At 44.5% G+C, this 144,179-nt stretch overlaps 1 long non-coding RNA gene across 1 annotated transcript; it reads left to right on the forward strand.

Annotated features, from left to right (window-relative positions):
- Window positions 1-52,236: 52,236 nt before the first annotated feature.
- Window positions 52,237-108,022, forward strand: LOC138489655 (uncharacterized). The gene is made up of 3 exons (XR_011274853.1): window positions 52,237-52,305; window positions 68,140-68,201; window positions 107,712-108,022. It is a non-coding gene; the product is annotated as an uncharacterized lncRNA (long non-coding RNA).
- The last annotated feature ends 36,157 nt before the right edge of the window (window positions 108,023-144,179 follow it).

The raw sequence follows: 144,179 nt of genomic DNA on the forward strand, positions 1-144,179 counted from the left end.
GTATTAAAATGGCCGGGGTATATCAAGCAATTTCATTGTATGCAGACGATGCATTACTCTATGTTCGGGAACCAGAAAAGAACCTGTCCCCTATTTTGGCGATGATTACCGAATTCACTACACACTCTGGCTACAAGATAAATACATCTAATTCTGAAATCTTTCCGTTGACACGTGCCACTACTTGCCCCACAAACACTCATGACTTGTCGTGGGCTCCCGATCACATTCGATACCTGGGGATCCTGGTCTCCCACGTCAAGAACTCTCTCTATATAGATAACTATGAATCCACGTTACAAACCATTCACACTAAGCTTCAACTCTGGTCCAAACTCCCTATATCTCTTGCTGGCCGGATAGCGGTCCTCAAGATGACGATACTCCCTAAACTCCTATACATCTTCTGTAATGTGCCTATATGGCCGGTCAAACCCTTTTTTGACAATTTGCGTTCCTTGGCCACCACCTTCGCGTGGAACGGTGGCGCGAATAGAATTAAATGGAGCAAATTGGTGGAGCCCTATGATATGGGAGGCTTTGCCGCCCTGATTTCGAGTTGTACTACTACGTGGCACAGGCACACTATGCAAAGTTCTGGCAGGACCCCTCGGATAACACACCACACGTACCCATCGAGCGTCACTCGGCCCGCCCGACCGAGTTGATATCCATCATATTCACGAAGTCACATAACGATGATTGCAAGTTTGATCCCGCCTCCTGCACAGTTGCGGCATGGGCTGCAACAAGCAAGCGTCTGCACATAGACTGCCCTTATGACTCCCAAGCCCCCCTCTGGAACTTTCCGGGCATTAAGCCAACGTATGACATTGCCATCCAGAAAACCTGGCTACCCGAATACAAATTCACTATGAAAACCATGTTCCCCAATAGTAAATTTGTAACTCCTGAAGACTTCGCAAACACAGTGGGGAGCAGTCCACTAGCCACCCTACAGTTCCACCGAATGAAAGCTGCGTTCAAAGAAAGGTGGCCATCATTCCCAGACGAACCCCCCGAGCATGCATGCTACCAATCATTGTATTCTCAGGCAGGCACTGGGGTGTCCAAATTGTACAATATCGTGCAGGCCCACACGAAATCATCTAATACCATCAAAGCATTGTGGGAGAAAGACATGGCTACTATAATCGAAGAGGGGGAAATGGGCCAGATACTGCCTCCTATCTAAGAAAATCTCACTCAACTCAGGCCTGAGATTGATACAATTCAAAGTACTGAACAAACTACATTACACGCCAGCCAAAATGGCAAGGTTCTGTAAGACCACCTCTGACAATTGCTCGAAATGCCATTCCCCTGGCCCGGATTCGTTTTATATGTACTGGGCCTGCCCCCAGATAGCAGGTTTCTGGCTCGCAGTGGCCAACATCTTTGAAGAAATAACGCAAATCCCTACACACCTCGATCCATCTAAATACCTGTATGGAGACATTGGCAAGGCCCCGGTAAAAACAATGAGACTATTCAACGTCGCCTGCGCAGAAATGCATCCTTCAAAAATGGAAGAGCGGCCAGGCTCCAACAACAGAACAGTTCCTTGCGACCCTCACTTATGTGAATCAATGTAAGGAAAACTATGTTAATATGATATCTGCTCCATGTAAACCAAAAGACATTTGGGCCCCGTTCAGGGCATACTTAGATGAAACCTCCACAGACTCTGAACACTCGGACAGTGATAGCGTGGAGGATGGGCCACGCCACTCAGTCTGCCATACGTGACCTCACTTTGTGGGTATATACGTGGACATGCACCTGATTTAGTTGATTGCAGGGGGAGTGGGGTTGGAAATTTTGCAATGCGAATCTGTGTACTGTGGATGCGAAATAGACAAAGTGTACTGTGACATGCAAGCCAAAAAAAAGTTCTTTAAGGAAAATGATCTAACTCCAGAGCTCCAGGCATGAATGGACTGTGCAATTTCATCATCAAAGCAGATCCCGCTTTTTGGGCTAAAATTGTATTTCTCTTGTTCAGAAATATCTTAATGGAGAGATCAACACCGCCAACATGGGAAAGCTCTTTAATTGTTCACATCCACAAGAACAGGGACCTGTCCAATCCTTCCAACTACCGCCCAATTGCACTTCTTGATGCAAAAAGAACATCTTTGCGTCCTTTGTACTTAGAGATCTGGAAGCCTGGGCAAAAGGTACAGCCAGACTCAATACATTTTAGCTGAGATTTAGGAAAGGGGTGGGTACCTTATTGAATGGCTTTATGGTTGGCTGCTTGCAAAAGAAGGCACGGTCAAGAGATAGTTCCCTTATTTACACGGTATCCATTGACTTTTCCCAGGCCTTTGACTTGGTTAGCCGGACCCTTTTATGGACAAAGTTGAAATCCTGGAATGTACCAGAAAGCCTTATTGGCAATACTGACCTACCTGCATGAAAAATAATATCTTCAGGTTAGGCTGAACACGCAGGGAATGCTGACCGAGAGAATAGAATTTTCCAAGGGTTTGTGGCAGAAATGCATTCTTGCTCCCTGCCCCAAATCTTTTTTTGGTGGTCCTTGAAGAAAACTTGCTACCAGTTGTATTTGCAACTAGGAAGATTGCCAATAATGTGGATGTCATATGCAGATGACATGGTCTTGTTTGACTACAGTCTGTATGGCCTGCAATACCTGATAAAAGCAACCTGTCAGTACGCCTAGGCTAATGAATTGAACATGAATCCATCAAAACAACTGTAATGAGATTCATATTAAAAAGAAGGAGAACATATGACTATACCTGAACATTGAAAATGTTGAGATAGCAGCATTTTCGCTTATAAAAAGTTGTAACTGCTCTTTTATAGGGTCAAGAAATGTTTCATGTTTCATCCAATATGAATTGGAAGGCAATATAATCTCTCATTTGGAAGGAAGTAATCAATCTTCCTGATTCAACTCCAATGGTACGAATTAGGAAACCTTCAATGTTTTCTATGAATGGACTGGTACCATTAAGTAACTCTTTGTATATAGACTTAAAGGTAGAATTATTAAAGAATAATGTGGCTCCTTAACAACATTTCTGCACTAGAGCTGAAACATCGTATGTAGGATTGAACAAACAAAAGATGATTTATGTGAGAATCATATCATGGCTAAGACATGTCTAAATCTAAGGGACTGGGTGGTTACTACTGAGCAGATGAGAATGTAAAAAATCCATTCTCGTCTGTCTTGCGTAGACAAACCTTTGGGGAATCGTCCTCTATATTTACAACATTTTCCGAACTCTTTTCTCAGAGGACTTTTTCTAAGGTTTCAACTGTACCTACCTACCACGAGAGCAGTTTGCCATATAAGAGACTGGATGGGTATTGTCAGACAACCTGTCTCTAATCATTTACTGCTAGATTGTAGGGCACTATCCACTTTGAGAGAACGATTATTTGGGGTATATGTGCAGAACACTAGGTGGCTTATTACTCATGATTTCTGGCTGAGAGTCTCAAGTGGCAACGGAAAATGCTTTAACTATCACTGTTTTAAAACTTTTGAGTGTTATCAATATAACTAATGTAAGGCAGTAATTATAATGTGGATTTTAGGTATAGCATAGTATTTATTGCCTTTTAACTAATAGCTACCTGCTGGTTTGTTATGAATAGGTTTGCTTTTATTAAAGTCTTTATTTGATTGATCAACTGTGGATTTTCTCAGTGCATGATAAAAGGAGTAAGGCAGAAAGAGGGGAGACAGATTTGCCAAATTTAGAGGGTCAGGGATCTAAGACTGGCTCAACGAAAAGGAACAATTGAAATGAAACACCACTGTAGGGCTCCATTTTCCCAATGATCCTTGGAAGAAGTGGAAGAGAAGGAAACACATACCAGAGCCAATCCTGTCCATCCTGAAGCATGTAATTCGCCAGAGAACCAGGATTCCTGACCATCCAATGAGAAAATAACCTGTAATGGAAGTATTGAGTGGAGTCAACCAGATAAAGTGAAAGGTAACTTTCTAAAACTGACTGATACCATTGAGTTGTTTATTATTAGGGTTTACACCGTTGTACGTGAGTCTGGTGCTATGATTCACCTGCGTGTTGGAAGATGCAGCCAGTTGGATGGCTGATAGAAGCTAACCACTATTAACGGCTTACATATTCTCACTACAAATTACACAGAGGGGGTTAATTTGTGTCATCCATAATTACACTGGTGTTATGTATAACAACCAAGACCCTTTTCCTATCAAGTGAAAAACATAGGGCACCAAAATGATGGCCTACAGTTTCAACATGAAGCAGGAAGTGCTGAGGGAGCCACAATTCAGAGGCCCTTGAGTAGCTTCACAACTATATTCTGAAAAGTGACTAGTGATGCTGATATTAGAATCAAGAGGAAGAACAGGTTGAGCTTGTGAGATGACCAGAGGAGACCCATCTGGACTTTCTTCACTTCAAACAGCTAGCTGAAAGGGTTCTTTCTAATATGTCATCCCCATGCATATTTTTTCCACTATTTCAAGCAGCTAAATAGAGCCACTACCCCTCTCTCTTTCTGATCCGAAATCAGTGACCCACTTCTCCCCAAATACCAAATGTTGGCTCACCCTCTCTCCTGCACAATAGATACAACCTTAGTATACTTTGCACAGAATACACAGGTGAGCACAAGATGCTGCAGTGCATACTCCCTTATAATTTAGTACCAATCGGTCAGGAGTCGGAGCAGAGTGGAAACAGTTATTTGCAGACAACGCTGCTTATGTTTGCTGGAGTCTGCTTTCACTGCCTATCAACAGCATTTTTTCAGAAGGAGGAGGTTGTCTATAAGCACCCGACCCTGCGCGGAGCGCAGAAGAATCTGAGCAGAGTGGGAGCAGGTATTTGCAGACAAGGCTGCTCGTGTTTGCTGGAGTCTGCTTTCACTGTCTATTGACAGCGTTTTTTCTGAAGGAGGTCTTACTATAACTACTCCAACCCAGAGCGGTGAGCAGCGGTGTGGGAGCAGTTATTTGCAGACAACGCTGCTTGTGTTTTCTGGATTCTGCTTTCACTGCCTATTGAAAGCGTTTTTTCTGAACAAGGAGGTTTCCTATAATTACTCCGACCCAGCACAGAAAGCAGCGGAGTCGGAGCAGAGTGGGAGCAGTTATTTGCAATTAGCAGCAGGAGTGGCTCGAGATGGCTGTGTGAGTAAATCTGTTCATTTATTGCTCGCAGTGCGTGGAAGTAAATATAGTAGCCCTTGAAGTTGAGCCGCTAAGACCACGGAAGGAGGGTCAGGGTACCCAAGAGGCGACAAAAGGCCCAGGGGACAGATCTACAACTTATCCACCTGTAACCAATGAATTGGTGGTTTCTACAAATATAAACATGGAACAGAAGGTGCCCCCTCCTATAAAGACTTTGATGAGGTCAAGGGACCAAACTTATATTACTATCTGCTTCTCCTTTTTTATATCCTGACACTGACGAGAATATGTCAAATTCATTTTCTTCTGCAAATCATTCCACGCCCGTCTCGAGGCTGGACTGTCGCGTTCCTTGGCCTCAGGAGGATGCAGTGATATCTAACCCTTCCCTCCAGCTAGCCTTGGCCCCTCTGATCAAACTGTACAATTAATTAAATGGAAAAATAAATGACCAAGTTGGCTTGCTATCAGCACTAAATGATAAAATCATCTATATAGAGGGATTTATTACAGACCAGAAGGGGCACAACGTTTGTCTAAACCAGAACCATCAAGGAGACACACAGGGGCCCTTCTCAAAGCCAGACTACAGCAGCAACAGCCTCTGTATCCATTCCGGTCACCCGTGACGCCTCAGAGGCTGATCACTCACACACAATGCCCCACCTATCGCAAGGCTGTATCTCTGCAACATTTGGGCCTCATTATGACTGTGCCGGTCCGGTAACAATGGTGCCAGTAAGGCTACCGGCACCGCTGTTACCGGACCGGCACAGTACGACTGTGCGGGCGGTTGCTGTCCTGCCCACCAGTGTCAGACCTGGCAGGCGGAACGGCACCCGCCCACAGAGTTTCACAGAAGTACCGGCACCGTTATTAATGGTGCTGGTGCTTCCGTGGTCCCCATTCCCATTGAGTCCTATGGGACTCAAATGGGAATGGCGGTTTATAATTTACCGGCGCCAGAAAATCTTGCAAGTCTGGCGGCAACCCACCGGTAGCACCGGCAGGGTTACTGCTGGACTTGTAATGAGGCCCATTGTCCCACAAATATGGCGACAAGAGGGTGCCTGAAGACCTTAAGCTGAATCAAATAGGGCCAGATGAGTCCTCTAGTTCGAATGAAATTCACCCGAATTTAAATTGCTCAGCAAGTGCCATTCCAAGCCCGACTGAAGAAGGAAATGATGAACAACGAATATATCCCCTTTTCCAAGCCAGAGTAAAGGCAAACCCTAGACAAAAAAAGGAAAAGTATCTTGCCCCCCAAAAAACAAAAAATGTAAAAACGCCAATTGTTACATGTTCTTAACACTCCTGAGCATTCACATAGGGAAATAACTACAGGGAATAGAGGAAGGACTAAACAAGCACGTCAAAAAGGACTAAATAACAGGATGTTGATAAAGGACCTGGATGAAGTGAAGTCTCATTAGATTCCGAAATACTGATTTTATCGTCTTATTCGTATGACGATCCGGCAGAACAACAGTCCATGCAAAGAAACGGGCAGGTATCAATGACAGACACAGGGATTCTGGACCCGGTGCTGCCTTTTGAAGAAAAATTAAGATCAACACATGTCACTGGAATGTCAGTAGCTTGAAAGGAACAAGACCTCCCAGATCAACCTTTTAACACACCAGAACAGCGAAGAAATCTTCTGAATCGATCTAATAAGAACGAAACCTTATATAAACGTATCAAGGAGGGCCTGCACTTAAGTCATCACCAACAAGAGAAGTGTTTAATACTGGAACGTTTACCATTCTCCAAGCACATTGCGATCATTAATAGATCGTACGTGTTGGCATTATTTGATGCCCTACCTGCTATAAGGTTGATCCAGCCAAGAGATATTGCTGAAGTTGAATTTTGTTCAGATAAAATCATTGACAACGTTTGTTTACATATACCATCAAACATGATTAAGAACATTATCTCGAAGAACGCTGCGCTATTACGACCTGCCTTATATGAGGTACATAAGGATTCCTATCTAAAGACGCTCAAACAGGATGGCCAGGCTGCGGGTACTACAACTAACTCCACAGTCTTTCAGACTTTGAGAATAACCTGCTCAGCTAATACTCACATGGGCAGGAAAGTAAAAGACCAAACATCCTAACGATGTAGATTATAATTGGTCTTGGCTAGTCGGAGCTTTGGCTAGAAGAGATAATAGAAATTAATTAACAACTGTTAAGGGGTCAGCAGTTATCCAGCCGGGCTCCTGGAACACAAGGGGTTTTCCCCATTTATACTGGGCAGGGCTGGAGGCTCTTTCCATCTGTGATTCAATGGTTCTTCAAGAAACATGGCATTCGAAATGCCCCAGCATGGATGGATTTTCAATCCTACTAATCTCGGCCATTAAAGGAAATAAAGGCAGACCTATGGCAAGTCTTTTAAGAGCCTCTAAATCGGGTAAAGGTTTTACATTTTCAGAATGGAGATCACCAAACCCTTTTACCCAAGCAATTAAAATAACTTGGGAGGCCGAGTCGTACCCGGGCTTGGGCCAATTTTCTCTATTAATTCTGTATTGGAACTCAGTAGGAATGACTGTTGATGCCTTTTTAGACGAGTTAGCTGAGATGATTGATGAAAGTCTATCAGACCAAGCCATGACAGCTATTATAATTTGTGGGGACTTTAATATTACTTGTGAACAACTAGACGATCAATGCCCAGTTCGGTTATAAAACCAGCGTAGTAGGCGGAAGTGGGGATACCAATTTTATGGACTCCAGAAGGTTGTGTATGTTCAATGGTGCATTAGCAGGTGACATCCCACTTCGGCCAACATGGTCTAGGTTAAATCAGCTGATCGATTCTAGATTATGGGCCTCATCACGTGTTGGGCGGTAGTCCTTAAACGTGCCGCTAATTGAATAAGCGCCGCCAATACAGCTCTGCCGGATCATGACTCGGCACAAATACCGCCAGCCACAAAATGAGCTGCCGCTATTACAGCCAGCGCCATCACAGCTGGCGTTAATAGCGCTGTCAACACAAAGCACACTTACAGCCGTATCACAAGTCCATGTACGGCAGTATTAGCGCCTAAAACCGGCGCTAATAGAGCCGAGATTTACCTCCAGCTTTCAGCTGGAGGTAAATGAACACAGGTGCCAGAAATGAACCCACAGGTGCACCTAATGAACTCCAGAGGGCTACATAAGGCACACCCCTGCCCCAAACACTGTTTCCAACACCATGCTGTCATTACTTGCTGCAAGCTGGAACAGGCAGCTGCTTATGCTGAGCCTGGAAGTAGAGAGGCAAGTCAAGCAGGCCTTGGCCCAGGGAGTACAGGTGGTGGGGAGGAGGGTGAGGAGAGCCCAAGCAAGGCGTGCACCCATCCCAAGGTTCAGGCCCTCACCCTGGACCATCACTGACACCCAGTTGGTGACTCTGTAACGCCTCAACCGGCAGATCATAACTGAGCTGCTCAGCCCAATAGAGGAAGACCTAGGGAGCAGGATAAACATCCAGACAGCCATGCCCCCACTTCTGAAGCTGGTGTCTGTACTCCAATTCATAGCTACTGGCAGCTTCCAGCACTCTGTGGCCATGAGGCACAGCATGACACAGCCGACATTCTGTGCAGTGTTGGCCCATGTGCTGGATGCCCTCCTGCAGGTATCTGGTCATTGCATTGAATGCAATACCATTGAATGCTTTACCATCTAAAGAAATGCTTAAAAAAATATTTTAATGCATTTGTTTTAAGGTAAAGGGTTTAGTTTAATTATAATGGGTTTTAAACGTTAAAAAAGGGGGGTTTGGGAGGGGACCCCCCCCATGAAAATAAAAATGCATTTGATGCAATTTTTTTCGATGCATTTGTTTAGATGGAATGGTATGTCGATGGTAGGAATTCGATGCAATGACTGGGAACCCCTCCTGCAGCATGTGCATCAGCGGATTGCACTGGCCACCAACTCAGCCCTGGTAAATGCCATGAAGGCAAAGTTCTATGGCACAGCCCAACTGTCAAATGTAATAGCAGCCCTGGACTGCACCCATGTTGCGTTGGTGGCCCCCACAGACCGACGAAGCAGTCTACAGGAATCGGAAGCACTACCACTCCCTCAAGGTGCCTGCGACCCCAACCTCATCATCACGGACTGCTGTGTCCACTACCCAGGTTCCACCCACAACTCCATGGTCCTACAGAAACAGCACACTGCCAGGATACATGGAGAGGCACAAGGGACAATGGACTTGGATAGTGGGTGAGTAATTCTCCCTGCACGCGTGCATTGTGAAGCACCTGACCAAATTGGGGGGGATGCAATGAATGGCACGAAGCACGTCCTGACAAGCAAATGCAAGTCTAGTACCTGGCGACCCCAGCACCAACGTCAAAGTACAGTCCAAGGTGCATGTACATGTTGGTCACACCTTGACGGACATGCTGTTCAACACATAGATCATCATTGTAAAGCCCTTACATGACAGCAGGTACAACAATTCATCATGCATGATCCTAACCAATACCAAATAAATGCCAACATTGCCTTGCCCAACTGCAGACCTGCCAGTGCCACAGACATGTACACATGCACAGCCACCCTGCAACGTCGCCCAACTGCCCCAAGATCAGCATGCACATAATGTCTATTATACAAAATGTAGTCCAACATCACACATTTCACTGTCACCAATGTGTGTGCCTCTCCCCATGCAGGTGACTTTGGATATCCGCAGCTGGCCTGGCTGATGACCCCTGTGCGTGGTCCATGAACACCCCACGACATGGCATATAACCACGCACACAGCAGGACCTTTGAACTCCTGAAGGCACCTTTTCGATGCCGAGATCAGACAGGCGGAGCCCTATAGTACGCTGCTGAAAAAGTAGGCAAGATTGTGCTTGCGTGTGCTATATTACACAACATTTGTGTATAGCAGAATGTACCTCTAGCCCCTGACGTGGACCAGCCACCCCAGAGGAGGATGACGCAGTGCCTGAGGCAGGTGCTAGACCAGGCAACGTCAGAGATGACGTGAGGGAAGGGAAAGTGGCTCCCCAGGCACTGATTGACAATTTCTTTTGAATTATTTTCCTTGCACAAGCCATGCACCACTTGTGTGACTGTCACATTTGTAAATGAACTCAACAAAGACACAATCAGGAATGCCCTTGGATTGATGTAGTTAAACTGTTTGATTCTAACCATGTGCCCAAACAATCCACCCACTCCCACCACCAACTCCCGAGCACACTATCCTCCATCCCATCACCAATTCCCCAGCACACAATCCCCCCTTCCCCTCCCACCACCAACTCCCATGCACACTACCCCCCTCTCACCACCAACTCTCCAGCACACTATCCCCCTCCCCCTTCCACCACCAATGCTGCAGCACACTACCCCTCTTCCCCTACTCCCCCTCCCACCACCAACTCCCCAGCTATCCTCCCACCAACTCCACGGCATGGCCGCTCAGGGCGATTGATGTCACTACATTATTTCCATGGCCTCCCCATTTCAGCAACCGCTGATCTGGATCGGAGATGACGCAGGGACTGCCGTCTTGGTGTGCTCTGCTGGGAGTCCCCTGTGGGTGTGGGGGAACTGGAAGGAATGGACCTAGGCCCCAGGAGCTGTTGGAATAAAAACTCATTGCTTTGTCAGATAGCCTCAGCAAGGGCTGAGATGCCTTCCATCATCTCACGGACCCTCTGGTCAAATGTCATCAGTGCTGCCATACTGGCAGTTATCACTCTCGGTGTCCTTGCATTGTCCCGCACAATCCTGTCTTGGCCCTCTGGATGCTGTTGCATATGGCCTCCATGTGTCCTCTGTGGATGCGCCCAATGGCCTCCATCTGCCTCTGTTTCTGTTCCATGTTCCCCAGCCTCTGCAGCACCATGCCAATGGTGGATGAAGGCTTTGTTGGAGAGGGTCTGTGCTCCTGGGGTGTTCTGTTGATAGGGAAGCCATTTGACGAGGTGTCCGTGTCCGGCTCAGGTGAATGAATACTGTAGTGGCAGGGTGGGCTCTTAGGTGTGGTGGAGGGCTGCCGTCGGAGACTTCGACCAGGGGTTGATGGCACATATGCTTGGTCCGGCTGTGATGAGGTGTGACACTGCGGGACATCAGCCTTGGCTTGGCCTGTGTGCCACTTTGAGGGTGATAGTGGTGGTGGGTCCTGATGGCTGGGACATTCCACTCCGAGATGGGCCTGCCACCTTGTCATAAGTGCCTGTGAGGGACATGGGAGATGTTGTTAGGTTTCATTACCCCACGTGTATTGGCATGCAAGATATTAATTACATGGTGCTGAGTGGGATCCCCAGGCAATTGGGCTGATGTGCATGGTTGGTCAGAGGTGTTTGCATGTGGGTTCAGAATGATGGGAACGTATGTGGATATGGGTGTGTGTCACATGACCAGTTAGTCTTTGCCCTGTCTGTCGGGATGGAAAGGCCTCCATGATGGGGTAGCTGTTGTATCGCATTCATGCTTCGGGTCCCCATGCACACATGTCCCCTCCATGGGTCCCACTCTGATTGGGGGTGGCTTGCTACATTGCAGTGGCAGATCCTTATGGGCCACTGCTGTGCTGCCAGCATGGGTGTGCAGGGCAGGATACTTGGATGGGTCCCTTTCCTCTCCTCTCCACTGTTGTGACTCTCGGGGGTCGCCTTGGTGCACTGGCACAGAGCTGCTGCAGTTGTTGGCTGATGTGGCACCCACTCAATGCTCCCCCTCGCCATGCCCAGCTCTGGGGTATGGTCACTGGGGCGTCTTCTGCTAGCCTATCATTGATGCATGCACATGTGCTGGTGGAGGTTTTTTGACTCACCTCCTGCCTCCAGGCTGCTGGTACCCGCCTATGCACCTCCAAACTCCCTTCATAGCCTCCATGTCCAGCACCGTGCTTCAATTCTCCCATGCAGTGAGGACCTCTGCCAGTTGCAATGCTCTCCCGCCTGTGTTGGGCCAGCAGTGCGTGGACCCTGATCCTCAAGTCAATCCATCACTTCCTGCAGTCCTTCCCATCACGAGGGACACTGGCCACCACTGTCACCTTCTGGTTCATGAAATGCCAGATGGCTGTTCTCCGCTGGCCTGATGTTTTCCATTGTCTGGGGCCATAGAGTTCATCATGGTGTGCTACCACCTCATCTGCAAGCACCACCAGCTGCCCCTCACAGAATTTGGGTTTCCTTAGGTGATCTTGGGCACCCTTGCCTGTGATCCTGTCCTGGGACATTCAGTCATCTTTGCAGGTCTGGATGGCTACAAGAAGTTGAGATATTTGATGTTTTGTGTTTTTCAAAATGGCCACTGCAATGCTTCCCGTTTCGGCAGTGATGCAATTTTCACCGGCGCTAATAGCACCAGGATTGCCAGTGGTAGCGCTATTAGTGCTGGTATTCAGGCAGTAGCCTTTTTTTCACCACTATTACTGCTGGGCACTAATAGCATTACGAACAGAGTTGTGGGTGTGTTCACGCCAGGCTCTGATACAGTGCTAATAATGTCTCACGACCCAGCGGTAATGCTATTTCCACTTGACGGTAACGCTATTTCCACTCGGCGGAAATAGCGCCAGCTTACTGCCCAACTCGTGATGAGGCCCTATGTCTTTGTTTCTGACTACTTTTTGGAATATGCAATGAGTTTAGAATAGTCACCAAATAACGATAACACTGATCATGACATATTGAAAGTAACCTGGAATTTTACCTGTAATAAAGCCCCAAGAAAAACATATAACTCGAACATTGAAATTAATGACGAAGAAACAGAATTGTCGGGACAGATGTTCTAACAAATATATGTGATCAGAAGTTGAAAGATTGGGCAATAAAAACAGTCCTTGAGGGGCGTGAGTGGGAGGGGAGTTACACAGCAATCTTAAACTCGTTTGTACGTAAGGGGGGATACTGTGAAAAACCTATGTTTAGGCATATACATGATTTTGACCGAATGTACAAAAGAAAAGAGAGAACTGAGAGCTGCCCTTCGAAATTAAGGTAAAAAAGACCACTCAGGTCCTTAGTACTGAGGGGAAAAAGCTGAGGCTTAACTTCAGAAACTGGGCTAGAGGATATAAATCACATCTTTTCCAGATGGACTACGAAGTAATGCTGCAAACTTTTGCTTCTACGAACTCGGGGGACCTCTGGAAATTACACAAATCATGTGATACACCTCAGCTAGCCTGGCAAATAAATCCTATAGAAGAAGAAGCTTGGAGGACCCATTTTACCAATATCTTCAAACCTTTGACTCTGACTGATGATATGGAAGAAAGAAATGGAGAGGAGAAATGGCCCTTAATAGTGGACGAGGAGGACATTAAAAAAGCAGTGGGTCAAGGGCCTCGGGAATGGACGGCCTTTCGAATGCCATCATAAAAAAGTACCCAATAATCTGGGCGAGCATATTGGCTAAAATATTTAGCTCTATCACAGAGGCACGACTAATACTAGCCCCGTGGAAGACCGCAATAATCATACCAAAATTTGAAAAGGGTCTGAGATCTATACCTACCAATTATCGACCGATCGCGTTATTAGATGCACCGGGAAAACTGTTTGCCTCCCTGGTCTCTGGTTGTTCTGGCAAGGAATTGAGATTTAATTGGTTGGTGGCCGGTTCTGTCCTCTCAAGAGTTGAATTATATTGCTATTTGGGTTTTAAAGGATAGTTCCGGGACTTTTTTTTTATTGTTCCTACGGTTCGGCCATGTGTTTTTAAGCATAACTCGGTAGATCGTAGAAAACTTTCCTATGGACATTACCCGACTTTTCGTCCATTAACGCACTCGAAAACAGCCGCCATTTTATGATAATCCTATCATTTCCCCCCATCGCCCTGGCTCACCTGCTTTTGCGGCACTAAATCAAATCCCCCGCCCCTGAAACAGACTTGATCAAAACATTCATATTCCCCGCCTCTATCCGTGACGTGACTGAGCTGCGTAGGCAAACGCGCCCAGGCGTCTTCTACGCGACTCCACACAGAACCAGGAAATCAACACAGATGAGCTCACACAACACAGCGCGCCACAATTGGGAATATGAAACTGTACTTTTAAATTAAACCGCAAGATTGTAAATTTGGTAAAGTACATTTATTTGACATCAAATGTTTTGAGAATGTTCAGCGATTTGCATTTTTATTTGCTCACGTTCCAAAAAGTTTGTTTCGAGGCACACGATGTTCCTTTGCTGTACACAGGGTCTTAGATCATCTCACAATACAGCGCCACAATTCGGAATATGAAACTGTGGTTTAAAAGCAAACGGCAAGATTGTACATTTGGCAAAGTACATTTATTTGACATCAAATGTTTTGAGAATATTCAGCGATTTGCATTTTTATTTGCTCTCGATCCAAAATAGTTCGTCTTGAGGCAAGCGATGTTCGTGTGCAGTACACAGGGTGTTGGTTTACGATAAAATAAGCTCTTCGGTCGCACTGAAAATCGCATGGCTGTTCCAACAACGAGGCACTAGGCCACCACAGCGGTCTGTATGTTGCATCTAGCCGTTAGTACCGCGTAAGGGCATACTTGTACTTGGCGATCGTCCCATAAAATGGTCAGGGTGGTAACGTTGTTCACGCGGAGAAGCAACTGGCGGTTGAAAAACCCATCCGCCGGTGTCTGGTACTCGTGACACAGACAATAATGGATGATGTACCTGTTTGAAAAACATAAAAAATGAAATTAGTCTCACCATCAGATCTTTATTAAAATTATTCATTTTATATATTAGGTCGGGAAATTATTTCATAGCTAGGTCAGTGCAACTGGGTATTATACGTCAAGGGGGGGCTGTAGGATAATGAGACAGTCCCCCAGTGCAGGGGTTGACAGGGAGGCAGTGCAGGTGGAGAGTGGAAGGGCCCAGGACCGAGGTCGCAGACAGTGGAACAGTTGTAGCAGGGGAGAGGGAGAGAGAAAGCAGAAGCAAAGAGGAAGGTTTTGAGGTGCTTCCGTAAAAGGAGATGGTTCTCCTCAAGATAGTGCGCGGTACAAAACAATATGCCACATAGAACGAACAAGTACAACTTAACCCATCTTTAAAGCTACTGTATAGTAATTAAATTGCGGTATAAACTCATCTAAAGAGTTACTTACATTATATTTGCATTTTCCATTGTGTCTGTGCGTAGGGCAGCCCCGAAATACCACTCCTTCTATGCCGACGTTATTTCTTCTAATGAACGAACATGAAATGGCTTTCGTTTCTGAAATTATATTCATTATCGTTTCTTTCGTTATTGCCCCACACCCCCAAAAAGAAGTCTTTCGGGATGGTCCTGGCCTGTCAAGGTCAAATAACAATAGAACCTTATACTGAGTCGTGGGCCATTCCAGCACCCGAGCAAAAAATCAAAGCGGCTGACCTTCACTTTGAACGAGCACACATTCCTAGTTAGCTACATTCAGTGTAAGGCCATCTCACAGGACTTGAAATTTACACTCCATCTTTGCATTTTGTCTGCGTGCTTTGCAGCCCCAGAGAACCATAAATACGGAGACATTCTATATTTTTTGAAAAATGATTTATATTACTGTTTGGTTTAATTTAATGCGCAAATGAACAAGGTTGGATAGACACATTGCATGTACACTGAGCAATCACTTTTATTTACACATTACATAGATACACATATTCAATGAGCCTGCGACATGAGGAGACTCGAGAGAACAGACAATCAAATTACAATCATTTAAACCATGATGTGTATTTCTCAATGAGCTCTTCTTTAGGTGGACATGGAACAGAGGCAATGTTGGGTGGCAATGCAGTTGTCCCCTGCACAGGTTTGTTCACAACTCCATTTATGTGCCTATCTAGGACGTCAACAATAAGTCTCTCAATAAACTCATATTGCATATCCTCAAACACTGGTTTGATCACCCATTGTTTACTTCTTTTAGTGAAGGCCTTATTGTAGCGAAGCGTCCCTAAAGTTCTGGTCGTCCTACTTTGTTGACGGCCAACATTATGGTTATGTGCCAAGACCGCTAGAAGAGTCCGATTTATCATGCCCTCCATGCCAAAATGCAATCGTTTTGGCCTGTACTTTAGGCACATATTGTGGAACACCTCCAAATCTCCTGTGTGGCAGAATTCCGTGAGTCCCCTCAAATCTCTTGTTATAGTTTTATCAAATACAATCTTTTCAATGGCTTTGTGAGTGGGTGATGAAGGAATCAACCACTTCTTCTTCCGTGCCTCCTCTGTGGACAAATGGCCATGTTCACAATTGTGGAAATGTTGGTTTGTGTTCCAACGGTGAACGTTGGTACAGTGTAGCATTACTGACCGCCATTTTTCCAGTAGAATTTCCAACGACCCTCCACATGTTTTTGAGCTCCACCAAAGATGGTTGCTGATTGACTTGAACCACTGTGAAATACCTTGCATTTCTTTTTTTTTACCTGCAGCCGACATTTTTTTATTGATTGTTTTTGCAAGATGCCAAAAGTCAAATTGGTGATTTATATTTTTGTACTCTTCTCTCATTGTCTTGGCAATTGAAACGTGTCTGTCCGTGGCTATCAGGTCGATCACCATTCCCCGCGATTGTAGTTCTTGCAATGATGCTACAAAGCCAACTTTCTCCATGGCCACTGAGGATGTACTTTGTGACACCTGCACGACCACCGAACTCACAATTTTCTTACTTTCCATGTCCTGAAAGTGGTAGGTGCAGTACTTGGCTGAAAATCCTGGGCTGTCGCACTGTCCATCACCGGCTAGCCTGAACCGTTTGCCCGCGAATGTACTATCAATAGACATTTTTTCCATTCTCCAAGCTTCGCTAATGGCTGGAAATAGATAATCGGTTTGGTATTTGTAGAACTGAGTTTTCGCAATGAAATGGATTCCCACAAACTGAAAGAAAGACTCTAACTTTTTAAAACTTGAACCACTAAAAAGTGCAGCCGCTGCACAAAGTAGATTGCCTGCTGGCAGTTGCCCCAGCATGGGTTGTGCAGACCATGAGAAAGGATGATATTTTGTACAGGTGGCATGTATTTTAAGGTTAGTGCCTCGAATTGCACGAGTCACATTAATCAATGGCTCCCCACATACTTCCCCACCTACCGAATGCCCACATTTCAACCGAATAATAATATCAATCAAATAACTATCGAATACAATGAATTTGGCCTCTTTCCTTATACTGTCACTCTGCATCCCAGCTGGTTCGGCCTGTAACGTTGAGGACATGTCACTCACATGAAAGGTAGAATCTCTGATATCGTCTTCCGCTATGTTCAGTGATATTGATGGTGTTTCATTGTAGTCCACTTCATTCTCTTCCATTGCAACATCTGTTCCTTCTCCGGCGATGGGTGAATAAGACAATTTCTTCAACTTTCTCGCGGTCTTAGCTTTTGCGGGTGTGGATTCTGTGAATTGATCTCCGACTGCATCCGAACTACCAGGAGGACATTCACTATCAATGGCTGGTGGTGGTATAGCTCCGTTGTCAATCACTTCATATTCTTCCCATTGGCACGATGCATCTCCAGTCTCAAGTCCCTGCCAAAAGGTTTGACAAGCAACATCTCTCGTTCGCTTCACTGTCTGTGTAGATCTAGTTCGTACACCCACTCGCAACTAGAGGACAGATTGGAAAAGGGATGTTCAGTTCAAACACAACTTACAGTATTGAACTATTAACAGTGAAAAACAACATAATATAGTGACCAGGACACTAACCTTCTTTTGCTTTCTTTTCTTTGAAACTTTCTTGCCTCGAACTTCAACATCAGGACGCTGTTGCTCCGACTCGTGTGTGCATGTCTCCACTTCCTCTTGCGCTGCAACAACTATATTTTCATGATAAGCACATCCATCACGCACTGACGCTCCATCGACTCCCTGAAACATAGAACTTTCATTAGTATGTATAATAATATCGAAAACACAAAATGTACTTGGGGACCAATACCCACGTACATCTCAATAGCAAAACACGAATGAACGCTTTGTGTAGAACATTCAAACGACAATTATTCACGCGTTGTTGATCTAGTTAGATGGAACTGTCAAGATCCATACCTCGGGCTCCTCATAGACTTCCATTGATGATATTATTGAAGATGATGCTTCGGCAACTCCCTGAAACACAGTAATTGCATTAGTATGGTTTTCTATTTTGATAAAAAGAACAGAAACTTTGTGCAGGCGTCAACGGCTCATCTAAATAGACCTGCACAAATGATCAGTTGTCTAAAATAAATAATGGATATGTAAATATGATTCGATTTGCTCGATCGTTGGAAGTGTCACCACCCAGAGATCTGCATCAACTACTAAGGGTGATGTTCTTGTAGAAGAAGGTCCGTCATCTCCCTGAAACATAGTACTTGCGTTAATAAAGAAGGAAGTATAGCGGATGTAAACACGTCATATGATTTCGCTTGATCGAACTGTCAGTATCCATACCTCGAAATGCATAAGAACATCAAGGGACGATGTAACTGCGGTGCACACTTCTGCAAGCTGTTGCGCCGACCCGTAACTGCATGCTCCCCCTTCTTCTTGGACTAATGCTCCATCGACTCCCTGAAACATAGGAGTTTCATTAGTAATGAACACAATATTGAAAAAAGAAGACACATAGCAGGGCGACGACAGACCGACATATCAATGGCTAAAAACGAAAGAAACATTGTGTGTAACAATCACGCTACAAGAATGCAAGATCTGATGATCTCCATCGATGGAACTGTCCGGAAACGTACCTCGAGCATCTGAGTGACATCAACGGTAGTCGTCAATACGTTGGACTCCTCAGCATCTCCCTGAAAGACAGTACTTGCATTATTTTGGATAACAATAATTATAACTGAAAACAAAGACTAGAGGACGAGTACAAGGGTGTACCATTAGGTAAAATAATTACACGATAAATTAAAACTATTGATTTACATGCCTAAAACAAGTCAGTGGCAGAATAGCCAAGTAAGATTACCCGATAGGCGCTTGAAGTGGCTGATGACTGCAGTAACGACACGGATGTAGAATCTTCCGCCTTCATATTGAGTGGATGCATAAATGGGGAAATTATTGTTAGCTAATGCTACACACTACCGCAAGGCCGAGAGATAAATACGTAAACTTGACTCACCAGTGGAGGGATGTGGACGAATAGAGTGGGAATAGCGGTTGAGAGCAATTTTCGCCTCGCTCGCGGTGTGTTCTTCTTTATTAGCAATGATGTGGAGTACATGTCTGAGCTAAAGTGCCTGCTGCAGATGCGGTATCGATCACCCCTCTTGTCCGCAAAGACTTCTAGGACTCTACTTTCAAGCTCAGACGGTGGATATCCGCAATATCGGACCCATTCTCTTATCTGATCTATTGTCTTAGGGAAAACATGCATTATAGTACCTTCAGATTTATTATGGGTCTTCGAAAGGCAACCGCCAATGGAACAGGCAGGCATTGTGGAAAGTTCTGAAAAGTAAAGATCAACAATTCTCTATGAATACCAATGTAAACTCAGAACATGTGACTAGTTCCTTGCATGTACTGTCTTGAACGAAAAGAAATTGGACGCAAAATGATTATGGTACATGGCCTTACCTTGACGAACAAACAGTTAGATGCAGGGATCAGAGTAGTTTCTTGTCGTAGAACAGGGAGCAGTTCACAGGTTGCAAACTGAGGAGTTTCCTCGAAGTGGTCACGGAAGTTCACAGAGACGAAGAGCAGATAACCAGCACCTTCACGGGTTGACTAGCAAAGCGCAAAGAAGTGCTCATTAGAAATATGAAGTGGGTTATAAAGGATTCGAAACTGGGGTGTGTTTGTGAATGAATGACGTGTATATGTCGTGGCATTATGCGGTTTGCAGGGGGGCGTCCAGCGTGAGGGGGGATGCTTGGCAGGAGACACGGGGTCTGGAGGTAGACATGGGAACAACAACCCATGCTCTATAGCCCACTTTGAAGTGTACATGGTCTTTGGCACCTCTTGGCCTTTATCGCTCCCTGACAGCTCCACTTGCCAGCGCAAGTACCCCGGTGCGAACTGCCTTTGTTAGGGTGGGGGGTGGATTGGGGCGGTGGTCGTGCAGACAAGACACAGGAAGACTCGTGAATGGAGACACACTTATGTGGATTGCAGGGGGGCGTCCCGCGTGAGGGGGGATGCTTGGCAGGAGACACGGGGTCTGGAGGTAGACATGGGAACAACAACCCATGCTCTATAGACCACTTTGAAGTGTACATGGTCTTTGGCACCTCTTGGCCTTTATCGCTCCCTGACAGCTCCACTTGCCAGCGCAAGTACCCCGGTGCGAACTGCCTTTGATAGGGCGGGGGGTGGATTGGGGCGGTGGTCGTGCAGACAAGACACAGGAAGACTCGTGAATGGAGACACACTTATGTGGATTGCAGGGGGGCGTCCAGCGTGAGGGGGGATGCTTGGCAGGAGACACGGGGTCTGGAGGTAGACATGGGAACAACAACCCATGCTCTATAGACCACTTTGAAGTGTACATGGTCTTTGGCACCTCTTGGCCTTTATCGCTCCCTGACAGCTCCACTTGGAAGCGCAAGTACCCCGGTGTGAACTGCCTTTGATAGGGCGGGGGGGGTGTGGATTAGGGCGCTGGTCGTGCAGACAAGACTCGTTTGCCGCAGGGCCTCACCAAGGAGAGGCCATCTAACTGCACGTAAGAGGCAGGCTGAAGAATCTAGTACATGGAAGGCAGGGGGGTGAGTTTATAAATACCTCAGCCTCCCAGGAGAATATATGGGTGCAGTTCACCCTGGAGACCCTGGATGCCTAGGCAGTTAGTCAGCAGCAGGCTGGCCTGTGGTGGCAAGGCGGCACGGGCCAGAGGGGGTCATCTCTGTACCCGGTGCCCAAAAGGATGATTTATTATGATCAACCATATTGATTATTTACCTATAACCATGTTTTGTATCAATAAAATCCAACGGCCTTCCTTTTATTGCCAACGCTTGAACAAAGTGGAGACACACTAGATTCATTTAAAAAATCAAAACAACCATTGTTAAAATATATGTTGGGTTTTGTTTTAGATCTTAATTTCAATTGAACATAAATAATAAACATTACACATTGTAAAGTTCCGGTTGCAGCACATCCAGGGAAAATCCGCGGTATTGTCCACTGTCGCTGGGGAAATGTTGTCTAATGGCAAGTACCGCACAGGCAGGTATTACTCTCCGAACGCGGTTTCCGAGCCTCCCGTGAAGCCACCAAGTGAAGCAACGATAGGCCACCAGCCGGTACCATCTGTGAAAATGAAAGATGCAAACTGTATTAAAATGACAAAACTTTCTTATCACTGTCGATTCAGGTAAAAAATGTCATTCTGCTTTGAAAAAAATTCTATCTAGAAAATGCACAATATGGAATGTAAAGAAAGTAAAATAATTTACAGAGATGGTACAGGTGTTCACAAGGCCTAGAAGCGGCGAAGGTAGCTGACCAGAGCACAGAAACGAGTCACAGAATACTCAAAGTAACACAGAGAGAGGAATGGAATCGAAAATCTGCTGCTCTGTGTTGTGAAACGGTGTGTTTATACTTATTGAGGAAAGAGGCGTCCTGCCATTTCCATGGCGACACTTCATTAGCTGAGGCGCAGCGATTGTTGACACGAAACGTGCTTTGGCGTTGGGAAATGGGCGGTACGCGTCTGCTGATGTCAGGCTCAGGGGCGGGGGATTTGATTTAGTGCCGCAAAAGCAGGTGAGCCAGGGCGATGGGGGGAAATGATAGGATTATCAGAAAATGGCGGCTGATTTCGAGTGCGTTAATGGACGAAAAGTCGGGTAAGGTCCATAGGAAAGTTTTCTACGATCTACCGATTTATGCTTAAAAACACATGGCCGAACCGTAGGAACAATAAAAAAAAGTCCCGGAACTATCCTTTAATTTTAACAATGACAGGAGAGAAAGAAAAAATATTGAATTACTGCGATTGAAAGTCAAGTCACTAGCCGCCCAGGGCTCATTGATTACATTTTTTTTTTTACAAACTCACCCTACCAGTACATGAATGTTATAAGTATAAGCAGAAAGTAGTCCCTATTACAGTATATGGGTCAGAAAACCTACATGGCACACTTGTTAATGAACTGGATCCAACTGGATGGTCTTTTCTGGAAAAGTACCCCTATTCAACTGATCCGTTACAAACTGGGGCTGCTATCTTTAAAGGCCATGGTGCAATACCTGACGGCGGAGGCCTCCTCTGTTCTGGTGTTCTTAGCAAGGGCATTAAAGACAGAAAAAGACGCTACATTGGCAAAATGGAAAGAGGACTGTCTACAAATATTGAGAGAAGTTGGTAGTGACGTGGATGGTCTAATCGTGAATCCACAAGAAGTTAAAAAGAAATTGTGGAGACATGATTGGATATGCACGTGGGATGAATTCAAATAGTATAAAGTTTTAAAAAGGAAGTCCAACCATTTAATCAATTACCTATTTATTTAATGAAAATTCCTGATTGGTCTCTCAGAAGATCTTTTATGAAAATGCGTTTAAACCTGTTCCCGTCAAGAGAAGTCTTGGGGGCAAGGGCTTATAGGAAAATTAATTTTCGGTAATGCTGTTTTTGTAAGAACGCTGCTGAATTGGAAACTACTAGACATATTCTGATCGATTGTACATTTCTTTTGGAAAAGTGAGGTTTGATATTGGACAGATTTATAAAACATAACACATTAATATTGGGCTCATGGGGATCGAAAATATTCATTGGCCAGAATCTTAGTATTACTATAGCAGTGGCCACATTTTTAAATCAAATTCTAACTTAATTCTATGTCAACACCGGAGGCTCGGATTATGCTTTCTCCAAACTTTACTGTTCAGCAGCAAAGAAAAAACAAATATGAATAACAATACAAAACTAATAAAAACTACAATAACCATGAAGTTTTTGAGTTTTGTAGTCCATCTCCATTGGTCTTCAAACTGACCATGTGATTCAAATAACCAATCAAAAACCAAGTCCTCAAATAAAACCTCTTGTCCTCTTTCTAGTCCTCCTCTTTCTTTGCTGCTCGGCAGCGAGTCAAGTACTTTTTCTTTATTAGGTATGAATGTGTTGTGTGTTTGTATGTACAATATAATACTGTTTGTTTTGACACGCGCATGCCTTTTCAGGCAGAGCATATCCGCTACAGCGTAGGCGGCTCTCAGGAGTTGCGGACGCGACGGGGCTGGTGCACCGGTGGCCGCAGCTTCACGGATCTGTCAAAGAGGGCACTGCAGCACGTAAGAGAGAGCGCGATGGGACCGCGTAGTTCTGGCGCTCTCTTCTTCCGTTCCGAATTTGAATGTTCACGAGTGATATGCGAGTTGATGGGGTTTATTGAGCAAGGATCTTTGCTTATTTCGATTCCAAAACAACATGCATCGTTCGACCGAACGTCGTAGCGTCCTGTTTCAGGAGTCCAACAGCGCCCCTGCAGGCTACCCGAAGATACCGCATTTTTTTATACAGGCACAGTCCCAGGTAAAAGCTGTGATTTGATATTATTATATCTTTATATATATATATTCAGAACCAGGGAAGATATTTCATCCATTTACAGATTGGGCTCTCTGTACTGAGAGAGTTGAAGATACAGATCCCTGGTATATATTATGTATGCATATCATAAAGATACTTGCATTCCCCAGGGCCTGAGAATCATGAGTTCCTCCAGTGATGAGGGGAAGGCTAGTGTTAGCCAAAAGAGGAGCCACTCAGACATGACTGATGTCTTCCATAAAGCCCTGGGGGCTTCACTGGGACATGATCCTCAGCAAAGAGCGCTGATGGAGGATTGGCTCTGATTCTCTCAGAGCCTGGAGGAGGTCAAGGCCCTTAAGGCACGGATGAAATCCAAAGGGGGCAGTAAAGCAACCCGTAGGGCGGAAGAAGCCCAGACCCCCCGGGCACTCCCCCAAAAAAGAAAGGTGGTAAAAGGAAGAGAAAGGGTAAAGCAGTGCCTAGCAGGGGGCGAGGATCATCTTCTAATACCTCAGATGAGGGTGAGAATGAGTGGGAGGAGGAGTATCCTGAAAAAGAGGAAGTCTTATCGATATCCTCATCAGGGGAAGAAAGCCACGAGGCGTCAAAGAAAAGGAAGAAGGAGGAGGTAGATGAGGATGGTGCTGATGATGAGGATTTCAATCCGGAAGCACTGATCCATCCCAGATCATCAGAATGGGAGCCATCCAAGAGAATTGTGGCATATTTAAAGAAGCGCCTGAGAGCGCCGCTACCAAAGAGGTTAGAAGCAAGATGAGGGCGGAATGCCCCAGACCACTCCTCCCTGAAGGTGCAGCCGATACACCTGTTATAGATGAAAAAATGATAACTTTCATGAGCAAGTTTACAAAAGATGCGAGGAAAGGTCTTGATAGATCCTGGCGATCATGCCAGGATAAGATGCTTGATATGACGGGACCCCTCACAAAGATTCTCCAGATGTGAGAAGAAGCAAAAGTAAAGGGGGAGCCGACAGACCCGGCAATTCTTATAGAATGGGCCCAAAGGGCGATATGCATGTTGGGGAATGCTAATCATTCTATAACCACTGAAAGGAGGAGATCTTTGTTAGTAAAGATCGACCCTAAATTAAGTGAATTAGCCTCCTCAGAATCAGCCACATCGGCGAAGGGAAAGTTGTTTGGGCACTACTTTATCAAGGAGCTCACCAAATTTGTAAATTCATACGCAGCCTTGGATAAGGCTCAAGCCTCTCTTAAGAGAGTTTTCGGGAGGCAGATTTTTGGACGGGCCAGCAGAGGCAGGGGTCGCTCGGCTGGCCGGTTCCAATTCAATCGATCCTTTCAAGACAGAGCAAATTGGCCAGAACTGGAAGAGCACAGACAAACACCTTTCTTCCCATCGAGGAGTTGGGGAAGAGGCAGAATCTGGCGAGGGGAGCGCCAACAGAATAACCCAGGTGAGAATATCATACCCGCATTCAATTACCCCAGAGGTAGGGGGGGAGAACTGCTCAATTTTTACAAAATTGGTTGAACATATCGGGGGATCCCTGGGTACTTCAGACCGTTCAAGTATTTTATATAGATTTTATAGAAACACCTTATCAGAGAGAACCGCCAAAATGTTTAGAGATGAACAAGGAAGACAGGGCCCTACTGGAAAGAGAATTACGGGGTTTGGAAAACAAAAGAGCTATACGACCCGCTGCAGGTCAGGTAGGAGGTTACATAAGCAATATTTTCATAGTGAAAGGAAGACACAAGACGAGAACAGTCATAAATCTGAGAGGCCTAAACAGTTACGAGGTGTACAGACATTTCAAGATCGAAGGGATACATCTGTTAAGAGATACCCTTATTCAGGGAGATTGGTTAGCCAGAATAGATTTTAAAGATACATACCTGACTATTCCCATAGCAGAGGAACACTGCAGATTTCTGAGATTCATCTGGGGGAGAACGATATGGGAATTTCGGTGTCTGCCGTTCGGCCTGGCATCGGCACCTTGGTGTTTCACAAAAATAATGAAACCTGTGGTATCTCATCTCAGAGCTCAAGGGATAAGGCTGATAATGTATTTAGACGACATATGTCTGATGTGTCAAGAGAAGGAAACGTTAATAGAACAGATTCAGATAACTATAGAGGTGTTAGAGAGTCTGGGGTTCATGATAAATCGGGAGAAGTTCAGTGTAGAACCTGTTCAGTCAATAGAGTTTCTGGGTTTCATACTGGATTCGATACAGGGAACTCTCTTTACCCATTCACAAGGTGAACGATATCAAGAAGCAGCTGAGACATACTCTAGCGATGGGAGAACTGTCGTTGAGGGACATCGCGAGATTGGTGGGCCGTCTAGCGGCATCAATTCAAGCGATATTTCCAGGGCCTCTGCATTACAGGGCACTCCAGAGGCTGAAGATCTCTCACCTCAGGAGGGGAGATTCATACGAATCAAAAGTGAATATTTCGCAGGAGGTGAGAGAGGAGTTAGAATGGTGGCTCATTCATATGGATGCATGGAACGGGAGAGCCATATTTGGTTCATCCCCGGACCTTATTATCGAATCCGACGCCAGCAGATGGGGCTGGGGAGCCCGATGCGGGAACCTGTCGTCAGGGGGCAGGTGGTCGGACCAGGAGACAACGCTCCACATCAACTGCCTGGAGTTGTTAGCGGGGTCCTTTGCGGTGAGATGCTGGACCCAGGAGAAAGCTCAATTTTGCGTTCTGTTAAAGATGGACAATGTCTCTGCAGTCAGGTACATCAACAGACTGGGGGGGGCGAGATCCAGGTTATTTGCAGAACTGGCAAAAGATTTCTGGGAACTCTGTCTGGAGAGAAGAGTTTCATTGACGGCGGAATATCTGCCGGGTCAGATGAACGAAGTGGCCGATTGGAACTCGAGATACCTCAGAGACGCCAGCGATTGGAAGCGAGGTAGTGTTCCAGGAAATTATGGCACGATGGGGTCCTTGCCAGATCGATCTTTTCGCATCGAGACTAAACAAACAGCTTCCTCGGTTCTTCAGCTGGAGACCGGACCCGGAAGCAGAGGCGACCAATGCCTTCCTACAATCATGGGAACACCAGGCGAATTACGCGTTTCCTCCTTTCTCCATGATAGCGAGGACGCTAGTGCAGGTGAGACGCCAAAAAGCATCCATAATTCCGATTACGCCAGACTGGAAGGGGCAGGCGTGGTTTCCCAGTCTAGTGGAACTGACACATCACAATCCAGTAGTTCTACCCAACACAGAATTTATCATTCGAGATCCCAGAGATCGCAGTCATCCGCTAGTGAGGTCAGGAGGACTCAGACTAATTGCGTGGGTGATTACAGGAGATCTTGGGCTAGGCCAGGACTATCGAATGAGGCTGAGATCATCATTAGCAAATCCTGGGCCCCAGGGACTTACAAGGCTTATAGATCAGCATGGGATAGATGGAATAGCTGGTGTTTGGAAAGGAATATTCATCCCGATAGAGCGGATGTAGTTCATGTGGCCAATTTTTTAGCTCAGATGGCAGCACAGGGGAAGGCTTACAGGACTATCAACACAGCCAGGTCTGCGATATCCTCGGGGCACCCTAGAGTAGAGGGCCTAGCGATTGGTGAACATCCTTTGATCTGTAGATTGTTAAGGGGAGTAAGGATGTTAAGACCCTCTAGTGTTAAGTATAATCAGTTGTGGGATGTAGATAAAGTCTTGAAACTATTTTTATCTTGGCCGGATAATCAAGAGTTGTCACGGAAAGCGATTTCAGGCAAGTTATCCATGCTCTTATGTCTTTTAGCATTCAAAAGATCCTCTGATGTTTGAGCTCTGGAGGTTAACAGGAACAGTATATCTCCGAACGGAGTGACTTTCCTTATAACAAAGAGGACCAAAACAGGTTTGAGATCTATTTCCTATGAGTCTTTCCCAACTCAACCAAAATTGTGTCCAGTCAGATGCATCGCGGCATATGAGGAGATAACGAGGGAGGTTAGGCCCCCGGGAGTGTCACAATTGTTGATAGCGGTTTGTAGGCCTTATGAAGCGGTTACACCGGCCACTATAGCTAGATGGCTTAGATGGGTGATGGTACAAGCGGGCATAGATGTTGAGAGATATGGCGCCCACTCCTCTAGAGGAGCGATGTCTACTAAAGCGTATAATATAGGAGCCAGAGTAGAGGATATTATGAGGGCTGCAGATTGGTCGAATGAATCGACTTTTAAAACTTTCTATTTTAAACCCATGGAAAGTGCGGCCTCGTTAGTGCTAAGTAAGCTTTGAACAAGCATAATCCGAGCCTCCGGTCTTGACATAGAATTCAGATTTTCAACACATTCGTTACTGAAAGTCATAATTCTATTAAAGACACGGAGGCGAAGGATTATCCCACCCTATCAATCGTATGAATGTAAAAATAGATATTTTATCATGTTTTTATGTGTTATACATAATGCTTATGAGAAAATATTGGTTATAGTTTTATTGAACCTATAGTTTTATGCACTTATGTACGCGATTGTCAAACCTGTTCTTCGGTCTATAGTCACCTTTCTAAATTTTATGTTTCTATAGGGTTGGCGACATACAACAAGCAATCCGGGATCTGAGTTAGGATGCAGATGGAATTTCAAAGAAGTACTGAACACAACCTCGCAGGATCAAAGAAAGAGGAGGAATAGAAAGAGGACAAGAGGTTTTATTTGAGGACTTGGTTTTTGATTGGTTATTTGAATCACATGGTCAGTTTGAAGACCAATTGAGATGGACTACAAAACTCAAAAACTTCATGGTTATTGTAGTTTTTATTAACTTTGTATTGTTATTCATATTTGTTTTTTCTTTGCTGCTGAACAGTAAAGTTTGGAGAAAGCATAATCCTTCGCCTCCGTGTCTTTAATAGAATTATGACTTTCAGTACAAATGTGTTGAAAATCTGAATTCTTTTAGATGCGTTTGTCTATTTTTAGGAGAATTCGATGGCTCATGTTTTAGTCAAATTAATAAGTGTACCAAGAAAGGATTATAATCAATTTGTGATACTGTTTGTTTAAGAAATGTATTGTAAAGTTATGGTTGATTTTGAAAATATCTAAAAGTTTGTTTTGATGCAAGCTATCAGCTAAATATTTTTTAAATAAAATAATGTAGTACCAATAAATTACAGAAGCTAGCAGCGCTCCACTGTTACACACTGGCGCAAGTGCAGCAGTCCAACTGCCCTTTACCCATTAAACAGTGCAGCACAAAAAGGGGCAGTGTAGGTTTCCTTCACACACACACTCACACTTCTTTTCCATAGGCAGTCGCATGACATGCTTCTTTCATGCACACAGGAAAGTTACACCCAATGCAGTGGAATTGCAAGCTTTCCTCAAGCACGCACTAAGAAAAGGTACAACACCTGAAGCAAACAATGCCAGCTTCTCTCGCACGCACAACATGCACAGCGCCGACTGTGGCTATGCAAGATCCATCATATACAAAAAATAGGTACCTACAGGACAACTGCAGTGCAAGCTTTCCTCACACCCACAGAGCGTGCGTACTACAGACTGCAGTGTGCAAGTTTCCCTCACTCTGTCATAGACAGAGAGGAAGCGAAAGAATACATTTATTTTAAAAGCCCACCTAACCACACCCGTGAGATTTTCAGCATGACTCCTACAATGAGTGACGTCAGCAACTTAATTTTTATGAGGATATGAACATACTGTTTGCCATATATCGTGTCACCGCTGCCTGTTTTCGGACCTTTGCCGGCCCCCACTTAAATAACGTGGAGGCACTCTGTTCCCAGGCCAGAAAGGTTCCCTGGCCGCAGTCCTGTGCCCTAATACAACCAGGGGCAACACGTCCTATTTGCCTCCAGGAACCCATTGGGCTAACATGCACAAAAACACCCAGATGCGCCATAAGTAGGAAAGGTTTGTAGCCGCCAGCCACAAAACTCTGCATGAATGGGTCCTTGCCCTTCTGGTATTCCTGTTTCCTGTATTACCTTCTGTTTTCAGGTGTAACGCCGTCAGCACCTGTAGGATGCTGGACTCTTTCGTGCTTTCTTCGTAGCTCTGTGGCTTACTTTCCACAGCATCTCTCTCCTTTGTGTCCCGCTCTTGCATTCTGGATAGCACTGGTGACTTGGAGCCGGAGTTCCTTCCACCCACTGGTGGTGTCGGCGTCATTGTACAGGTGGGCAACCCACCACGAATGCTTTGTGGTCACGCCACCAGCAAATTCTCTGTTGCACCGTGTTCATATTTCCTCCGCTTTCACATACAGGATCCCCAGCATTTCTCACTCTGTTTCCGAGCTGGTCTGGTTAACGCAGGCTCTGCATTCTGCGACAGCCCCGCCTCCTTCCGCTCTGCTACATACAGGGGGCTTTCTCTGGTTCTCTCTGCCTCTCACTTTCTCTCAGCTTTTCATCCTTTCTATCTGTTCATTTAGTATATCATCCCTTTTCAGTATCCACAGGAGACTTTCATGTAAAGAGATAGCCTCAGTTTCTTGTCGTTGATAATGTAGGTTCACTTTATCTTCATGAAACTGATAACATTCTAATGTATTACACAAGTCCATATAAGCCTTCACATGCAGGGCATCAGGGAGCTCCTCAAGGGAACGAGAGTCCTTGTCCTCAAAGGGGGAGTCTAACCCGGTGAGGTCCCACTTGCCTTGACTCCTAAGGCGGGTATTGCGTAGCAGGCTCACCTCCCTAGCCTCATAGCAGGGGCTCCACCTTGGGAAGAAGGAATGAGTTCCCTCAATTTGTCACAACGCCCAACTTGCTGTTGACGGATGTCCCTTGCCCACTGTCCCTATCACACCTCTGGCTAGGTGGCCAAGAAAGAGCCGAAAAAGGAATGAGTAAGCCACTTGCCATATTCAAGCAGGTGCCGGGCACATTGGTGCCATCCACTGGAGCCATAGATCCATGCCTTTTGCCCCCAAACCACGCCCTGGTCCTGCCCTGACCTTGCTCTGAACTCTTCATTGTACCTCACCCAACGCCTTACTGATCACATTCATGTATTTAATTAGCTCTACACTCCTTGGAGTATTTTTCACAGTAAACTTTCAATAGCTAATAAAGGCTTGGGTCCAATTCTCTATTGTCAATGGCATCCTGGGTCTCGTAGCCAACTTCTTCTCCTTTTCGTTGGACCATTCTTTGGCCCTTACCTCCCAGTGCAGCAACTTAAAGGCATCTCCTTTGTTGCCAGCATTAAGTGTTCCCTCAATGTTTTCATTATACCCATATATAGGAGCTTCCACCTTTTGCTCTTCAGTGTTACCTTGTTTTTCTTTCTCCTGGCCCTCTTTTTCTCACTATACCTCTCCTGGCCTCTTCTCCCACAAGCTGCCCCTTGTCCCTTCCTCTTCCCTTTGGCCATTGCTTACCCCTAAATCCCCCTAATCCTGCATCACTCCTGAACCCCATTGCATTTCCCAACTTCCCCCCACCCTCTGTCAAGGCTGCCCCCATTCACTCCCATGCTCACATGTTGGTAACTGTGACTCCCTGTGCATGCCCTCCGTCCTGGCTGTAAAACTTGCACTCCTCCTTTCTCTTACAGCCAGGGGACTCATGCTGCAGGAAGAAACAGCATCTGCAGAGTGACTGTGCATGGCCTCCCTTGTCTTCTTACCCTCTGAACCCCTTTCTCTCTGCCACTTCCTTCTTTTACCTTGTTCAAGTATCTCTTTCTACTTTATACTATTCTCCTTCTCTCCTCTCCCCCTCCCTTGCACTGTTCCAATCCAAGTCCCCATCCACTTGTGTTCGGCTGCTTCAAATCATCCCAGTGAGGGGCTTCCACCCCACGCTCTGGAATTCACTGCTGGGGTGAGCCATCTTCTCTAACTACCTTCTACCTTGTGTGGGTGACGGTACACCACCCTCTGCCATCGTCATTGTAGAAGTACCATAGGCCATACTGCTCCCTCTCTGCTGTCCTGGCGCCACCATCGGGGGGACCCTCCCATGCTCCAGTTTGTGGATGGAGATAGTATCCTGCTCATAACTCCCTTTCCTCTGGTGCTCCCAGGTACCGCCTTAAAACCACACTGCTTCTCACCCCTCAAGCCCCTAGACCACCACTCCATCCTTCCCCCAAACCTCTTGTTGTCCTTCACTGGCTACCCGGATGCCCCATTGCTACGCACTTCATTTTTCCCCTACTCCACCCATTGCCCCCCCACCTTCCTCCTTTCTCCGACTGCCCTGCACCCCTATTACTCTAGTCCTGCTCAACCCTTGCCCCTGCACCGCTCTCTTTGAGCTATCGCCCCCTTCTTCATCTGTGGCCATTCTTCTCTGTGGTCTCCCCTCAGCCTTCCTCTCACCCCATCTTCTGTACTGCCTGCTACCACCTATGCTAACCGACCCCTGTCTGCCCTGCTTTTCAGACTGAGAGCCTCCCTATGGGCCTGTGCATCCACCTAGTCCCCTGCAATGATGCAAACCCTGCAATGATGCAAACCCTGGTCTGACCACTGTAGGGGTCCATTGCACTACTCCCCACCTGACAGAGCTAAAATTAGACCCTCTGCCGAAACTGACTACAACACTCTGGCCCCAATCACTGGCACCAGGATATTTTAACTTGGGCAGCCCTGCTGAGCTAATAATATTGACAAAGCACTGCGCTGATTGTTAGCCCACGCACTGTGGAGTGGCGGAAAGCCCCACCCTTCCTTTCCCTGTGCAGGAAACTCCTGTTCCTAAGTTTGTTGAGCCACTGGCTGTAGCCCTCCCTAGAGGGTAAACAGGCATTTCTCAACGGCCGGCTCTAATGCCCCATACTATAGTGTACGTTCACACTCTCCACCTTTCTACGTCCCACGTCCCTCACCACCCTCCCAAGCCCCTGCCACACAGCTGCTCCTCCTCCCATTGCTAACCTAGCTCTCACCTCCCTACCGACCTGCTGCTGCTCGCACATCCTTGAGCAGGCCCATGCCTCACCGCCGCTCCTCGTCCCAATGCTCCCTGCTGAACACTCTCTGCAGCCGCCAGGTGAACAAGCATCTCACAAGGTCTGCCACGTAACCCCCTCAAATGTGGAGCCGACGAATATGCAATATGTTTGGTATCAACCGCCGACTATTCCCGAACCTTCACCGAACCAATCTTAAAAAGCCATGGGGAACTCGGTTCCCAGGCCGGAATGGCTTGCCGCCCATCATGCAGCGCCCACATGCAACCACTTAGAAACCCATCCTGTATGCCCCCCGGGACACCATTGAGAGGTACAGAGCAGAAAAAGCTAGTGGGGAATGAACTATATGTTTCTTTATGAATTCTAACATTTGACAATTTTAGTCTTGACAATTTATGTTCACATAGGAGGTAAAGAATGCCCACTTTATTATGTGTTTTTTTTTTACTTCGTTGTATCTGTAATTATTGTGTGACAATTGATTATTAAACAGTTGCAGTCTAATTATTATTTGAATTATAATGAATGCATCAGTTTATTAGTTGCATCAAGTAAGTATAATCTGTACATATAGTGGATGGTTGTAGCATGAACTTGAGACAAATGTTTTGCAATAAATAATTGAATTATAACATGCTTAAAAACGAAGGCATCTTATATCTTGAATTTGTATTGTTCACTAATGCCAGACCCGGGAGCGTCCTTCATCATGCAAGATATTATAAGATGGCCCACAACGTTAGTGAGTGTTGTGAGTAGAAAGTCAGACTAGGTCCTAAGAATTGAGGCTCACCATCAACCCCTTATTGCGTTCTCCAGCCCTAGTGCCTCATGATGCAGGAAACTATCTTATTATATTTAGTTGGCAAATGAACCTGTTTAAGTGCACCCACTTTAGAGGTTCCTGATCTTTGGTGTCAGAGTCTACTTATTCATCACCAGATCGTCTGCATACGTTCCCTCAGGGTAAACATTAAAGATGTTCAATGACACCAGAGAACTCTTGCCCAATGAAGAAAGACTCCAGTAGCCAACAAGTTAACCTGTCACCTTAGACTAGACTTGGGGAAATTGGCAAGTCCACCAACAACACTAGAGAACACTTGGCAAGTAGTCTGAAAAGCATAGACTTTGGGCCCGGGAGGCTTTCTTTGGTAGCTGGAGAAAAGAGCGTGTCCCAGAGTTTGAGCCTGGGTGCAAAAGAACCACAAGGACAAGAGTCTGTGACGTACTTTCACAAAAATCGAGAAGCAGTCTTTAAGGGCTTACCCACATCAGGTGGGCTATAACGATGTCAGCCTGAAAATCCACTCACAACCAATAAGAAGGAAAGAATACCAAAAGTAAAGGTGCAACCAGAGCCTGAGAGGTTCAGTTGTTGCCATAGAGACTTTCCAAGGAGTATTTGGAACACATAAACAAGACTCAAAGATCAAAAAGCAATATTGGTATGGTGCCTTTGGTCCAAGAACCTAAGAGCTACAAAGAGTCTTTCCAGGTTTGGTGACTGGAACCTAGAAACCGACAAGGAGACAGTTTTCCCAGCGAAAGAGAAACCATACTGACTTTGAATTGATATTGCCTTTTTATGAACTTACTGACCCTTAACCCTGTGAATTTCCACTGCACTTATCATTTATTTTTCTCTTAGTATATCCTTTCCCACTTGATATAGCACAATACATCACCTGCACCTTCACCATAGCAGGATCCATATACAATAGCAAGCTTATGTCAAAAACGTAAGGTGGTGCATCAAGCTGAAGGTGGGCCACCCATGACACCTACACGGAGGGCAACAGTCTGTGCTGGGTAAGCATGGGTGAAATGTAAAGTAAGTGCTAATGCGGATAGCTGATTAAGGTTGTAGGGAGAATGCGTTCCTTTTTTCGTCTGCTTACTTGTGTGCAATGGCTTGGGACCGCCTTAATCAGACCCTTCAGGATATTGCAGCACGAAATGGCAAATTTTGTAGCATAAAATGGCAAATTTTGCAACACAAACCTTTTGCAGCAGTTTTGCAGCAAATTTTAAATTGACTCGAGGGTGTAAGATTGGCACATGCAGGAAAGAGGCAGTGTGCAAGGTTACAAGAGAGCCTGTGTGTCTATAATTGTACATTTTGAATCCATTTAATTTGGAAGAGTCCCAGATGTCTCTGGCTTGGCAGAAGTGTTAGTTTTAGCTCCGTTTTTGGCTTAATGTGCATGCCTATTTAATATTATTAACTGTATTGATCATTATCAATTGTAATGCTGAAAATATATCCTTTCTATGTTCTCCAATCCCCCAAACACTCACACACCTATCACCAAAACACCTCACATGTCTCACCAATTTCCTATCACAACTTGCATTCTAGAACCTCACACTCTGTCATACACATACTCACATGCTCTGTCACACTAGCAGGCTACATTTTGCTCTCCGCAGTCTCTGCCAAACTCCAAATCATACTCCCAACTCACCCCTTACACTCCCCAATTACTGCCAGAGAATACAGTTCTTCATTATGTTGTGCTACTTCTGCATCTTACATAGTTTCTCTCATTCTATCGCACCTTCTTTCATCCTTTCTTCCAATCTGCAGCTCACTGCCACTTTCTGGCCAACCGCTCCCCCCTACTTTCTGGCCCACTGCTCCCCCTGAAACCATGTGCCTGCTACATTCTGTACCTCTGCTCCCTCTCTGATTTCTGGCCAACCGCCCCAATGCTTCCTCTCTGCTCTCTTGCCCACCACTGTCCCCTCTGACTCACTGCTCTCCCTCTGCTTTCTTGTGTATCACTCCACATCACTCCACGTCTCTCTCTCTCCTTTCCCTCATATTGTGACAATTTTGTAATGATTATTTTTTTTTAATGGGGCATCTAAACCATTTTTGAAAATGAGCATGTCCCCTTATCCTCAAAGGTGACCTGCGCATTTCCACAGGGCGGAGCTGTAGCGCAAATGGAGTGTTGGCCAGTCGCCTTGAATACATAGGGCGTCATTATAAGTTTGCCGGTCCATTAAGAACGTTACTGGTAAGCTTGCCAGTACCGTTGTTACCGGACCAGCAAACTGCAAGGTCTGCAAGCGGCTGCCTTTTCACCCGCCAGGTCTGACCTGGCGGGTGGACCGGCACCCTCCAGCAGACCATGTTGGATGAGCCGGCACCATTCACGAATGGTGCCGGTGCATCCATCCTCCCCATTCCCATTGAGTACAATGGGACTCAAATGGGAATGGCGAGTAATATTTTTCAGAACTTCTATCCTGGTGAAAGTGAATTCTGGGGTGAAGAACAAGGTGATCACTAGGGTGTGGTTAATAACACACATGCATACCCACCCAACTACACACACAGTACCAGTATGGATTTGTTCTCTGTAATTTTTCTATCAGGATTACAGCCCCTCTGTACGTTTGCAGTCATCAATCTAAATGTGTGTCTTTGTTACAGATGAAGAACAAGCAAGCCTGGGCGATGGCTGGTAACTTGGGATCTACCCTGTGCAAGGCAAGTACAACTAGAGACGCACATTCACCACGCTAGAAAAGCATGTATCCCGTTAGCCCACCACCGCCATTTCACTGTACTTTACTGCAGGAGGTGTAAGGCTGACTGAGGGATGAACAGGTTCGATGAAATGCAGTGAAACATCCAGTGCAATGCAATGAGGGAGATACGAGAAACACACACAGACACACGCTCCCCAGCACTCACTGCACAGAGGGACTGTCAAACCTAATGCAAGCACCTCAAGCAGTGCACTCAACACACAGGGCCATTCAGAGATATTGATTTCACAGCGTGTCACAGATGCTTCTTCCAATCAGGCTCGGATTGGCCTATAGGACACTAGGCCCCTGACCGAACCAAAAACGCAAAATGCTGCTATGGGCCAGTGTTTTTGGGTCAAAGTGGCCCACTTTCTTGGCCAGTTTGGGCCAGTTTCATGAGTTACTTCACTATGTAACTAAGCTCTTAGTTCTGACCAGTGTTGCTGAATAAATAGTCTTTAAAATGCAGAATTTGCATAACTTTTTTTATCAAAAGACTCCCCCTTGGGTACGATTCAAACAGTGTCACAAAAGGAATGAATAGCCATTTGCAACTGTGGGCCACTTTTTCATTAGTACTCGAGACAATTTTATAGCCCAGTCCACGGGCGCCGAGTACACGGGTGCTCCGGGGCCCGGGCACCCCCTGGAAAACGCTATTTTCTTTAAAGTCCCTATTCTTAGAATGGCACGATTTTTATTTTTTTGCCGCTGCCCAATGCCCTCCGCACCTCGCACCAGGGAAAACCAGAAGTCGGCGTCCCTGGCCCAGTCCGACCCTGCTTCCTATTCCTATTCAGCATTTCTGTTTTCTGTTACCGTCATAGCACCAAGAAGAAAACGTTCTGCCACTCACTGCTAGCAATACACTGTTTCTGCCCACCACTGACACCCGATTCACCAAACCTTTTGTAAAAGTCTGTGCCACAGGAAAATCCGACCTCTTTTCTTGATGCTCCACAAGAACCAGAAGATAAATGCATTTTAATCCTTCATTTTTTTCCTTACTTTGGACCTTTTATTTTTGGGGCAGCTCAACAGATTCATTTTGCTCATATCTTAAAATGTGCTCCAAATTTGGTGGATTGGTGGCACGCCAGGTTATCGCAGATTATATTGTGTCTATGATCCGTTAGCATTTTTTAAAAGGTCTGGGCTAATATTTAGTCACTTCTCCTCCCTTGGCCGACAACCCACTCAGAAAATGGTCCCATCCATGCATTCTGGATCATTGGACAGCTGCTTCACTCACCACTTTGGCCTATTTGGCTCTTTTGCATCTGGGAAACAAGAGTACTTCCCACTGCATCTGTCCATACATCTTCCCCCAGTGAGGGCCAGCAGGAAAGTCAAGATGTACCTGGGTCAAGTCCAATTCAAATAACTTTAAAAGTAAGTTCTTTCTGTCGCACAATTCTACTGGAGAGGACTATGTTATTTCCTGGGCACCTGATATCAAATCTTGTTACGTTGTTGCGCCCTGAGGGTAGTGAAAGAGTTTCCCAATACAATGTGCTTCTGTCGTAGACCAATCATCTTGCTAGTTAAAAGAAAGCTATAGCCAGGACTCTTGATTGTGCCAAAGGATTTACCAGCAATCTCTTTATGGTGAACGGAAGGACAATGGTTATCATCTAGTCTTCCATATTGAATGAATGGCTTTGTGGCAAATCATTTCAGGAAAAGGACTATTTGTATCTTTGTAGACCAGACGTTTGGTTGTTGAGATCAACTCTAAAAGATACTTATCGCACCAAGGGTGTCGCTAGGTCTGGAAAAGATATGGTGCTATGCTCATGACGGGACTGTTGGGACTCTGGGCTAGTCAACCTTTTGGTTGTAGCTCCCAGACTCCCACCTCCCCCAGACTCCCTCTACCAACGCCTCTGTATCACACTGTGTGAATGTTTGGACTTAATCCATTTCCTATAATTTTATTGTGGTTCTTCAATTATCTACTTTACTGCCCTTACCTTTCCTCAGCAACAACGTCCTTTACAAAACACTTTAAGCCAGTACTGGGTTCTACCTAAACAAGATGGGTTTGCCTCTTTGTTTGCCATGACAATATTTTGAACATGGCCCATAGTACACACAAGTCTTCTGCATACTGCCACATGACAGTGTGTTGCATTCTCTAGGCTTAATTCAATTGGGAAAAGTAGAACAAGTTTGTTCCCAGAAACTTGAGCTTCAGCTCGCTTTGAATTTGCATAATAGGAAGCATCTTTGCCATGCAGTGAAATACCAATTTTTCGTAGTCCTATGATGGAGTCATAATTTCAATATTGGCACAGAGGTGAGTATTATCCCACCTCACTGTCACCCCCCAGCCCTTTAGTTTTAGGTGCCTTTCTGTCTTCTTTTAGCTTATGAAGAATGGGTTCAGCGTCCATGTTTCCGCTTTGGGATTTCATAAGGGCTGGGGAGGTTGGATGTTCACAAGGGTGACTTGATAAGAGTTCTTCCTGTCCCATCCCAGAGTTCATTCACGCGTATCCTGAAGATTGTTGCTCGAAAAGAGAACTGAACTTGCTGTCCAACAAAACCTATACTAAAGGGCGACTGGTGATTGGGAATGCAGTGATTAGAACCATATTGCGTTACAATGGTACCAGGGAGTGGAATTACTTTTTTGTTGTTACTGCTATGAAAATGAAAGAAAAGGGATACACATAATAATTACCCATGTGCCATTTAGGAAATTGCAGTTTCTGTCTGATAATAACCATGGGATGCCATGACACCAGCTTTGAAGGCGCTTTACTGGCTCCCATCGAACAATTATTTTCAAAACACTTAGCTTGGTCAATAAAACACTCTGCAGCAATGGCATGTCCTACCTCAGACCCGGTTGGCCAATGCACACCCTAATCTGCAAAAGCACAACCCCATGTATCAGAAGGAATTTCATGGAGGCTCTACTCTGGCATTGATATGAATAGTGCCATCCCTGCTAGGGAGTCAGTGACCAGACAACACAGAGAAAGTATGTTTTACACCAATTTATTGTGGGACTTACACAGTGTAGGATGTAACAAACTTCAACTAAAATGTTAGGATAGCTCTCTGGGTTACAACAAACTAAATTCTCAGGATGGATCTGCTCTTTTTAACATACTAAAAGTTTGGAAATAACTTAAATGTAAAGATTCCACTTCGTCAGTTTCAGTTTCTACTAGAGTTACCTTTATGTGAGGGATATTTTCTTTAGGTAAAGTCTCTGGGGTCTTGTTACCTTCTGGATTCCATGCAATGGATAGCAAAATATTGCACTGGTCTCAGGATGATGTTCTTTTCTTCTCTGTGTTTTTCCTCTGTGGCTTGGTCTTTCTAGTTTCAGGAGTTTTTTTTTCCTTTGTCAAGACGTAGAGAGACTCTCCGGATCAGCATTATGCTAATTTGTGGCAGTGCCATTCCCGGGCAGTATAATGAGGGCCCTGGCTGGAGCACAGGGTAACTCCCAAGTCCTAGATTATTTATTTATTTTATTTATTTTAATTCTTGATAATGCGCCAAATCGCCCGAGGGACTCACGGCGCACATAGAACAAACAAGACAAAAACTGAACAAGAAAATTGAGAGGCAGAAATCTCAGGAGGGACTCTATGGCGAAAGCTAAGGAACATTAAAAAGATGGGTCTTGAGGTTTTTCCTGAACTGGATCAGTGAGGAGGAGCTCTTGAGGTGAAGAGGAAGAGTGTTCCAGAGAGCAGGAGCTGTGACACTGAAGATGGTTTTGCCAAATTTAACTGAGCGGAAACGTGGCTGAGTAAGCATGGCTTGCTCAGTGGACCGGAGTGAATGGCCAGGGACATAGCGATGAATACACTGGGTCAGATAGATGGGTGCGGAACCAATCAAACATTTGAACGTGAGAGTGAGTATCTTAAAGGATACCCTATGCTTGATGGCAGCCAGTGCAGTTTTTTCCTGGCTACAGTGATAGAAGAGTGCCTGGCTAGACCAAGCACGGCTCGGACTGCGCCGTTTTGGGTTGTCTGGAGAGCAGTGATATTAGCAGTAGACGTGCATGCTAGGAGACTATTGCAGTAGTCTAACCTGGAATTAAAAAGGGCAGATGCAAGAAGCGACATATTGCTAACAGAGAGAAAAGGATGCATTGCTTGTTAATCCAGCTACAAGATGCCCTGATTTTAGTGACATGTTGGCGCATTGAGAGCTCTGCATCAATGGTGACGCCAAGAGTCTTAACATGTGGGCCAAGAGTGGCTGCCAGGGTAAAAGGATAGCCATCATCGCTGCTTCAGGAGCCCCTTCATGGTGATCTAGCTCCTACACCCAGTGACTTACTCTCACTATTCTCATTTTTCTGCTCTCCCCTCCTTGTCGTTAGCTCTTTTAGATCTTTTGAGTCCCTGAGGAAGAGTCCCCCATTCCTCTCTATCTTTTGGTTCTCAGCAAACTCTGCCTCTCATGAGCTCATTGCTCTGGCTGTCCACTTGTTAACCTCTCAAATATATTATTTTACCAACTTCCTGTCTCTTCCCTCTAACTCCTTCTCTTTCCTCTTGCGCCTCTCATCAACTGTTATTGTTTGTTCTTGGTTCTCCTCCGATAAATCAACAGGTATCTCTACCCCTTGATTCGCCATCAATACTCTCGTCCTTACCCTTTTAGTATTGCCCTCACATGCGTATGCTGTGAACTTCAATCTGTTTTCCCTTAACTGTTAACCTCCACTCCCCTTCATGCCATGCTCTCCTTTCTCTCACCCTCTTCCACTCTTCACCCTCGTACCATCACTCCTTTTCAAAACACTCTTTGGTAATATTCTCCTCCCAAATACATTCCTCTTTCATGTTTACCCATTCAAGTTTTCAACTGTCACCATTAATCTTCTGTAACAGCTTCACCTCCTTTTCAGTTCCCATTCTCCCCTTCTCTGGACACCTCCCAGCTCCCAATCAATAGTCCATTTTGCTTCTTCACCCCTTTAGATATTTCTCTCTCCTCCTACTTCTCTCTTATTGTCATGATTCTCCGTTTACGCACCTTCTGGACTTCCTGGTCCATGGTGCACCGCACCTTTGGAGCCTTTCTCCTCCCAACATGGCCGGCGCCTCAGTCACGCTGTGGTCTTTCGTTTATGCAGGATCCCTGGCTTCTTAGAAAACAGGCATGCCCCCGCGGTGCTGCGCGTCTCAACGCTCCTTTTCGAGTTTGCAGCTAGTGTGTTCATTGTTTCCTCCCTTTCCCTTGTGCCATTATCCAATACTTTTCCATTTTGCTTTTCCTTCCTGGAGTATTAGAATCGGCCTGTTGCCTTTGTCTGAGGCCGTCCAATTAATTCCTTCCTGGACCCACTCCATGTTTCCGCGCTCACAGCCTCATCCCAGTACTCTGCGAGTAGTGTTTCCCTTCCCTGGTTCCGTGCCTAATCCCGGATATTGACTGCCCATTCCTTACCTTCCTGGAATCCTGAACTCTTGCATTCCTCCGATTCTTCTCTCGCTCCACACTGGACACGGAGGACCACCGGCCTTACCTGTATAAGTCCCGGACATCCCGGAAGACAGAGAAACCTTCAAAGAAGAAGACGACAAAGGACAAACAGGTAAGACCGGGGGTAGCGTGTGACAGTTTGAGACGCCAAAGACTTGATACTGAATTCAACATGGAGGCTGCTGTCCAGGACCTAATCAGAAGAATGCAACAATTAACAACAGAGGTTCAAAACAACGCATGCTTTCCCGGGATTCTGCGTTACAGGAAAGTGCTCTGGTAGAGGGCATAGTGGACAAATATGATGGTTCCTTGAAAACACTGCGGTCCTTCTTGATTCCTGTTTGGTGCATTTCACGTTCAAACCCTACTATTTTTCCACGCCCCGAGCCAAGGTGAGATTTATAATTGCACATCTCTCTGGTAATGCCTTAGTCTGGGCAAATCCCTTGGTGAATGCTGCAGATCCACTCCTGGACAATTATGACGGATTTGTAGAAGCCTTCAAAACCATGTCTGACCGCCCTGAACAAGTTTACAGTGCTCAGGAAAGGCTCCTGGAATTCCAACAAGGGAACCAAGACATGCTTTCTTACGTAACCCGCTTTAAGCAGTTGGCTAAAGAGGCCGATTGGTCCCAGGAGGCAAGTTTTACCTTTTCACAGAGGCTTAAATGACGAAATCAAGGACGAACTCGCCAGAGTAGCCCGTCCAAGTTCCTTCCAGGCTTTGCTAGATTCGTCCCTCCAAATTGACTTTCGAATCCAGGAAAGAAAGGCAGAAAAGAGAAAAACAGACTGTTTCTCCAAAAGTTTTGATGGAATATCCTATCCGAAAGGAAACAACCACATTGCACTCTCCTGATCCAGAACCTATGCAATTGGGCTCAGTACGGCGTCCAACATCTGCACAAGAAAGGATGCGTAGAATCAATACTGGGCTTTGTATGTATTATGCCTCTGATAAACATCCAGTACGGAATTGTCCTTTAGCTCCACCCATGCGTTCGGGAAACACCAGCTCCCGATCTTCAGGGGAGCCCAGCTTCGGGAGAAAGATACTTGCTCCGCCTCTGCTCCTTCCTTGAAATGCCCCTGATTGAATACTTTCGTGGTCTTGCAAACTTCCTTATCTACTGCCAATAAGGAGATTCATTCCATCCCGGCCCTAGTGGACTGTGGTGCCATGGGAATCTTCTCGGACCATGAATGGGCCTTGAAGCATAACATTCCTCAAGAAACAAAGGAAACAATCCAAGCTGCCGAAGGAATTGATGAGAAACCACTGTCTTCGGGACCCATAACCCAGCAAACCACGGAATTGTTGCTCTCAATCAACAGCCATCAGGAGATGCTTCGTTTTGATATCATCAAGGCAGCACACTACCCCATGGTTCTGGGGATGCCCTGGCTACAAAAACACAACCCATATATCAATTGGGCGGCCGGATCCTTATTTCTAGGCTCCGAATTCTGCTTGTCCCATTGTTTATCCCAAAACATGGTACAGAACATATCTATGGAACCCCAGATCCTCGAACGACCATCCATCTGTGTCTCCAATATTTGCCAAGTATCTGAGATCTACCAACAATACTCGGATGTCTTTTCAACAGCCATTGTCCAATCACTACCACCGCATCGACCAGAAGATTGTGCAATCGATACCGAAGACTCTGCAGTGATACCATTTGGAAGAATGTTTATTCTTTCCGAACCTGAGAAAGGGGCATTACGGAAGTACCTGGACACCAATCTTGCCAATGGAACCATTCGACCTTCTAAATCTCCAGCCGGTGCTTCTTTGTTTTTCGTGCCCAAGAAGGAAACTAAGGAACTATGACCCTTCCTTGGACTATCGGGGACTTAAACAATGCACCCTTAAGGATCGTTACCCTCTGCCGCTCATTTCAGACATATTAGAAGCTGTTCGGGGTGCTGTAATCTTTACTAAACTCGACTTGCGGGGCACCTACATTCTCATCCGGATAAGGGAAGGCGATGAGTGGAAGACCGCCTTCAGGACCCCCTTTGGACATTTTGAATACCTGGTAATGCCATTTGGTCTTGCAAACGCCCCTGCGGTGTTTCAGCGATTCATGGACAGAGTCTTTTCGGATATGTTGTTTCTCTTTGTCATTGTGTACTTGGATGACATATTGATCTATTCCAATGATTTCCAATTACATCAGGAACATGTGACATCGGTCTTACAACACCTACGAGAGAACAAACTCCTGGTTAAACAAGAAAAATGCATATTTCATGTCCAAACAGTTCATTAACTCGAGTTCGTTCTGAGTGCAAAGGGAATAGAAATGGACCCCGCCAAGGTTGAATCTATCCTTTCTTGGCCAGCCCCTACAACAGTAAAGCAGATTCAATCCTTCCTGGGACTTGCCAATTTTTACCGGAAGTCCATTCCCACCTTCTCTGACATTGTACAGCCGATAGTCGCATTGTTGAAGAAGGACATTCCCTTCATTTGGTCTGATGCTCAAGAGACAGCCTTTCAAGAGCTAAAACAGAGATTAACTCAAGGTCCCATCCTGGCTCAACCAGATATCAATAAACCCTTCCTGGTAGAAACAGATGCCTCAGATCATGTAATAGGTGCTGTGCTAAAACAAGAATCTGAGGACAAAGCCGAACATCCCATCGCTTATCTATCCCAAACACTAACTCCCAGCGAGACCCACTACTCAGTCCTGGAGAAAGAATTGCTCGCCATCCGACAAGCCTTTACTGGGTGGCGTCATTTACTATTGGGTGCCAAATATCCTGTTCAAGTGCAAACCGATCACAGAAACCTACAGATCCTACAATCCCTAGAATGCAGCAACAGTCGCTAAGCTCGTTGGGCCTTTTTTTGCCCAGTATCAGTTTCACATACATCATTTCCCAGGAACTAACAATGTAATTGCTGATGCATTATCCAGGCGTCCTGATTACGAGCCAGTGGAGGCCCGCGCCTTTCCGAAGATGTTTCCTGACACTGTGTTCGTGGCTCAAGCCAACTCCTTATTGGAAAATATCTGTGCTGAAACACCACCTTCTGATCTCTGGAAGGATTACATCAAGACAAACAAATTGACCTTAGTCTCAAAAGATGGCTACCTCTTCAAGGATAAGAGACTGGAAGTACCCACGCAAAAACTGAGAACCAAGATCATAAACCTCTGTCATGATACCTTCCATTCCAGGCATCAAGGCGTTACTGCTACTCTTCGCCACATTCAGAGATAATTTTGGTAGCATAACATGATTGACGGAATAAGGGCGTATGTCCAAACCTGCCCTGTCTGTAGCCAGAATAAGTCTGATAACAAAAAGCCTGCAGGTCTTCTCCATCAACCCTCATTGCCAGAGTGTCCTTAGGAAATAATCGCTACAGACTTCATCGTGGAACTGCCCCCTTCTAAAGGGTTTAGTACCATTATGGTTACCATCGATCTGTTCACCCACATGGCTCATTTCACCCCGTTGTACAAGTTGCCTTCAGCACAAGAAATGGCAGGAATATGTTTGAAGCACATCTTTAGACTACATGGCCTCCCTTCCAAGATCATTTCAGAACGTGGTCCTCAATACATTTCCCAATTCTGGAAACACCTATGCCACATGCTGGGCATCCAACGTGTCTTGTCTTCTGGATACCACCCCCAGACCAATGGAATAACAGAGCGAGTAAATCAGACGCTAGAAGAATACTTGCAGTGTTTTTCAGCCAAGGTCCAGGATGATTGGTCGGTTTCAATTCCAGTAGCTGAATTCGCCTATAACAATTCTGATCACTCTTCTATCAAGACAAGCCCTTTCTTCTGTAATCAAGGTTTCCATCCATCTGTCCTGCCAACAATCCTACCTCATTCCACCCCGGTTCCATCGGTCGATTCCTGGATTGAAAGACTGATCATGACACATAAGGATGCTAAAGAAAATTTAGAAAAGGCCAGAATGGATGTCAAAAGGCATGCTGATGCTAAACGGAGACCTGCCCCAATCTATGGAATTGGTGACAAGGTCTGGCTGTCTTGCCTCGACATCTGCATCCTAATAAACTAGCCCCCAAATTCTATGGAACTTTTTTCTTCAAAGAGGTCATCAACCAAGTGGCATATCGACTTCAGTTACCAGACTCATGGAAGAGGATTCATCCCGTTTTTCACACTTCCTTACTCAAACCTTATATTAAATCCACCAAATCAGCTCACCGACCTAACCCAGTGCTTGTCAACGATCAGATTGAATTTGAGGTTTCCAGGATTTGTGACACTAGATATAGAAGAGGTCAACTACAGTACTTAGTGGAGTGGAAAGGATATCCTCCCAGCGAACTAACATGGGAACCACTCTCCAACATGAATGCCCCTTGCTTACTGCGGAGGTTCCATCTAGCTCATCCATACAACCCCGGTGGATCGGGGTTAGGAAGGGGCCTGCTGTCATGATTCGCCATTTACGCCCCTTCTGGACTTCCTGGTCCATGGTGCACCGCACCGTTGGAGCCATTCTCCTCCCAACATGGCCGGCGCCTCAGTCATGCTGCGGGCTAGCATTTACGCAGGAGCCCTGGCTTCCTAGAAAACGGGCACACCCCTGCGGCACTGCGCATCTCAACGCTCCTTTTCGAGTTCGCAACTAGTGTGTTCATTGTTTCCTCCCTTTCCCTTGTGCCATTATCCGATACTTTTCCATTTTCCTTTTCCTTCCTGGAGTATTAGAAGCAGCCTGTTGCCTTCGTCTGGGGCCGTCCGATTCATTCCTTCCTGGACCCACTCCATGTTTCCACGCTCGCAGCCTCATCCCAGTACTCTGCGAGTAGTGTTTCCCTTCCCTGGTTCCACGCCTAATCCCTGATATTGACTGCTCATTCCTTACCTTCCTGGAATCCTGAACTCTTGTATTCCTCTGAGTCTGCTCTCACTCCAAACTGGATACGGAGGACCACCGGCTTTACCTGTATAAGTCCCGGACATCCCGGAAGACAGAGAAACCTTCAAAGAAGACGACAAAGGACCAACAGGTAAGACCGGGGGTAGAGTGTGACACTTATCTCCTTTATTTTTCTTTCAGCTTTGATACTCGAGTCTCTCAGAGCCTACTTTGTCCCTTCCAGCCTCTAGTCTTCTGGTTCATGCTCCTGCCTGTTCCTTCTCCTTCCACCATCCAACACCATTGTTTTTTTTATTGTGCATTGGTTAATGAAAAGAAACATTAAGCACATATATTACAAAAGAAGTGAGTAAATAAATACAGTTACAATACACTACAAATTCAGATAAAAGACATAACAAACCCTTCTACTAAATTTCATATTGGAAATACACAGTACAATAGATAGTAATAAGAACACCACTTAAAATCCAAATAGCAGCAAGTATTTTAGATCGGATACAGACCACTCAACTGGGGATCGTCTCTCAGTAGAGTTTAAAATCTATTCCAATATTCGTAAAGACTCTTTTCAGATATAAAACACAGAGGCCGTTATTACAATCGATTCTGCACAATATATGGAATTCCAAAATTGATCAGATGCAATAGATTCCATTCCAGAAACCAGGGCTGCATACACGTTCTTATATGTATTGTGCAATTTGCCACAGCCAGTTAGAATGTGCCGAGCCGATTCAATGGCATGATTACACAGTCAACACAATCTTTCCTCATGAGGAGTCCCTAGCCAACACCCAATATTCTCCCTGGTAGGTGCATACTGCAACACTTAACTGGGTAGATACTCAGGAGATTAAAACAAAAGCCTTGTCTAGAAAGAATTGCATAACTTTTCTTATTATGTAGATAGCAGAGATTAGCATTAGTGTCCCATACATTGGTCTTATTTTTCAGTTTTTTAAATGCATTGGGGCAGTCCCTCAGCTCTTCCAGGGTAAGTCCAATATTAAACAAGTGTTTTGTAGCAATGTAGTACAGTTCCACAAGGAGAGGGCTGGTGTGAGGCTGATGATGCTGCTTAGCAATAAGAACCAACAGGCGATTGGCGTGTAAATAGGAATGATGAAGAGATAAAACAAATGTAGTTCTCTGGAGTAACCAGCTCGATCTAATAGATGGGATACCAAATTCAAGCCTTAACACCTCAACAGGTACAGAGGACGGTACATCTATAATTGAGCGCAATATTTTATCCTGCAAGATTTCCAGAAATTACATTCTTGGCTCTGGCAGAATAGTAATGCCATAAAGTATACCTGAGACAATACTAGTCCTATACATAGAGATGAATCCCTCTATATTAAAACCACGCTTATTACTTATTAACTTTTTTTAAACCAGCCATTTACTTATAACCGTGGGAATAATAAAATCACCATAAATCGATTGCTTGGGCCAAGACTTAATAGGGACCCCTAGAAAGATGTAGCTCTCGACTGCCTCAAGGGTTACGCCATCTAATTTCCAACAAAAAGGCCTTTTTGCCTAGAACTAGGGCCTATTATTGCAATCTTTGTTTTGTTAATATACATTTTTAGATCATTATCTGTAGTTTACAAGGATAAAGCATCGATAGAGGTTTGGAGACCAATGGCGGTATGATCCAGCAGCACAGTGTCATCAGCGTACTCAAGCCATACTACTGTGTCACACCCCAACTTAGGTGTACATTTCGCACAGCTCCAATCGCCTGTGCCAGATCAGATGTGTATAGGTTAAAAAAGAGGGCTGAAAGAGCACATCCCTGTTTCAATTCACAGTTTGTCAAAATGGGTTGAGTTCCCTGGCCTTCCTTGCTCAAGTTCACCATGACTGAGGTATTGATGTATAATCTTTTAGTGAGGTACATCAATCTGGCATCGATTCACCACGTGTGTAATTTCCCCAAAGCCTAGTACGGGGAACCAAATCGAATGCCTTGCTAAAATTGACAAAACAGAGTTACAATTATTTTAGCTTTAGGACAAACTGCCTCTGATGTTAGACTATGCAAAACACAGCTATTCAGTGTGGTAGCATGTTCTTTTCTAAAAACCTGTTTGTAGCTTGTTTAAGAGCCCTTTTTCCTCGGCCCATTTGTTTAACCTCTTTAATAGCATCAAGACAAACACCCTTAGGCTGCTATCCATCATATCCAGAAGCCCATAATTGGCAGGGTTGCTCCTGTCCCCCTTCTTAAAACAGGGATTACTATAGCCATCCGCCAACTCCTAGGGATCAGGCCCGTAGTCATGATATTTCAATAGATATTTCCATATGAATTCCTGTCTCCCAGAACAGCAGCCTCATTCTCAAAACCACTGTCCATTTTATAGTGGCATGACTCCACCTCTTGGGCCATGCTGTGTGTGGCTGTTGAGGGCTCCTCGCCTGAGGACGGCTCATTAACTAACTAATGCAGGGGTCTAGGCTGGGTATCAGAGTTGTATTTCTTTGTGCCTTGGCTGGGTCCTGCCTGCTTGACCTTATCTAATTGGGTTGTATTTGGCTGTTCCAGGTTGTGCTCTCTATGTCAGATGTACTGGTTGTGTGAGAGTGGATTTTTCATGTAGCTAGAACTGAGACTCTAAAAGCTTGGTTTGCCACCTTAGGTTGACAGACTTAGGAGGATAGGACCTCAGTAGCAAAGCCACGTCCCTCTCATGTGGGCATAAGCTGTGGCGAATTTCCACCCTACTTTCTCCTCTTGTCTGTCTGGATATGGTTTGGTTTACATTCCTCTAATTTTGATGACCTGGCGACAGGGTTTTCTCTGACCTTACCACTGAGGGCCAGGTCACCCCATGGCCAATAGGCCTTCTTATAGGGATGGTCTCAGGGACTAGTTAAGGGTGATTAGGGTATCCTCCTCATATGCCCTGACCCCCGGGTCCACCACCCTCTAAGTTGGAAAGGAACCAAGTCTCCTTGGTCACTACGCTTGTTGTTCTAAGAATCAGGCAGGGGACTGTCACAGAACCACAAACTGGAATGGGTTACCTACTGAAACCAGTGGGGATCCACATCACAAAATATTCAAGAGACTATCCAAGCCTAGATTTTGCATAGGGTGAATAGGTCACAACATTTAACCTTTTAGCCTCCAACCTGATTACTTTTCTTGACTGTATGCACACCATTTCTACATCTCAACAATGAATGTGTACTGGGTTCCGTCTACTTTCATACCTCAGAGTACTTGTGAACACACTGGCTTGCTTGCAGTGTGACTAAATGCTCTTGGTACCTTTTTTTGCTCTTTCTGTTTGTACCTCCCCATGCTCTGAACTGGCATGTACTGCAATTTTGTGTGTTATAAAACATCAAATAAAGTAAAAGAGGTGCACATCTGAGAGGTTGCTGTGCTTATAGCAACATATATGGCTAACGCTCGTGCTGTTGATCCAGCAGCTGCCTTGCTGGTTAAGAAACATTCCTTTATATTTGCTCCTAATCTTGAAAGACAAATTAACCCATTTTTGCCTTTATGTGCAATGCATGAAATCTTTGAAAGAGGCATTGTGGTCTCCTTGCTAAAAGGCCTCTCCTTGTGCCCTCAGAGCAGATGAATTACCTGTATTATTATTATTGAAGTCTTGGCTGCTCACCAACTACCTCCCCCCTTGGAATCTGGCTTCAGATCATGTCAGAGAGCTCTTGATTTAGTTGTTGGGCCTTTGGCTGTGGATCATCCCAGGGTGCTGCTGCATCTGCCTTTATATAGTTATGTACCCCTGTCAGAATTTAAGTGGCTTTCTCACTTTGTGAGTCACAGTTGTCACCATGTGGAACGAGGCCCCTTAGTTTCAAATGAATCTCATGTGACAAGAGTGTCACCACACTGGTTGTCTCTTTTCCATATGCCATTCAATTGCTGTAGGATTCTGCTGTTCATTATTGCGAAGAGGTTTACTTTGGCGTGCCATCCCTCTAACCGTGATATTTCCATTTACCTTCTGCAACTTTCAGGTTTTCTAAATATTAAATGAAAAAGCAACCGGCTGTAGTACAAGATTTAGGGGATCTATTTGGACATAAACACTGGAGGGTTCATTTTTCAATACCTAAACACGTCCTACACTATTTTGGGAAGCGTATTAACCCTCACCCCCGTAAAACATCTGGACATCTTTGAGCAAGGCGATTACTTTAGAGCCTCCGTTTTCCAAAACTGTTAAAAGTTACTTTTGGGAGATCCAGCACCTAAAGAGTGTGGTGCCTTCTTTAGATGAAAAGAGAAGTGGTACAGTTATTGGTAATGAGATCTTGTGATTCTCTGTATGCTGTCTGTCATGACTACATGATTCAGTGGCTGCAAGTAGTGTAGTATCTTACAGTGAGTAATGACATTGCAATAATCCTACACCCACTTCCAGTGAAGGAACACGTTCACATCAAGGCTGTTTGACTTTTAAATGCTCCTCTCCTTATAATGTGAGATTTTCAGAGCAAGATGCAATGCTCTATTCCAAGTAGAAAATCACGTTCAAGGGATATTTGTTTTTCACATTGAAAAATGACTCTAAAAGGACCAAAGAAATATTTGGAGCTTCTCTGTTGTGGGATGAGTAGGTTGGTCCAGTTGGATATGATCAGTTTCGAGAAATGCTTTGGGTCATTCAGAGCCACATTCAAGTGCAATCACTCAATAGCTCACATGCGTGCCTACACCAGCCAAAAATGGAATGCTCTCCAGGAATGCAGATGGTGTGAGATTAAGAGATTGAGCGCAAAGCACGACTCACATAAACACTTCAAGCATGATACTCCTCGAACACCTTCATTGTATAGTTTCTATTCTAATCCTCATCTCTATCTCCCACCATTTGGGTGTTTACACCCTGGAAATGGATGCTCTTGCACTCTCACTTTCCGTCACCCTGCACCTCACACGCCCAGCTACACCCCTGCATTATGCTGACCTCCTCTTCTTCACACCTCGTCAAGCAATGCTCATGTTAAGCTGAGTAAAGAAGCTAAACTGTAGGGCTCAGCGTTCTGACCCACATGTAAAATTTGATACGGTTTTCAAGCTATCTTGAACAAATATGTATAATATAAATAAACATATTATCAATTTCAGAACAAATTATGTTATTTGCTGGGTTTATGAGCCGAGCCAAACTTGAAAATCCGACTCCCCAGTCAGCATTGTGCATAGAGGAGTGCAGGGTCATAGATGACTTTACGGGAGATTTCTTGTCTGCAGCTCAGCTCATCATTTTCCAGGTAATCACCTAATATATCCACAGATAAAAAGACCCTGGATATGGACCCTTATTCTTCAGAAAACCCTGATAACCTGTAGAAGGGCCACACCATTAGGCAAGGGTGCTGATCAATCTGTAATCCTGAACTGTAACACAACTCACCCTCTGTGTCTGTATGTGTGTATTATGTAATATATAAAGTATAAACCTAGCCTGAAATCAATTGAGTGTGGCGCATAGGGTATGGACCACATGGTTACAGCTAGGGTGTGATGGTAGCAGTGGGCAGTTCGGGTGAGCAGGAAGAGCAGGGGTGCTCCGGAGGGTGAGAAGTAGGGATGAGTAGAGTGAACAGCAATTTGCGAGATGTACTTAGAATAGGAGGATATTCAGGTCCTTCCTGGCGTGCAGGCTGGATGCTTCTCCACCCCTAGTCACCTCTTCTATGTCATTTACATTGTTCATTCTCACAATCTCTCCTAGAGGCTGTCTCGCTTGGATTCTCTGAAACAGATGCTGGTGGCTGAAAAGGAATGGACAACGGTAAATGTATAGGAAAGTGAACAGTGCGGAATTTAAGTTGGCTTGTAAGTGAAAACGTTACGCAAAACTGGAGGCTCCAACCCAAACCATAACAATGTGTTTTGCAATCCTTAGGTTTTCTGCTTGCTTGAATCATTGTGCACTATAAGATTAAATCTATATCAGCATTGATCACTCATAAGAAATAACACTGGGGTGGGGCTTAAAGAGTAACAGAATGCAGTAAAAGACTGAGTGAGCAGCACTCACAGAAGTAAGCAGTAACAAAACAATGCATCACAATATAAAGAAATAAACAGAACAAGTGACTTAGTTTGGTGTCCCACTGTGATTGTATGCCTAAATTGTGCCTCACTGCATGTTGCTCCCCATTGTGAAATTGTTCCTTGGTGTGCTTGCGATTTAGCTCCTATGTTGCCCCAAACTGCTCCTGCCTGTGTGTCATTGCCCAAATTGATTCCTAATAGCAACAGCCAGCTGCCAGCTGCCCTCAGTGCTCAACTCTATACAGCACCAGGACCTAAGTGGCGTATGCCCTCTACCTACCAATGACTAAAACCACACAATCAGGGAACGATCCCTTCGGCCCATCCTCAAACTTTATCTTTTTGAACAACTTCAAATACCTGTTCAGGATTGCTTGACCGTTATCCCAGCACCATTGTCAAGTGACGAAAAGACAGTAAAACATCGGTCCTCCTGCAAAACACCAACTGATCAGTCAACTAGAAACCTCAACCACAACCTCAATGACCCACCAACAAGATCACTGACTTGCTGCATCTCAAGATATGTCATCCACTGCCTGATAAACCAGAATTAATCAGCTTTAGCCTCTCCTTCCACATCTTGGTCTCCTAATAGAGAAAACTAGTTAAAAAAACCAACTGAAAAAAATCCACTCCAACCCCAAAGTATACAAAGCAGACAGACAGAAGTTATTAGAAAAACCTTCCCCTCAATATCACTTTACTCAAGACACTGGTTTCAGGTCCCAGTTGGTAATTTATTTATTTAATTAATTTAAATTCATTTAGCGTTCAAACAGCCCTGGGACATCGAGGCGCTGTTACATGTAATGAGCTTAGTTACATGCGACATCTGAATGGTATTTGAAGTCAATGCAAACTTAATACAAACATTACATATATTACAGGCAGGCATATTAACAGCGTTTTATACAGATGGCGCATAGTCAGGATTAGATCAAGAGTAGAGTCTTGACAGCTTTGCAGAAGGCATGTGAGATACTTCAGCTCTTAGGGACGGTGGGAGGGAATTCCATTGCAGGGCTGCTAAGTATGGGAAGCTGCCTCCTCCTGCTCTAACTCGCTTGATTTTAGGTACTGTGAGCATGTTAGAGTAAGGAGTTCTATTTGGCCTGGAGGATGCAACTCTGTGTATTCTTTGGGACAGGTAGGGGGGGCCTTTTGGTTGACACATTTGCTGGGTAGCCAATGAGCCTGTTTCCTGGCGGCAGTTATGTGTTCTCTTTTGGGGATGCCTACAACTGCACGGAGGGCACTGTTTTGGATAATCTGCAGCTTCTCCATGTTTTGTACTGATGTGTCCAGAAAAAAGGGCATTACAGTAGTCAAGTCTTGACCGTGTTATAGCTCTGGCAATGATAAGGCAATTGTCCTTGGATAAGAATGGTCTGACTGCATTTAGTACTTTGGCGTGTTATGCTGCGGCAGAAGCAATGACATTAACTTGTCAAGTCATCGAGAGGTTTGAGTCTAAGTATACTCCACTTACACTCCAGTACACTTTTCACTGTTTCAGAGACTGGGATTTCGATGTTGTCAATAGTGAAGTGGCTGAATTGGTTATTGAGTTTCTTTAGGGTTTCAGGAGAAGCTCAGTCTTGTCACTGTTGAGGCATTGAGGGCTCTGGAGTCAGATTCGTAATCATGCAGTAGTTGCTGAACCCCACAAATCCCCTAGAGGTATACAATCTGCAACTGACTATACCCAGGTACAGTTGAAGTGGAAGCGGATAAAATAACAAACGGCCATACCCTGCTTCTATCACTCTCCACTTCTGGACTTGGATGCCATTCAAGGGTCTGCAACACAAAATATAGATAAATCAGCAGATACCTTCTTTGTAAGGGTGCCATTATTTTAGTGGTTCTTTTGAATTCCACCAATTATTCACATTCTATCACTTTCTCAGACATACACTTTTTATCATCTAGCACCAAATTAGATATTATTAGATCACAATTGATTTTATTGTACCACATTACATATTTTAACTTTCACAGTACTAGTGTTCCACGCTAATCTTCAAAATAACAGTGGTGATGAGTATGTTCATAATGCTAGTGTCGACATGTGTTTTCATCCGTTCGGATCATCTTCATGGCTGCATCAATTCATAGAAATTATTAATTACTACCTTTAATACTCCAAAGTTTACTTTCAAATAATTAATAATTGCTTCACTTTCCTAATTGAACAAACGTCATTCCATGATAGCGCAACAACAAATGGTGCGCGTCTGACAATGCATGTGCAATCCACATTGTAAGGTGCTTTTTTCTAAAGTGCCTCGGCTCCTCTACTTCTGGCTTCACCTCAGGTTTTGCACTTGTTTCCCCCTATGTGAAATACAAGTATTTCTGGGAAGCTGTAGGGAGGCCGCTTGTCAGTAAAGGATCCTGGCTATTGAGTATCAAATATATTCTGACTGGCAAAGCTGGCATTTATAGTTGAAATAGCACTCATGACTTTCTTTGGACATAGCCAAAATTAAAACAGGTTGTAAAATTCTCCTGTGTACTGTTAGTGTCTTGGCAGCTGTTGGATTTTATTATGTGCTCCCCATCCAACTAATTTTAAATTGTATGGCTTTTTTATCCATTCAATCGGACATTCTTAGTGCATAATGCACCATTTCAGTTAATTATTTTAGGAAATATTTCTGAGGGAGAACACCCCACACTTGGGCTTGTGACAATCTAGAGAAAGCATTGACACCCTTCCACTTCAAAGAGCCGACAGCCGCCAATTGGATAAAGTCCAACCGATGGTTGCTGTACCAATCGGCTCTTACCCACGGCCTTTTATAGAGACTTAGAATGAGGGACTTTATGCTAACGCCTTTTTCAAATCTGGGCATAATTGGTTCCCTTAATTCAAGTGAGGGTAAATCACCAATGTAATTTTGACATATTCATAACAAATCACAAATAAGTATACATTTTAAAACGTTGTGACAGATAATGGGTTGGGGAAAGGGAGGAAGTTCAGGGTTTCAAAGAAAAGAAAAGTAAAAAGAAATATGTAAGAAACTGATAAAAATATATTGGCAACATGTTATCAGTTAAGTCTGCATCGATTCCAAACGTTGTAGTTTCACAATGTACTACCACTAGGTTTACACTGGGCAGGGAGGCCATTTTAAACATATCCAGTCGCTTTTTACTCTACCACATTACAGATATTCCTTATTTTAGTGCACACAAAATGGCGTTGTGCCATCCAACATGGCACAGTTAAGAGTGTGCTAGTCAGTTAAACCATTTTGCATACATTGTTCCTTGGTAACTCCTTTCTACCATATTATACACATTTTCGTATTTTAAATATACATGGAATGATAGCTTACCATCAATCCTGTGTCCTTGTGTGCAGTCTGCTTAGTGTCAATGGGATAATCCCTCTGCACTAGAGCATGTCATCATCATCATTATTAGTTGTTATTTAGTTTTGTTTAGTTTGTTTATATTGTTTAATGCAAATGCGTGATGTAGCTTCCACTAATATATGCCTTGTATGTATTTCTCATGTTGCCCATTATCAGGGCACATCAGTATTATTTTCCACACACTTTCATATATAGCGTTAAAATAATAAATCTAAGTGCTCCTCGTCTGAGCGATAAGCTATTTTCCTAAGTAATAAGCTGCATACTTTCCACACGCTTTCATGTATAGAGTTAGGGTAATCAATCTAAGCGCTCCTAGTGTGCTGCATACTTTCGTTCCCACATTTCTCATGTTTCTTGTATTATTTCTATGTCTGTATAATGTGTTACTGTTAATGCGCTGGGCTCGCATTGTATGTTATATTTGCATTAGCCTTGCATTGCGATCAAAGACTCCCATTCCCCCTCTATATCCTTCGGATCATGTCTCGTGAAGTATCTTTGTTTGCTCAGTAATCCGAAGCGATTCACATTTTTCCGAGCGCTTACCTAGCGTATCTATTCCTCCATGCTTCCTGCGCGTCGGCTCTCGTGTTTCACTCGAACAGCCAACGCCATCTCTAAGTTGTTTATAGTCGTTTCCCTGGCAACGTCCAGTGTTCATGCCATCTTCACTTTCCATAGTTTTAGCATCCGCCATTTTTGGTATCCTGCTTACGGATTCCAGTAGTTCTATAAGTGATATGCCCAATTCTCTCCTACAGTTTATTATTTATACACTCACATCCTTCTTGTGTTAATTTTATTGTTGCACTTTGCGATTAGACGTGTCCTGACTTCAAAATATTACCTTTTAAGTACATTATAGTTATTCAAATTAACGGTCTCATTAACGGTCACATTTCTCTTGTATTTATCGAGGTAGTGCATTCAGAACTAATATGCCTATTCTGGATTGTTATGTTAGTTGCAATCGTTTGTAACTAATTTCTTTCATGTACTTACATTTCTCTTGCATTTATCTAGTTAGTGCGTTCAGAATGAACTATTATGCTGATTCTGGATTGCTCTGCTAGTTACAGTTGCTTGTAACTCACATCTCTGATGCTTTGTTCTAGTAAATGAACTGTGCGTCTTAATGGCATGTCAGTTTGGGATTGTTACAATAATTACAATTTGCGTTTTCGTTGTTCAGATTAACGCTCACATTTCTCCTGCATTTCTCTAGATTACACATTTAGAACTTAATCAGAATCATGATTAATTTTACTTGTTTCCAATGGAACAAGGTATTTTTGACTGAACAATGTTAACAAATAAGCGTGCAGTTTATTTTGTCATACAATCTTCTAGCCCTCACTTATTAGGTTATTGTAAAGCTATTCTTCGAGTACCAATCATTCTCCTAGTTCATCTATTCTGGTTGGTCAATATGGTTATCTCGACTCATTCGTCCAAGATACAGTTGTGTTTAAGAATTGAGTTGGGTTTTATTCTTAGAAACCTGGCTCATGAATACTGTTTCTCCTATATCGTTGTTGGGTAACTCATTAGACCCTGGGAGCAGGGCATACCCTATTATCTCGCATTTTGTTTGATTATAGACTTCACTCCAAGAATGAGACCATTTCATTATCTGTGTTAAAACCAATTTCTGTGACCCTAAATTTACAAATAAGCCTTGCTTCTGCTTGCCTATGCATAATTTCCCTATTCCCCCCCTCTCCTGCCAAGCTTAACCTTCTGTAGGCCTATATATTTAATGTCCTTTTTACTGTCCATCTGATGTTCCGACTGCCAATGCTGGGCTAGAGGGAATCTCAGATCCTGGCTACCTATTGTTGCCAGGTGCTCTCTTATTCTAGTCCTAAATTCCTTGATCGTGCTCACTATATACAGTTTCTCACATTTACAGATTATACCGTATACAACATATTTCGTTTGACAGTTTATGCTATCTCTGATTTTAGTTTCTGTTTCATTCATGTCTGTAAAGGTACTTGTATTCCTCTAGGCATATTTGCACATTGTGCATGTTCCACACTTCCTAAATCCACCCCTGCTAGGCTGAAGCCATGTTCTAACCAGTGTCTCCTCTTCCTCGGTTAGCAATGATAGGCTTAGTATATTTTTCAAAGTTCTCGCTCTTCTATAGATAATCTGTGGATTTTTCTCCACATGCTCACGTACATGTTGATGTAATCCAAGTAAATACCAATGTTTTTTCAAGATTCTATTTATCACATAGTAGTTGTTGCAGTACATGGTTACAAATCCCACTTTGTCGTATTTGTTCTTTTGTTGTTTGTTCTTTTGGATCAACGTCTGATTCTGTGATGGTTCACATGCTCTCTCATATGCTTCATTGATATTTTTGTCGGTGTATCCTCTTTGCTGAAAACGCTCAGTCAATAGTTTGCATTCTTCTTCAAAAATGTGCTGGTCCTTTCAGTTCCTGCGTGTCCTTATAAACTCTCCTGTTGGGATGTTTCGTATCGTTGGTTTAAAGTGACACCTGGTTGCGTAAAGGGTAGAGTTAATCTCTGTTTCCTTCCTATATGTAAATCTCTAGGTGATCCCCAAGTGCATGGATTGTCAAATCCAGAAAATTGACAGTGCTTCCACTGCAGGTTCCTGTGAATTGTACCCCAAAGTCTTTTTTGTTGATCCTCCATGTAAACTCGTCAAACGGCTGTGTTGTTCCTTTCCATATTAGTAAAACGTCATCTATGTAGCGTGTCCATAATGCCACCTTTTCTGAAAATGCTTCATCCATGTATACTACTAAATCTTCATAGAAGCCCATAAATAAATTGGCCAGAGCACGTGCCTACTTGGTGCCCATGGCTACCCCCTTTGTCTGTTGAAAAAATGTAATGTTAAAGATGAATATGTTGTAGTCCAGGGTTACTTGTAACATCTCCTTGATCATTTCCACTTCTTGGTAGTATGAAGCTGATTCTTCTTTGAACGTGTAGTCTATGGACTTTATTGTTAGGTCATGATTGATTGACATATATAAAGCTTTGACGTCCAAGGTGGCCACGTTAAGCAGAAGTGCGCTTACCTGTGTGTGCCATTGCCTTGTGCCTCTAGTTTTATGGATGCTCTCTCTGCTTCCTGGTGATCATTCCTACGTAACATCATGAGAAAAAATTCTGGCAGAATGCGAGGTCTCTGTGTTGCAACAATGTGTGTGTGTGTGTGCGTGTGCGTATGTGTGTGCTAGAAAATACATGTTGGCTAACAGTGTGTGACTGCTCACTACAAGGTTCTGTTCCATATGAGGATCAATCTGCCCTTGGATTCCTCACCCTCTTCCTGGAAGACTACTTTGCACAAGATGTTGGAAAGAGGAAAGTGACTCTGAGTGATCCTACTTGTGGGTAGCGCTACACAGTACTTGGATTTAACCAGCCCCCAGAATGCCCCAAGCCTCATCAGATGACTCCACATATGTGGTTTTATACAGCTAATAGGGGTGAGGATTTGCATGAAACAATACAACTGTGTTTAGGCACCGAGAATGATGAAGGGCGGGCATGTAAAGTCAAATGACAAACTCTGATTTTCTACAGGCTTGGCAGAACACAACCTGCCACGTTGGCAGTTGCAGGTGTACATATCCAGAAATATGCCATGCAGTATTCTAGGAAATCTACATGCATTATTTTACACCCATATTTCGAAGAAGGAAATGGATTGATTGTAGTGGCACTACTGTACCCCTTTATTTAAGCACAAACAGGTACATTCTGAAACGTTTGTGCATTACATTGCAAAGGTAGTGAGAAGTTGAGCTTCAAAGATATCAACTTTTTCACTCTCTAAACCTTTTTTTGTTACATTGAAGTTAAGCCATTGCGCTTCCCTTCAAAATATAAAAAACATTCTGTAGAATTGTTTACATGTTTACCTCCATCTCTAGGGTTGGGGCAAAACCTGGATTTGGATTATGAGGTATTTTCATTGATATTATAGTAGGAATTATTACCTATTGTATGCCTTTAAAAAACAGCATGCAATAATTTCACCAGGCTTATAATTATGAATGTGGTCAAACAGAGTCTGCCTGAATACGAGGTTCGCGGAATGGGTTAACGGGCTCCGCTAATGGAGGCGGACCCGTTAAACCCGTCCCGCGAAATTACGAGGTCCCCTCGCGGGACCCGGTAAGGACGCCTGGTAAAATCAGGCGTCGTTACCGGGTCCCGCGAGGGGAAGAGGGAGCTAACAGCTCGTAATCGGCCTTTTGTTTGCTCCCTCTCCCATTCCCATTGAGTCCTATGGGGGCTCAGATGGGAATGGGGAAGGCCCGGGTTCCCAGAGGGAGGAATTACCGGGCCCTCTGTACTCGGATTGGCCCGGTAATTCCCCATTCTGGGAACCCGGTAAAGGAGCCTGGTTTGCCGGCAGCCATGGAGCTAATAGCTCCATGGCTACATCCAAACTCGTAATGAGGCCCAGTATGTGTTAATAACGCCTAGTTTTACCATTACCACATTACTCATAATGAGGACCTCAAAGTGCAAATATCTGTTTACAGTTAAGCTACTTGACACAAGCTCTTATAGTATACATATTAAAACTTGTGTGTAGATTTTAACTTAGGAAGGAACATTGTAAAACAAAAAAAAAATCATTTGATTACAACATTGCCAGTTGCTAAAGGCAACAGTAGCAATCTGCTTGCATTTCGCTTCAATATAGAAAAAAATGAAAATGAGTTTTAACATGTTTACTGCCATCTCTGCTGGAAGTAAAAATTGGATTTTGGTTATGAAGTATATTCATTCATAATATGGTATGAATGACTGCATGACTGTTATAGTACTGCACGCAATAATTTCACTAACCCTATAATTAGGAAGGTGGTAAAAACAGACAGTGGGCCTCATTACGAGTCCGGCGGTAGCTGTGCCAGGAAATCTGGCAGGCTGCTGCCGGACCGGTAATTCCATTCCCCCTCCGTGATTGCTGGAATCACCGGGTCATTACAATCCCGGTGACCCGGTAATTCTGGAGGCGGACTTCTGTTAAGCCCCATCCCCATGGAGTCCTTTAGGCCTCCATGGGGATGGGGACCATGTAAACACTGGTTCCGTCTATGAAAGAGCCGGTGTTTCCATGTCCGCCTGCAGGCGGGTGGTGTTAAGTCTGCCAGGTCAGACCTGGCGGGAGTGACACCTCCCGCCTGCAGGACTCGGAATCAGCTGGTCCGGAAACAACGGTGGCGGCGGATTTACCACCACCTTTGTTTCCAGACCTGCAGGGTCGTAATGAGGCCCAGTATTTGTAAATAACACTTAGTTTTACAATGAGCGCGCTACTCATAAATTCAGAAAAATTGAATTTTTTGGATAGTGCTTCCTTGAAATGGAGACCTTAATGCATATCTTGTCAAATGGCTGAACTAGAAAGAAAGAAAATGTAAAAAATGGGAGCACCAGTGATGAGACTCAAGACATGCACATATGACTTCTCGCTTCACCCAGCCATTTTGAAGCTCTGGCCCACCAATGATCTGGCAATGATATGCTCTCAAGCACTTATGTGCTTGAAAATGGTGCGCGTGAGTGCGTAGTGGAAAGGGCATGCGTGAGCAGGCATGATGATCCCCTTAAAACAGACAAGGAAACACCTAATGGCAAAGCGAAAAGACAGCCCAAAACATGGCTGGATCAGCCGAAGTATTGGGGCAACTACTTGACGAATATTATTAAACAAATTACTTTATTATGTATTAATATGTACATAGAATATTAATATATAAGGGGATATGAACGGAGCGGCATACGGCGAGTCCTTCAGCTACTCCAACCGCCAGCTCCTCTGTTCTCCGTTCCATTCCCCGCATTCTCCTTCCAGAATCCTCACTACATCATAGTTAGATGTAATATGCAATACTACACATCCCTCTTCTTCCACAAGACCTTCCTCATTCACTAAAGTCCATCACATGACTGGGTCTCCGATAGTTCCTTCCAAACCTTGATCTTGAAGATTGTACTGCCACTGGTATATGTGTTCAATTTAATGGAAAGGATAAATCATGACTCATCATATCCTTATCTATATCCTTATCTACATCCACTCCTTCCACATCCTTAACATTACTACAATTTGTCATCACCATTACACAACCATTGTTCCATACTCTCCCATCTTGAGTTCTCACTGCGTGTTTTAATACTTCAATTACTTTAATGGGATTCGACCACTTGCTCCCTTTCGTCCTCAATGTCTCTGGTAGTTTAGTCCTCACATAACATCCTATATAGGGCCCCTTATTGACCCTAAATCTCCTGTTATCATGCCATGCCTTATTAATACTTTGGGCCTCATTACACGGACGGCGGTAAGGGTTAACGGTCACCGTTAATGGCAACGGTGACCGTTAACCCTTACCGCCGTACTACGAGGTCCCTTTGCGGGTTGGAGGAATTAACGCCTGCTTCTTGCAGGCGTTAAAAACCAACCCGCTAAGGGACCTCGGAGCTAATTACGGCACCGCAAAATTGCGGTGCCGTAATTAGCGCCTTCCCCATTCCCATAGAGCCCTATGGGGCAGAAATGGGAATGGGGAAGGGCAATGGCGGAAAGGGGATTTACCGCCCCTCCAACCTTGGAATGGGGCGGTAAATCCCCTTTCCGCCAAGGCGGTGCCGGTAATTTACCGGCATGGTCCAGGGTGCTAATAGCACCCTGGATTACCGCCTTCCGTGTAATGAGGCCCTTTGTCTCTTCCTGATCTTGGCTTCAACATCATTGGTCGACACTTCCATACCTAGCACATCACACATTCACCCTGGAACTAACTTGGTGGTTGCTTTCTTGCCCCTACTCAACCCTGAAAGGTGACATTCCTGTCGTACTATGTGGAGTGAATCTATGCACTATAACAGTCATTCTAACTACTTCTTTCCAATCCTTTCCATTCGACCATGCCCATCTAATAGCACCCTTGAGTATTTTATTATATCTTTGCACAATGCCATTTCGTCTGGGGGTGATAAATGGCACTGGTAGCATAAGTAATGGACTTCCATTTTAAATACTCTTCAATTTCCTTGGATATAAACTGGGAACCATTATCAGACAACATAATTTCCGGATACTCTTCCCGACCACATACTTCTTCTAGAAATGCAATGACATTTCTAGACGTAACACTTGACAACAACATCTTTACTTCTGCCAACCTAGTTAGCATATCAATCACTACAATACAAAATGTTTGACACCCATCACTCCACACAGGACCTACAATGTCTATACCCACTTTCTTCCATGGTCTATCAGGTATATCAGTCATTACCATAGGATATTCCTCAACCACACAGCTTTTGTCAGATTTATTGCAAAGGATACAGTTTCTAACATTCCTTTCGATTTGTGCATCACAGCCCGGCCACCAATATGTATTTCTTATTCTATTCTTCGTTTTGGAGATTCATTGGTGTGCTTCATGTCCTAACTCTGTTATCTTCTCTCTGATACCCTCAGGTGGAATCAATCTGTCCCCCCTGAGCAGATATTCATTCTGGATACTTAATTCATCTCTGACACTCCAAAACCCTTGAACTCCCGCTTCTTGAACTTTACTACTGGGAACAGTTCTTCTGTTAATATTTTCGATAACAAACTTAATTTTAGCATCTTTGATCATCCCTTCCAACCATTCATCTCTGGAAATGGCTGTATCTTGAAGCGCACAAATCATCTCTTGTTGTTCTTCTACTCCTTCACTCTCCTCCTGAGAGTTTGTTAATCTGGACAGACAATCTGCAGCATAGTTCTTCACACCAGGAATGTATTTTATTACTACATCAAATTCTTGCATTCTATAAACCCATCGCATTATTCTCCCTGATACTTTAGCCAATCCTTTAGTCATGAACACTTCAACAAGTGGCTTGAGGTCAATATGTATTTCAAAACTTGTTCCCCACACAAAACTTCTAAATGTATTAACCGCCCATACAATGGCCAATGCTTCCCTTTCTATAGTCGCGTATGCTTTCTCTGCTCCTTTCAGTAATCGTGAAGCAAATGCTATCATTTTCTCTTCCCCTTCATTTAATTGTGTTAACACTGCCCCCAGCCCAACATTGCTGGCATCTGTTGTAATCATTGTACGTTGTCCCCTTACATACTTTTTCAAGTCTGGTACTGTTCCCAAAGCATTCTTGATGTATTTCAACTTTTTTTCACACTCTTCACTCCATTCAAATTTTTTATTCATTTACGTGAGGTCTCTCAACACAGCTGTATGATCAACAAATTTCCTCACATACGTTGAATAATATTCGGCCATGCCTAAGAATGTCCGTAGCTGCTCTTTATTGCTTGGAATGGCCATCCTTTCTATTGCTGACATCAAATCTGGTTTGGGTGCAATCCCTTCTTTTGATATGACATGACCCAAATATTCAATTTCTTTTCTATCAATCTTTGATTTTTCCTTGCTAAGAGTCATGCCTACTTTGTGTAACTTCCTTAATACTTTCTCTAGTCTTCTATCATGTTCTTGCTGATCTTTAGCATATATGAGAAGGTCATCTTGAAAAAAAATGGCATCCTCCGATACTGATACAATCCTTCAGGCATAATGAATGCAGTTATAAGTCTTGAGTCTTTAAGCAACAAAACTTGATGCTATGCAGACATGAGATCTAACGTTAAATACTTTAGCTGATCCTATCATCGACAATAGTTCTTGAATATTTGGCAATGGGTGTCTTTCTGGAATAATACATTTGTTTAACTCCCTCAAGTCAATGCACACTCTGACTTTTCCTGAGCTCTTCCTCACAATTACTAGCGGTGACACCCATTCTGCAGCATCAATTCTTTCAATTATGCCCTGTTCTTCTAACTTTTTTAATTCCTTCTTTACTTCTTCTCTCATGGCCAACAGAACACTCCTTAACGTTTGGGCAACTGGCTTGCACTTTTCTCTGAGTTGCATGTGGTGTGTGACACCCTTTACGCATCCTATTCCATCTCTGAACACTTCATCCTTTATTCTTTCTGTAGCCATTTCGTTTGATTCTATAACATAAATGGATTCTTCTGCACTGGCATCTAGTCGCACCTTGAGTCATGCCTGGTGCGTCCAGCTGAATAAGGGTGATGCACCTCTTTTTGATAGACGTTTCCAGTTGTTGTCCTGTCTCGAAACGCCAATGTGGCTTTGAACCATCCTATAATGTCAATTTTTATTCCTCCATAGGCACTGGGATTGATGTCTGGTTCATTTAAACCAATCTTTTTCCATATGGTTTCTGGTAATAATGTATATATTGCTCCAGAATCCGTCATCATTTTTATTGGAGTGCCATTTATCATAATAATGGTCTTTGGACTTTCTAATTCCACATCATTATCATTGTCACTGATAGCAAAAACATATTCCTCTCATTATCTCCATCACCGATCCAATTCATATTGCCTTTATCTATCCTGCAACACTTGGCTAGATGACCTCTTCCATTGCAGTTCCTGCAAATTTTATGAATAGCAGGGCATTCAGGGATATTGGCCCTGCATGTTGGGCTGTCACATATGAAGCAAGTTCTGCTCCTTCCTCTGCCTCTTTGACCAATTTGGGGTTGGCGAGTAGTTGTGAAGCATCCTCGGTTGTATCCACTGTACACACGTGCAAATCCTCGACTTCTCACATCTCCATTATACCTGAATGCGCCTTGCGCTTTGAATTCTTCTTGTCTCCTCATCGATGAAGTATGATTGTTTCCAATGTCAGGCTGTGCAATTTGAATAGCATTGACATGGGTTCTGTTTTCAATGAGGTGGCTTTTTACCCTTCCAATGTCTTTACGCAATTTTCCATGTGTTCTACTTCTTTGGCAATGCGTAACACTACATCGAAGGTTGGACGTCTTCTGCCCACAATCTTTCTCTGATTTTAGTACTGCTACATTTCAGCATAAATTGATCCCTCAATCTCTCTTCTAATTGGTGTCTGAATTTACAATTCTTGGCAAGTTTTCTTAGACTTGTTATATATTGTTCGACACTTTCCCCTGTTTCTTGTGACCTTTTGCCAAATTTGTACCTTTCCAGTACAGTACTTAACTTCTTTTCATAATTTTTGTTCAGCTTCGCAATGCATTTTTTGTATTCGTTCATATCCCCTTCATCTTGTAGATCTGGTAAATCTTCATACTTTTCCTGGCCTGCTGGCCCCAAGCAATGTAATAGCAGTGACTTTTTCTCTCTACACTGTAGTTTGTGCCACACACTACAGTAGCATAATGCTCAAAAGATTTTAGCCATCTTTTCCACGGCAAGTTCGGTTCCCCAACTTCTGCCAAGAACATGGCTGGTGGGGGAACACTATGCATTGACATATTTCTGGTATGGAGATGATCTCCAGCACCACTCCTATCAATGCTTCTGCTATCTATGCACTCCTCAATTCTCCTCTATGTTTGACGGCTTTTTTTAATTTTTATTTACTTTGCACTGTATCTTATATGCACAGTCAGTATTATTTGCTTTGGTTTTATTGTTATTGTTGTAGAGTGCAATAACTAAATGATTTATCTCCTCTCTTTTCTTTTTTTTTTACTGTGACGAGGAAGAGCAGATAATGTAATGATAATCTTTATTTTTCATTTTACTGTGACGAAGAAGAGCAGATCATGTAATGGTAATCTTTATCCTTCTTGTCCGTTCCTAGTTTCCGCATTCGTGGACACGTGATTTGCCTGCTTGGAATGTGGGGGTGAATATATTAACTTAATTGGCGTAACGTAACGCGCCGCATATATTCATGGGCGTCGGTTACTCACTAGTCACGGCAACGTAACAGTGCTTCAAAGATGGCCGCACTTATTTGATGTATGTGACGTCATTGCAGGGTCCTTTACTTTAATTCAGCTAGCACTGAGCTTTTCATATGAGGCAGAAGCTTTGTTAGAAAACTGTGAGTTTGCTTTCTTTACATTAATTCCCCCTTTTTTTTACCTTTGTATCTTCTCGCTGTCTCCTTGCTGCTTACACGCAGTCAAACTGTGCTGGTTGCTATTCTTCTTTCCTTTCCCATTCTGCGCTGTCACTCGAACTGATCAGATCCTTGGCCAGATTGTGTACGCTGATGGGCCAAAGATCCTCAACGCCATGTGAAGAATTGGGGCAACTATTTGACGAATATTATTAAACAAATTACTTTGTTATGTATTAATATGTGCATAGAATATTTATATATATCGGGATATGAACGAAGCGGCAAACAGAGGGTCCTTCAGCTACTCCAACCGCCAGCTCCTCTGTTCTCCATTCCATTCCCTGCATTCTCCTTCCAGAATCCTCACTACATCATAGTTAGATGTAATATGCAATACTACACCGCATGACAAGTCAATTTTCGAGCAACAATATGATTAATATTTGTCAATTAAACAACGATTCAGGGTGATAAAAAAGTGCACCATTTTCAAATGTTGCTCTACACTACAGTAGGTCAATGGCATGGATATCACCTCCAGACCATCGTTCTTTAGCCCGCCAAGCTATTATAGAAAGGGGAAAGACCATATACAAATCAGGCTTGGGCTCACCCCAAAAGGGGGTGTTCACCCCAAACAAACAAGCCATTTAAGCAGTTCAGATGGCACGTTGACTATTATTGAATTAGCAAATATATATTACAATGATCGTTTTCTACTGAATAGGCCCACTGTTGTCCCCGATATCAGACCATAAGATTCCTTTACTGTGGGTGCTTTACAAAAACCATCCAATTACTACATCGGTATATAAACAGGCCATGAAGAACGCCAGAATGCAGAATGTGCACAAGCCACTAGCCATTGAATAGTGAGAAGTGACTCTTGGTGAGTAAGAAATGGTGTGCTGTCTGTACGTACAGAGCTGAGTAATATATTGACCAATGAACTGCCTCAGAAGTGCTTTAGAATTGCATGATTGGTCTCGTTATTTGCTAATTATTATGGGGAATGGCTGAAAACACTTACCACTAAATGTTATCTAGGCAAAAAGCGTTTTCTAATGACACCATGATTCTGTTCGTTTTTATTATATTATTTTTTTCTATGTTTGTATTTCTTTTTTGTCTTTCTCCTTTTTTTCAGTATTCCTTTTTCCTACCACTTGTAGTTTGTTCTTACACTTCTCTCTAATCTCTTTTGCAGGAGGTTGAGCAGGAAGAAGAAAGGCTGCGTCACCAAGCATATGATATGGCCGAACATAAAATGTGAGTCTTGTCAATTTTAGATAAAATGAGTAAGGGGCATAGTTCACAAATGGTTCCCTAAACCACCATCACCTCTACATTCTTGGAGGAAATTGTCAGGTATTAAGGTTTGTGATCTATCATAAACTTCTAAATTTTAGCCAGGGCAAAGAGAATATAATATCAATCTTCAATTTAATATACATTTATTGGAGTTCAAACATGTCTTCATCACCTCTTGGGGTCATTTTCCAAGTCCCTCCAAATTGCGCAGACGGGGCAACTTACTAAAGCAAGTCCGCTCCATGCAATTCTTACGTGTAAATATGCACTGAAATCCAATTTGTCCAGGTTTCCATACATTTAACTCCTCATTATGCGAGCGATTGTAAAAACCTCCCCTTGTGTACGTGCCTGTCTGGAGGCAATTATATGAATTCCAGGTGCTAAAAGCAGGAGAATTCCATACGAATCCTGAGCATCTCATTCCAAAACAACATTGCATGTGGGCAGAGATGCTATGGGATTTCTCTGGTGAAGCAGATGGGGTGGTAAATTCAAATATTCTGATCCGTACCACCGCTCTACCATATAAACCCATCAAAGAAACAAGCCTATGTTTTACAGCGGAGGAACGCCAAGAGGTTGCAGGGCAAAATTCCTGCCTGGTTTCCAAGAAAAGCATTTTTTCCTGCTTTCATGCCAAAAATCCAGTTGCCGACCAAGTGTCCTCAAAGACAAATTGAGGATGAGAGATTGAAAAAGTGAGTACGAAGTTCTGTATGAAAAATGGGATGAAACAAGTGACATTAAAATAGGGGCGGGTGTAGTGAGGTTAATATCAATTTCAGGGTTCAAAATACTTAATTTCAAGGTAATTATTTAACGTTTTACATTATGTTTCGTGCTTATTTCGGAAGAAAGGTTGTTGTTATTTTTCTTCTCAGTTCATTAAATGTGTTATTTTCAAGTACAATATGTTCCAAATCAAGATGATTACACATATGCACTGCTGGCTCTGCCACAACCATCATTAGTAAGCAATTGGATTTACATTTGCCATGGACACAGAAGGCTGTTGGAACTCTTAGAAAGACCGAAAGAACCTGCTTGCGTTGCTACCGTGAACCCAAGATGTGGCTCCCCCCTTAGTGACACATCTCTATGTAGAAAGGAATCAGGGCCCTGAAATCAGATGGAAACGACCAGCAATAGGAGCATTAGCAGCATGAAAAGGTTCAGGTCTGTTATTCCTTCTAAGAGCAAAGCAAAGACCTTAGGTGGAATGGTCTCCACACTTAAACAAGACCCATTGATCATCCTTGGGTATGTCAAAAATGATATCCTTCCCCTTGGCCATAAGGAGACATTCACAGAATTTGACACTGTCTGGCAATATTGTTATAGGATTGTGGAGGACCCAGACATTTAAACTAGGGCTTATAACTGCACATGCAAGACGTGAATAAACTATTCTAGATGTCTTAAGTTGAAAAGAGGTGCAGCAGCAACTTTTTCAAAAATGTTTTGCCTCATTCCAGTATCGGTAAAGGCAGGCATAGTACTCACCTCCGATACTTTCTATGACAACTCCAGTGTAGTTTAATTCTCCATACAACCAGTAGTGAGGACTAACAAGCATATGCAAATCTGTGTCGTTGTTAGCTAAACCAGGTATTCGCACCACACAGAGATCATTCTTGACCTCATCCTAACCAATCAGAATGTTCAGAGCCCAGTCAATGCTCTGGTATTGACTGCATTATGAACATTTGGATTTGAAAAGCAGGCCAGGAAACCACAATGCAATTCCCAGCCAAGGTTTCTTTCAACAAGACACTTCCTTTCTGGGAGGACCATTTTTGTGGCAAAATCCTATTTAACACACCAAAGAGAATGGGAATATGTATTTACTTAATGAACTGATTTATTTTACATGATGCCAAATGCATGCAAATTATTATTATTATTATTATTAATATTATGGTATTTATTGAGCGCGGCCCTAGCTTTGAGAAGCAACATTTTGGTTTTCAGAGGTAACAACATAACATATATACAGCGGGAGGTAAGATAGAGAGGGAGACAGAGGAGGGGTACAGCTGTACAGGGTAGCGGGTAGGAGAGGGCCGGACGGTATCTAGCAAGTCAGGAGGTGCAGGGGGAGACGTGTTGGCCTAGGTGTTGAGAAGGAGACACTCCTTGAAGATGTGGGTCTTGAGTTCTTTTCTGAATTGTAGGAGCGTGTGGGCGATTCTAATGCTGACAGAGAGGAAGTTCCATAATCTTGGGGCGTACGCAGAGAAGGCTCGTTTTCGGTCCTTTCCATTTTGCAGCGACGGATTTCAAGTCTGCATGTGTCCTGGCTTCTAGTGGTGCACTGTCCACCGGAAATGCTCAGATTCTCTGTGAGATAGCTGGGTGACTTGAAGATGCCTGCCTTATAGTTAATGCAGCAAGACTTGAAGGTGATTTGTGCATGTAGTGGGAGCCAGTGAAGGTCGATGAAGCCCGGGGTTATGTGGTCGCATCTGCGAAGACCCTTAATGAGGCATGGGGTAGCATGTAGGACACTTCTCAGGGGCACACGAGAGGATGATGGGAGGCTTTTGAGGAGGGCATTACCCCCATCTAGGTTGGATAGGACCTGTGCTTGAACGTGGATCTAAAGCTCTCCAGAGGGAGGAAGGGCTTGACTTTCCACAGGAGGGAGAGCTGCTACCAAGCTGTCTTAGTTTTCTTAACTATGTGTGTCTTGAAGGAGAGGTGTTTGTCCTTGTGGAACCCAAGGGACTTAGCGCAGGAGGTGAGCTCGGGTGTGAAGCCCTCAAGGTACATGGTTGATAGCCAGGTCTGTATGTCTGGGTGTTCAGTGTTGTTATTGAGGTGTAGGAATTCGGTCTTGTGGTGATTGAGCTTGAAGCATGTACTGGACATCCACCACTGGATAAGGGAGAGGCAGGTTTTTACTCAGCTTGTCTATTTAGTTCACTCAATATTAAAGTAACGTTATTATGTCACCACCAAAACTCCAAAACATGTATTGTTACTAACACAATGTACTAATATCCTTATAGACCTCAGGCAGAATCTCTTGGGATAATGACCCTTCCACAACTTATGGCCCTCAGCTTCGCTTGGGACCATAACTTGGTGGCAGGTTAATATACAGCAATAATAACCCATCCCTCTGTCGATAAGGCTACAAAATACCTTCAAAAAGTATCTTTCATATCCTCACCAATTTGTAGGGATTGCAAAGATGAACAATGTGAAACTGACATGAATTTGTGATGTAGCAGCTATGAGAAGAAATCACTTATTGCATCCGAGAAGTATGTGCATTTTAGATAGGTGAGGAACCTGTGAATGTTATCGGTTTCTTATAAGAGGAACTTTATGCAATTTTGATACCCCACTTCTTTGAAGTCTGGACAGTTTTGTGGGGTCCCAAATAACCTGATTATAATAAATATGTCTTTTCAGAGTAGTGGCAGCTATGTTTGAAAATGAGCATATTTGGGGTTCAGAACAATATCTGGATCTCTGATCAATTACACGGTGTCAAGGATGTCAAGGAGCATGAAGACATTGGAGATATCCCTTGTATCACCTCAAATGTGTACAGGGTCAATTTAAGCCAATTCATCCACCTGCCAGTGCATTACCACCCGAACAGGGTACTAGCTAGTGTTTTCTGAGTCTGCTCTGGTGTAGCCTTGGGCATTTCTGATGAAAGTAAATGGTTCTTGGACAGGACAACTTCTGCCATTTTCCCAGCCTTGTGGCGCTCGGTCCTGTATGTTATGGACTGGGTTTGGAGGTAGGGGTTAGAGAAGGATATACACAATGTGAAACCTTGGGGGGTGGGGAGGTTGATTGGTGCAGATTGAGAGCACAAATTATCTGTGCTATCTGTGCACTAGTAACATTTTAGGGGAGTAGGGTTAGGGCAGTTGGTGCTCGTGTGGCTATGGGGGAGCCGTATTGTTGTTCTTTGACTCTGTTGTTTGCAAAAGAGTTATGTCCAAAAGAATGGGTATTCTGGGGGTTATAATGTGGTGGGATGGTGGGCAAAGTGGATAATGATGGGTATGTATTTGGGGTGGTTGTTCAAGAGGCTGGGCCACTGCTGTGTGTACATTCTAATGCTTGGTGTATGTGGTCTAAGATGTAGGCACTCTTGCTTCATTCTGGTCATCTAAGATTGCTTTTCTGAGTGGCATTCTCTTGCATGTGCGATAGTCTGCGAGTAATGTTATCAGCACTGAGCAGTCAGCATATGAGACGTTTCTTTTCTTTTTTATAATGAGGAGGGATTTCTTCTAACAATGTGAATTTGCAGCAAAGAAATGTCGTTTGTTTTATTTCATGATGGTTTAAGAGGCAGCTTGGCATGTATTCATCAGCTTAGGTTTCCAGGTTGAGGTATCGTATCCTAAGTACAATGTGATATGTGCTGTTGCCAGTCTAGTTCAATTAGCTTTTCTTGTTGATTTAACTATTTGAGATTTTTAAGCAGGTGTCACTGGGGTTGGGTGGGAAACCTGACATATGTCCTATTGCTGAACTTTCCAGGCTCAGGGTTGTTGTCCTGAGTAGGTGGTGATGTTTTCTCTTGCTGGCTTGTTTGTCGCACAGCGACAGGTTTGCCCATCTTGTGAGATGCCAGCATTGGTATTATGCTTCCTTCTATGACCTAGTGTACACCTACATTTTCAGGAGTTTCTGAAAGGTCACATAGTCCTCCTTTGTGCATAGTATCCAGAACATGGAGTTCCAGAAGTTAGTAGCCACAGAATCAAAGTAAGCAGCTTTTTGATGTTTTCTGATGTATTCTACTACAGTCACAAGGCTACCTTGTTTAATTGTAAATTCACACCCGGGGAAGGGTGCTCAGTCAATCAAGTGACTAGAACAGTGGTATGGTGAAAGAGGTTGGCAAATTCAAGTTGCTGCGGGATGGTTTTCCTAATGTCTGATGGGATTTGATCTGTTGGCACTCTTGCTTGATGCTGGCACTGACTAATAGAGAGAATTCCTGTTCTGTGAATGACCAAACTAATGTCAAGATGCAGGGATGCAAAGCAGTCGGGTTGAGCCTGGGTCTGTTCTCATGGTCCAAGTGGTCATCTGTATTTCTGTCACTTTATTTATGAAGTAGGATGAGATGGTGATGCAGAGTTATTTTTTTTAAAGATATCAATCAGTTTGTTTCTGCTCGTCCTTGGGTTCAATATCTCCTGAATATCTTTTAACATTTCTCTGGATACGTTTGAACATTTCTTTTTGTGGTTCCTGTTCTTGATCCATTTAGTGGGATTTCTAGTATAGTAGGCTTTCTTGTCTTTGAAGGGTTTTCTCCAAATAGAACTCCCGTTGTTAGGGCTGTGGGGTTTGTCTGTGCTTCAATTGTTTTTGCTGTAGATTGTTCCATCTTTCTGTTCATTTTTTAGTTTGGGAAAGTTTGTCGCATACCCTCTTGCTGCATATTGGTGTTCTGAATGTTTAAATGGTTCATTTGGAACCATCTTGTCAAGGGTGTGTGTTACCCATTCATGAAGTCTGTTATCCAGGTTCGAGGCGGCTAATGCTGTGTATAGATCCTTCAGTGTGACGTCTTTCCATGCTCTTTTAGCCTCGGGTGGAGTCTTAATAAACTGACTCTGAATAATGTCAAGGGGCGAAGATCCTGACCTGTATTGCAAGGGAGTGTGAAGAAGGGGCCACCGTTGTGAGCTTTCCATTTCAGAAAAGTTAGTTAAGTGTGTGTCCAGTTGTGTGGCTGGGTCTTCTCACAAGCGGCTTGAAGCTAATCGCTTATAGGTTAGCATGGAGGACCGTGGCCACAGTGTGAAGTCTCCTTTCCAACCATATATTAGCCAGATAATCCTCAGAGAGGTGTGTAGCCGCATTGGAGAATGGGTCCAATCTTACCACTGGCACACTAGCTTGATGCATAGTGCATATTACCTTAAGCTATGTGGTGTGCTTCATAGATTTCCAGCTAGAAGGTGAAAAATGCTTTAAAGTGAGTAAAGTCTTACAGTGATCTTGTTACCTGTGGCAGATGAGAGAAACTAACATTCTCAATTAAAGCCATAAATAGATTTGAGTAAATTATTAACAGGCACTGAGCAGAAGCAGGGAGAAAGAGCGAGATAAACGGCAGGTTGTGTTGAAAAAAGCATACAAGTAGTAAGCAATCCTTTAAAGAATATACCTGAGCATTTCAGGAGGGGCTGGACAATAGAGCAAAGATACATAGAACTTATGATTGGCAATAGACATGATTTTGCATCTGAAAAAGCTCTGACAGTTCAAGATATGGTCACTGTGCTTACTACCAATTTGGCTAGCATTTCAGATAAACTAGCACCACTTAAACACAAAAAGATACGTAAAGACAACAACAATAAAAAGACCTGGTTTTCTGAGGAAATGAGAAAACTCAAATCAGTCTCGATGAAATCCTACTACGTTTGGAAACGGGACCCCAACCCAGTCTCACTAACCTCTTATAAGACAGCTGCCCTGGACTATAAAAATGCTATACTTTTGGCTAAGAGAAACTATCAGAACACTTGCATAAGCAATGCTGTTTCTGACACTAAAGAATTGTTTAGCACTTTAAAGGAACAGGAATGTACGCCTGCCCCTCTGGGCTTAGCTGAAACAAACAATAAGGACTGGTGTCAACTAATCCAAAATGGTCTGCAAAGTAAGCTGAATAATATCTGAGCAATTATGCTGGAAACAAAGAATCAGATTTCGGCTTCCTCGAATATTACGACACCGAATGTCTTTATAAGGAATCCAGATAATCCCATTTTCAATTTTCATTCAATAACTGAAACTGAACTTGAAAAAATAATAGGGCAGATGAAACCATCACAATGCAGAGGTGATGCATGTGCTTATACGATTATCAAATTCTGTGCTCCATCCTTAGTTAAAGCAATCTGTATCTTTGTTAACGCATCACTTAAGGAAGGGAAAGTACCTTTGGAACTAAAACAAACTAAAGTTACCCCTATCATCAAGAAACCAGGATTGTCAAGAGATAATCCTTTGAACTTCCGCCCAATTTCAAATACTCCATTCTTGTTGAAAATTCTTGGTAGAGTGGCTTACCATCAGATTGCCAAACACTTGAATCAACATCCCATACTGCACTCTCATCAATCAGGTTTCAGAAAACAGTTCGGAACTGAGACCTCTTTTCTGGAGTTAAAATCTAGGTTATTAACACAAATGAACAAGAGTGGGCTCTCATTGATCATATCATTGGATCAATCTGCAGCCTTTGATTTAATCGAACACTCTACTGAACATGAGGCTCAAGGAAGTGGCTAACTTCTCCAACCAGGCCGCTGCTTGGATCGCTTCCTTTTTAGAACAAAGACACAGTAGTGTCTGTTCGGATAACACAGAAGCTGACTCAATTCCAGTTCTCTATGGAGTTCCACAGGGAGCTAGCACCTCACCATGTATCTACAATCTCTTCATGGCACCGTTTTTCTACATGTTGGAGAGGAGGGTGTCATTTTTTCAAATTACGCTGATGACACCCAATGTGTGGTCCATCTAACTGGTTCTCATGAACTGGACAAGCTGGAAGTGACCAGAATCTTCAGCTTGATCGAAAACTGGATGCTGAATAATTATCTGGCGTTGAATAGGGCTAAGACTGAGTTAATGATTGTAGGTTCCCCACACTCACTGAAGGTCTTAAATCATGCCTACAGCTCTTTTACGCTGGGGGACGATATCACATGCCCACTTCCAAAAACGAACATTTTGGGCGTTACCCTCGACCAGTCTCTCAACATGAAAGCACACATATCCTCGGTTGTGTCTTCATCAGTATATTATGTTAAACTGCTGTCACACCTGAGGCCCCTTATATCTCAGAAAAGCGCTGAAACTATAGCAAGAGCGATAATAGGGTTCAAACTAGATTATTGTTGTAGCCCTCTACTAGGTATCAGTAAGTTGGCTCTACTGAAACTACAACAGGTGCAGAATTGGGCTGTGAGAGTTGTAGTGGGGCTTTCCAGGCGCGAACATGTTTCTGCTGCCAAGAGGGGGCTTCACTGGCTTCCAGTGGAGGCCAGAATTAAATTCAGAACACTGGTCATAACATTCAAATGTAGAATGCAAATGATGCCTCCATATCTTCAGTGTTACATCAATGATAAAGTAAACACCAGAGCGTTAAGATCCGGTGCTCATAATCTCCTGGAGCAACTCAGACCAAAACCCTCAAAAGCAGAGAATGGGGCTTTTGCTTTCAAAGCTCCCATCCTATGGAACCTACTTCCAGATTCCCTGCGCAAACTTAAAATTCTGGCTGCTTTCAAGAAAGAACTTAAAACCTTTCTTTTTTCATAAACAGGATTTCGGGGTAGCACTGTCTAGGAATTATATTGCCAGTAGTTAATTTATTGTGACCATCCTAGATAGGATTGGTTTAGGCTAGTATAGGCACCCTCTTTCGTTTTATGTCTTGTATTTTTTTGTTAGCGCCTTCATGCCTATGGGCCCATAGCTGCGGTTTATAAATATAATGTATTGTAACGCGCTGTCCAGCCCCCTTGAATACATAAGTCTCAGGAGTGCGCACCCGGCATTAATGTATGAGAGGCTTCCAGCAACAATGTAGTTACTGGCAGCGCATTTCATGGAGACAAACCGTTAACGGCATTAGAAGTTTGCAGCCCATGTTTGGGCTGCCGTCATTTCATTTAATAGTAGGGCAGTACTGTGAATTGTGCTCTGTGCATCCATTGGGATTAGTCCGTGGTCAGGAGCTACTGAAAAAGCCACGATTTGATACATTTGATAAATTGAAGAATTGTGGGTGCATTCCGAGCCGATACTGGGATCGAGTTCCAGAATGTGGCAAGAGAAGGATTGTTTATGGGACCTCTCTTTGTGGACTAGTTGTAAATCAAGGCAGTGGATTGATTTACTGGTCAACAAGCGTATGCCACCAGACATGTGGAGCTTAGCTGCCAGGTAAACTGGTGTGGTACCCGTGACTGCTTTGTAGATGATGCATACAGTCTTGAACAGTATCCTGGCCTGGAGAGGAAGCCAATGTAGTTCGCGTAGAATGGGAGTGATTCAGTAAAATGTCCACCCTACCGTAATAAGACATGCTGTAGTGTGGTGGAATGCTTTTAGGGGAGCCAAGTGTGCACCTTGGAGCCCTGTCAGGAGGGTACTTTCCCCATTTATGTGCAAGACTACAGGGGTCTGTGCTAGGGTCTGGTAGTCCTGCAGGGGCTGAAGGGTTTGATTTTGCCAAGGGTGGAGATTTGCAGCCAGGGTATTTGGGCCTTCTTGGCTATGAGTTTCTGGAAGGACAGGTTGCTGTCAATGGTGAAGCCTCAGATTTTTGCTGAATCTGAGAGAATCCAAAAGTAATTGAAAAAGAGAAAATCCTTTAGAATCCAGCCTGCATCAAAGGAACTAGTGCTGTATGGCCTGTTAGGCTTACGTGTAGATGGTGGATTGCACTCGTGTTGATTTCAACGATGCTGATATGTGCCTAGGTGACTCCCATAGTTGAGCCCACTCAGACAGTAATTGAGATGGAGAAGAGCCTAGGCTGCAGACGCATGTTCATACCGCTCAGCAGCAATGAAAATATTTAAATTACAGATTCTGTGACCCTAATCTGCCTAATTCAGAGTTTACCACCACCAGCAGAGGCCAGACATATTTCACAGCTACAACCTTTACCAGTGGTAATGTAAAAATAGATGTTTTATAAAAAAAACAATTTCATCCATTTTGACCTTCAATGACTCATACCACTACTGCACATTTTGTTATGCATAAAAGGGTAAAGTCTAACTCTTACATGCATTACATGGGTAAGGTGGTGAGAGAGGGGCATTAGAGATGCCCACTTTTTTCACCGCCTACTGTGGTGCTTTGTAAAAACGTTTTCATTGCATTGAAAGAAAGCACCTCCACTTGCATTCTGTAAATTAATAAAAGATATTGGGGCCAATATGTATTTCTCATATCCACATCTCAGCTGGAGGTAAACATAGGCAGATTTGTGGCATAGAGACTGCATAAAATGCTGCTGCAGTATTCCCATGGAATACCGTTATTGGTATCAGTTATGATATGATATGATATTTTATTTATATCGCGCTCATATACACGTGTTTCAGAGCGCTACCAAGCAAATGGAGGGGAACAGTGGAGAGAACAAACACAACGATCTTACTAGGCCCAGTGACATTGAGAACGCGCAAATGCATGGGGAAGGGAAAAAGGGTGAAAGTGCATGGCAGGGGGGAGAAATTGGAAAGTGCAGAGCATAAGAGAGGACAAGATAAATAATAAGTAAATAAATAAATAAATACAGTGATCAGAAACAGTGGTAGTGCAGCCTGTGCGGGCAAAGTGCAAGGTTAGTCAGAAAGGGAGTATCTGATCAGTGCACACAAAGAGTGGGGGGTCCTGTATGGGTACAGATACAGGCCCCAGTGCATGGGGTGGCCAGGGGGAAGTGCAGGAGGGCGACAGGGTGAGCAGATACCTGGGCCCAAAGGGCAGATGGTGGCCAGGTGCACCGTTGCTGAGAGAGAAAGCAGATCAGCAAGGGAGAGGAGAGGGAAAGGCAGAGGCGAAGAGGAAGGTCTTGAGGAGCTTCCAGAACTGTAGGTGGTTCTCCTCAAGTTTTAAGGTGGCAGTTAGGCAGTTCCAGAGGGAGGCCCCTGCAGAAGACAAAGATCTACCACCAGCTCGTTTCTTTGAAAAACAACTGACCCTGATGGAGTTGGAGGTAGAGGAGCGAAGGGCTCTAGAGGGGAGGTATTTACGGAGGGATAGTTGAAGGTAATTTGGACCCAGGCCCCAGAAAGCCTTGTGGACAATCCCTGCAACCACAGGGAGCCAATGAAGGGATTTCAGAGCTGGAGAGATACGACCCCAGGGCTTGAGGCCGAGGACAAGTCTTGCAGTCCTGTTCTGGATTAGTTGTAAAGGGCGCAGAGCGGAGGCAGGTAGATTTAGAAAAAGGCTGTTACAGTGGTCCAACCTAGAGAGAATCAGAGCTTGGGAGACAAGGAGCTTCTGAGGGAAGGAGAGGAAAGGAGAGTACCTTTATGGAGGTGCAGTAAGAAGTTAGACTTTTTGGAGTCATCAGAGATGTGTGCGGCGAAGGAAAGTGTGGAGTCAAAGATGACCCCAAGGTTCTTAGCTTCGCTGGTAGGGGCAGGAGGAGGGCCAAGGGAGGCCGGCCAGAGAGTGAGGGTAAAGGATGGAAGGGGTGTACCAATGAGGAGGATCTCAGTCTTGTTGGCGTTTAAACAAAGATAATTTGCGGCACACCAATTTTGAATGGCGATTAGACAGTCAGAGATGAGGGAAGGAGAGGAGGTGGCAGAGGGAAGCCTGAAAATGAGTTGGGTGGCGTCAGCATAGCACTGGAAATTTGAGCAGAAAATGGAAATGCAGTAGGCGAGAGTTGCCAGATATTGATTGAAAAGCCAGGGTGAGAGGTTAGACCCCTGGGGAACACCGCAGGTACAGAGGGAGATAGAGGATAGGAAGGACCCAAGTTGTACCTGGGAGGGTCGATCAGAGAGAAAAGAGGTTCCCACCCACCATTGAATGACCCCTAAGTTTGCCATCATTTTTTTTTTGTCTTGTTCAGAACACTCTTATGTGACCAACAAAAGGCAAGGATACAAATCAACATATTCACATACATCAATACATTGTTAAATAAACACAGATATATCCTTCCACATATTCTTGACAGTCACAAACACACCCAAACACATGACCGCAATCACAGAAACCAAAATATAAATACACACCCCCACACCACACACACACACCACCTTTCTGCGCCACAGGGAACCAGGCTGCACCTCACTGAGGAGGTCCAACAAGGCCGAAACATGTCTGGGGTTGCTTGGTTTTCTGTGCAGAGGGGACCTGGCCTAGCAGTTCGGGCTGGGCTGCTACCTTCAGTGGCGGCAGCTGCTGACTGATTTGCACATGGCTGGTCCCCTTTTGCAATGGCGCAGATGGGCTAAAAAACGGTGGTGTGGAAGGTTGCCCAGAGCAATTGCCAGTGGTTTAGATTCATTCGAAACCTTCCACCCATCACTTTTGTGGTCAAAACCAATAAATATAACAGCTTGTTCTTACTCCCTCTTGATTATCCGATCCCAGGCAGACTCCCCTTTCAGTTCCCTCTACTTTCATGAATTGAAATATGTAGCCGACAACTTGGGAGCATGACAACAGCCAAGGCCCCTAAGAGTTTTCGCTCTGCATTGTCCAATTGCAGACCCCGTAGCTACAATTACCTGCAAGACCCCAACCACAGCTTCATGTTGTGTCTGGAAGAGGCTGACCAGCAAATCAAGATGGTATACCAGCTACATGTAAGCCAGGGAAACTGAAGTTGGTGAGGGGCAAGGAGTAGGCTTAGTGTAATGGCAATTGAAGGTGATGAGCCGCAAGGACTTTGTGACCTAGCAATGTGGCAAGGAAAAGGGACGAGTGCGAGCTAAGGGACAGGGATTAAGTCAAAGGTTAAGGGATGGAGCAAAAGGGGAACCGAAGTCTGTAAGACGATTGTGAGACAGAGGTGAAGGGGCATCAAGGATGTGGTGCAATGGACCGACACTGCACGGACAGGATAAATGGGACAGAGGTACAAATCTGGAAATGTAGCTCAGCAGATTGAGTGACATTTGCGGAGAGCTGTACCTGGTCTGCATACCACTGCACCTGATTGTAGGACAGGTTCAACCGTTTTCTTTTTTTGACAAAGTGTTCCATACTTTCTATATAAACATATGTTTCAGTGAAGACCTCACTTACATGTTGTCATGTCGCTTTGTCATGTAACTTAGTGCGTTGAAAGTCAGGATTGTTTAATAGTGTACTCATTTAGCCCTTGAATTACACTGCAGCAAGTGTCTTGTTGGTTCAAATATTGAAGATGAAATAGGAGAAGGTAAAGTCACCCAGCTGTTTAAATCTGAAACTGTAGAACCAGGAAGCCAGGGCACAAATCCCTGACGTCCACAGTTCACACATTATGTGATACTGAGCAAATCAAATTCATCACTGTGCCTTATCTTTCTTAACTATCTGTAGGGAAGGTCTCACTCATTTGGGTATAAAGTCTTACTACATATAGAATTATGCCATTAAACATATATATAATGTGAACTTGTGGAGAGACAGGATGCCATGTGAGTGTCTAATGTTGTAGTGGGGTGGTTGGACTTATAAAAAAAGTGTGTCAAGTTGAGTTTAACGCAGTTGTGATCCTTGGTTCTCCCAGTGTGTTCCGAACCTAAAATCCAAAACCTATTCTAACATGTTCTCGCCCCACTAAAGGACAAAATTATCTTCAAAGAAATGTCCAAATGATGTGGACAACAGAATAGTCTCAATCTTAAGCTTAATGAGTTTTTGGCCTCTTAGCTACCCTATAGCTACCCTATGCTAATAACACAAAAGTTCCAAGCATCTGGCCAATGCAAAAGTACAACACCTATTCAAAATCCATTCCTAGTCTAATGTAAAAACAAATCATCTTACTACTTAGGTCACTCAATGTTTACAACATGTCCCTCCAGAACCTTGCATCTCAGGATTTGTGAGCTAATTATTACAGCTTTATTTGCAATCTAGACATAGTGCCATATTGTATGCACATGAGTGGTACATTGAGTATTTATGCTTACACAATGGCTTTACTAGGGACAGATTTGGTGCTGTTAGAACTTGAGTTGGTCTTTGTAAATGTATTCTTTAATTTAGGCACAAAGCCGGTTGGCTATTGCATACACAAGAGGGCTGGGTACATTCAGTATTCATACTTATCTTGGAATGAGTATATCATTATAAGATGGCTGCCATGGGCAATGCAAAGTAATACTCATTCCAGTATGGCTACTATGAACAACATTCAACTTATAATGCAGGTGATATCTGGCCTTTTGCAGGTTTAGGCTCCCGGCTCGACTAACATTGGTATATGGTAATTGAATGCACGCTTCCTTTGAGAGTGGTTCCAGTGAGTGGTGACTGTTCGGCTGGAGACTCTACGTCATTACAGAGCAAACTTCTTTTTCTTTTGTCATTGGAAGCACTTGGTCAGGGCACCTCCCACTTGAACCAGAATCCTACAAAGGTTTGTGGCTGCGTGCGTCCTGCGAGTGGTGACTGTTCTGCTGGAGACTCTACGTTATCACAGAGCGGACTTCTTTTTCTTTTGTCATTGGAAGCACTTGGTCAGGGCACCTCCCACTTGAACCAGAATCCTACAAAGGTTTGTGGCTGCGTGCGTCCTGCGAGTGGTGACTGTTCGGCTGGAGACTCTACGTTATTACAGAGCGGACTTCTTTTTCTTCTGTCATTGGAAGCACTTGGGCAGGGCTCCACCCACTTCAACCAGAAACCTACAAATGTTTGTGGCCACCAGTTCGTGCGCAAGCGGTTCCTGCGCAAGTGGTTCCTGCAAGTGGTGACTGTTTGGCTGGAGACTCTGCGTTATCAAAGAGCGGACTTCCTTTTCTTCTGTCATTGGAAGCACTTGGGCAGGGATCCTCCCACTTCAACCAGAATCGTACAAAGGTTTGTGGCTGCGTGCTTCCTGCGAGAGTGGTTCCTGCGAGTGGTGAATGTTCGGCTGTTCAGCTGTGCAGCGGGGAAGCTGACCAGCCCCTCGTCAGTAGCCCTCTGCATACTTTTTCTGGTTCGCTCTTGTTTGCATTTGGAGCCCGGCCGTGTCAGAACATCTTTGTGCGTGATTAGCTTGTGCGCACAGCTGAAACAGATAATACATGTATAATTTAAAAACAAATATGCCTGAAAGACCTAAGGACCTGGCGTAACCTGTTCATTCCAGTCCTGCTTCACTCGCAAATTCTAAACTTGTGTCAGCTCATCACAAACAAAGCAAAATAAAGTATGTGAACCTTTCTAAATCAGCTGGAGCTGATTTACGCCAATTGTGGTCTCCTGCCGGAAGAAAGGCAGCCACTTTGTCTTTCACGCCTACTAAAATAGGTACTCTCCTTTCTATAGAAAAAGAGAACGAAAGAGGGCTGACTGTGGAAATTCCTGCAAAGTCAAAACTGCATGTAACGGATGAGGAGATTCTGGCATTCAACTCCCAAGTATGGCTGACTCTTCAAGTATTCGAACCTCAATGCGGCCAAGAGTTTTGCCCATTCAACGACAGCCTGTGCTACCATTACGAACACCTGTCAAGCTAATAGAAATTCATGCTCATGAAAATTTGGATGCACCCATGCTCTACTCACAAGCACGGTGGTGAACGGACTGCCTGTGACCCCCTAAAAACTACAGAACGGGCATTTGTTGGTGAGTCTGGGGAACTAGAAGATAACGTTAGTAGTGATAAAGTTCTCACATGTACCACGAACTTTGCACATAATGAAAAGATTGCAAATGACAAACCCACGTCTGACAGCACCAACATGCTGACTGACTTGTGCGAGACACATGGATCAAATACTGCCTATAGCGAGATGCAATTGAGTAGTAATGATATCGTTGATCATGGTTTACTTGTGTTTGAAGATATTATTGTACCTGAAATGCAAATGAACATTGAGCCACCAATGCAAATGCGAACGAACAGGACCAATGAGACAAATCTCTCTGGGTCTCCGACATTTCCCTCGAGACCCTGTAATCAAGTGTTGAATTCCACTGTCTCCACTGAAATGTTTTACATTCAGACCCACCCCCAGACCATCCTTTGGGTTAAAGAATCCAAGTATTCATATGAAATTACTCTTGCAGCCATGAATGGCGGCATTTACATCTTGACCAAAATATATGAACACATTGATACTAAAACCAAACAGAATGCAGCTATTTTGAGTGCCTTTCATGTCAATTTTGAACACATTTTTTCTGGACTGAATCAGATAAACTTAAAAATATCAGACATGAAAAGAGAAATGACAAACAAACTGTCTTCTTTCAAATACATTTGTGAAACCAACAGAGAAATATTAAAACCCAAGGGAAAAATGGGGTTGGGTCTGATAGATGCAGACAGTAACTTGGGCAATTGCCTTATGGCACTAGATGCCACTTTAGATGACATACAAGCCATTGATCCCTCTGACATATGCACTCCTTCAGAGGTGACTCTTGGTGCTCTGGAGGAGGTGCTGATCTCCACATCTGATGAGGAAAATGAAAAAAGTGTAATTGAAATTGAAACAGATAACTCGCAAAAGAATAAGCAGGCCTATGACTTGATCCTTTGACAAAGAGTATGGAAAAAAGAGCTAGAAATAAACATAAAAAATGAAAAACCAAGTGGCCCTTAATAATACCAATAAAACTGGTAAACAGACATTTATAAAAACCCTAACTACGACCCAATATAAAGGAGATAACGAGCTAGCTGTTAGGACAACTGGTACCAAAGGAGAACCAGAATCTGATACAATTTCTGCTGCAGAAAATTAAAAGACCCTGTCAGTTGAAATAGAACAAGATGGGAATATGAGTGCATTAATTAACTTAACTACACACTACATAACATCTGAACATATTGAAATAGAAGATCTGCAATATGAGAATGATCCTACCCAGTGTCTTGAACTCATTAATCCAAATACCGGGATGCCTGATGTTCAGTCCCTTACATTGGCACAGAGGAGAGCGAAGGGAGTGCATTATGACAGGGACCTAGCCTCCAAAAGAGAACATCCCGATACAATGTGTAAAAATAGAAAAATTGTACTTGAGAACTGTGCAAAAGAGTCCAGCAGAGATACATTTCCTACAGATGAGACAAATATTCAAGATGGAGAGATGCAGGGAAATGCCCAATTTACAATATTGATGACAGATAGGAGAAGTAGAGACCCTTATCCAAAAAGATCCACATTACTTGCAGTATTTCATACTATCCAACCTCTATGTGCAATAAGATCACGAGACATAGAAACTGTAACCATCGGTAGAACAAAACGGATGGATACCGCGATTATGTATGTGCCATCGTTGATAATCAGTCAGCTAATTTGGTCGGAAAAAGATCAAATAAATAAAAAGGGGTTTGAAATACACATCAAACAACCAAGACAAAAGGAGAGTAAAATGAATGATAGATATGTGGTCAATGTTAATAGAGATCATCAATAGTGCCCTGAATATGAAATTGAACACTTGCTTATCAACTGTCAAGGACCTATTGGGCAGTTGGAAAGAGAGGTATATTATAAAGAAGAGAAACCCAAAAAATATCACGATCAACCAGCTAGATGGGAATGGTTGCATAAATCCATGAAAGACACCAAGCAAAAGATCTATGATTAGCCAACATGCATAAATTCAAAAACCACATTTAAAATTGATTGCGATCTGGAACACTAGAGGTCATACCCACTTGATGCAACCGGAAAATGTCAACAGACTGGATAATTATGACTTAAGTTTACTACAGGAGACTTGGCTAGCCACCAAGCCCATGTGGCCAAATCGTCAGACCTGTTGGGTGCCTGCCATTAAATGCCCAAAGGCAGACCTACTATGGGTCTAATAGGCACGTTAAAAATGACCTCACCCGGAAAGCTCCCACAATGGAAAAATCCACATCCAGGTCTACAACTGCTTAAATATGACACAAAAAATCCGCCATACTCAATGGCCATTATAAATTGCTATTGGAACCCCATAAACATCATAGAGGAGATAGTCTTTAAAATAGTTAGCAATTTGTTGGATTATATTGATCTAGATCCAACCATCTCGACGACTCTAATCGCTGGTGATTTAAATATCCACTGTGTGACCAGCGGGAAAAACCTCTTATCTAATAGAGCTGATAAATGGCTTAGAATCATGCAGGACAGGAATCTGACCATGCTAAACAGGTGTGTCCAAGAGGATGTTCCCCCTCGAGCTACATGGAAGAGGCAAAAAAAAAGGAAGCCAATATTGACTATGCCTTCTTATCTAAAAAATCCTTGCAGGTGGTGTCTTACTTTAGCACTGTGCTGACTGAACTAAGCAATCACAATATCTTAATCATAACATGGGAAACCTCAAGGAACATCAGCGGGAGCTAGTGTAACCCTCAATTAAGGATAAATCAGATACTCAATCACATTAAATGAACTACGGACAAACTAGATAGTTTACTAAACAAATTGACAGAGGCCACCCAGACATGATATGTAGATGTCCTCCACCAGTTTAAAACTATATCAAAGGAAAATAGACATATAAGAGAAAGAAATATAAAACCATTAGACCCTATAGTAAGACAAAAAAAACTGGAAAAAAGAAAAGCTTTAAGAAACATTATATCTAAGAATAGTCATGATTATGATACACAATGTGCTGCTATCAAAACAAAATATAGAAACTTTATTAAAGAACATAGGATTAATAAAACCCAAAGTGTAAAGGAGACTTTGTTACGCGCCATTGCTAATAAGTCAAGTGCACAGATATGGGCGATACTAAAAAATTGAGCTAAGACTGACATAATGCCACATACCCCTAAATGCCATCAGGAAAGAAAGATGGGTAGATAATTTCACTGAACTATTCTATGATAAAACTATAGTGCAAGAAATACCTATTGCATTTGTTTCAGATAAAAACAAACTAATGATTGCGGTAGAAGACATAGAAAATGTAATCAGAAATGTAAGTAACTCGAGAGCCCCGGGTTGCTTATTAGCATCAGCTTTTTTTAACTTTTATATATTCAATTTTAACGAATACTTAGATGCAGTGAGGGCCTTTTCTCTGAAGCTCAACCAAAGTGTGGTAAGATATCTGCTTTACGCTGATGATTTAATGACAGTAAGAACGAATTACCATATAAAGAAGAGATCAAACACAAAATGTGTGTACTTTGTTCTCAAGCTAAACTTATACAGCAGAAATACTGGAAACGTTCGGGTAAACCCATTATTATGTACTATAGACATAAAGTGATCCCTACTGTGACATATGGAGCCTCCAGTAAGCTGGACATTGATCAACCGAATTGGTCATATTTGGAGGGCATATATTGGAAGACTATTTTGAATCTGCCAAAAAGTTTTCCCATGTCTATAATAAGACATGAATTGGGTCTCATATCGCTCCGAGCAGTTGTCAACTGGAGCTCACTGTTATTGTGTGAAAAATGCAAATTGAAAGAATGATATGAGCGCACGTTGATTGGTATCATATCCGAGATGTGTTCTGATAAAGACACAGATATGATAAACCTCTGAAAGAATAACTGTAGGAAAATCATGGCAGAAGCCGGTATCCATGAAACCCTGTTAGCAAACAATCCAGAAAGAGCTAAAAAGAAACACTGGACACTTGACTGGATAAAAACAACAGAAGAATGTGAGACATATAAATGTTTTAAAAAACGTCATTTTCCTGACAAAGAAATTCTATGAAACACCGAAATACATAGAAAAGCACCCAAATATACAATATCAGATAGAGATCATGAGATTTAGGTTTGACTTGGTACCGACTAGAGCCGTGATAGCAGGATGGGATGTGGATAAAAAAACAAATCAGGCTTGCAGGTTTTGTGAGAAAGATAAGAAACCAGAGACTCTTAGGCATATTATGACCGAATGTGAGTCTTTAATGAATTTGAGAAGGGAATTTTTTATGAAATATTTTAAAGAGTATACTACACTCAATCAACTACAAATAATTGAACCTAGGAAAATACACTTGAACTAGGCCGAAAGAGAACAGAGTCTTCATTAATAGGTTAGAAACCTCGCTCAAACATAAAAATAGTTATGATGGATAATTTTGATAGGGATCCTGAATCCTGTAGCAACTTTGTATAAATCATGCATAGATGCTGAAGATGTAAGTTAACAAATAATTGATATTGTAGTATCTTTTAATCTTTTTTCTTTTTCTTTTTTTCTCCTTGTATTTTATATTAGATGTTCATTCATTCCGTCATTTTTCTTTTTCTTTTTTTTATGTAAGCCTGAATAGCAAATGAAACACATCGTATTGTTGAATGTTTGACAAGATTTTATGAAATTACATTTGAAAAGTTGCATTGCAACTAAACCAAATTTTTAAAAAAAGAATGCATAAAGGTGTGCTTTTGAATAAGAACAGTTACCCATAGACCATTCAGAGGTTCTGGTGAAGGTATGTGTTAGACCACACTTACCTTGTTTTTATAATTTACCATTTAATTAGGTTGCCTTGACAGCCTTTGTTTGCAGTTGTTTGTTTTTACTTTCCATTCTTAACAGCACAGATTTATATTGGCTGCAAGCATTATGAAAATAGACCATAGGCCATTGGGAACTTTTGGCAGTTTCTGTATAAAAGTGGGTCAGGTATGTAAGAACGACTTTTAAGCTGGACTTGGGCTCTAAGGATTTCATTGTTTGGTCATATGGCTCACACATGTTGGCTCACATATTGTATATTGCAATGGGTTACTTATAACACGCTTAATACCCAGAGGTTTCTAAATGTGGACTTAGGGGTCAAACGTGTGTTGCTCAGTGTTGTCTTGCTTCCAAGATGAGCCTGTTGCCCCTGAGCTATCCTCCCGAGACTTTGGTATTCAAGGTACTTGGTCCAGCCACTAGATTGGTGGTGGTTGTCCTTATCGAGCCTAATATCACGATGGATTGATGGTGGTGGTGGTTCATGGACACCCTGAGATGTACTTGGAATTGGAGACTTAGATCCCTATGTAGTGGAAATACTAGTCTGTAAACTTGTGACAGGGTGATCACGAGGGTTAAGTGCATGTTCAATTACATAATATGATTTGAAATATTAGCAATATGTAAAACAGGATGTTAGACATTCCATCTTTTTATGTTTATATCCAAATGCAGCTCCTGCAGAAGGGGAGAAGGTCCCCAAAAAGCTTAGAGCAACTGATTGACCTCAGAAAAATAAAGAAAATCTTTGTTGGAATATATCTCATTTTGAAAGTAATCTTTTTGATAAAGGATAAAAAAAATCTAATTGAACAATTGTGAGCTGTTTGTAAAGCATTATGGTGTGCAGGCGACGGGAGTGTCCATAGATTGGGCAGCATTGCAATTTATTAGTCATCAGCATCATGTTAGGGTTGTGATTCCTCCACTGTACCCTAATTTTGTTACACTATATTTTGAATCTTTTTTGTAATATCTACATTTAGGTGTGCATTGTTAACTATTCATTTTTCTTAACTCTAGATTCATGACAGATCCCTCTAGACCTTTCTATCCTCTGTTTTTCTCTGTATTGTTAGTATGAAGACTACAGGTTTCACATCAGGTCTGTCTCCTATGCTTGTGTTCAGCTTTCACTACATGCCTCTCTCATAGGCCTTGGATTACAGGGCTCATGTCTGCCCTAGTATCAGGGCTCCTCTGTATCCTTTGTAGCAAGAGTACAGCATTCACAAAACGTCTCTCTCGTAGGCCTTAGGTGAAAGCATTAAAAACAGGCCTCTCTCTCTTAGGCCTTGGTTGCAGCATTCACAGCACGCTTCTCCTTTAGGCATTAGAACCCACTGCCAGGGCCTGGAAATTATTATCTCTCTCCAGGAGTCCCAGTTTGAACGTCCCAGTCTTTGCCTTACCAGTTCCACAACCGAGTTGAGCGAGGATGTGCTGCCCTTCCAGTCTACAGGCAGCAGTCCTTCCAGCAGACCTTCTAGGATTCCTCCTGCTCAGCCTCTTCCCCTTGTATCTAGAGAGCTTCAGGAGCTACGGCTCCTCTAGGTCAAAGACCCTGAAGGGCTAAACCCTAACCCATTAAATGCATGGGAACCTGGCGCAGTGAACTATGGTTACCTACTAGCCTTCTTTGTCTTCCTCCCTGGGATTGGGAATACTTTGTAGTGATCTCACCGCCTTTTACTACCTCTGTTAAGACTGATTCTTGGTATTCAATGGCTGATTGGCTGTCTCCCCTTGGATGGATGGACAACTGAGAGGTTTCTAAGGCATTAGCAGTATGTGGTGGTTGGACTTCCATTTGGTGAGCACTTGTGTCACTTCTGCTTAGCCCGTCCTTGTTAGTCCGCTCACTGCCATGGTCCATGATTCCCCTTCTCTTTAGTTCGAAATATATTGCACTTTATAGTGGGTGGCATACTAATACCTCAGTCTACTTGGCCGTTCCCATGTTGTTTGAACATGATATTGAAGAATGCTTTTACCTTGACACAGGCTCGATTCCTTGCAGGTGGCTGTTACTGAATAAGTCTCTGGTTCTATTTTGTCAGTTTTCAGAACTCTATAACCCAACAATCAGGCTTTAGAAGTGCCCACAGCACAGAGTCAGCTTTGCTGGACTTGCAGACCGAAATGTTGAGCATTTTAGACAGAGGTAAAACAGGTCTATTAATCCTTTTAGACCTCTCGGCTGCTTTCGATTTGTTAGATCACGGCAAGCTCCGAGAGGCTCTAGGCGCAGCTGGAAATTGCTCCCAAGATGCAATAGATTGGGTTTCATCTTTCTTGGAAGACAGAAATTCTAAAATCAATTGGGGAGCCCATTCCACCTCTCCCAAACCAGTAGATTGCGGCGTTCCTCAGGGAGCTAGTTTCTCCCCTTTACTTTTCAACTTATATATCCGCTGTCTCTGCAACATTCTATCACAACTTGGAATCTTTTTCACCAATTTCGCTGATGATACACAGCTCATTCTGGAATTGAGTGGAAATCACTCCATAGACAACGACAAGTTATCGGTCATCTATAACACCATTGAAAACTGGATGCTAACACCCTGGATGTGTCTTAATAGTTCCAAAACGGAATTTATGACCTTTGGAAATGCCAAAGCCTTAAACAATCTTGGCCCGGATTACTCCGAATTCACCATAAAAGACTCTACCATCAAGGTATCAAGTAAGGTTAAAACCCTAGGTATTTACCTACAATCCTCCCTAGGTGCAGAAGCCCAAACCGCTTATCTTAAGCGAAATTGCCATTACTATCAAAGGCTCCTCTGCCGAATCAGACCATTCCTAAACATCAAGAATAGTGCTACGATAGGGAGAGCTACTATTCTGTCTCGCTTGGATTATGGCAATGCATTAATGCTTGGCGCCAGTAACAACTGCCTGAAACAATGCCAGATCATTCAAAATAATGCCGTCAGGTCCATCGTAAACAAATCTAAGCGCGAACACATCACCAAGGACAGAAGCGATCTTCATTGGCTGGCAGTGAAGGAACGGATCCTGTTTAAATCACTGACCTTAACCCACCGATGTCTCTACGGCACGGCGCCAGCATATTTAAGAAGAAAATTCAGCTGGTATGAGCCGAGTCGATGCTTAAGATCCACCAAACAAGGACTAATCAACCCCAGTCTCCCAGGCAAAGCCACCGGCCTTGGTCGAGCATTCCCCAACCTGGCAATCTCTCATTGGAATAAACTGCCTTGCAGCCTTAGACTGGAAAGCAATACCCAACTCTTCAGGAAGCAATTGAAGACCTTTCTCTTCAAATAACTAGGCTTTTACTACATCACATCGGGTCGATACTTTTGCTTCCCCTCTCCTTTCTTTTGTGTTGTCCCGTGAATCTCTGGTCCCGGAGTCTTTTCGTCGTGCCCTGATGCTTGCGAGCTGCGGCGCGTAATGAATAAATAAATAAAATAAATAAATATAAAGTCCCAGTCATTGAATCCTGCAGAAGATGCTGGCCCTGCAGACCCTTCCAAGATTCCTGTTCACAACTGTCTTAATATCTCAGTTGCACACCAGGCCGCCGGAAGGGGAAGTGGGTAATATAATAAAAGACAGATCCTGCCCCTAGCCCGACGTCTCTCTTACTGCTCCTTCCCGTTCTCAGTCGGAATGAGTAACAAACAACATAATGTTAGCTACTTCTTCAGTTACCTGCTACTTCCCTCCATTGACATTCCCACTATGGTACCCGTCTAGCCCCTGCTTATCACCTTGACTCTCCATTGAGGTCCCTTTTTGTTCTGAAGTCTTCCTTTGTTTACCTTCAAATTATATTGCATAATATATATTCACAAAATAAAACAATTGTGCAATGCCAAACTCATACATACATACATAAATCTAGGGCAGAATTGGAACTTTATCCGGATAAAGGTGTCTGTGGGCTAACGTAGAGGCTCCGCCCATCTCCAGAGTCCAGCCATTTGCAGATACTCATGCACTGCATACACCCATTCAAAATAAATGGAGATATTATCATTAAATAGAAATATCTTACCAGAGTATTGAGCTGCAGTCAAGTGAAAGGCCAAAATTTAAACTACACGTGGAATGGTACAGATGTCTCCTGTAATATGTGTGTAGGTGGCGATCAAATAAGTGCCTAGACGTCCGTCTCCTGTTGCTGATGTGAGCATTAAGAGCTTAGGAATGCAGCCATAATAAAACATGGTGGGGGGAGAGAGCCAAATGTGAAAGGATGTTGTACATATGCCCAGTGTTTGTAATGGAACTAATATGTTGTTGCATGCTTTGTTCTCTCCTGCCTGGAGTCTGTTTTATAAAAACGATTAATTTGTAGCCTTGCATTTAAATAGACTGTGTGAAAACATGTTACATTGTTTATGGCAAAGAGATTAGGCATGCGCACATGAAGCCTGTATTTTCTCTACTCACGCACGAATAACACCATCGCTTTGTAGCTCCTGATCATTGCAGCTTTTATTGTGAATCACACCATTTTCTTGCACTCTTGATGCGTGAGAAGGTTATTTTCTTTAAATGACGTTGCACACAACCAGTATTACAGTCGCCCATCGCCTTGCATTTCCCCTGTGCTGCAAGTCAAGCCAGTCTTCGTTGAAGTTTGGCGGTGCTTTCAGAAGCTACAGATTACAATGTTCTTGCGTGCTTACTCTGCAGCTCACCTGTTCTTTCATAAAAGTAACAGTAACTGTCCATAATACATTCACAACTCAAATAACCTTTTCAAATTTTTCTTCAATAATCTTACCAGTCTTTTCACTGAATTCTTCACTCAAAGGCACGTTCCTTCAGGCAAAGTTCATTAAGCATTTCAAAAGGCAAATTAACTCCCACCAACGGTTCTCCATGCCCCTTAAGGATCTTCCATAAATTGTCTAAATTTAAGCAGAAATAAAGTCCAATTTTTAGCACTTCACATAACTCACATAACTAGGACCTTCATGTTTCTTTTTTTTTTCTTTATTGTGCATTTGGTTATTGTACAAACCTTAAGCACAGTTTAAAAACACTTTTACAAAACTATTAAATACAATCATCAAAACATGCCATTAAACAATATCAATATATCTCAAACAATCAAAATCACAGCCATATAAATGCTCATATAAAAGTTACAATGAACCAATTTAAATATGCATATGATATTTTTCCATTCATCTAACAATAAATAAATGAGTTTTCAATGTCAATATCAGCCTATCAAATAAGAGTCATACATCATTGGTTTAAGATTTTTTGCACATCCTTCCAGATAAAATAAGCAGCTGCAGAAATCACAATTGATTCAGCTCTATTGAGTGCATTCCAAAATTGATCTGATTAAATTCCTTCAATAGACGCAATACATTTCCCATATCCTTTAACATTTAGAGATTTTAGTCTAAAATACTTTGTAAAATGTGACGATCAGATCTCTAAATGACAGTCTGCAAAATCTTAACTCATAAGGGATATTCTTCCAAGCGCCATGATATTCCCAAGTAGGTAAAAGATTAAAACACAAATATAGAATAAATCTTTTCAAAGCCAATTGACAAAGCTTAGTCAAATAGATACAAGGAGCATTTGGAGAGAAACTTTTGGACAAATAAGCCTTGTATCTTTTCTCAGTGGCTAAAACAGCCAAGTTATTCATTCTGTCCCATTCTCTTGACTTCTTATTTAAGATCTGTTCTATTTTTGGTGACTCATATGCAAATGAGAGAGATATGCCCAGATGCGTCAAAAGTGTGTTTGCTGACTTATCTTTTATATTTGCATCTCGATTTCCCATTTTTCTCAAAAGCTAATTTGCAATACTCAGCGAGGAAAGCAATTTCAAATATAGAAGAGTGTGTTGAACAAGCCAAGAAGTGGTAAGGTAATAAGTGCCAAATTCCATCTGAAATTCCTCAACGGAAATAGAGCTGGGCAAATTTATGGCAGAGCGAAGTACTTTTCCCTCAAGCTTATCAAGCCACTTAACTTGCCTCAAAGGAAGAGCCTGAAGTCTATACAAGGTTGCTGGTATAATACTTGTTCTGTAAATAGTTAGCAAGTCCTCTATGTTATTTCCACCCCTGGTGGCTATATATCAGTATCGCTACAGAAATAAATGGTAGGATTGAACCTTAATGGAAAGCCCAGATAGATGTACCTATCTACCACTTCAAGGGGATTGTTGTCCAATTTCCATAAAAAGGAGGGATTTTTGGCAGAAACCCCCCTAACCACATAATTTAATGTTCTTAGTATTAGGTTATTAGGGTTTTCCAGGGCAAAGGCAGCAAGGGCATCTAATGAACGCTCAAGGCCCAGAGGAGTCTGATGAAAGAGGACAGTGTCATCAGCATATCCTAGCCACAACACTGCCTCATTGTTGATTCTGGGCAGAGCATTTTGCACAGCATTGATGTATCTGTCTATATCTGAAACATATAGGTTAAACGGCAGGGGAGCAAGAACGCATCTCTGCTTCAAACCTGAATATGTTTCAATATGGAAATTGAGCTTGCCCTCCAGGTGTATGCGAACTGCAACTGCTGTACCAGTGTATAGTAATTTAGGAAAGTGCAACAAGTGCAAATCCATTCCCCAAAGAGTGAATTTTGACCATAAGAGTTCAGGTGATACAAGATCAAGGCCTTACTATAATCAACAAGGCTGCAGTAAAGATTAGAATCTGCACTGCACCTTGCTTCTGTCATCAAATATTGTATTGTACATACATTATCTAAAGTACAATGCGCTTTTCTGAAACACGTCTGGAAAGGTTTTAATAACCGTTTCTCCTGAGCGCATTTATCTCAGTAGCAAAATTGTAGCAAATATCTTTTGGCTCGAATTGAACATTGGCAGTAATCTATAATTAAGGGGATCGAGTCTTAGACCTTTTTTATGAACAGGCATACGTATAGCCCTCGTCCAACTGTCAGGAAACTGCCCATTAGTTTCTGTGTGTCTAAACAGTTCAAGTAAGACTTTGGGCAAAATTACGAATTTGTTTTCATGCTAATATTAGCTATTCCATCCGGCCCAAGGGCGCAGGAGGATTTGGTTTTTAAATATCATGACTATGTCCTCTGCTTCAAATCCCTCTCCAAAAAGCCTATGTCGTAGATATATCTGTCTGCATTAGATTTCACTCCATCTGTTACAAAATATAATTGAGTAATGTGCGCCAACCTTTGTGATTCAAAGACAGCCTTCAATGCTATAGCTGTAGAGCCTGCCAAAAATTCTCTAAAGCCCAGTATTTTATATTATCATTACTCTTCAAAGTTCTAAATAAAAATAGCCAATTCAAATTGCTTAAGGAGTATTTATGTTAATTCAGCCAATTTGTGTAGCGTTTAGCTAACAAGGTAAGGTTTGCTTTTGTTCTCATTCAGCAAAAGATTATGTTGTTTTTCAATCTTCACCCTGTCCCTGCGATGGAGTATTTTTCTTTTCAGGATCACAGGATCGAATTTAGAGAAATTAGCTTTGCTGGTCTTGCTGATGTTATTACTCCTCTGGGCATCTGCATAGCCACTAGGTTATCAACCATGCACTCAATGTTCCAATCATGCGAGGCCAGATAAAGGTTCGAGATAATCTATGTTAGCTTTAATTATATTGTTAATACCTATGGTTGTTTTTACAGACCACATTATACGGTTTTCAGCATTGTTAGCTTTAACTGCCGTTGTGAGATAAGAGATGGCACGAAGGTATCCTAATCTTGTGATCCAGGAGGGTATAGTGTGATCACAAAGATTGTTTTGATTAACATTTAGTAAATTACAGCTTCTAAACATTTTATGATTTACCACAACATAATCTAAATAGGATTTTGAGCGGACATTAGTCCAGGTGACATTAGAGTCAGGGTGGTCAGGGCTTTCTCTAGGCAAGCAAGACAAGTCATTGCCATCAAGAAAGCACCTGCATCCTCGATCGGTGACGCTGACCTTATACATTTCACAAGATTGATGTGTTTCCGTGTTTAAATCTACAGGCATATCTAGATGTAGGTCATGGACATTGAAATCTCCCGCAATTAAAAGCTTAACTTTTAGGTATTTACTATACCACATGAAAATGATGCTTGCTATCAGATGTTGTATTTTAAATGAGGCTTTGCCGTTGGGGGTGCTGTACAAATTTATTATCAATATTCTCTCATTGGATACTGAAAACAATACAGAAGCCAACAAAACATATGGAAGTGAAAATCCTACACAGATAGGTTCTAAAGTAAAGCTAGCATGGGCACCAATAGCCAGACCGCCACTCGGACGACCTCTGTGTGAGCTTTTAGCAGGATTGCAATATATATTATAGCCATCAATGTTGAAATTAACATTAAGTCAGGTTTCCTGCAATAGGAAAATATTGGAGGAAGTTAATTCGAAGTAGGCCTAAAGGTTGACGAAGAAAGGAATAATGGCCTCTGGTATTCCATGAGATCCAAGAAAATGCAGGATTAAAATCTCTTTGTCAAACCGTGTTAGTCATCGCTGCATCACAGAACATTGCTCAACTTGATTTTTCCCTAAAGCGTTGGTATTCACACTCACTGTAGAAACTAATAGAGATTCCAGTTCAGTGCAGTGATTTTCCAGACAGGAATTGACTCTGCCAATGTTAGTTGGAATGTTTTAGTGGCTTTGCTAGCCACTGCTACCTGCCTATTATTACTCTTAAACCAAATATTCAAGCTCTGAAGCACAGGATTTTAGTAATGCCACCATCAGAGGAGAGGCAAACTTAATGCTTGCCGAGTTTGAGGGACTATCGAACTGTGTGAGATTTATGCAAGTGATATCAGCAGAGTTTATCATGGTTAGCTAGTTAATCTGTGAAAAGATTTCATGATGGTTTTCCGATTTAAGAAAGGGCTATGATCAGTGGGATATAGTTCCTCCAGTTTAGCACATTTACCCAATGAGCTTATATCGTCATCAACAATAACGTTTTTTTAACTTACTGGAGTGGCCAATGCTTTGCCCACCTTCAGAGGTAAAGAGTTGAAAGATAGCCTCTGAGTCTATGTCCATGTTAGATTGTCTCTGCTTTGAGTGTACCCAGTAGGTGCTGCCGTTTCAGGAATTATGTTTTGGGTGCTAATCTGCTTTTCTATAACACCAACCACACCATTTACACAAGTTATCAATGTATCAGGAGCCATCTTCCCTGGTACATGTAGCCAGTGCTCTATAGGACCTTGTAGTTGGCCCTGCCTGACTGTGCTGTCATTTAAAGTGTGTCATACTGTAGTCTTAAGATTCAGAGGCAAGTTTCCACTTTTACAAGCACAAGTGGTGGGAGGTTTCCCTGCATGAGGTCCAAGATTGATCCTTTTTGCCATTTTCCTATTTTTATTTACTCTGTGTTTAGAATTCCTTCCAGGCGGTGCCGAGAATGGCAATGGATTTTCATATATGGGCAGGTTGTTTGAGAGTGGAGATATCATAACGTCCTCGTACTCCCAGTTGTCCTTTCCAGATGATTGAAGAGCAAAGCTGTTGGCTTCCTGTGACGCAGATTGCCTGAAATGTTGTTCAACAGATGAAATGTTAATCGTTTGCGGGGGGAACTTTTATATTGTTGAGTGTTGTCCTTTTTCCCCCTAGTGATTTCAGAAGTACCTGCTTGCATAAGCATGGAGGAATTTTCCAAAATAATAACTACCTTGAAAATGACATATTTAAATTCCTTCTGCTCTTGTGCAATAGTGGAATACAGTATCATCAGAGCTTCCACGCTAGAAACAATCGCATTAAGTTTAGACATTATGGGCCTGATTCACAGAGCATTTTCCTATGGGATTGCACCATTATTAAGGTCCTGTATGTGTATCTTCTTTTTTACGTTCCGACCACTGAAAGCAGAGGAGCTTTCCAACTCGCTTATGCTTTCACTCTTGCTGGTGGTAGTTTTCAGAGAGTCAAAAGAATAAACTAATCTTGTAAAATCAGGGGAAGCAGAGAGGTTGGTACCAAAAAGGTTCTCGGTTCCATCAAATAATGGGTCGGGCAGCCCTAGAGTCCCGTTGCAACCCTAAGCAAAATGTTCAATAGTGAGTGGTTGCAATATATGGTAGGTGAAAAATGTCTATATTTGTGAAATGTTAAAGAGAGGAAGAAGGAACTACTTTTTCCGGATCAGTGATAACTTGTAATGAATTAAAAAAGGCTCTACTAGGAGGTTGAGTTATAACCAATTAATCTGGCCTAACCTTTTTCTGCATTCTAGTTTTGTCTTCTGAGCTTCTTAGTCCTTTTGTAGAGAAGGAAGTTGCACTATGTAGGCCATATTTTCTAGTGTCCATGTGCTTCATCACTTTGATGATACAGATCGAGGAAAGATATTTTACTAGTTATTCACCAATCCCTGCTCTCGGTGCTCACTGTGCAGTACAATAGCATAGGATTTTACTGTGCTATGCTCCTCCACACTGTGTATTAAGCAGCTCTAAAATGTCAAAATGTGTCAATAGCACAAAGTGTCACTTACCAGATCGCTGCTTCTCATGCTTATCCAGCAAAGCCGCTCATTTACGCTGGATTCTGGGAACACTTCCTCTAGGCGGCGAACAACGGCAGGAGGAAACAACACACCAACAACCTCAACTGCCACAACTGCCCTTAGAGGCCCTTTGCGGCGCTTCGTGACCTTTTGTGCCTCAAGTGGGGTTTTATGATTAGGACCTAAATGCCACTTCCACACAACGTAGCATGATGAAAATAGAGGAGGGACTGCCAGTAGTTCTTTTTTATAAGAAATACTCCAGCGGAGCGCAGTCGGGCATCCAAGGCTTCTTAGAACTGCAATGGAAATACCACCAGCACAGGCAGTCTTCTCTGCCACAACTGCCCTTAGAGGCCCTTCGCCCTTCACCCTTCATGTTTCAATACTCAGGATGAAAGGCAGTTAGTAATCTTCAGCAAGATTTCACCATCCCTCATTGAAGAACCACACACCAATCATTGTCGCAGAACTCCTTCTCCATCTTAGAAAGGGGTCACATGGTTGTCCTCCTAAGCAAAGAGCGAACATAATCATACCCATTCAATGTACCTATTCTCACTCACTCTCACTCTAATTTCTCCACCTTAAAACCAACCAAATAACACCTCCTGGTAAAGCAACCTCCCTCCGACTTTATGCAACTCGGACCTTACAGTCACTCAGGGGCATTCGTATTGTGCCGCTAGAGTGGACATTCTTGGACCTGTGCAAAACGAACCAAAGTAAGAGTATTTATCAAGGATGTTTTTATCAATCAAGAACAATAGTTTGAGTTTCAAAGACAATCAGATAATGTTGTAGTTCCGACCATGAAGGATGCCGACTGGAGATATGGCAATGTCATTCCCTTGACCTCATCTTTATATTTTATATTTGTTTCACACAAATATCTTGACTTCTTTGTTTAATTTGTTACATTTTCAAATTGTAAAGGAATATTTGGTTGCATGCTTCTGTATTTTTATTTTTATGTCTATTTATCCAAGTTTTAAACTTCATCTATGCACATAAACGAGTTACATGTCTAAACACTATGCCCTTTAACCATTCTTTGTGACAAACTAACAATTGCATGTACAGATCTTCACCACTTTATATTTAAAGTTTGTAATAGCAATCACGCATAACATTAGATGAATTATTCTGGGGTTAGCATGGATTGAGTGATCTGCATTGATTGTTTAATACATTGCTAAATGATGACTGCAAATAACTTCTCTGAGGAGAGGGTTTGTTTGAGTTCCACTTAGTTCAACCCCAGTTTCTTCTTATGTAAGGGCCCCTAGACCCCCATTGTATTATTTGGTGGCTGTAACTGAGGCATGCCCTTACTTGTAGTTCAGGTTTCTTCAAGTTACTTCCTTTGAATAATAGCCCGATGGGTGAAGACAGGGATCTAACGTGCTTCTTGGAGAGTAAATGGCCTATAGGATCCTGCTTCATCTGCCATAATGAAGGCACATCAGATAGCAGCCGGTCATGCCCCGTTCGTAGCAGCCCGCTACACCCATAATGTGTAAGTCTGAATCCAGTGAAATCACTACACTGTGTGGAGTTTTGCATTCTCCTATCGACATGACCCCTCTCCAAGCCCTGCCAGGAAATTAAACTGTGTACTTTAATGTTTTTGAAAGAGTAAAATAATTCTGTACTTCCAAAAACCTGTCTGCATCAAAAAGAAAAATAATAAAAAACTCCTTCTCCTAGCACTTCCAGCTTTTTAAAATGTCTTGTGTCGTACCCCAAGATTTGCCCATCTAAACCTTCAACTATATGTTTAGCCAGCCAGATTCGAACTGGCACTACCCCAGCTAACCATGTGCTATTAACTTGCTATTAACACCCCAAACCTGGCCACCCCCATCTTGTGCTTCAACATTCCCTTGTTTTCCACACACCAGAATACTTTTCTCAATGAACAATGCTTATTTTGGAAGGTCTCTGTTCCTGATCTTGTCACCAGCTTTGGAAATATAACGATACATCTTCTCACTAGTAGGCCCTTTCCCTATAATATATTGTGCAAATATTAATTTAGATCTGACCACAGAAGCCAGTATGATTCACATTTTTCCTATCAACATGTCCACCACAGCTGTATTTCATTTCCTAATAATTTTGAAACCATTTAACCCATTCTGTCACTTGGAATGCCTGTTCTGTGGTTGAATGCATCTGGCTTGCAACACCTGTAAGTGATTTAATAAATGTTTGGTGCATGCTGCGCACACCTCCTCTCTGTTTTACCGAACTGCTGTGTTTCATATACGGGTGTCGCTCTTTGACAGACAAGTGACTTTTTCTTTTAGCACCTTTTTACTGTGAGAGGTGTGAGGGCACATGTAATACAGTGTCTCTTCACTACAACCCACTACCAGAGGTAACGGGACCTAATTTACGCTGCATAGGGTGCATTACACTTCAGTCAGGTGTGGCCGTCTACCATCACCTGAGAAAATAACATCAGTAAAACACCTGGCTTGCTTAATTTCTTACTCACTGAGCACACATGTATGCATACAAATGTATGACAGTGCCTTTTCATGCAGTTCTGTTGCGCAAACTGTTTGAATGTGCTGCCAGCTGCTTCTGGGGCCCTGAATAAAACTGGTTTACTTCTTGCACCAGCGTACACTCCGTTTTGACTACATTTGAAATTCTTTGGTGAGTTTTTCGAGGCGACCCCTAACACATTTTCTTCCAAAGAAGTTGTATCTTAAGCGCAAGACCAAATCGCATTCCCCAATAGATCCAGCTGTCCACAGTTTTGCCAACATTAGGCGCTATCTAGGAGTTTCATCGCGTGTAGTCAAGTTGGGGTATCGTTTATGCGTTGTATCAGTTTAAATTGGATTTCCCTGTTTTTGAGACAGTAAGACACGTGTTGTATTGGGGTAAAATATGCAAATATGTCTTCCCTTGTCTATTTGAACGTAGACACGTTTTATTGCAGTACAATAAGCTAATGTATATTTCCCTGTCTATTTGAACATTCAAATCAACAGACCATAGCGATGCCAATGTTAACTTTCTTTGTTCATTAGTTGAAAAGCATAATTGATAAAAAAAAAAGAGTAATTGAGATTGCGTGTCATTTTCGTCTGAAAATTTGCAGGTTCTCTTTCCTGTGTGCTGTCTGTGATCATTATCAAACAACGAATATCAGTGCTCTGTGATATAGCCATTCTTCGGCCCTTAGTCACAGTAGTTCTCTGTAAAGGATTTGATTAGACAGGCAGTGTATACATATGCAATCCAAACATTTTCCCATGCTGTCTTTTGACTGAAGCTGTTTGGTTGGCAGGTGCTATTAATAGTAATGAACTAATGCTGAGCTTTAATGATTTGTATGCCAACATCTAAGTGTGGCCGCATTTGTGAGTGTTTAATGATATGTTTGGGTATCAGTGAGGGTTAAAGCACAATAATATATTGTGGCATGAAAGGTTAGAGTCTGGTAACATCTATAGCCCTTCAGCTGGTAGAGTCCTCTTCCACAAACCATATTTTGATCCAAACTAATTGTGCTGCTAGAAAGTAGTCTCTTCATGTAGGTAAGGCTAGGCCCCCATCTTGTTTTTTGGCTTGTAGTGCCTCACTACTTAGTCTTGCCTTCCTGTGCTCCCATATAAATCTCCCAATCTGTGTGTCAAACTCTTGGATTAGTTGTGTGGGCAGGATCACTGGTATCATTTGTGCAAGGTACACCTTCTTGGGCAGTGCATTCATTTTAACTGCAGTGAAACGGCCCTTTAAGGAGAGTGGAAGGATGTTCCACTTTTCCACATTAGTATTTTTACCGGCACGGGTACCACCGGAGTCATAATGAGGCCCACTGTCTTATTTAGAGTAAAACCTCCTCAGCGTATAGAGATACACAGTTTTCTATACCTTTTTGGGCCAAAGGCTCAATTATCCTAGCAAATAGGAGTGTGGAGAGGGAGCCGTGCATGTTTATAGAGAAAACGGGGGTATGTAATGCCATTGGTTACCTCTGCCGCTCTGAGGCGCTTTGAAGGAAAACAAGTATATTAGCCCCAGCCATGGATAGAGGTAAGTGCCCTTCCTCGCACACTTCAGCAAACAGTGTAGTTAGTCTAGGGCAATTGTTTCTCGCATTGCTTTATAGAGATCGGCCGGTAAGCCGTCCGGGCCTGCTGGCTTCCCACTAGCAAGTCTAAGTATGATTCTGTTCACTTGTGCCTCTGTAGTGGGAGCAGTCAGTGTTTGCTGGTTTTCCTCTGAAATAGTTGTGAGGTCAATTTGTTGTAGGAAATCAGCTATGCATTCCTTATTAGTGTGTTGTGGCAGTGCATAAAGTTGTGTATAGAACTCTGCAAAGTGCTTTTTTTATATCCGTCGTTATGAGTTTTGTCTTTCCCTCTTTCTTTTGAATTGCCCCTATAATTTGGGTGCACTGTTACATTTTCAGGGACAAAGCCATCATCCTGAGGGGCGTGTCCCCTTCACTATGGAAGGTTTGCGTTCTCTTATGGAAATACTTTTGTACGCACTAAGTGGTGATGTCTTCCAAATCAGCTCATAGCTTATGTGGTTTGGGTGATAGGGTGGGCTTTCGTGTTCTCTTATGGATGCCTTCAACACATTTAAACTCTGTTAACATTCAAAGCTCCTCGTTTCGCCATTGATGACTCTGTGTGTCCATTGTGAGATACGGCATCCTCTGAGAAATGCATTACATGCATCCCAACATCTAACTGTATTAAAATCGTCGGTTATGTTAGTGCGCCAAAATTAGTATGAGCCTTATATGAGGCTGTGTACAAACTCTGGGCATTTCAGCGTTGCCAGGTTTAGTCTCCACGTGTTTTTTTTTTTGTATTAACCGGCAGTTTTAATTGTAGTGTTACCAGGGCGTGGTGCGATATTATTTGCCAGATTTCGCATTGTTCGACCATGTATAGTTGGCTGGATGTAGCCAAAAATCCAACCTGGCACAGCTTGGTGTAGGTGAGAAAAAAATTAGTAATCTCTCCTTGCAAAATGCAGGGCTCACCACATATCTGCAATTCGAATATCTCCCATAAGTGTAGTCAGTGTGGTAGATTTTTTGGTAATGCCCTGAGGAGTGGCAGTGCAATGAGCTGCGAAGTTTGGCTTTGAAGTCACCTTCTATGACAATTTCCAGGGTTAACTTCTATCAGGCCGCATACATTAGATAATATTATTTTCTGATGCCCTGAGGAGTGGCAGTCCAATGAGCTGGGAAGTTTGACTTTGAAGTCACCTTCTATGATAGCTTCCAGGGTTAACTTCTATCAGGCCGCATACATTAGATAATATTATTTTCTGATGGTAATGATCCCATTGATCATTACATATCTGCCCTCTGGGTTTATTTTTGTGGGTATTTTAATAAGTGTGATAGTCTTATTAATCAGAATGGAGACTCCCTCGCTTGCATGAAGCGCTGGCCCAACCCAACCAACCCAGCTCAACAAACCCTATGCACAACTTATCTGATTCTGTTTTGTCGAGGTGCGCCTCTTGGAGGAATGCTATGTATGCGGGATCATCTCGTTCTGCTTCCTTTAATCGGACTGCTTAGACCGTGGATGTTTACAGTAATGCATGAGATGGTAGTCATGTTAGTGAGGTCTTGCTGGCGTGCATGACTCTTCTGCTTTCTCTTCTCCCATTGTCATATGGTTGTCTCCCTGACTGATCAATGTGGATTTGACGCATATACCAATTTCAAGCCAAAGGTAAACACTCTGACTTTTAAATATCCCCGACTATGCTTCCCAGATTTCCCCCTTGCCCTGAATTCGATAGTTGCGAAATGCCAAGTAAAACCATAAAAACGGATAATTTAAACATTGGTGTCCTATAGAAGGGCAGCTATATGAGTGGTTCACAAGCAATGTAGGTAGCAGTGGCCATGTTCAGTTAAGCTCTCTGGCCCCCTTCTGACATTATTTCAATTCCTTAAGTGGTGGTCTGCACACTTTAATGGGAGGGTTGGATGGGTTCTCATTGGCAGAGGTGCATCATGAACGGCTCCTGCCCAGAAGATGTATCCTGTATATGGTCAGGCGGGTATCAAGGTGTGCTACTGGTAGTTCATCTTGATCTGAAGCCCCAGGCGGATCATTTTGTTTTCTCTTCTCAGGCTTTTCTCTGTGTTGGAGCTTGGGCCTTTGGGCATACAGAGTTTGCTCCACTTCACGTCATGATGAATGTGGCGCAGTTGCCTTACGGTGCCCCATGATCTGTCATATCAGGGATGTTCTCTGCAACCAGGAGATCATGTTGCCGTAGGAAGCGCCATGCCTCTTCCGGGGTGTCGAACGTGTGCCCTTGTTTCTGAAATTGGAAGCGCAGAAAAGCTGGGAATTTCAAGTAGCAGCAGTAGCCTGTAGGGTTCAAATGCTTGAATATTGCATTTAATTTTTTATGTCTTTATCTGGTCGAAAGTAGAATGTTGAGCAGGAAAGTGAGGGGGGGGACAATAAATCCACATATAACAAGGCATAACATGGTCTAAAAAGACACGATAAGGGCATGCCAACGCATAGCAAAGCATTACACATCATAACATAGCATGCAAAGGCCTAACATAGCAAAGCAGCCAGGTTCTAGTAGTCTTCCCCTTGCCAGAGAGCTGAGGAGGACTCTGGTGGACCAGGAAGCCTACCAGGCCTTTCAGGGCAGTGACAAGAGCAATACTGAGGCACACTGAGATGGACTGTCAAAGTTTTCCCCCAGTCCCTCCTTCCCACTTAGACCAAAGCACGAGAGAACCTGTGCTTACTGAACAAGACAAGGTGGCTTGTATGGTTCAACATTTCATTTCTTTATGCGACCAGTGATAGGGTCTACCATCTACCATCATGGAGAGAACCAAAGGCCCATGGAAGCGATTCCCAGTGTTCACCATTGCAGTGCCTCTGGTTTGTAGGACAATCGTCTTGCCGCGCAAATATCACGACCTGAACATAGCAGTTTCTTACACTAGCCTGCTCACCCTTTTCCATCTTTGGAATCCCAGAGAAATATCATGTTGGAAACTGTGTAGCCACAGGAGCCCCCACAGCTGCTGAAGCCATGCAAGGAGCTGGCTTAGAGTTGAGAAGCGTTGGCAAGACTTCTACCTGATCCAAAGATATCCACCAAGCCATTTAAAGAGTTTACAGGTTACACTGCAGCTATATGTGAGCAGGATTACTTAATAAAATCAATAATCCAACCTGGTGGACTTACAGAGAGATCACTGTGGGAAAACCAATCCCCAGCCATGTTGCTAGGACCTAACCACACAAAGCTCATAAAGGGCTCAATGATACCTGACCAAAGGGGACAGTTGTCAAGAGCTGGCTGATTGTGCACGACATCAAACAACTGAGAAATGTAAGACACCTGAGAACCTTGAGAGGCCTAGGAGGCTTGCGAGAGCTAAGAGGCGTGTGAGCATTAAAAGACTCAAGGAGACGGAAAAAGCTGAGACACCTGAGAATGCAAAGGAAGTGGAGAAAAGAAGGATCTTAGAATACAGAGAAGCCCAAGAAGCTTTGAGACCTGTGATATGGAACCTAGGAGGAGGACCTGACCCGACTAGAGGGTGAAAAAATCATGGGGCTGGCTGCAAGAGCAAGCACGGCGCTATGTGTCCAGGTAGACAGTTAGTTGACCACTATGTCTTCTTCGCTTTGTGTTTGATCTGCAATCTAAGGTATACTATATGTAGACTATTTTTGTGGCAATGACTGCAACCTGAAGCAGATTAGCGCAAGCTTTTAAGTACTTGGCACGTGGGGAAGAACAAAAAGAAAATATCTTGGGCCCTGAAATGATCTTATTGTCTTGGACCCTGACATTAACTTATTATGAGTTCCTAAAATATGAATCCTGACTGCTAAAGTTACTGTAGAATATATCATACTGGGTCCTTATGAGATTTGCAGATTTTTTCAGAATATGTGGGTTTTTAAAAACCAAAAATATGCATTTAATGGGTATAGGACAGAGAATACATTTTCCACTGCCAAGGCGGCAGAACGTTCCAAACAAAAATAGGGGAATGTTTCATGGCATTTTAATGTTCTTCCTATTTTTGAATACACAATTAACATACATTTTTTAATACCAGGAGACGCCACCTCCGACATATACCATTTGCACATTTGTGCAAAAGGTTAGAAAAAGAAGAGTTATAAGGATTCATGCTTTGTAAGCAGCCCCATAGTTTCGGATGAAAATATAATTTTATCCCCACCTTTTCGACATGAGTAAAACTATTAAGAAAGATTGTGGACTTTGAGGTGATAGTCCCACTTGTAAACATGCAATATTTAATGCATGCAGTCTTGTTTAACTGTACAACCTGCAGTAATGATCTAATTTGGTCCCAACTCCTAATGACGAGTACTGGTAAAAACATACTGTAAGAAAGTACAACGCATGTTTTTAACAACAGACCCCACCTTGGGGTACCTTGTAATGAGGACCCCAGTATCCATGAAAATCATGGACAAGATTGCCTAGAGACCCTGTTATATTTAAGCATGTTTTGCGCACTGCAGGCAGTGCGCCTAGGCCGTGTCATGTCACATCTAGCGACAATGCATTATATTTGAGACATTTTGGCAACTTTCTCTAAAAGCAATATTAAGCAGATTAAGAGATTGGAGGAATTCTCCTCAACTCAAGGTCATGACTTGAAGCTGAGCACTTTGCTAGATGTTGCAATATTAACACCATATAGATTGTATTTTAATGGATTTTGTACGGGCGCTTACTCAAAAATGTAATTGATTTCCATCTACTTTTCCAGATGGTCCCAAGACCTTGAAGAAGGTGATCCCCCAACTGACTGTTTCAAGATCTTTTATGGGAAAAGGAGAAGTGAAGAGTGCTACCAGTCCTCTAGTAAGGCCTAGCCAGTCTTCTGGAGATGGTTTGCTTGAATGAGTCGAGGAACAAACACTTTTCTTGTCACATCAAGTCATAATAATAATGCATCACTGGTAGGTGCGTGGGGGCCCGTGAAGGAGATTATTCTTCCACATCAAAATCAAACAGTTTGTGTTCATCTTCCAACATTTTCAGCAATGCCATAAAAATAAAGTCAGTATTTGAAACACATATTGAGGTTCTCTCGTGGTGATGTAGTGTCTAAAGAGCTCAGGCACATACTCATCAAAACAACCCTCTCCCCCACGTGACAAAGTCACTGTGGAGAGACAGGCTGGTAAGAACATGGAGGCTCTGTGGGCTGGGGACGCCACCTGCTCTGTGGTATAAGGTGGGTATCCAGAGCCTCTCCTCTTTCCCAAAATTAATATGTAATAGGTCCACTGTAATAGCTAAAGACTGTGACTCCCAAATTAGTGGGGATACAGAATATTGGGACCAGTGGTTTGCAGGGTGTGGGGTCAGGAAGACAAAAGAGAAAGGGGGTCATTTCTGAAGTCCCTGAAATGTTGAAACAAGTTATAAAACCCTGTGCCCTGTATTGCACCTTTTTTCACACTCTGGGACATTTTCAATTGTTTGACGAGTAGAGCTTGGGCACGGAACCCAAACATTGTTTCCACCTACCCTATATAAACCATGCATAAATGACAGCATCACATTTTCATACTAGTGTTTATGTCTAATTCCAATGGCATCCACCAGGTTTTAATGCCGAATAAAAACAGATGCTTCCATAGAACCCATTGTAAATGAATCCCGCCATTCAAACATGGTGGGGGGCCTTTACAATTATTTGCACTACGGAGTGCAACAAATGCATGTTAACATGGATCTTCTGGGTTTAACATGCATTTTATATCTTTGTAGTGCAAAGCATGAACATTGAACGGAGGAGACTGCAGTGTACTTAAGTGATCAAAATTGTGGTTCCCTCCATGAAATGTAAACTTTGTCAAAAATGAGCCTCAAAGATTTTTTGCCAGAACACTAATGAGTGATTTTCAAGCGTGCTCATGCTCTATGCCCAAGCGGGCAGGCAGCAAAAGAATACACTGGTATCAGACTAAACTCTCTCACCAGAGCTCTCAGAGAGTTGAGGAAGGTCAGCCATCATCCATGTGGGAAACCAGATCACGAGCCATTCCAGCAGAATCACTGCCCTGTCTGACCGGTTGGTGAGACACACAGAACCCTGACCAAACTCAGCACCTGGAGACAATAGATGGAAAGTCCACCAATCTCTGGGATAATTGAAGAAATTAGAAGCAGCCGACAAAGAAAAGCAGTAGAAACCAGTGGGTGGGGGAGTTAGGATGGGGATCCGAAGAGGTGAAGAAGGAAGTAAGCAAGAGGAATCCAGACGACCAATCTTTTGAGTACTGGAGCTACATCCCTGTCCAGGCTCGGATAGGAAGGGAATCAGTGGTAAAGAGTCTTGGAGTCTCTTGCCCAGATCCTGAAAAAGGTCATGCAAGCCTTGTGTACAGGTTTGCTGGGGCCTATAGCCCATAGCCTGGCAAGAAACACTGGTGCCATTAGTGTGCTAAACCATCCATGTGGGGAACCAGATTGTGAGCTATTCCAGCGGAATCACTGCCCTGTCCGACTTGTGAGGGTACCCCTAGGCTGCTGGGTGATGATATTGCATTCTATAAAGTACCCAGCTGGGAAGCGATTATATAACCAGGGTTCTGCAGCCTTTGGATATCAAAATGGTTTCAACAATAACTCCCATCAGCTCTAGTCAACAAAGAAAAAGGTGAGGGCTCATGCGGTTAGTCCAAAAGAGCTGGTGAGCGACAGGTTGCAGACCCATGTGTGACTAGGGCTAGTGGAAATCGAAAGTTCTTGCCTGGTAGGCATTGTGGGTATCCCCAAAGGCAAGGGACAATGACAAGTACTTGACTGGTAGGTGTGGAGTAAGCCAGCCTCCTAGAATCAAAGGACACATTCTAAGGCTAGGAGTAATCAGAAAACAGCCATGAAAGTGTCTTGAGGCACAATAAACTCCCGGTATTGGCATAATTGACCTAAAATCATTTGACCTAAAACATTTGATTGAATATTTGACCTTTTTTCGGTCAAATTTAATTAAATATATATTTATAGGGCTGGGTAAGGGTATAGATTAGGTTCAGGGGAAGTGCAGGAGTTGCAGGGGGTCTCCCCCCTCATTTTAGACCAGAAAAAGGTCAAATAAATTCAATCAAATGTGATTAGGTCAAATAGAGCCACACCAAACTCCCTGTGACTGACCTTGAGGTAGATGGCAGATGGCTATAGTACAAGTCATGTGGGTTTTAGTAGACAAGGGAAATAGACTCGCAGTAGGACACTGTGTCCTCCTCTTCTAGTAGCTCCTTTGCATGGATTCTGTTAAACTGCCATCATGAACCACTTAGGCAAAGCTACACCCCAGTACAGCTGTTAGCAATGCTGTTAATCCAGAATCCTGACAACCTTGAACCAACCTGTAATCGTGTTGTATTTCAATCAAACCCCTTTAATCGTGACCATAACAGTGACAAATCTCCTTCCTGATGCGTCAAGGGTTTTGTTGATCAAAATCAGGAAATAACTACATTTTCGCAGGCTCGTCAAACCTAACAGAATTCGTACAGAAATTATTATTACATAACATTCATTTTTTTTTATAGAAAGCTTGAGAATATGAAATGGGCGTTTTTTTAAACGGAACATTTGACTAATGGTCACTGCTTAACTACTTTTGCTTATTAGTGCTCATTATTGCCTACTCATTAGTGGTACCAACTTTGTCAAAGCAGCCTGTCTGGCCAGCCCACATTGGCTCAAGGAGAACCTGTTTTTTTTCCTGCAAAAAGATTAGCTATATAAATGTCTGGGAAACAAAGCATAAAAAGGTGTAAACAAACAGGAATAGGAAAATTGTCATTTCATACCCAGGACCTCCCATAAATGGCATACCATTTCTGCTTCTACGGTACTTCATAGCCTCCCTAATAATGTTTTGACTTAATATGTTTTTTATGTCCTATTTCATTTGCCAGTACTTACATGTATACTATATAGTTGCTAAACTTGTTAAGTTTTGTCAAATGTTTTGCTTGTAGTAGACCATTAAATAACTATTGTGTTTTTACAGAAACGTTGGCAGTTGGTGAGCAGGTGCAAGTGAATCTAGGTCACCTGGCCTGAGCCCCGCCCGCCTGTCAATCGCTTTAAGCTGTTAGTGCCTTCCTGGTTTGCTGCTCTTTTTCCCTACTTTAAAAAAAAAAAATGTTGACACCTCTTAACAATATTATGTAACAATATATATTCATTTATAACATTTACAAAAGCCTATAATATTGTAGTCATGGTCCAACACAAACATCGGGAAGAAAGTTCTGAGTCTGATTCTGGATCCATCAACAGAATCAATTTAGGAGTCAGTTTCAAGAGAGCATGGTTTATCACAGGTCCTACATCCGGCAGGCATCCTGGAGTGCTCTTTCTGAGACGGGGTAGTTGAGCGTTTCTTGCAAGCATTTTTGCGATGTCCATCTGCGTCTACCTTCTCCCTCGACCCAATCTTATCCGTCATAAGATCTTTTTCCCTACTTAAGCAGCCCTCCAGCCTCTTTCCCTTGGCCGTTGGTGAGCAGGCACAACTGGATCTAGATCAACTGGCCTAATCCCCACCCACCTTCTTCCTTTCTGATTTTAACTTTTAGATCAAGGGCGTCTCTCGCTTGAGCGTTCAAAGTGAAGGGCAGATGCAGAAAAGGGCAAATCCTGTTTGGACCTGTACGGACCGGTACGACCCAGGGCCTGAACCCCTGCTCAGACAACAGGTAAGCATGCCCTGATATGTGTTCTCTCCCTCTGTCCCCACAGGACATCCAACGATCATCAGGCAACGACATAACCCCCCCTCTAAGGAATGGACTGCGCAATGCAGCAATCTCACCCACATCAGCCCCAAGTCCATCAGCACCCTTTCACCGTCCACAACACTGAAGTTGATGCTCGCCAACGTCCACTCAGCTATCACCCATGCAACATTAATTGCCAACTTCATCACCACACACGACCATGACGCCATCTTCATCACCTCCTCCTAGCTGACACCCACCTCCACCTACATCCTAGACGTCCTTGCCCCCAAAGGTTACAGCATCCAACACAGAGATCGACCGAACAAGACAGGACGAGGCCTCGCAGTCGTCCACAAGACCTCATGGCCCTGCAACAGACTTGACGTCGACAACTTTGTCTCCTTTGAATTCCTCTCCTGCCACTTCCCACTCTCCCCGCCAGACACAATCACCTTCCATTTCATCTACATAGGACCCAAACCCAACACTGCCTTCATCAGAGACTTCACCGAACTAGTCACCACCATGTCCCCACACACGCCAACAACATCTTACTAGGGGGGGCACTGTTGCGCCAAAACAAGATGGCCGCCTAACAGCAGAGCTCTGGACGGGGAGAGCATTCAAACCTTGCAAAAAACCCTTTAACGGCACCCATCCTGCTTCACACCGACGGTGTACCATTATAAACACCTCTGCCGCGGCCCTGTGATGTTCTGGACCCCACCGCCCTCTGAGGACTGCGCGGCGGCCCTGTGTTCCCGGCGGGACTGTGAGGGCTCACCTCAGGCCGCGCCGCAGCTCCGGCGCTTGCAGCTCTCCTCTTCACCCGAGCATGTGGTGCCGCGGCCTGCTGTGGGGGAGGGGCTCTGCAGCTCTCCTCGGCGGCCCAGTCCTCCCAGCCCGGGGGCCGCTCTGCGCTGCATCGGCGTGCTTCCTCGCCCCCCCGTGGGACCCCACGTATCCTGCTTTATCCCCCGATTACTCTATCCCACGAGCTTCGGTGGCGCTGTGTGCCAGATTCCCTCCGCTGACTGTCTCGCGCTGCAGAGGGCGGAGACGCCATCGCAGACTCTGGCGACTTCACACCGCATCCCTGCCATCCTCTGCTGCCCCCCTCCTGCGGAACGCTAGTCATAGCCCACAACAAGGTGGGGGTGCGGGTGGTGGAGAGCGTCCTTGCTCATCTGGCTTCTGCAGCTCTGGGCGATCACCCGGCGGCTGCCATCTCACCATAAACTCCTGCCTGACCTGGCGGTCCCGTGGCCGCCGGCGCCGCTCTCTCGTGTGAAGCTCCCTCCCCCCTGGGATCCTTGGAGTGGCGTGCAGCGCCCAATCCACGCGGACTGGCTGTGATACCTCTGGACTCTCAGCTCACGTCCTCTGGCTCCTGTCACGTATTGTGGTCCCGGTTCAGCGCACCGCACTTGTTAGTTCAACCTGCCGTACACCATCATCATGGTTACAACACTGAACCGCTCCCCCTAAACTCAACTATTACAGTCATCAAATCTGCTCATACAGTCGGATCTCTGCCAGCCCCCCGCTGACTGCATCATCTGCGGATAGGGGTGCCTTGCGACAGTCGGATCTCCGCTAGCCCCCCGCTGACTGCATCATCTGCGGATAGGGGTGCCTTGTGACCCTGCGGCCGGGTTGGGCAGATGGTGACCCCCCCCGGGCTGTCCTTGCAACCCCTCTGTGCACTAACCACCTCCTGTCGGCGACCTCCTCTGCCCCATTTACCGGGGCCAAATCTAATCGGAGCTCACCATAGAGCTACATTACCTATAACTGTTGTTCAGCTGGTCCTCACCCCAAGGGCCCCTCAGCGTCATCGCCTGGTATGTAGCAGTCCTCCCTTGCACCTCTCTGGTCACATTGTTCTTGCAGGCTCTGGACTCATAGTGCAACGATAACCTACGTGCCTTGCCGACACCTCCTGGTGTATTGGGGCCTTGGAGTGTAGAGAGTTGCTACGCAAACGCTGTTTCAGCCAACCCTCGTCATTACTCTCTTGGCATCCTCCCACCCGTACATTCATCGTCTTGGAACCCGTTCCCCTTGACTGCCGGCACCCGTGGGATCTTCAGTGCCCTCCGCTCACCGACACTATGACGAAGGGGGCTGGTGCTGGCAAGAAGCAGAGCTCTTTAAATATGTTTACCAGGACACCGTCCAGACCGCCGCCTGAGGCTCCTGAGGACACTTCGACACCTCCCACCTCTAACGACTTGCAGAAAATGCTAGCATACATACGTGAAGGATTCACCACCCTGCAAACTAAATTGGACGACATGAATGGTACCATCTCTTCTGTAAAAGCCCATATCGAAAGAACAGACAGCCGAGTCGCTGAGGACGAAACTAGGGTCGGCACAGCTGAGGATGAGCTTGGTGTCCTTCGGGCTACGGTTTCTAAACTCGCCAATCGGATCTCAGCAGTCAAAAAGAAGAACGACGACCTCGAGTCCCGCTCTAGACGGAATAACTTACTCATTGTTGGCGTCCCCGAGGATAACATCAACGAGCCCATGGAGGACTATGTAGAACGTATCCTCTTAATACTCCTGGACTCTCCGAAACTCTCTTCACAGTTTGCCATCGAAAGGTTGCACCGATCTCTACCTGCCAGGCCTAGGCCAGGGGCGCCTCCTCGTCCCATCATAGCCAGGATCCTGAACTTTCAGGACCGTGATGCCTTCCTCTGTGCAGCCAGATCCAAGGGGGAACTACTTCTAGGCTTGGCAAGGATACATCTCTATCCCGATTTCTCTGTTGCTGTACAGCAGGAGCGCAAAACCTTCCTGGATGTGAAGAGGAGACTTCGTGCATTAGGAGTCATATATTCTATGCTATTTCCTGCGAAACTAAGGATCGAACACTTGAACCATACACACTTCTTTACTATTCCAGAGGAGGCATCGAAATTTGTAGACAATCACTTTCCTGGTTGACTCTTCTCTTGCCACTATGGAGGCGAGGCTCATATTAAGTTTTTGTTCAGGCCCATGCTACATATGTACTTGCTGCTAGCGAAGCCTCAATTGTCCCTTACACTTCAATGGAAATGCTTTGGTTACTAGTTTGTGTTGTTGTTCCATTGATCCTTAGCAATGTGGCCTTCTATGTTGTGCAGACTCATGGCGTTCAGAGCGGTTCGACACTCAGTTGCGGCCCCAGGTGGTAAGCTATCCTACAACCGTCTCCAGTTCCACTTTGGTGACTGGTCACTGTGATCCTTGAGGGCCCCACGCCATCTTGGGCTGGTGTTTTACTCGTATACTAACGCTCTGGGTCTACGGTTAGAGATTCTTGCTCAGCTGCCCTCTTTCTTATGGCTCCGTGCTCTGTGTGTCCTCCCACTGCACTGAATGCTATGGTTCAATGTTGCTGTATTGCACAACCTCCTTACACTCTGCCCAGTCCGGCACGCCATCGCCAGGCAGCTAACGGCCCCCCAGGCGCAGATGCCGAGTGAATTGTTGTTGTTATGGGTTTGTTGGGGTTTCATCTCTCGAATTGGGGGAGCGATGTGGGTGAGGGGTAGAGGGGGGAATGTTATGTTTAAAAAACTCTTGACAACCCCCGGTGAAGCCACGTACGCTACAGCAGCACATCATGAACACATTGGCAGGGTACCACCTACATCTAGAATGTCCGTCTTCTCTTTGCTTGGCAGTCTCTGTCCAGAATCCCAAACAACACCACCACACTAATGGCGAATAACGACCTGACGTTTATGAGCTGGAATGTCCGCGGCCTGGGCAACTACAAAAAGATGCGGCAGATACAACTGCACGCTGAACGCCATGGAGTAAAAATGTTATGCTTACAAGAAACCCATGTTCGTTCCGAACAATGTGAACAATTTGATAAACAATGGCGTCCCCAAAGGTATTACACTAACTATTCCACACAGAGCCGCGGCATGCTCACTTTAATTCACAGAAGCCGGAAATTTGTGTGTAACCACTCAAGTGTTGATCCCCTGGGCAGATATGTATTGACCATCGGCACATTAAAACACCAGGAGGTAGCCATCCTGAACATCTATGGCCCAAACGTTGATGATCCCGATTTCTATCTACACCTGGCCTCGGTCTTGGAAAGCTACCCCCTAATCCCGATTATTTGGGGCAGTGATTTTAATACACTATTTGATGTCACCCTAGACAGGTCTGGCTCTCGTCCTCGCCAACTAACCAGAGCAGTTTATACCATACTCACCACGCTCCCTCGTTTGGCATTAGTAGACGCCTGGCGCCTAATGTATCCTGACTCCCGCACTTACTCATTCTATTCCTCAGTCCATGATTCCCATTCTAAAATTGACCGGTGGCTCATAACTGACATGCTAGTCAGATCCATATCTTACCAGGCTATCCTTCCTAGAACGTTTCTCAGACCACTCACCAGTACTTATCTCACTAAACTGGGGCCCGGACGGCAAAAGGTCGAGACAATGGAGGTTGGGTCCCCATGCTCTTCTAGATCAGGTTTTCGCTACCGAACTCAAATCCTCCATTGAGGAGTTCTTTGAGCTTAATGCAGACTCTGTGTCAACACAAGCCATACTTTGGGAATCCTTTAAAGCATATACTAGAGGTATCGCCATCTACAAGGGAGGTGGCATCCTAAAGGGAATCCGGGCAGACATCTCCGTTAGTGAATCAACCCTAGCTAATCTCGAGACCCAGTATGCTCTGGACCACTCCCCAACCACTCTGTCAGCATTGGGCTCAGAACTGGACAAGTTTCGCTCCCTGGCGGAGCGAGAGGTTAAATTCCTGGACTCTCCCCGTTCAGTGAGGAGATATGGAGAGGGAGAGCGCCCTGGCCGTATGCAGGCAAGACTGCTCCGTCGCGAGCTTGGAGCCCCTAATATCCCACCTATATTGAGGTCTGATGGCTCATTGGCCACTTCCCCTCAGGACATCGATTCTGAGTTCCTCTCGTTTTACACCTCCCTGTACTCAGAGGTCGATGGCCCCCCTATACCAGAAATGGACTCCTACCTAGACAGTCTCCCTCTCTCAGTCCTGTCCGAGGAGGCTTGCTGCTCTCTGGAACGCCCCATTACCACCAATGAGCTCACTGAAGCCATTGAGTCGCTGGCGTCGGGCAAAGCTCCCGGCCCGGATGGGCTCCCCATGGAGTTTCATAAGCAATACAAGTCACTCCTAGTCCCGCACCTCCTGGCCCTGTGGGAAGAGTCATGTGAAAGGGCTATACTTCCTCCCTCCCTTCGCGAGGCATTGATTACAGTCCTCCTCAACCCCGGCAAGCCCCCTACCCAGTGTGGCTCATACCGCCCCCTCTCATTGATTAACAGTGATATTAAAATATATGCTAAACTCCTGGCCAACCGCTTAGCCCCGATCCTGCCCCACATTATCCACCCTGACTAGACTGGATTTGTTCCGGGTAGATCCACGTCCCTAAATGTAAGAAGGCTCTTTAACGTGATCAGCAGGGTCAACCCTACCACACAGGCGGTAGCAGCCACCCTGGACATGCAGAAGGCATTTGATTCGGTGTCTTGGAAATACCTTTGGCGGGTCCTTGAGAAAAGCGGGTTTGGCCCTGGCTTCCGCGCCTGGGTAAGGCTACTCTACACAGCACCCTTAGCCAGAGTCCGCACAGAGGATAGGTGCTCTACTCCCTTCCAGCTATCAAGAGGGATGCGACAGGGATGCCTCTTCTCCCCGCTAATATTTGCCATCGCCATTGAGCCCTTTGGCGACATGATTCATCAGTTACACTCTCACGGGGGATTACGCACGGCGGGCCAATCCGATATAATTTCCCTCTACGCGGATGATGCTCTTCTGTACATCCGCTCTCCGGATACCAACCTTGCCCCTATCCTTGCTGACGTCGCCCGATTTGGTGACATATCTGGGTTGAAGGTTAACTGTTCCAAATCTGTGCTGTTCCCACTTACGAACTCCACGCAACCCCCATTGGACTTGGGAGGATTCACCTGGTCTCAGTCTAGCATCACTTACTTGGGGGTGGTGGTCTCCCGACACACGTCACAGCTGCGCGAGGACAATTACCAGAGTTATCTGAAGAACTTGATCATGAAAACCTCCAGCTGGACTAGGCTCCCCCTTTCGCTTGCTGGCAGGATTGGAATACTGAAGATGGTGGTATTACCCCAGCTCCTCTATCGGTTCACCAATCTGCCCATATGGCCAGGGGACACATTCTTCAAATCACTATGCCAAATCTCTAACACCTTCCTCTGCCACTTAAACTCTCTACGCTGACCACCCCTAAGGAACTAGGGGGGTTTAACGCCCCTGATTTCACTAGATACTGGGTGGTAGCCCAATCCCAATTTGCATCTCATTGGTTCAATACTGTTGACCCCCCCCCCCTGCATCTTCGATTGGAGAAACTGGCAGTCTCTGACCGGGTGACGGCTCCCTTATCCTTAAACCCTTGCATCCCGACCCCGACTCTGAGGACCCCGTAGCTAGTACATCCCTGGCGTTAGCCAAACTATGGGCTATGGCTGGTGGCGGCACCCATTCCATGGAACTTCATCCCTGATGTCCCATCCGTTCCACAATCCATCGTTACCCGCTGGGCAGATGCTGGCTTCCTGACGTTTCGCGATATATATGCACAGGACGACTTTATTGAGTAGCCTGAACTTCCCTCCTCCCTCAAGCGTCAGCCCACTGCGAGGTGACAATACTCGTCTCTCTGCAAGAACCTGACATCGAGATACCAGGACTTCCCCACGCTACCTTCTGATGATGTTGAGACTTGAGTGTCGTGTAGGCAGTAGAGGCCTCCGTCCCCAAATGCCGCACAGGGAGAACTAAAGCAACTCTCTGTGCAGCCGTTGAGGTCACAGGCGAAGATGTTCAAATGTCCAAGTCCGGGAACGCGAACCTCTGGGACCCCACACTGCAATCAGGGTCAAGGAGGGGATGAGGAACCTAGTGGAGAGGTCCGGGGCCCACGTGGACGGCAGTACCCCAAGAGGAGTAGGCTCAGTTGTTCGCCTGTCAGCAGGAGCTGTGGAGCTGTGGAACTGTGAGGCAAGGAGTTCAAAGAACCAGGGTGCAAAAGGGTGATCCAGGAGGCAGTCCGATAACAGTCCGTGGTCGAGAGCCGTGTATCAATGTGCAAACAAATCCGAATGGGTAAATCCAAGAGGAGTCCAGTAAAGCAGGCCAGGTCGATTCCGTGAGTGATCCAAAGATGATTCAAAGTCCGTAGCGCCAAACAGGATGCAGAGCACAGCTGAGAAGCAACGAATACCCAGGTTTCCGGGTTTATGTACTCGCGCTTCTGGTCACGTGATGCGTGGCATGGTCACGTGATCGGGCAAGAGCATCACGTGACCTCACAGTCCCGCGATGCGGAAGCCCAGGGTTAGCCCTTCGCGATCCTATGCGCCAAGGCAATTGCCAATGTAGAAACGGCCGTAGTCTGACAGCCGTCCTATTACGAACCAGGCGCGGGTGTGCCCGCAAGACGTGTGTGAGTCCACGTGAGTCCCGGGGAAGGGGGGAAGTGAGAGAAGGGCGGGACTGGGGATGAGGGAGTGCCCTGGGGACCGCATGATGAGGGATCGTGACAGATGAACCCATAGTTGCGGAACTCTGTTCCTATCTCTCCTTCAGGGGCAAGGTTTCGAGGCTTTATTCCCAGTTGCAGATTAGGGCAGCCCCGCCCTTTACTGCACTGAGGTGCAGCTGGAAGGTGGAACTGGAGGTTGAGATTACCGATGAGAGATGGTCCCGAATGTGCGCCCGCACCCAGGAGGTGTCTTATAACTCGAAATTTAAGCTAATACAATTCAAGGTACTGCAAAGGTATCATCATACACCTCAGAGACTACACCGTATGTTCAGTAAATCCCCTTCCCACTGCCCCAGGTGCGTCTCGGATCAGGCAACCTACATTCATATGCTCTGGCACTGCCCGCATCTGTCTCAATTCTGGTCTGACATCTGCTCCACGCTATTGGATATATTAGAGCACATCATCACCCCACCCCACTGCATTGTCTCTTCCACAACTTCCCCCAGTTGGGGCGTGACTCGAAGAAACTGGCGGGGCTCTGTATGTTGTTGGCGGTCCGCTGTATATTGTTATGTTGGCTCCGGCCTAAGGCACCTACGTACGCACAGTGGCTTAGAGCAATTACATGGGCACACGATACGGAAGAAGCCTGGTGTGCACTGCAGCACCCACACTCAAGGCCAAAAGACATCTGGCAAAGGTTTCGTGATTACATGTCTGCCATGGCTTCTCCTTCAAACTCTGTTCACTCTTCTCCAGCCTGTTCCCCATAATATGATCACTATATGTTCTTGGTCGCCTTTGTCTCGAGTGCCAATGCTTCATATGCTATCTGTATCTCCTGCCTGCTTCTACAGATGTTCAAGCTATACTGGTAATGATGTATGTGTGTTTTTATCGCTGCTGAGTTGTGTGGCTCCCTGTGGTTTTTCTGTGAGTTGTCAAGACTAATAAAAAAAAGGTTTACATTTTTTTTTAAAAAAACGTCTTACTAGGCGACTTCAACCTCCCAGGCAACAAGGTCACCAAACCGATGAAGGAAGCTCTCCTCAGTTTTCTCAAACTCTTAGCCTCACACAGCACATGAAAGATCAAACACACGAGAAAGATAACAGCCTCAACCTAATCATCCCCACACTGTCTTCCAGCCACTACACATCTCCTCTCCTGATTGACTGGTCTGACCACCTTGCCCAGCCTTTCAACATCCTGCACACCGCCCCAATCAAGCACTCCCAGCAGAGACCCATCAGACAAACCTTCAGGTCCTTCAAGAATTTCCAAATGGAAGCCCTCACGGAAGACCTTGCCAACCTCCACCTTACATGGACTGAACACCGCCAACTGAACTGTGACTCTGTACAGGAAGCACTGAACACCACCCTTTCAGGCTGCATCGACCAACACATGCCTCTGGAACACTGCACCTGCGAACCGAAAACATCAGCACCTTGGTACACGCAAGAACTCAACCTCAGCAAAAGAGTCCTTCGGAAACAAGACAAAACCTGGGTCTGCTCCAGGACCGCATTGGACCTGGCGCACTTCAAAGAACTCTGAGCAACCCACCAACAACTCATCAACAAAACCAAGACCTCCTATAAGAACTCCATAGCAGAAGTCGACAACTGAAGCAGAGCCCTCCTCAAAGCGGTCAAGCATTGTGTCAACCCGCTACCCACCGCTGCAAAATCACAAGCCATCGAAAAAAACACTGTCATCGACACCTTCTTCATTGACAAAATCAGCAAGATTCACCAGCACATAGACACCAGCTGTGCATCCAAGGACCCACCTCAGATCCCTCCTTTGTAAATCTCCACACCCTGGACAACATTCAAGACACTCTCAACAAAGGACCTGGTAGAAACCCTGACCACCCTCTAAGCCACATCGTATACAGACGGCATCCTCCCAGCTTCCATCCCCAAGACCCTCCCTGCAGAAGCTTTCCTTCCCTACCTGGATATCATCAACAGCTCCCTAGCTCAAGGCACCTTCCTATTGACCCCAAAAACAAGACAAATCCTCCCTCTACTAAAGCAACCCAATCTGGATCATGACAACCCAGGTAACTATCGCCTCATCACCCATCTTCCATTCCTAGGTAAGATCATTGAGAAAGCGGCAGTCGCACAACTGCAGCAACACATCAGCACCAACAATCTTGTCCAAACCTACCAGACCCAGATGCAGCATGCAGCGACCATACAGGTGGTGGATGACAACTTCAACATCCTTGATGAAGGCCACCCCTGCCTCCTGGTTCTACATGACCTCATTCAACACAGTAGACCACCAGGTGCTTAGGGACACCCTACTTTGGCGAATGGGGATCAGCAAACTTGTCCTACGTTCAGGTCCTACCTTGCCAACTTCCAGCAGTTTGTTCAGATAGACTCTGGATCGTCAATGCTACCCATCACCTGTGGAGTCCAGCATGGATCCATCCTGCAAAAGCCCTTGCAGGACAAGGCCGTGGTGTTGTGCGACACAGGAGACGCTGCCCGCCGGTATGTAGCATGCAACGCACCTTCCACACTTTTGAGCCTTTAAGAACCAAGGATCAGTACACTGTTCTCCACCAATCTCATCTGTGCCGGTGTGTGTCACCCGAGCCCGCCCGTCCACCAGCTTCCTCAGGACAGGCGCGGGGCCACCGGTGTCGCAGCTTGCTGCAGCAGCGGGTCGGCCAACCATCTGGTCCCAGCTCACATATCCTGGGGCCCGCTGGCGGGGATGATCAGGTGTTTGTCGCCCAGGGCGCTAGTGCTGTCCGTTCTTCCAGCAGTCAGCAGAGTTCTACAGAGCCAGTGTGGCTGCTATTTTGGCACTCTGAGTCTCACTTTATAATTTGAGTTCCGTGGCTTCCCTGGTTCCGTTTGATTTTATGGCTATCGGGGTTTGTAGGATCTAAGAGCAGAATCTCAGTGGGAACTGCGAGCAGTCACGTCTTCACTGCATGAGCCCAAGCTACGTCTCCCTGATGCTGACCGATGAAACATAGCACGCAACGCAATTTCCACGCTTCTGAGCCTTTAAGAACCGAGGATCAGACCCACTGCATCAAAGCCCTTGCAGGAAAAGGCTGTTGTGTTGTGCGACGCAGATGTTTGGCAACAAAGAGGTACCAGCGCAGACTGCGTCCGTAAGGTAAGAATGTGCAAGAGGGAGAGTAGCCAATGCTGCACTCCAAGCAACTCCCCGACCTTGCACATCCGTCCCCTCTCTGACTGTCTCCACTTCCGCTTCCCCCTGCAACCTAGGCACTGTTTCTCCCAGCCTTGCATATCTGTCCCCTCGCTGCCTGCTCCACATGCCCTTCTCCCCACCCACGCTACTTAGGCTCTGCTTCTCCCGGCCTTGCGTGTCTGCCCTCGCTCTGCCTGTCTCCACGTGTGCTTTCCCCATGCTACTTGGGTCATCTCCCTTCTCTTCCTTCCCTCTGGTCCCCCCTAGCTGTGACTATTGCATTGTATATTTGTTGCATTGTTTTGCATTGTCCCCCAGCTGGGACTATTGTATTGTATACTTGTTGCATTGTTTGCATTTCTCTTCTTACTCCTCTAGATCCCACAGGGCTCACTATTGTCCTGAGAATGTTGTACTGTACTGTTGCATTGTTTGCATTTCTCTTCTTACTCCTCTAAGTCACCCAAGGATTACTATTGTTCTGCGTCTTGTGTACTGTACTGTTGGATTTCTCCTCTCACTTCTCTTGTTCCACTCCCCCCCACAATGGTTTCTATTGTATGATTGCACATTATTACTCTCTAGGTCATCCCCTAATTGTTATTATTGTTGTTACTGTACTCTGTGCTGACTGTACCTGTCTGTAACGCTCACCTGATTCCCGTAGAGGCGCCGGTCTTGACTGGGCGTATACCGTATCTTCAAAGGTGATGTGTAACACACGGCTGGCTCTTTGGGCTGGACCTCTGTGCACTGTATGTCTGGCTTGAAGGGTAAGATGTCTACAGATAGAAAATATGGGATTAATGAACTGGGTTATTGAATGTCTCTCTCTTCTTCCCTTTCTCTTCTCCTGTAGAACCCCAAAGGTTAACGCTCTCACCTTAGGTAAGTGAACGCCATGCTCTCCATCTGCCTCGAGGCAGGGTGCTGTAACCAGTTTCTTCACTGGATAAGGGGAGCAGGCCTCTTGACTTCAGAGGACTGCTGTCCGTCGTTTACTGCACGAACGGTAAGTTTCGAGTAATTCTAATGTCTTTAAAGTCTTTAGTAATGATGTCTCTTGTTTTGCAGGGTTCCGGCGATGGCGGATGGCGGGCTGAAGTAAGTTGAAAATGGAGCCCGTGTGATGAATAGAAGCGCCTGGAAGCACGTAAGTAAGCGCTTGTTGCCTGCTTCACGATGCGCTCTAACTGTCTTTTTATTTTGCAGGTACAAGTTCGGGGCGGCTGCAGGGTGCCTGAATACCCACTGGGTTAGATGTGGAAAGGAGTAATGGCACGTGAGTATTAAAGTTCCCCAATGTCTTTAAACGCACCTTGTTTTGTCTTTCAGATGCGGGATGCAGCGCCGAAGGCCTCCGGAGCGTGCGAAGAGTTGGTAAGCTTTTGTCTTTCAGATGCCGGAATGCAGTGTGAAGACCTCCGGAGCGCACGAAGAGTAGGTAAGCCTTTGTCTTTCAGATGCCGGAATGCAGCGCGAGGCGTTGGTGACAGCCGATGGACCAGGTAAGTGAAGAGCTGTCACTGAAGACCGCACTGCTAACCTGTTCTTTCTTGTCTTTATAGGTGTTGCTGAAGACTGGATTCAGAATGGTAAGCCTTTCTCCTTAGGCCCAGGATCAGATGCAGAAGACACGATGAGCGTTCTGCTGCTGAGGATGCAGAATAACGCAAAGCAAGATTCATCCATCGGGTGTGGTTTAAATAGCCTCCTGTAGTGCTTAGGTGTCTCCTTCCACAGCCACGCCTAGGTAAGAAAAGAGTTCCTGCTTTCCAGAAGAGTTCCAGTGTTCTGAATCTAGGGAGTGGCTCCTGCCCCACCCAACAGGAAAAGTAGTTCCAAACAGAAGAGGATCAGAGACTCAACTGGCAGGCAAGTAAGCAGCATGGTCTGCTGCAGGTAAGTCCACCCAAGCATTATGAGCCCGGCGCTTCCAGCGCTGGGACTGGGCATATTTATGAGCCTGGTGCCACTGGCGCCAGGACTGGGTCCAAAAGGTCCCAATTGGGACTGGTTGGCACTCGGAACCTGGGTTATGGATCTGCTTCCAAGGGAGTTGGGAAAACCCTGACCTTTTGGAAGCAGAGATCATGACAGTACCCCCCCCTCAAGGCCCCTCCCAAACCGGGCTTCTCCGGGGGTTTTGGCTTGTCAGGAAATGTTCGGTGAAATCTTTTGATTAGGCGAGGAGCGTGGACATATTCAGCAGGTTCCCAGGATCTCTCTTGGGGGCCGTAGCCTTTCCAGTCAATTAGGTAGAATAGTTTAGATTTGGAGATCTTGGAGTCCAGAATGCTTTTGACTTCAAACTCGAGTTCTCCATCAACTAGGATAGGTTTTGGAGATTTGGTTAGTCGGGTTTGAGGTTGCACGGGTTTTAATAGAGAGACGTGGAAGACCGGATGTATCTTCATGTGCGGGGGCAAGTCCAACTTGACCGCTACTGGGTTTACTATGGTAGTGATGGAATAGGGACCAAGGTATCTTGGGTTGAATGTGCGTGGCCCTTTTAGAGGTAGATATTTGGTGGGTAACCAGACTTGATCCCCTACTTGATATTGAGGGGCTTCCTTCCGATGTTGATCTGCTCCTTTCTTGTATTGTTCTTTAGCCCTTTGAAGGTGAGAAACAGCTTCCTTAAAGGCTTGGGTGATTGTAGAATGCAGGTAGTCTACTGCTGGTGTTTCAAGATCTTGGAGGGGATCCAACTCCGAGGTTCGAGGGTGACTGCCGTACAAAAGAAAAAACGGGGTTTTCCCAGTTCCCGAATGGACAGAGTTATTGTAGGCATATTCGGCTATCCAAAGGATGTCTTTCCAGGTTTTTTCAGTTTGTTGCAGCATGCAGCGTAAATACTGTTCCAGAGTTTGATTGGTCCTCTCGGTTTGTCCGTCGGTCTGAGGGTGGTGACTGTTCGATAGTCTCACATCAATTTGAGCCGACCGACAGCAACTTCGCCAAAAATGAGAAATAAATTGACTACCTCGATCCGAAATTAGAACCGAAGGAAAACCGTGCAGTCGGACGATGTTTTCGAGAAATTCTCGGGCCAGAGTTGCTGCTGTTGGCAAGCCTTTGAGCGGAATGAAATGAGCCATCTTGGAGAATAAGTCCACGATTACTCGAATCGTATTGTATCCGGAGCATGGAGGTAGATCGGTGATGAAGTCCATAGAAAGCGTATGCCAAGGGCGAGGTGGGATGTCAATAGGGCGTAAGAGGCCTGCTGGTCTTTCCTTTTGACTCTTGTTTTGGGCGCATACTCCACAGGACATTATAAAGTCTCTGATATCTTTTTTCCAAGACGGCCACCAGAAGTAGCGCTTGATCTTTTCTGAGGTCTTGGCCATACCGGGATGTCCTTCCATTAAAGAATCGTGATAACAAGAGATTAATTTTTTCTGTAAATCTGTGCTGGGTAGGTATAATCGTTCTTGGAAATACAATAAGTTGTCCTTTGCTGCAAAGCCCTTTCCCTGCAGATGCCAATTCTGTATGTCTGCTGGAGTTACAAGTTGCCTGGCTTTATCCTTAACTTCCTCTATGGATTCTGTGGCGATTACACCCAGAATTCTTTGTTCGGGAATGATTGGTACAGGTTTAGGGTTGATCAAGTGTTCTTCCACTCCCATCCGAGAAAGGGCATCAGCTTTACCGTTTTTTGTACCAGGTCGATAGGTAATTATGAAGTCAAACTCGGCAAAGAATAATGCCCAACGGAGTTGTCTAGAGGATTGGGCTTTTGCGGTTTTCAAATATTGCAGGTTTCGGTGATCCGTAATCACAGTAACAGTGTGTCGGGCCCCCAGCAGATAATGCCGCCAAGCCTTAAAGGCAGACTTGATAGCCAGAAGTTCCTTGTCAGTAATCGTGTAATTGATTTCAGGAGGCGAGAATTTGCGGGACCAAAATGCCACGGGATGCAACTGATTGGTTACCGGGTCCTTTTGTGATAGAACTGCCCCCATGGCAAGGCTTGAAGCATCAGTTTCCACGATGTAGGGGAGTTCGGGGCGAGGGTGTTTTAAGATTGGTGCAGAGATAAATTTAGTCTTCAGATCCTGGAAAGCTTGTTCCGCCTCGGTAGACCATTCAAAACGTTTGTTTTTCTTTAACAAGGCAGTGATGGGCTGGACTATTCGAGAGAATTCGGGGATAAACCTGCGGTAAAAGTTAGCGAAGCCTAACATGCTTTGCACACCTTTTACAGAGGATGGTGATGGCCATTTGAGAACTGCATCGACCTTCTTTGAATCCATACGCACTCCGCCAGGTGATAATATGAATCCCAAGAATTCAACTTCAGTCACGTTGAAAACACATTTTTCCAACTTAGCGAAAAGTTTGTGTTGACGCAATCTTTCGAGGACCATTTTCACGTGTTTCCGATGTTCAGATTCCGATGAAGAATAAACGAGGATGTCGTCAATGTAAACAACAACACACACATCTATGAGCTCTCTGAGGACATCGTTCATAAAATATTGAAAGGCGGCCGGGGCATTACAAAGTCCGAAGGGCATGACCTGATATTCAAATAGCCCATACTTGGTGCGGAAGGCCGTCTTCCATTCATCGCCCTCTTTTACTCGTACCAAGTGGTAAGCTCCTCTAAGATCCAGCTTTGTATATATGCATGCTTTTCTGACTTGGTCCAGGAGTTCAGGGATCAAAGGTAACGGATATCTATTCTTAACGGTGATCTGGTTCAGGGAGCGATAATCTATACAAGTTCTAAGGTCTCCTTCCTTTTTTGGAACGAAGAACAAAGCTGAAGAAGCAGGGGACTTGGAAGGACGAATAAACCCATTTGCCAGGTATTGATCCAGGTATTGTCGAAGGTGAAGGTTCTCAGGCTCGGTGAGGGCATAAATTCTACTACAAGGAGGAGTAGATCCAGGTATCAGGTCGATCTGGCAGTCATAAGACCTATGAGGAGGTAGAGAGTTAGCCTGATCCTTCCGGAAAACATCTTGGTATTCTAGGTATTCGGGAGGTAACTGGGGAGTCTCTGAAGAAATTGCTGCCAGTGCAACACCAGGTGGAGGGTGACAAGTAGAGACACATTCTGGAAACTGGACCGTTCTTGCTCGCCAATCGATCAGAGGATTGTGTTTCTCTAACCAAGGTATTCCTAGAATAATCTGAAACTGAGGGGCCTTGATCACATCGAACACGATCTTCTCATGGTGTCCATCTTGACTTACTAGCGTCACTTCTTGAGTGGTATGCGTTACTGGCCCGGAGGCTATCTCCGTACCATCCACCGTAGTAATGACGTCCTTTACAGCCTTGGGACAAAGAGTTAGATTCATCCTAAAAACCATTTCATGATCCACATAATTGCCGATGGCACCGCTGTCGACGTAAGCTTCAATTGCATGTAATCGATCCGGATTATCAGGGCTAATGAGGACCATAGGTATCACGAAATGCGAGGTCACGGAACTGTTTTTCACGCTCGGCAAGAGGACCTCTATTCTTGTCGGGCGAGGTTGTTTCCTTGCTCAGAGTTTGTAACTTTGGTAACTGCAGCTCCTACTGCCTTCTTGGCAGGTTTCACCGGACAGTCTCGAAGAAAGTGCCCTGAGTTTCCGCAATAGAGGCATAATTGCAACTGTTTTCTCCTTTCCCGCTCCTTTTGTGTTAGAGGACCTTTCAGACCCCCTATTTGCATGGGTTCCCCGGAGTCTACTCCTTTGGAAGGAGTTGGCGGTTTGGAAAATACTCGAGCATCAAACTTGGAACGATCAGCCTTCCTGTTCTGCAGTCTGTGATCTATTTGAACGACTAAGTCTATATAGTCCGAACAATCTTGTGGGGGATTCACTACTTGGGCTAACACATCTTTGAGCTCTCCGCGTAGACCTCTATAAAACAGCGTAATCCTTTTGTCCTCAGGCCAGTGAGTTTCCACTACCAGTCTGTTGAAAGACGCAATATAAGCCAAAAGGTCTTGATTACCTTGTCGCAACGAAAGAAGCTCATTGTCCAAGGCCTGCCCCTGTGAATGTCTTGCGAACAGTTTTTCCATACTGAGCTGAAAAGCTTGAAAATCATGGAGGACCGGATCATCTTGATTTACTAGAGGGATCGACCAGTCTGCCGCATTGCCACTAAGGTACGAAAGCACGAAAGCTACTTTAGCTTGATCAGTTGGAAAGGCTGCTGGCCGGCATAAGAAATGCAACCGGCACTGATTGATAAATACTGCAAACCTCTTTGGGTCACCAGAAAATCGTTCGGGCGGAGCCAGAGGTACATTCCCAGGTAGGTTGATCTGCACTGGATTCATAGAGGATGTAGAAGGAAGATTTCCCCCAGATGCGGGTAACGGGGTCTGTCCGGCTTGTGACTGTAGCAATTGTCTAGCAAGATCATCTGTTCGCTCCTTGGAAATAATCAGTTCCCTTCTTAGAGCGTTCGTTTCCTGACGGGCTGCATGCACTTCTGCCCTTAGTTCCCCAAGTAACTGGGCTAGCTGGTCGGTATCCGAGGTTTCCATAGCGCCTGGACGGGAGTTTTGTGGTAGGCTTTGCGTTCTGTAACGCTCATCTGATTCCCGTAGAGGCGCCGGTCTTGACTGGGCGTATACCGTATCTTCAAAGGTGATGTGTAACACACGGCTGGCTCTTTGGGCTGGACCTCTGTGCACTGTATGTCTGGCTTGAAGGGTAAGATGTCTACAGATAGAAAATGTGGGATTAATGAACTGGGTTATTGAATGTCTCTCTCTTCTTCCCTTTCTCTTCTCCTGTAGAACCCCAAAGGTTAACGCTCTCACCTTAGGTAAGTGAACGCCATGCTCTCCATCTGCCTCGAGGCAGGGTGCTGTAACCAGTTTCTTCACTGGATAAGGGGAGCAGGCCTCTTGACTTCAGAGGACTGCTGTCCGTCGTTTACTGCACGAACGGTAAGTTTCGAGTAATTCTAATGTCTTTAAAGTCTTTAGTAATGATGTCTCTTGTTTTGCAGGGTTCCGGCGATGGCGGATGGCGGGCTGAAGTGAGTTGAAAATGGAGCCCGTGTGATGAATAGAAGCGCCTGGAAGCACGTAAGTAAGCGCTTGTTGCCTGCTTCACGATGCGCTCTAACTGTCTTTTTATTTTGCAGGTACAAGTTCGGGGCGGCTGCAGGGTGCCTGAATACCCACTGGGTTAGATGTGGAAAGGAGTAATGGCACGTGAGTATTAAAGTTCCCCAATGTCTTTAAACGCACCTTGTTTTGTCTTTCAGATGCGGGATGCAGCGCCGAAGGCCTCCGGAGCGTGCGAAGAGTTGGTAAGCTTTTGTCTTTCAGATGCCGGAATGCAGTGTGAAGACCTCCGGAGCGCACGAAGAGTAGGTAAGCCTTTGTCTTTCAGATGCCGGAATGCAGCGCGAGGCGTTGGTGACAGCCGATGGACCAGGTAAGTGAAGAGCTGTCACTGAAGACCGTACTGCTAACCTGTTCTTTCTTGTCTTTATAGGTGTTGCTGAAGACTGGATTCAGAATGGTAAGCCTTTCTCCTTAGGCCCAGGGTCAGATGCAGAAGACACGATGAGCGTTCTGCTGCTGAGGATGCAGAATAACGCAAAGCAAGATTCATCCATCGGGTGTGGTTTAAATAGCCTCCTGTAGTGCTTAGGTGTCTCCTTCCACAGCCATGCCTAGGTAAGAAAAGAGTTCCTGCTTTCCAGAAGAGTTCCAGTGTTCTGAATCTAGGGAGTGGCTCCTGCCCCACCCAACAGGAAAAGTAGTTACAAACAGAAGAGGATCAGAGACTCAACTGGCAGGCAAGTAAGCAGCATGGTCTGCTGCAGGTAAGTCCACCCAAGCATTATGAGCCCGGCGCTTCCAGCGCTGGGACTGGGCATATTTATGAGCCTGGTGCCACTGGCGCCAGGACTGGGTCCAAAAGGTCCCAATTGGGACTGGTTGGCACTCGGAACCTGGGTTATGGATCTGCTTCCAAGGGAGTTGGGAAAACCCTGACCTTTTGGAAGCAGAGATCATGACACTGTCCTCCTCATGTGCTTTCCCCCTTTGTATCCCCTAGTGTGTGACCCCCACATCTCCTCCCTTCTCTGGCTGCCTCCACTTTTTTCTCTCCTCGCACCGCTCCATGGTGCTCTCATTCTCCCCTATCTTTTCTAACTGCTATTCTATCTCCTATCCTATTCCGCTCTCTAAGTCTGGTAGGAAGAAGCTCAAACGGGACATCCTGTTCCCAACCCAGGCCTCCCTATCGCTGATACCTACACCAGTGCTTTCTCCAGACAGACCCTCACCGACATCCTCTGTCGTTCTCTCTCCCGGCCTATGGAACCCCCATATCATCCCCTCTTCTCTCTCCTTTTTCCTCCTCTCCCATTAATGGTGGCACTCAGTGCGAGGTCCCCCTGGCCGCTTTCGGCTCCTCCAAACCATCATTAATGTCTATCTAAATGGCACCATCTTTGTCCAGGGCCCTCAGCTCAATCTCCTCCTTTTCGATAGACACTTCCCATGTCTTATCAACTTCCTTCCTTCTCCAGCTACCCTAACTACACCTCTCTGGCTCCTTCGCCACAATCCTCTTCCGCCACCCCTCTGGCACCCTCCCCATCTTCTCTGGCTGCTGTGCATCCTCCTTCCTCTGCTGCCTCTCTGGCACCCTCTTCTTCCTCTCTGGTTACTCTGCCATCTCCTTCTTCCTCCACTGCCCACTCTTGGGCACCTCTGCAGGGTGTACCTCATGCCTGTACCTCTCCACAGAAGTCTTTAAAATGTGGCAAACACTCATGGTTCACGGTCAGCTCTGTCACAGGTTTTGATATTCTCCTCCCTGAGGGCTACAAGATCCTCTCCGAACCCAGAACCAACCGTCCAGGAGGTGGAGTAGCCTTGATCTTCCCAGAGTGGATCCCTGCTTCTGTCATTCCTACGCAGGCCTACTCCTCCTTTGAATGCCTGACCAGGCTCTCTATCCCTCCTGCCTCTCTCTTACTGTGGCCACCATCTACAGACCACCTGGCCAGGTTGCCTTCTTCCTCACCGAGTGGGCCGACCTCTCCTCCTCTCTCCTTGCCTCTACCTCTGAACTTCTCCTCCTTGGAGAACTCAACATCCACCTGGATGTTTCTAACCCCTCCTCTGGGCTCTTTCACAATCTCTGTGAGACTGGGAGAAACCAGAAGGTGTCTAACTTAACAGTCCTCAGGGATCTTTCATCAAGGTGGTCCGGGCACGGCCATTGCTATTGGATCCAGACCAGTGCACGAGGATCACCTGGATGGAGGATCCTTGGGTAGTTGGTGTGGGACACCTAATGGTGAGATGCTTTATCCCCCCCTTCAAAACATTTACTCCCTCTTTCCCGATCAAGTACATGAGTTTCATAACTCCCCCCTCCCTACCCTGCACGAACACATATACATTCCCTTTACACACTGGGTAAGACAAACTCAAACATGCCCCGGTGCCGTGGTCAAGCAGAGTCAGGCAATTTTCTGGCACAACTCACACCTGGATCCCCTTTGCCTTCCCCACCTGGATAAAAGACAGAGCACTGGAACACACTTCGAGCAGGGCAAGGAATGGGACAGATCACATGAAGGAGCAGCCTATTCCAGACCCAAGCTGAATCGAGGAAGCCGAACAGAAAGTCACAGAACGAAACCAAGGAGGGTGATGCCCTTGGGCCGTTTGACAAGCAATCGCTGGGCTGTACAGCACGTGCTAGGCGGAGAAGTGAGGCAAGAAAATCCTGTAATGCGTGTCCGAGATACCAGGTGCCTTCCTGCCCGACTATTCAAGTAAGGGGAGAAGTGCAGCCGCTGTGGTATCACCCTTCACTCCATGATCAAAGCCGCGAGCTGAACCTTGTTTACAGCTGGTAAATTGAAGACAACTGTGTGAAACCGGGCTGCTTAAGAACAAAGGTTACGGGCGGCAACAAAGTGTCCTGTGAAGTCGAATCGAAAAAAGGCGTTTGATGAAAGACGTGAATGAAAAGGAAAGCCGATCATTTTTTTCTGAACTATGAGAAGTGAACGCACGATACTAAGTATCAGAGTGATCTGGAACTGTATGTGTGCCCATACATTTTTGGGGTTCCTCACCTGCTTCAACTTGCTTCCCGATATACCCACAGATGATTGGGGTAAGCCTGATTATTCTGTGAGGCGCACGTAGCGTGGCATGATTTTTAGAAAAAATGCATTTAAAATCCAATTTGAAAGCACGCATGTTGAAGATCACCCCTGTTGAGCTGTGTGTTTCTGGAACTTCATTTTCATTGCCTTTGTGCCATTTCATGGCAACCTACAACTGTGCCTCATTGTGTTTGGGCCTTCCAACATGGCTGTTCACTGTTTCGACCTGATGTGCTGCCTTGGTTTGGCCCAGCTCCCCCTTCCATTGATTGCACTTGGCTTTTAACCCAATCAGAGCAACCGGGAGTTGGGAGCCGGCCACCACTACCTAAGGCCCACAACGAAGGTGGTCAATTTTCTCCCTGCCTCTCCTGCCTCCGGATGATCTACAACAACGTTTTTGGGGCTACTCGCTTGCCTCACCTTGCTTCCTGATACACCCACAGATGATTGGGGTAAACCTGATTATTCTGTGAAGTGCACGTGGCTCGGCATATTTTTTCGGAAAAATGCACTTAAAATCCAATTTGAAAATATGCACGTTGAAGATCACCCCTGTTGAGCTGTGTGTTTCTGGGAATTCATTTTCATTGCCTTTGTGCCGTTTCTTGGCAACCTAAAACTGTGCCTCATTGTGTTTGGGCCTTCCCACATGGCCGTTCACTTTTTCGACTTGGTGTGCTGCCTTGGTCTTGCCCTGCTCCCCCTCCCATTGGTTGCACTTGGCTTTTAAGCCAATCAGAGCAACCAGGCGGCAGAAGCTGGCCACCACTACCTAAGGCCCACATCGAAGGCCCCTGTCTGCTCCCTGGGGACTTTACCTGCCACTGTTTCACTTGGACCTCCCTGCTGCTGCTATCTCACCTTACTTTGAAGTTTGGACTTCCATAACACACCTCCACAACCATGGTAACCTCCTTCTGGACACCCGGTTACCACCGTGTGTCACGCATGTTCCTTCTGCCTGTCTCCCATGTTTGCACGTCTGATAGTACTGCTTTTTTGTCTGCACCCATTGCTAGCTTCTGATACGGGTTGCTTCTTAAACCTGGCTGTGTTAATGCACTGAACTTGTTTCAAATCTGGCTGTGTTCATGCACTGAACTTGTTTTAAATCTGGCTGTGTTCATGCACTGAACTTGTTTTAAATCTGTTTGTTTATTTATTTATTTTTAACACGCACCAGACCCGAAGGTATCAGGGTGCGAGGACAAGGAAATGTTCAGCTTACATAGTTATGTAGAGGAGGTCCCAAATAAAGCCTGCACTCCAATCACACATTTTGAAGTGACAGGAACGTTCACACCGAGATATGTGACGTATGATGAGCAAATAAACCAGCAGAAAGCCGCAGTAGGGCTCTGTCCAGTGCCTATCAGAAGAATAATACCTATTGAAGTACCAATAACAGACAACCATGGACAGTAAGGTATCCATTGAGACAACCCTACCAGCAAATGACACGAAACGAAGATTGCTTGAAGACTGTCCCAGAAGAAACTCAACAGGCCTTAATTGAAGACGAATGGTAACGACACAAGGGCCCGGACAGACTCACAGATGAAAGAAACGACAATGAAAAGATGATACACAGAGACAAAACGCCATGAATAAGGAAATCATGAACTTAGAAGGAAAAACGATGTTGAAATATAAAGAAACTTAAACTGTAAAGCAGGATGAAGATATTCAACCAGCCAACACCTGTACAGATGCTTGTAACAGCAAGAAACTAAGTAAAGAGTGCAGCTTGCTATGCTTAGTAGATGAACAGAGCGCCAAGTGCCATCTATATATATATATATATATATATATATATATATATATATATATATATATATATATATATATATATTCTACCTCATATAAGTGCAAGTCCACTTTACACAAAAGCAGGATTAACTCAGGTTACTAGGGGTCAAACAGGACAGGATTTGTGTTTCAGCTAAAACAAGAAGAGACGGCTGAATCAAAACTCATCAGGAGAAGCCTGTGCCTGCGAAGTTGAGGTCAGACCAAGAGAGGGAGGCGAACAGTAGCTTCGCGGAATCGAAACTTAACTGAACAGCCTATCGCAGGAAGGCCAAGATAAAGAGGCCCATGCAGGTGGTAAGCCGAATAAGAATTAAATGTGCAAATAGAAGGAAAACTAAGCAGATTCACAGTGTGCTAGCACGTGACCAGTCGAGCGAGAAGAGGCACCTACACCTGGCTGTCTCCCAAACTGAAGATACCTTAACTTTCTCTGACAAGAAGCTACAGTTTCGAGGCCGACCACAGCCAACTAATTGATACATAGCCACTAAAGTACTGATTGATGAAAGGGAGGCCGGGTGAATCTTGGGGCATCCTGCACCTGGTTGACCATTCTGTGTGCTGCTAATTAAAGTGGAGATTTATGCATGGGGTTGAAGCCAACCCAATCACAATGGACCAAATAATCTAGGGTCCTATAGATAGTGGAACCAATGGGACGTCGTACTTTTAGTGATGTCCACGTAGTCATTTTTGAAAGAAGGGCTTAGACGCCCACCTGATAATGTTTATCCAATCCTCACACACCATTACCATGTATATGGATGTAGCACCTATATTTAAAGTACCTTTTCCAACCAATAGAATTGCATGATAACTTTTGAGTGTTACATGTCAATGATGACGAATTTTGGGTATAACTGTTACTGATTGCATGAAGTTGTTGGGAGTTGAAGCGAGACGGGCTATCACATCACTGTTGATTTCCATGTTTCCCCCGTTTTTGTACTTGTCATTAAACGGACTCCCCTTTGCCAAACCATTGAGTTGTCCTTATTGATTGCTATTGCAGTAATATGCCCACACCCCCATCCATCTCAAAGGTGCAGCTATCTCATCCTAAAGTGCTACAGAGCAAACTCTGACTCTATGGGCCGGTCAGGGGTCTCTCAAGCACACTTGGTAGCAGACAATGGTTGGTGACCATCGATTATTGATTAAAATAAGACACCTATTGACCGTCGACATAAAGTAACTCTAGGTCTTCGGCAATATCACAAATCCTTTGCCATTCGGCTGTGTAGACCGTGAAGCTCCCCGTTGAAAATGGTAGTATAAAGTAAGACTGCAGTCGGGCCTGAAGGGACCCGTTTTCTCAACACATCCCTTCCCATTCCTACGGGCAGCTGATCGGGTGAAAATCTGAAGAAGGCGGTAACGAAGGCGGTGATCCCGAGGGTCCAGAGAGTGAGTGAAAAAGACTAATGTTCTGGCAAACGTGCATGCTTTAGAAACAAGTAAAGGGAAAAGGTAACGGAGGGAGGAGGAAAAAACAAAATATAGTTAGAAGTAGAGAAGGCTGTATATATCTAAGGGGATAATGACTCGAGCATAATTGAATAAATAGAGGTTACCGGGGTTGACACCCGAGAAGAGAGAGGTTACCAGGACGGACACCTGAGAAGTGAGAGGATTCGCCTTATTCCTGCTCTTTAAATATACCGGCCAGAAGAAACGTGTACCCAGAGTGCCACATAATGGGGAACGATTAAACTGCCACCACGTTTAAAGACGTTGTGAAAGGGATTTGTTTACACTCCATGAAGGGGTAATGATTAGAGGCAAAGATATCTGTGTCCAGCTGGTGTCCATCTAGTCTGTCAAGTGTCTGTCTTACATGTTGTGTTGTGATGTCATATGTGACATTTTTTTGTTAAGAGAACTGATTAAAATGTTGCGCGATTCGATAGCTGAGACAGAATAGCATATGAATTGATGTTTTGAGCAAATTGGTAATATAAAAAAAAATTTGGGTGGAAAATTTGGATTGGAGCTTGCGGTGTTTGGTGCTCGCTCATACTGTCACAAGGTGTTTGAACCACACGAAAGCATTAACAAGTGTTATATAAGAGGGAAGGGAACAGATTTAAGCATGGAAGACATAACCCCATTAGCACACTTATGCAATCAATTGCCAAAACACGCACCCAAGCTAAAGTAGTATACAATCGAGTGAGTCAAAGGTACTGCCCACAAGATGTTTATGCCATGGCCACAAAATGGGTCTTTATCTAAAGCCATCTTACAACATATGACAACATATTTACATGCCACATATACAGGCAAGAAGCTAGAAAAACGCCTTGCTGTTCTGGAACTTTTGAAGATGTACGGACAGACGAAGGAGGAAGAGCCGCCAACAGATTGGATACTTAATGTATGCACTGGGGGGGGGGGGTGAGACGCCTACCGCGCCACCCGCCCCGCCTGAAACGACAGTGTAAGCAAGTAAGGACGAGGGATTATACCTGTTAAGGGAGCTCAAGGTAGCCACGGGGTACAGCAACCCCGCACATGAGTCACCTACATATAGTAGTGATGAAAATCAAGGGAAGGATAAGGACAAGAATCTTGCCTCCGCAGTCCCAAGGGACAAGGGGAGACACGATGAAGGAAGGAAGGAAGGAAGGATCAGGCACAGACAAGCGCATCTCTCGATAAGGAGAGAGAGGGAAAGAAATGGAAAGGGAGCAAAGATAGAACTGATGAGACAGCATTTGCAAAAGACGAATGGATGGGAGGACAAATCTTATTGAAACTCGATGGGAGCCGGAAAATGGATACACGAGTTAGAAAAAAATGACATGAGGAAACACGCTAGCTATAGGGGACATTAAAGGTCTCCTGATCACCATACTTGGTGAGAGAGCAGACGATGTGTGGACACGGGCAGGCTACCCTGGTGTAACCACAATGAACACAGCGCATGACGGAGCGCCATTTGACAATTGCAGAGCAGCAGTATGGAAAGCGCTACGAGTGCTTTACCCAGACACTTCCGATATAGGAGCTATTATGACTCAAAAAATTAAGGATTCTGAGGTTCCACTCATTTATATACAGAATTTCCAAGACGGGTGGGTGCTCAAAACGCACAAATTTTGGCGAAATCAATACCTATGTTTTATCATATATTGTGCCAAGGGTTGCCAGAACCGGTGCAAAAACAACTCAAGAAATTGGTAGGAGTTGAGGCTAAGCCTTGGGCCGAACTATAGTTGACTATCGCACATTACTGTAGACTGCTGCAAGAAAAGAATCGCAAGAAGGAGGCAACTCGAAAGGGTGAGGAAGCAAAGCTGGTGCAAAGAAATGATCAAAGAAATGATCAAAGTATGCGTTTGAAGGAACCATGTTAAAAAACGCAGCTGAACAGAACATGCAGCAGGTGGCTAATCCACAACAGAATAACCAGGGTAATGTAGGGTTTTACGCACGGGGAAGAGGATTTAGAGGAAGAGGATGGCAGAGCAATCAGGGAGGTTTCCAAAATAATCAAGGAGGCTTTCAAAATGTGCAAAATGGTGACCCGGATATGTGAAATGGACAAATAATCTGACCACCGCCAGTATGTTGGCTGTGTGGAATTACAGGACATTTGACGCGCACATGCAGAAGTCAAGGCATGATACAGAACGGCCAAGGAATGGGAGCAGGCATGGCGAATCTACCTGCAGTCTTACAACAGGGCGTTGCACAGTATCACACGGTGCAGCAATAAGCACCAGGAGCGCAACAAGGGGTGCAACCACAAAGCATGGGGAATTTTCCACAAGGACAATCCCAACAGGCACCGCCGCAACTCCCACAGACCCAGAACCCTTGAAGGGGAAGCAACACTAGGAATGGGGAAAATCTGCAAGTAAACAGTGGGCCAAACTTATATATAAACTAGGACAGCTCACTGGGAACCCTGATGTGCTCCATCCTATCAGGGACACCAGACCCTCATAGGGAACCTAGGGTGCATGTCGTTATAGAGGGTAAAGAATATTCCTTCCTAATGGACACGGGTGCAACACGCTCGTGTATACGTGAAGGTAAGTTTTCCTTGTCCAGTGAGGTCATAGATACTCAGAGTTTTACAGGAGCTCACAGTCAAGTTGACTTTACAAATGCACTCCCAGTCTCCATTGGAGAGTGCAAAATGAATGTACCTTTATTGTAGTCGCGTCAGACTTCAGTAAACATTTTGGGTCGAGACTTAATGACAAAGTTGAACATGACAATTTCATTCACGGAGGAGGGAATAGTATGCTCCACTCCAGGAATGCACTATTCAAATGTATGCAAAATGATTAGAGGATACTCAGGACACATAGCCATGAGGGCCATACCATTGGAGCCAGATGTTTTTGCATATGCCATGCGCGTGGTTATGGAGGGATTGCCAGGCCTTGCAAACAGAACCATGAGAACCCCTGATGAGTTTTTATTTAGACCACGGATACCTTTGCATGAGGAGGAGGGACAAGTATTTCCCTTGATGATACACACAGCAGCAGTGCGAGGGAAAGTAGTATTGGTTGATGGGTACGATGATGAAGGCAGACAATGGTGCACGATTATCTCCATCAAAGAAGGATTACGATCTGTTTGAAGAAAAAGCAGACACAGGAGAGGCAATAGTGGAAGTAAGTCTCATCTTTTGGCTAAAGATGATCAAAAGAGAAGTGCTTCAGAGAATGATGTTAGCACTAAAGCGTCCGGAGTATTTTGATGATGATATAGCTAAAGTGCATGTCTCAGTGTGGACTACAGGACCCTATGGCATAGGCCTCTTGAAGGGGGTGGGGGAAGTGAAAATGAAACTAAAACCAGGAGCAATCTTACCGAGAGCCTGACAATATCCCATGTCCAGAGAGGCAGATGAAGGGATTTCTAAGACAATCTCTGCTATGATGGACCAGGGCATGTTAGTGACGTCAGAGTCACCATGCAATACGGCAGTTTATCCTGTCAAGAAATCAAAGGGGGGGCTGGGTCTTGGCGTTTAAGTTATGATTTATGACCAATAAATGATATCATTGAGGCCGAGTTCCCTCTAGTCCCTAACCCATCTACAATTCTATGTAATATACCTGTCGAGGCAAAATATGTCGCAGTGATTGACTTGAAAAATGCCTTTTTCTCAATCCCGTGGCACCGTGACTCACAAGATCTGACGTCATTCGCGTTCAGACAAATGCGTCTGAAAAGCCAGAGGCTGCCACAGGGATAATGTGAGTCTCTGTCTATTTTCAACAGAGTCCTGCAGATGGACTTGAACAATATTGCATTAGAAAGTATCGTCTTGCAGTATGTGGATGACATCCTAAACTGCAGCACCACAGAAGAGCAATGCAAGCATGATTTTTTTTAGCTATTTACTATACCGGCTGGGAAGGGGTATTAGGTTGACAAGGAAAAGTTACAATATTGTCAACAGGAGGTGCTGTACATAGGCCAGCTAATCTCACATGAAGGCAAGAAGGTGACCCCAGAAAGGGCTGAAGCCATATTGAACACGGCTAAGCCACACACGATAAAGCAAATGCAGAGCTTGCTAGGCCTGTGCAACTATGTTAGGGCATGGGTTTTCGATTACAGCCCTTATACTAATCCTTTACTTAAGGCCCTAAAGAAGGCCCAAGTGACAAAGGAAAAGATTGAATGGCCTGAGACAATGGAGAAAGCGTTTACTGAACTCAAGAGAGCGATTTGTGCAGCTCCAGTTCTTGGAATTCCAAATTATGCAGAGGAATTTTAGCTATTTTCACACACAGATGTCAGCGTTATGAAGGCAGTGCTCGCTCAAAGAACCTCGTTGGGGTACAAGCCCCTAGCATATTACAGTGGGAACATGGACTCAGTAATGAAAGGCCACTTCCCATGCAAACAAAGTTCAGCTACCGCAGCGTTTGCCTTAAAGAAAGCGACAACCATTGCAATGGAATGTTCCATGACGTTACACGTCGAGCACTCATTATTTGCCATTTTAGAGAAACCAAAGGGCACATTGACATCTCAGAGAGCTTCTGCCTATGAAGTAATCATATCAAACCCATCGATTAAAATAGTCTGATGTAAGATAGTGAACCCAGCTATGTTCATAGCAGAACCAGTCACTGAAGAAGAGCCGATACATGACTGCATGAATTATGAAGAATTCTATGATGAAATTCCCAGGGTAAAAGAAAATGCCTTGGCAGGAGGAGAGATCGTCTTTATTGACGGGTCTTCGAGGATCGACCAAAATGATGGACAAAGATACACAGGCGTCGCTGTGATTAAACACATAGCAAATGGAGAATTTCAAGTACTTGTTAGTGCGCGAATACCATCTCACTACTCAGCACAGGCTGCAGAATTATTAGCGTTGATATTCGCCATTGAGAATCACGCAGACCAGGAAATAACGGTGTACAGTGACTCTGCCTATGTGACGTCAACAGTGCACGCAGGCTTAGCGTGCTGGAAAAGGAGGGGCTACCTCCGAGCGGACGGCACGCCAGTGCAGCACGCAGCCTTATTGGACAGGCTGATAAAGGCACTAAAGTTCCCAGTCGGCATAGCGGTCGGGAAATGCGCCACCCACACGAAAGGGACAGATTTTGTCTCACGCAGAAATCACGCAGCAGACACGGAAGCCAAGCTTATGGCATCCAAAAGTGAGACGATTATGGAAGTGGAAGTGGCATGCACCCATGTAAGAATGATGATTGCACGAACCACACCTGAAGCCTATAACAATCTTGGCAAACACAACTAATGGAGCTCCAAGGGGAGGCACCACAGGAAGAGAAAAACTTGTGGAAACGTTGAGGATGTTCTTTAAACCCCTCCGACAGCTTGTGGCGACAAGACAGCACTGGCAAACCAGTAATGCCTGTAGCCCTACTAAAAATAGCGCTGGAACAATTGCATTACCCGGCGCATATGACATAAGAGAATCTAGCAGCAACGCTCGCAGAAGACTGGTTCATATCGAATTTAGCTGAGCATGTTGCATTCTTTATGGTGAACTGCATAATCTGCCAGCAATTCACCGCTGGGTGCACATTAAAGGTAATGAGAGGAGTCATCCCCAGGCCAAATGGGCCTTTTCAGCACTTGCATGTCAATTACATCGACATGATTCAAGTATGCAACGGGTAAAGATATATAATTGTCATGGTGTGTCCATTCTCTAGATGGATAGAAGCAGGTCCATGTACACACCCAAACTCTACCTGTGCAGCCAGATTTTTAGTGAGGGAAGTGTTCCCCAGGTGGGGTGTGTGTGTGAAGTCATGAGATCAGATAATGGGGCTCATTTTGTAGCAGTCTTGCAGTCAAATGCAGTCTTTGAGCAGATTAGCTTGCTGCTTGGTATAAAGCACAAGTTCTTGTCGGCTTATCATCCAGAAGGTAATGGGATCTGTGAGAGGCACAACGGCTTGTTAAAGGAAAGGATAGCCAAGTTGAAGCTTACTCTAAAGAGGGGATGGTTGCACTGCCTTCCTCTGGCACTGTATGCTCTTCGGAACCATCCCGGCTCTGACCATCATTTTACGCCACACGAGATAGCCACAGGAAGAAGAATGAGAACTCCCCTCACACCCCGAGATAGAGCAAGATGTGATGCTCAGTCGACTGGAGAGGTTCTAGGATCTGAAATGCAAAATTATCTGAACTGCATGACATCTTGCCTTACTGTAATTTCAGACTAGCTGCAGCGACGACGAAAAGGGTGCAGTGCAGCACAGAACACAGAAGGAGACACTACACCAGATTCACCTCAGGGTCTACATGTTCCACTCATCTTCCCTGGAGACACCGTCTTGGTGAGGAATCACACAAGGAAAAGGTGGGACGAGCCAAGGTTCAATGGTCCGTTCACAGTTGAAGACGTCACTCCATCCACAGTCAATCTGCAAAGAAGAAGAGCTTGGATCTTCCTGGGTGATATCAAACCATACATCGGAGGAACCCCCCTGCCTGCACCCCACCGCAAAGAGACTATAGACAACGGGGAAGAACCACAGCACGTGCAGACGAGATCCATGACAAGGAAGAAGAATGCATGACCAGCAAAGTAAAGACAAATAACTTTTTTGCAAGTTGTGGCTTAACTTGGACACATCCTCTAAGCAAAAAAGGGGATAAGTAAAAAAAACACGGACACTCTGTGCATCCTAGTTGTAGGGTGAAGAGGAAAATTGCGCGTATAAGCCTGTTCTGTTGATTTGAACTCTTGAACTGAGGCACTCTCAAGCCGTGAGGAGAAAAAAAGACTATGACAAACTTCGATCAAGGATATTTACATTGGAAACAGATACAGCATCTCGATTCATCCAAAACCGAGACTTTGTTTGGAAGCACTTATGGTGTCCCACAGTAGAGACATCACAAAGGACGTGGTCACATATTTCAACCTAGTGTTAAGATCATACCCATCATTGGTAGGGAGGCTCACCAGGGTCCCAGACTTTCTTCAAGATCCTGAAAATGAAAAAATAATAAGACAACTGCTCACTGTCATTGCTAAACAATTCATCATACTCCCTGAATACAGTGAGAAGGAAACAAATGCTTCCACCACAGGCGGAAATAAATGAAATCATCAATACACTTTTCTTTCGCATAGTCGAAGACTGTCTATCTATTGTCGGGAGGACAACTGATACATTAACATTTCTTCAAGATCCAGCAAACACTGAACATTTAAGCCATCTTTTGAATAAGATCATTATCTTGGTCGCACTCCACGCGACCGGACAGTGCAAACATTGTTTACATCAAGGGAAGAACATATAATCCTGAGTCTCAAATAAAGACTGAACAAATGTCCCTGTCACCAGAAGACAGCAGATTAGTGCACAATGTCTTTTTTCGCCTAGTTACTGACTTTCCAGAATTGGTTGGGAGACCTATCGAGGTTGACATCCTCACCTTCATCAGAGATCCAGCTAATGTCGCACAGATGGGAATGCTCCTGCATGGAATCATGCTCCAAGTGGAACTTTCCAACCATCAGAGAGATTGTCTGAGGAGATTCTGAAGAAACTTTCCGCCGAGGGACAGATCGAGGGAGCAGAGTCAAGAACCGTACTTGTTATATTTGTTGTCATTGTTTGCCTGTTTCTTCATACTGACCAGTGTCCAACATGTCCTCAGGACTGAAGCAGATTCGAGGAGTGGACTGGGAACTCACATACTTTAAACATGCACAGTAAAGGTGACTCATCGAAGCATTATCTTAATCTATTTTTTCATAGTTCAGCAGAGGAACTGTATCCTGTAATAAGAGACAATCGTCACTCGTAAGAGGGGGGACACTTGTGAAGCACCTGACACCTTTGAACACAGAACTGGAAGAACGATACTGGGTGGGGGAACAATAACATTGACATTTGGCAAACGATCGAGATGGGGGGCCAGAACAGTAACCTGGTCCTCTCACAAGCAGAGAGGCACCCCCGCTTCTCCAGAAGAAAATGTTGTCGTCTTAAATATCGATCTGTACTGTATTTATACATTGTATTTATCATTACTTTACTGTCATTAACGATCAGAACTGCATTTTTTATTGGTGCACGGAGCGTTCCGATTTCAGTGCACCCACCTGATGATACACGCATGAAACCCACAAAAGCACCCAGACCTTATACAGTCATTCTAGTCCCTAGAAAATCTGATGGTAGAGTAAATTATCTTGAAATGAAGGTGATTGATAGTGATATACGCACATCTATGGTAACGAATGAGCAGGAAAGCCGGAGACAGGGTCGGCACGAAAAGAATGAAGACAAAGCACTGACAACTACATGCACACACACACTGAATGCACA

Source organism: Ambystoma mexicanum, chromosome 9 (genome assembly GCF_040938575.1).
Source record: "Ambystoma mexicanum isolate Mex_15411 chromosome 9, UKY_AmexF1_1, whole genome shotgun sequence".
NCBI lineage: Eukaryota > Metazoa > Chordata > Amphibia > Caudata > Ambystomatidae > Ambystoma > Ambystoma mexicanum.